The sequence below is a fragment of the Mobula birostris genome, chromosome 13 (genome assembly GCF_030028105.1).
Source record: "Mobula birostris isolate sMobBir1 chromosome 13, sMobBir1.hap1, whole genome shotgun sequence".
Taxonomy (NCBI): Eukaryota; Metazoa; Chordata; class Chondrichthyes; order Myliobatiformes; family Myliobatidae; genus Mobula; species Mobula birostris.
This window is the reverse complement of record NC_092382.1, coordinates 62,167,262-62,311,440: the sequence shown is the minus strand read 5'-3', so window position 1 is coordinate 62,311,440 and position 144,179 is coordinate 62,167,262. Positions and strand designations below refer to the sequence as shown.

Here is a 144,179-nt window from a genome sequence, read left to right as displayed (position 1 = left end):
GATACCCGTGTAAGAAGGTTGGGGGAGGAGAGGAGGGTAATCTACAAGGTGTTACATGGAGCCAGGTGGATGCAGTAGGGGGACCAAATAAATGTCTGGGGTGATGTGAAAACGCAAAGCGATGTAGAAGAAAGAGTCCAATAGGAGAGAGGCTCATGGGAGAAAGGTGAGGAGGATGGGCAGCAAATAGAGGTGATAGATAGGTAAGGAGAAGAGAATAAGGCCAGAGTGGGGGAATGAAGAAGAGGGAAAGCAGAGGGGAAAAATTCCGGAAGATAACCCATGTTCATGCCTTAATATTCGATGTTACCAAGACGGAAGGTATTTTACCTCTAGCGACATGTCAGGTCTGGACTGGGGATCGAAATTGAAATGACTGGCTCCTGGGAAGTTCCGTTTTTTTGTTGATAGAGCTGAGGTGATCGATGAAGCGTTAATTTTGAAGATGTCTCGGACAGAAACGTCGACAGTTTGTTCATATTCATATATGTTGCTTGATCTGTTGAGTTCTTACAGCATTTTGTTCGTGTTACAATTAATTTGATTAACATTTTGCATGCCTTCAATATCTTCGTCAGCCTGGACACTATCTTAGTTTAAGGCTCCCCTGTAGGTTACTGTAGCGTACAAACCACATTTATATATATACAATCGTATATACACATACTTCTATTGCAAGATCTACAACCGACACAATTTTGAAAGAAACAGAGCAGCCCAATGACAGTATGACAACGGTCTATGATGACAAAGTCCATGGAGCTGAGGAATGGACAAGAAATCAGTAACGATCATGAAACCGAGAGGTGAGCGTGAGTGTTTCGCAACAACATTCATTGAGTTCTCAAATTGTCATTTCTTTGCCTTTGAGTTTTTGCAATTTCGTGTCAAGCTGGGAATTTACAGTCATTACATCATGTTTATTTTTAAACCAGCTGCGGGAAGACACGTCAGCTGTGTGTACTAATGGATATTCAATGCGCTGGAGCGAGTATAAACGAATAACCGTGGAGACTCATCAGCTCAGAGTTTCTTCAGAGAGATCGCGGCAGCCGAAAGACCGGCTGAATCTCACACAGCATGCTTGAAACATTCTACATTGTGAGAAAGATATATTACATGATCATTGCCGTTATTGGTGTTCCTGGTAAGAACACAGGAGATCCAGCATTTACAATTCTGCGTCCGCGGTCTTTGGAATCATTCAGTTGGCGACAGCGAATGCGGAACAGAGGTTGTGACAGAAATCTGTGTTCGTTCAGACGAACGAACAAACCTGTGTTCCCTGTAGTTTAGTCCGTGATTTCGGCTGAAAGTACTCCGGAAGTTTAAACAGATGTTGAGTGTGAGATCGCGGAGATGGAATCATTTTGTGGATTCTTGGCAGGCAGTTTCAAAGTAAACGCTGATAATCCAGTGCTCTCGGCATCTTTACCGGTTGCTTGGCGTTATTCCGTATCAACAGTGGAAAATGTTTTAAATTCAAATATCAAGGTATTGTGCTGTTTTTAAGAAATTTATCCAAGTTTGAAGAGAATGCGGGAAGCGAAACCCCGGTGAGATTCAAACGGGAGTGGTGGACATCACTCGTGAGTTAGACTCCAAACCATCGGTAATTTTGAAACGTCAAATAGATGACTGTTTTTTTTTTTTTTTTAGCGTACTAGTGTTTGTTTCCACGTCCCTGTTTTCTGTGAAGTGAAGTGCGAGTTGAGAACCCAGCTACTGGTGTCCGCTGGAGGTCAGATGGGGCGAGGTTCATGCAATTCTCCTCTTTGGAACAATCAGCATCGAAGCATTTAGAATTATGCTGCAGTAATTTGGAGCAACCCCTAAAAGATTCAGATATTTCGAAGTACCTAAATTGTCTTTCCTTTGGAATTTGGATGCTTTTAGCTCCAACGTACACAATACCTGAAACATTCAGTGAGTCAGACAGAACCTTTAACACCGAAAATAAGATCTTTCTGATCGGAGACCTTGACATAGTGTAAAACAAATCGTCGAAAAGTATTTGGAAAATTTAAAAGAAGCCAGCCAGCGGGGCCCGTGTGGTCGGCTGACATAAGGGGAGTCGAGGAGGAGACGAGGACAAGTGAGCGGGGAAAATAAATTTGTTTTGAAATTGGAACTTTGTTAATGGATGGGGCGGAGGGAGCGGGTCCTCGCTGTATGCGGAGAGTGCCAGAACGTAGATGACGGGGGACGCGGCAATCACTATTGCTGAGGAGGTTGCCGAGATATCTAAGCTTTACACATCAGTGAAAATCCTGACAGTGGGAGATTTATATTCATTTCTCCCAAGCGCCATCGCTGACCAGTTGACACTGCTTCCTTCCCAAACACTGTTCCGTTTTCAGTCCTGTGTGTCGTACAATTTCACTCAACATGCACACATTTAGCGCTTTGCGACTCGCGCTTTACACATTTTAAATCTCCAGAAATGAGTTGTCCGCACAGTTTCATAGTGCTCCATTTATTCAGCCCTGAGACATAGAGAGGGGCGAGTCAGTACTTAACATTTTTTTTTGCTGTTCCCCCAGTGGATTTAGTGGCAATTGTGATCCTGTCCAGGGGAAAGTGCGGCCTCTCTGTCTGTACCACTCGCTACCTGGTGGTGATGGCAACGGCGGATCTACTAACCATCATATTTCAGGTCGTACTGTGGCGGATCCGTTATAACATCTTCCCCGGAACATTCTTGGACATTACATCCGTATGCAGTGCGATCAATGCCGTGGGATTAGCAGCTATGGAGTGTTCTGTCTGGTTCACTGTCACTTTTACCTTTGATCGGTTTGTCGCCATCTGTTGCCAAAAGCTAAAAGCAAAATATTGCACCGGGAAAACTGCGGCTGTGGTTCTGACAACAACCGGCGTGCTCCAATGCTTTAGAAGTTTGCCCTACTTCTTTATATTTCATCCAGTGAGAGTGATTGACGATGTACCCATGGACTGTATGATAAAGTCTGCTTACTATACAGACCCCGGATGGGTGGGATTTAGATGGTTTTCTGCCGTTCTAACTCCATTACTCCCGTACGTGTTAATACTACTGTTCAATGGTCTGACAGTCAGACACGTTTTAGTGACCAGTCGCGTCCGTAAAGGGCTGAGGGGTCAGAGCAAGGCGGAGAACAGCAGTGACCCGGAGATGGAGAGCAGGAGGAGGTCTGTGATCTTACTTCTCACCATCTCCGGCAGCTTCATCATCCTGTGGTCGGTGATGGTCGCCGAATTCCTTTATAGCGTCACTGTTGGATTTGATATAATTGATTACAACGATTCGGAATACATAGCTGATCAATCCGGATTCATGCTGATGATATTAAGTTGCTGCACAAACACGTTTATTTATGCGATAACTCAGTCCAGGTTCAGAGAGCAGTTCATCAGCGCAGCGAAATATCCGCTCATATCAATTATTAAACTGGTTAAAAAAAAACGAAATAGCTAAGTTCTTCTCAGAGCTGGTCGCAGTGTTATTATTTTTGACACTACAGAACTGGCGGTCCTCAGGTAACGTAGCAGCAGGGGAATTAAAAACACGTCACAGCACAGGAACAGACTGTTCGGTGCCCACTAAACGCGACACCCACCTCCTACCGATTATTAACCTGACTGTTGCTTGTTTTCACCATATTTCCGCTCTCGTCACCGCCACGGCCGTTTCGACTATGATAGAGCGGATCCGAATCTGAGGAGGTTCGAGACCAAATCGGCGGAGATGCCTATCATTCGTTACTTAATATTTGCATAAGAATGACATGAAATGAAAAAGAAATCAGCAGTCTGCCGTACTTTCAGTAAACCTTGCATTTGTCTTTCACATTAGATAAACCTGTTATGGAGAAATGCTTAACACTACAGAACGCATACATTCTGTTCATGAATGAACAAATTTCTATGACCCACCGTCCACCACCGGGATGTTTACTGTTCTCTATGGGAGGAATGTCATCTCACTTACTGATTGCTAATAATTTCCCATCTGAATAATCTGCCTATTGAAGCTCTTGCATTCACTCTAGGACAATCGCATGATTGTTATGCAAGCAACAGGAATTCTGCAGATGCTGGAAATTCAAGCAAGACACATCAAATTTGCTGGTGAACGCAGCAGGCCAGGCAGCATCTCTAGGAAGAGGTGCAGTCGACGTTTCAGGCCGAGACCCTTCGTCAGGACTTCTCTAGGAAGAGGTACAGTCGACGTTTCAGGCTGAGACCCTGACCCTCTCGGCCTGAAACGTCGACTGTACCTCTTCCTAGAGATGCTGCCTGGCCTGCTGCGTTCACCAGCAACTTTGATGTGTGTCACATGATTGTTATTATTTTTTTTTTATTTCTCAGTTAAAACTGGTCAAACTTGCCGTGTGGAGATAGACAAGCCGACACTTTTCTCATTGCAAGGCGTTTTCAGACAGTTCTAGTGCTGTTTCCTTTAGTGGCATTCTGGAGATTAAAATGAATACTGTCGTGCAGATCTAATTGTTTAATGTTATTGTGTCGTCACTTTGGAATGAAACACATTATAGATATTAAAAATGGGACAATTTATACGCTGTTCATGTACCACAGCCTTTTAATTTCCTTTCACACGTCAGCATATTTTCGATGTTTTTCAGGGAATGATTGCAGAATGTTGTGTGTGTTTGGAATGGCGAGATCTATTAAGTAATTTGTTCTTTCTTGTTCACCCTGTAATATTATATCGGAACAGGTGTTATTTATTGCACAAGCTGTAATATTAGATCAGTCAGTTAGGAATCCGACTCTACAAATGGATCAGGTCTGCATTTATGGTAATATACGTTCTGGATGAGCTCATGATTTAGAGCAAGATTTTAATGAATGATGCCTCTCACTTGAATCTGCCCGTGTAAGTCATCAGATTGAGTTAAACTGTTGCAGGATCCAGTAATAAGTTGCATTGTTACTTGCTTCTGATGGAATTTTCTGCATTTATCATCATTAATCGTTTATCTTTATTATGAATTTTTGACTTTTTTTGTTTGCGTTAACCACGTGGTCATGTATTACCAACAGAAAGCCCGCTAGTTTTGTGATGTGGTGTTCAACCTTCAGCCAGGCTTCAAAGCTTCATTGGGAACATCGCTTTTGCTCAGTTAGTGGGATGTCTTCCATGAAGTCTCTCTAGGAAGAGGTGCAGTCGACGTTTCGGGCCAGAGTCTCGGCCCGAAACGTCGACTGTACCTCTTCCCAGAGATGCTGCCTGGCCTGCTGCGTTCACCAGCAACTTTGATGTGTGTTGCTTGAATTTCCAGCATCTGCAGAATTCCTGTTGTTTATGTCTTCCATGAAGATTCATTTTCTTTCATCGGTTAATGTTTTCTCCTGCAGTTATAATTTCTTCATATTTCTGGATTGTATATTCCTTCAAGTTGGTGGTGTGGACTTCTTACAGGATTCGCATATTCTCGCATCGAGTGTTGTACCCTGTTTTCGCCGATCGAATTATATCTGCAGATGGTTTACTGTGAGTGGGGCAGAGGAATGGAATTACCCAACACCCTGTCTGTGTGTGAATCTCCCTCACTATCTTTATCCTCTTCTCTCCACCTTGCGCTCACCGTTCCCCGTCGGCCCCTTCATTCCCACCACTCATCACCTTCTCAGCCCTCTCCAACTCCTCAGCTCAACACTCTCTCTCAGCCTCGTTCCTCCGTGTTCCTTTACTCTCCCATCCCTATGCTTCTTCTTCATTCTCTACCCACCCTCTCACCCCACCCCCTTCCTGAAATCCGTCTCTCACACACCTCACCTTCACTTTATCTCACTCACCCCTCTCGTGACAGCGCGGGGAATAAAATTGGTTTGGAGCTCATGAGAGACTCAGCCCAAGAACAGACGCTTCGCACCCGCAGCCCGCGACCTCCAACTCCCACCAATTAGTGAACTCATCCCAACTTTTTAGTCAAGATATTCTCTTTACAGCCACACCCCTTTCGGTAATTAATCCCGCACCCCAGTGTAAATACTTATCGGCCAAGTGACCTTCAAAGTCGTTGCTTCGCTGTTACGGAGAGAAAAACGGAGCACCGAGCGAGGCTACTGCCGTTTCACGGTGAACGGGAATAATTCTCAGGGAGCGCAGCGGAAATCAGATCGGACCTGGTCAATGCTCGAGTAGGTGCAGCCGCAGAGAGATTTAGGTGTTTGCAGCCAACGTCCCTCATAACGTCTCTCGAGGGGGTGGACATAACTTCAGAGGGCAGAAATGTAGTTGGATTCCGAGCGACGTTTTATCACACAGAAGTTGGTCTGTGCATTGAAGTGGTTGATATAAGGTCATTGACAATATTTGAAATGCACTTTAACAGTTTCATTAATGTGAAAGGTTTAGAGAGATGTGATCCAAACGCGGACAAACGGGACCAGCTCAGACGGCCATGTCGGTCGGCATGAAGATATTGGGCAGAAGGACCCGTTTCTGTGCTCTATCATTCTCGGACTCTACTCATAGCTGCTGCATCCGTGAACGTGAAGAGTTTAATGTGAGCATGTGCTGCTGCGAAGCGCTTTATGTTGCGGTCAGGTATTCAATGAAACCGCATAAACCCATGTATAAGTTTTCTTTCACTGATAAAGTCCAGTAGAGATGAACGATGGAATTTAATTCAAGTGATCAAAAGATGGTTGTGTTTCTGCACAAAATGCGCTTTGATTTTTTTTTTTTAATTTTTGCTTTTGGTCTTTTTTGTCACACTGCAGTTAACCTTGTGACAATCCTCATTCTCTGCCGATGAAACTACGGTATTAATAAATGTTTCACGCGCTACCTGCTGGCGATGGCTGCGGCGGATCTAATGGTGGTGATTATCGAAGTCCTGTTCTACCAGATGGGTCAAGCAAACGGACTTCACAGCTTCCTGGACAACGCTCCGTTCTGCCTTGTCCACTACGTCATGTGTCACGTGGTCGTTGATTGCTCCGTGTGGTTTACTGTCGCTTTCACTTTCGACCGCTTTGTGGTCATTTGCTCCACTAAGTTTAAAACAAAGTACTGCATCCTCAAGATTGCGACTTTGGGAATTGGTATCGGTTTCTTTTAAAACAGAAATCCCATTTTATTTCCTGCATATGGAAAAAGCAACGTTTTTCGTGAGGGGTAATTGGGTCTGTTTCAGTAGACCCGTACTTCCTTCCTCGCCATCGTTTGAGGGGTTTTATTGGGTGGACCGTCTGTTGAATCCGCTACTTCCTTTCTTCCTCATTTTGACCCGCAATGCTCTGACCGTCGGACAGATACTGGCGGCGAGCAGAGTCCGCAGGGAGCTGAAGGGACAGTGAAATTGCGGGAAACAGCGAGATCCGGAGATGGAGACTCGGAGACAATCCATCATTCTGCTCTTCAGCCTGTCGGCGAGTTTCCTTCTCTGTTGGGCGCCAAGCACTCTGGTCTTCATTCTCATGCGATGCCTCTATACAGACCTGGAAATATCTATTCGGCTTTTTCAGATCCAATTTTGAGGTTCTGTGATTCAGAATTTCAGCAGCTACACGAATACATTTATCTACGGAATGACCCTGACTAGATTCAGATAACAGTTAAAAGTTGTTCTGCTCTCCCCGGCTACTTTAGTATTGAAATGTTTTATAACTCTGCACTGCTCAGATGAAAGGGTTAAATAATTCTCCAATTTCGAAAATAAATCCATACCTGCTGAACAAGCATATTAATGAATTGAACTTGCTGAAAACGTTGCTGTTTCCGGCACTGTTGCCTTTCCGTTATTTCAGAAAAAAATATCTATTATTGATGAGATTGCTTGATGTATTTTACCTTGCACATTATATCACCCTAATATCCGGTATTGAAATCACACAGATCCATTGTCGAGGTGCCCGTTATCTAAACCTTCGGAGTGACCCGGCCATGTCTGCCAATCCCGACATCCATTCTCTTTCTCTGCTGTTCGGAGTTTTCCCTTTAGTTAAAGTTCCGGTTTGACGACTATGCCAGCATGTTGCTGGGAGATTTATTGCCTTCTCCCTGTGTAATGGTCTTTGCCCCCACTGACTCCCGTGGCCTAGGGCGAATGGCCGTCGACCCGGCCAAGCAGTGCAAATGTTTTGGTGCGGATACGGTGTGAGGCGCCCAATGATCAGCCACGCCACAAATATGAAACAATATACCAAGGGCGAGTAAAGAATTATACATTTTAGCAAATTTTGGTGATGGGTTAGTGGCAACAACTGAAAGAAAGGCGCCACATAAGTTACTTATCAGTCTTGTGCACATAATATTTTAATACTTTGGAGCTCACGCCTCCGATTCCATCCACAACATCCTTCCGAGACTCCGGCCACCATCCGAACTCTCGAGGTCCGGTATCTGCCGCCCTGGAACAGCTGTCCATTCCCTGACACGTCTGTCCTCTCTGCACGCCTCCTGAAAACGCCCGCGCTCCTCAACTCAGCATACATATGCAAGATAACAGAACATGACTTCCATTGGCTAACAAAAGAATACAATTTCTTTTATCACATGGTATAACCCAAACATCGCTGTTACAGAGAACCCCTTGCTCAGCAGTTAACCGTAGGAGAAGCCATTTTAATATAACACCTCAGAGAAGCCATTTTGGTAAGAAGAGATTAACAGTTATCAGTCCGTCTATTATTTCTGAGAGCCCTACATTCGTCCCCTACCGAAATAAGTCATGCCCTCATGACGTTCAGATGATTCGCCATCCCTTCCTTCAGAACACACAGCCCAATCCACGTGCAGAAAGCAGTGTCATAACTCCCTAAAACAGTAGTGATTACACCTTGTTCCCCGGTGCTACATAGGCCAACCTCTCTCGGGGTTTCCGACTTCTCCGAGGCCTACGCACCACCTCGTCTAACCCTTCTATTTCTGACACTACAGGGGACCCTTTGAAAATACGAGACGAGCCCTCCCCTGAGCGGTCACCCAAGCCTCTCTGCACCTCGGAACGCTCTATCTCTGTTTCAGGCCCTACACTCTCTCCCTCAGCGCCCTGTGGTACCACGGACTTCCCCTTACTAGCCCCCTCTAACCCAGTGGGTGAAAGGACAGGTGTCTCTTCCTCCATTCCGTGAGCATCAGCGAACGGCAGAATGTACCAATCATCCCAGTCATCACCTTCCGAATCGGTATCCCTCACAGGGGCTAAGCCCGGTCCCGTCCCTCCCTGCGGGGACGCAGAGTCCTGGCACGGAGTGCAGCCACCGTTTCAGGCGCCTGCTCCACCTGCACATCTTGCCCCAGGGGCAACAGGTGATTCCGATGGAGAATCTTTATAGGCCCCTTTCCATCCTCGGGCCGCACCCGGAAAACAGGAAGGTTTGGCATCTGACGCTCTACCACATAGGGCGTGGCTGCACAGCGATCAGCCAGTTTGTATATTCCCGGTAATCCCAGATTCCTAATGAGGACTCGGTCTCCCGGTAGGAGTTGAAAGAACTTTATTTTCTGGTCATACTTCCTCTTATTTCCCCGATTCTGCCCGGCGGCCGCATCCCCGGCCCTCTCCTACGCTCTTTTGAGCTCTTTCCTCATATCAGACACATACTTCAGATCAGGCTTCAGCAAAACTTCACCCGTATCAGTCCCAAAACTAAGGTCAATGGGCAACTTTGCCTCGCGCCCAAACATCAGATAATAGGGCGAGTAACCAGTAGCTTCATTGCGTGTGCAGTTGTAACAGTGAAACAGATGTCCAATATGTCAACTCCAACGATTCTTTTTGCTGATCTCCAGAGTCTCGAGCATGTCCGGCAGCGTCCGATTGAACCTTCCCGGCTGGGGATCACCTTGTGGATAATAGGGCGTGGTCCTCGATTTCTCAACCCCCAGCATGCCCAGTAACTCATAGATGAGCTTACTCTCAAAGTACCGTGCCTGGCCACTATGTATCCGCCGAGGAAGACCATAATGCAGAAAATACTTCCACATAGCACTTTCACCACTGTAGTCGCCCTCTGATTCTTAGTAGGAAAAGGTTGCACATACCTGGCGTAGTGGTCCGTGATGACCAGGACATTTGCCGTGTTGCTGGCATCGGGTTCTATGGACAGGAAATCCATACACACCAGGTCCAAAGGCCCCGCACTCTGCAAGTGGGACAAAGGGGCAGCCTGTCCAGGCAGCGTCTTCCCTCGTATGCAACGAATGCAGGACTTGCAGTACTCTTCAACCTCCGTCCTCATTCGGGGGCAGTAAAACCGATTCTTGAGTTATCCATAAGTCTTTCCACCCCCAATTGTCCAGAGTCATCATGCAGGGACTGCAAAACAACCTTCCGATACTTCTCCGGCAGGACCAGCTGCCAACACCGAGCTCGGTCGGGGCTGACGTTACCCAGTATAACGTTTGATTCTTCAACCTCAACCGAAGCCATTTTCTCAGTAACAGGGACACGATGTAGCATGATCAGGAATATTAATGAGTAGCTGAGTGTGTTGCCACCCATGTGCCAGCGTACGAAATGTCTCGGACTGGGTGCAGAGTATTCTGAAAGGAGAGGGTAAACAGTCAGAAGTCTCGGTACACGTTGGTACCAGTGACATAGGTAGAAATAGGGAGGAGGTCCTGAAGAGAGAATTTAAGGAGTTGGTCAGGAAGTTGAAAAGCAGGACCTGCAGGGTAGTGATCTCGAGATTGTTGCCTGTGCCTCGTGCTAACGAGCCCATGAATAGCACGATCAGGAATATTAATGAGTAGCTGAGACTGGTGGGGGGAGGGGGCAGGGCCTCGGGTTCCTGGATCACTGGGACCTCTTCTGGAGGAGGTACAACCTGTACGAAAAGGACGGATTACACCTGAGCCCAAAGGCTCCAATATCCTAGCCGGCATATTTAATATAACTGGGTTGAAACTAATTTGGTAGGTGGATGGGAACCGGAGTGATAGGCCTTAGGAAGGGGAAAACAGAAATAAATCACAGATAGCGTGCAACAGAAATGATAGAAAGGAAAGACAGCAGATGAGGCATAATCACAGCCAGTTACAGGGCAATAGAGGCGTGGCGCAGTTGAAACAGAAAGCAGCAAATACTGGACTGAAAGTGTTACTGTTGAATACACGCAGCATAAGGAATAAAATGGACGATATTTAAATTCAGGTACAGATTGGCAAGTACGTCGTTGCGGCTATCTCTGAAACTCGGCTAAAGAATGGCTACCATTGGGTGATGAAAGTCCAAGGATATTCGGTGTATCGGAAAGATAGGTTAGTAGGCAGAATGGGTGGTGTGGCTCTGTGTATAAGAAAGGGATGACACAGAAGCAGAAAGTTTGGAATCTCTATGGGTTGAGTTAAGAAATGGCAACGCTAAAAAAATCGTAATGGCAGTTCCATACAAGCCTCCAAACAGCAGCCGGGGTATGGATTACAAATTACAGCAGGAGATAGGACAGGTGTGTCAAGAGGGCAATATCATGATCATCGTGGGGGATTCTAACATGAAAGTGGATTGGGAAAACCAGGCCATTACTGGACATCAGGAGACTGAAATTGAAGAATGTCTAAGAGATGGCTTTTTAGAACAGCTTGCTGTTCAACTCAATACGGGTTTGTCTGTGCTGGGTTGGGTGTTGTGCAATGATCGGGAGGCGATAAAAGAGCTTAAGGTTAAGGAACCATTAGGAAACAGTGATCACAATATGATCGAGTTCACTTTGAAATTTCAGAAGCAGAAACTAAATGTCAATGTGTCGGTATATCAGCAGAATAAATGACATTTCAATGGCATAAGAGGGGAACTGGCCGAGGTTGACTGGAAAGGGACACTAGCAGGAAGGACAGCAGAGCAGCGATGGCTGGGGTTTCTGCGAAAAATGCGGAAAGTGCAAGTCAGATATATTCGAAATAAGAAGAAATTTTCGAATGGAGGAAGGACACTACCATGGCTGACAAGTAAATTCAGAGATAAAGCTAAAGCAGAAGAGAGGGCATACAAGGAAGCCAAATCTAGTGGAAGATAGACGATTGGGAAGCTTTTAAAAACTTGCAGAAGGAAACTAAGAAGGTCGTTAGGAAGGAAAAAATGAATTATGAAAGTAACCTCGCGACTAATATCAAAGAAGATACTAAAACCTTTTTAATTATGTAAAGAGGAAAAGAGAATTCAGGGTAGATAGAGGACGAATAGAAAATGACGCTGGTGGCGCAATGACATGGGCGCCGGACCCGGGAGCGGAGGTTCCCGGGTTTAAAACCAGTGGGGTCCGCCCCCGAGTACGCTTTCCATCCGTGCTGGGTTCAGTGTCGAGATCGCAGCTCGACCTAGTAAAATCAAGGGAAAATACTGCGAAAATGTCTGTGTGAGGAGTGGCGCACCACACAGTCTCTCTCTCGCTCAGCGCCTTGTAAAAGCCATGAAAAAGAGATCATCACGGAAGCACGCACGGACACGCAGACGCACACGCACAGACGCGCACGCACAGACTCGCACACACGCAGGCACACGCCAGAAAAACACAAAACAAAAAAAAAATGACGCTGGAGATATTGTAATGCGAGACGCAGAGATGGCAGAGGAAGTGAATGCAAATTTTGCATCAGGCTTCACAGTGGAAGCCACCTGCAGTACATCGGGCATTCAAGAGTATCATGGAAATGAAGTGTGTGCAGTGGAAATTACGACTGAGAAGGTGCTCAGGGAGCATAATGGTCTGACGCTGGATAAATCTCCTGGGTCTGATGGAATGCACCCTTGGGTTCCGATGGGAATAGCTGGAGAGATTTCGGAGGCAGTAGCAATGATCTTTCAAAAATCGGATAACTGGAAAATTGCAAATGTTACTCCGCTATTGACGAATGGTGGGAGGGAGCAAAAATGAAACTATAGACCTGTTAGCCTGACATCAGTGGTTGGGAAATTGTTAAGGATGAGATTATGTAGTACCTGGGGGCACATGGCAAGACAGGCCAAAGCCCGCTTGGTTTCCAGAAAGAAAAATTCTGCCTGACAAACCAACTGCAATTCTTTGAGTAAATTGCAAAAGGTGATGCAGTAAACGTGGTGTACTTGGATTTTCACAAGACCTTTGACAAGGTGCCGCACATGAGGCTGCTTAGCAAGATAAGAGCTCATGGAATTACAGGGGAATTAGTAGCATGGGTGGAGCATTGGCTGGTTGACAGAAAACAGAGAGTGGGAATAAAGGGATCCTATTCTGGCTGGCAGCCAGTTACCAGTGGTGTTCCACAGGGGTTGGTGTTGGGACAGTTACTTTTTACTATATATGTCAATGATTTGGACCACGTTAGTAATGGATTTGTGGCTAAATTTGCCGATGATACAAAGATAGGTAGAGGTGCGTGCAGTGTTGAGGAAACAGAGAGACTGCAGAGAGACTTAAATAATTTAGGGGAATGGGCAAAGAAGTGGCAAATGAAATACAATGTTGGAAAATGTATGGTCAAGCACTTTGGTGGAAGAAATAAATGGGCAGACTATTATTTAGGTGGGGAAAGAATTCAAAATGCAGAGATGCAAAGAGACTTGGGAGTACTTGTGCAAGATACACTAAAGGTTCACCTCCAGGTTGAGTCGGTTGTGAAGCAGGCGAATACAATGTATGAAGAAAGTCTGGCAGCTCTTGGGCTGTATTCCCTGGAGTTCAGGAGAACGATAGAGGATCTCATCGACACATTCCAAATCTTAAAAGGTCTGAAGAGATTAGATGTGGCAAAGTTTTCCCATGGTAAGGGAGTCTAGGAGAAGAGGGAACAACTTCAGGATGGAAGGGCGTCCATTTTGAACTGAGACGCGGAAAAATTACTTTAGTCAGCGCGTGGTAAATCTACGGAATTTGTTGCCACGAGCGGCTGTGGAGTCCATGTCACTGTGTGTATTTAAGATGCAGGAGGAATTCACCAGGTCAGGTAGCATGCATCAAAATGAATAAAGAGTTGACTTTTCGGGCTGCAACCCAGTTTCGGGATGGAGTAAAACGGGAAAGATGCCAAAATAAGGAAGTTCCGAGGAGCTGGAGAGAGCACAAGCTGGAAGGCAGTAGGTGAAGCCAGATGCATTAGATAGGGGGACGAAATGTGGCTGGCGTGATAATGGGAAAAAGCGAAGAGCTAGAGAAGAGGGAATCTCATTGGAGAGAGTGGAGCATGGGAGAAAGGGAAGTAGGAGAGGACCGGAGAGAGGTGACTGGTAGGTGAGGAGAAGAGTACGAGGCCAGAGTGGTGAAATGAAGAAGAGGATAAACACCGGAAGTTTCAGATATCTGTGTTCATGTCATATGATTGGAGGCTCCATAAAGAGAATATGTTTGCAGGTTACTCCTCCAACCTGAGAGTGGGCTCATGTTGCAGAAAAGGGGACAATAGGCCGAACATTTCGGACTGGGAATGGGGATTAGAGTTGAGATAGTTGGCCACTGGGAAATTCTGTTTTTGTTGTTGCTGCTAAGGTGCTCGTCGAATTGTGAATTAATTTGAAGAAGACGTCTCGGCATGAAACGTCGACTCTTTATTCATCTCCAAAGACGCTGCCGTGTTGAGTTCTTCCAGTTTTTTGTATGTGTTGTGATTATTGTGATTAACGGATTGTGTGCGTTCCCTACCTCGTAAGCCTGGATACGATATCAGCTTATGGCTGCTCACTATATTACAGGAATGTACAAACAACATATGCTTTTTCTTATATTTCTATTGAAAGATCTATAACAGAGTCAGCTTTCAGAGTGAAACAGAGTAGCCCAGTGACAGTATCGAATTGGTCTATGATGACAAAACCTATGGAGTCTGGGAATGGACAAGATCAACAATAAGATTCATGAAACGGAGAGCTGACCTTGAGAGTGTTTCAAAACAACATTTACTGACTTCTTGAATCGTCATTTCTTCATCTGTGAGATTCTTCAATTTGAAGCTGTGAAGCTCTCCATACCTCATCACATTTGGGATTTTATTTGAATGAAGTCATGTTTATTTTTACCCCAGCTGTTGGAAGACACGTCAGCCTTGTGTAGTAATGGATATTCAGTGTGCTGGAGCGAGTATAAATGAATGACCGTGGAGATTCATCAGCTCAGAATTTCTTCAGCGAGATCGCGGGCAGCTGGAAGACAGGCTGAATCTCACACAGAATGCTGAAACTATTTACCGCGTGAGAAAGATATATTACTTGATCATTAGCTTCATGTGTGCCCCTGGTAAGAACAGACGCGAACTAACATTTCCTGTTCAATATGCGCGGGTTTTGGACTCGTTCAGTGACCGACAGCGTTGTCATGCCGGTGTATCAGTGAGGGCAGTGCGAATATTGTGACAAAAATCTTGTGTTCGGTCAGAAGTTTCCTTGCAGTTTAATCAGTAGATTCGGCTGAAAAGAAAAAAAAGAACGAATTGAAACAGATGCAGAGTGGAAGATGGGGGAGATGGATTATATTGTGGATCCATGGCAAGCAGTTTTGATTTATCAATACATAGACGATGTCAAAGTGAACTCCGATAATACAGCGCGTTCGCCACCTTTATGGGCTACTTAGTGGGTTTTTTCTGCATTAATAGATCAAGATGCTTTAATTTCAAATTTAAGGGAATTGTTTGAAAAAAATACTGCGAGTTTGAAGGGAAATCCCGATGAGATTAATTTGCGTGTTCGATCTCGGACCATTGTGAGTTTCAGATAAGTGTCGGTGTACGTTTTGGTTCACAAGGGTTTGTTTCCACGTCATATTATCCGTGGAGAAGGGGTTATCCAACCCACAGGTGTCCGTTAGATGCCTGACGGTGTAAAGTACAGGGGGTACTCCTCTCTGGAACAATAAACATCGATCCATTTGGAATAATACTTTTGTAAATTGGAGCAGGTCAGGAAGAATGTACAAGACAAAAATTGTAAATGGGAACTTCCAGATCCGATCCCATCACATAATGTGAAGGAACCACGGCCAAGGGTAGCTGCAGAATTTAAAAGCAGCGAGCCCAACTGAGCCCGTGTGAACGGGTGACGAACGGGAAGTCGAGGAGGAGATGAATGCTTGCGAACAGGGGAAGTAAATCTGCTTCGAACTTTGAACATAAAAATGGACAAAGTCAGAGGCAGCGGGGCTGGGCGACATGCGAAGAGAGACAGAAGATAGGTGATGGGATCGCGGGAATCACTATCGCAGTGAAACTTGCCGAGGTATTCAAACTTTGCACATCGGCCGAAAGGTGTCCTTTGCGATCAGTTCACAACGCCTCCTTCCCAAATCCCGCTCCCCTTTTAGTATCGAGTGCCGTAACCTTCCTCCCTGCTTGTGCACCTTTGAGGCGTCTGCGAACCCCGATTTACACGTTTTAAACCAGTAATGAGCGCCCGCAAAGTTTGATTGTTCGCTCTTTACAGCTGATCTTGGCACAGAGACCCACAGAGAGGTGAGAGAGTAATTCATTCATTCATTCTGCCGTCCCCCCCCCCCCAAGTGAACTTAGTGGCGATGGTGATCCTGTCCCGGAAAGTGCGGCCTCTCCATCCGCACCACTCGCTACCTGGTGGCCACGGCAGCGGCGGATCGACTGACCATCGTGTTTGCGGTGATATTGTGGCAGGTCAGTTATTATTACTTCCCCGGGACTTTCCTGGACATCACCCCCGTGTGCACTGTGATCGCTGCCCTGGGAGAGGCAGCCACAGACTGCTCTGTTTGATTCACTTTCAGCTTTATGTTTGATCGGTTTGTCTCCTTATGTTGTCAGAAATGGAGAGCAAATATTACACCGGGAAAACTGCGTCTGTGGTTCTGACAACAACCGGCGTTGTGTTCTGTTTCAATAATGTGTCTTACTGCTTCATATTGCACTTGTAAAAGTGGTTGACAATATACCCCGGGACTGTATTGAAATTCCGGGCTACTATACGGATCCCGGGTGGGTGGGATATGACTGTCTTACTACCGTCCTAACGCCATTATTCCCGTTCGTGTTAATACTACTATTCAACGCTCTGACAGTCAGGCACATTTTGGTGACTAGTCGCGTCCGTAAGGGGCTGAGGGGTCAAAGCAAGGCGGAGAACCGCAGTGACCCGGAGATGGAGAGCAGGAGGAGGTCTGTGATCTTACTTCTCACCATCTCCGGAAGCTTCATCGTCCTGCGGTCGGTGGATGTTGCCGAATTCCTTTATAACACCATTGTCGGACTGAATCAGAATTATTAGAACGATTCGGCTTACATTTTTCAACACACTGGATACACGCTGATGATATTAAGTTGCTGCACAATCACGATTATTAATGGTAACTCGGGCCAGGTTCAGAGAGCAGTTCGTCAGCGCAGTGAAATATCCGCTCACGACAATTATTCAACTAATTAACAAACAAAATATCTAACCTCTTCTCAGAGGCGGTTTTAGTGATTTCCATCCGGACACTGCAGAACGGACAGTAATCGGAGAACATGGTAGCGGGGAGAATAAAACTGGTTTAGAGCCCGGTGAGAGACACAACACAGGCAAACACGCATTGCCACCCTCAGCCCGCGACATCCACCTCCTATCAATTATTAAACCCGCCCTACATTTTCTGTTTATTTCCCACCATATTCCAGCCCCTGTCACCGCCACAACCCTTTCGGTAATGATAAAGGGGGAGAGGATCCGCGGACATTCAAGTCCTAATCAGCAAAATTGCATCTTATTTGTTACTTTAGTCTTTTTCATCAGAATGAAATGAAAAAGCGAGTCAACAGTCCACGCACTTATCGTCGGCATTAGATAAACCTGATATGGAGAAATGATTAGCAATAGAGAGCTCCTGGATTTGGTTCGGAATTGTGCAAATTTCCATGGAACACCAAAATTCCTACTCTGCTTCAAGGACAAATGTCATTTCGCTTCCTGATTTATCAAAAATTTCCTTCCGAGCAAACTGCACGATGAATCTCCCCTGTATTTACCGCAGTACAATCGCGTGTTTAATATTACTTTCTTTTTTCTCAGGTAAAACCGGTAAAACTTGAGGAACAGACATGGACAAAGAACTGATTTCTGAACTACGACGAATTTTCGGGCTATTGCAGTGATCTTCATTATTGCCCTGCAGGTTTAACTGTTTAATGTTATTGTGTAGTCACTTTGGGTTGATAGCAGCCGTATATATTACAATTGGGACAATGTATACCCTGTTCATGTATCGCAGACTTTTATTTTCCTCTTCCACGTCAGTATATTTCAGGTGTTTTTCACTTTTTGACTTCTGCGTGCTGTGTGTGTCGGAATGCCCATATCTAGTCAGTAAATCTAATTTGCATGTTTATCCTGTGATATTATATCCGGACGCGAATCTTGTATCGTCCTATCTCTAGTAACGGATCGGTCGTCATGTAATTGTTTGACTCCGACTCTAAAACTGGATCCGGCTTGTAATTATTGTAATCCGCAGTATCTTTCATGATTGTATCTTAAAGCAAGATTTTGGTGAATGGTTATTTCCACTTGATGGCGCCTGTGTAAGCATTCAAATTGCATATTCTGTTTTAGAGCCTGAGAGAGGCACAACACTTCGTATTGAATTTGTTACTCTTTTAATGTGCATTTTTGTTATTTTTGTGTCAACCACCTGGTCCTGTATTGACACAAGGAACCTCTCAGTATCTAGGAAGAGATCTCGAACCTTTAGTCTGGCGTCGGACGCTTTATGTTGACACCTCTCTATTCAGATCCTGGGGATCCCATCCATGGACAATTATGCTGATCCAGTGGTTAAGTCTTTCTTCTACAGCAGAGTTTCCCAACCTATTTTAGCCCTTTTAGAGCCGCGAGTCAGGCTGAAATGCCGAGCACCCTGGTTGCTCATTTATGCATCCCCAACAACGTCTGTTACGTTGGTATGGTCGGACGAGATTGCCGAGTGTCAGACGCGTTGTGGTGACGAATGCACAAAGCCTGCAGAGCGTTGGTTCTTCCTGTGTTTCAGTGCCACACCCTTTTCTGGAAGTGCTTACTCTACTAACGGTCGGTTAGGTCTGGTGCCTCAAGTTACCGCCCCACCAAGAATCTTGACCGCCCCCTGGTGAGTGTCATTTGCTCCTAAAACCATCTTAGGACTCGTAAGGCCAGTGATGCTGTAGGGATGGATCTGGACTCTCTCACGGTTGCGTCTGAAACGAGGATGCTGTCCAAGTTGCATGCCATCTTGGACAATGTCTCCCATCCACTACATAATGTACTGGGTGGGCACAGGAGTACATTCAGCCAGAGACTCATTCCACCGAGATGCAGCACTGAGCGTCATAGGAAGTCATTCCTGCCTGTGGCCATCAAACTTTATAACTCCTCCCTTGGAGGGTCAGACAGCCTGAGCCAATAGGCTTGTCCTGGATTTATTTCATAATTTACTGGCATAATTTACATATTACCACTTAACTATTTATGGTTCTATTACTATTTATTATTTATGGAGCAACTGTAACGAAAACCAATTTCCCCCTGGATTAATAAAGTATGACTAAGAACCTAAGACTAAGTAACCGCCCCAGAGGGAATAACTCTTCTATTGTGATAATTTCTTCACCTTTCTGGGTTGAACATTCTTTTCAGCTCGGAATAGTATACGGTCACAACGTGTTGAATCCTGTTTTCGTTGATGCAAATACATCCTTAGAAGAGTTACTGTGAGTGGGACAGAGGGAATGGACCTCCCTCAACACTGTGAGTGTGTGCAACTTCCTCAACATCTTGCTCCCTCCTCTCTCCACAGTGCACTCACTTTATCTGTCACTCCATTTCTCCCCACTCTTCACCCTCCTCACTCCTCAACTCTCATAATGGAGGCATTGGGAACGGACCCAAATGCAAGACACAGACACTGAAGTACTAAGAACAGGACAAGGTTTATCAAGAAAGCAAGGGGAGTCAGGAAGATACGACGCTGGACATGGACACAGGCCCTGGATGAGACAAGGACACCGAGCCTGGGCTAGGACTAAGACTAGGAAAGCGGGAACTGGACAAGGAACTTGGAACTACGAGCCTGGGCTAGGACTCCGAGCTAGAGGCTGGACAGTGACCCGGAACTCGGGTTTTGACTCGGGCTCGGAACCCGGATCTAGGCGAGGACCAGACGTGGCTACAGGACTGGACGTGGCTAGGCTACAGGACTGGACGTGGCTAGGCTACAGGACTGGACGTGGAACTCCTGCACAGGACGAGAACAAAAAGCCTTGATTTTGACAGGACTAGGTTCTTGGACTAGGATTGGCTCGGCTCTTGGACTCGGCTTGGTTAAGATCTTGGGTACGGAGCCGGGACTCCTCCTTGGAGCGCAGGGCTGGGACCCTTTCTAGGACGCAGGGCCGGGAAGACTGCTGAGCTAAACTGCCGAGGATTCGGATGGGGACGATCCAGCGCAGGATGAAGAATCTCCAGCACAGGGTTGGACGAGGGGATCCTGGGCTGGGCGAGGAACTCCTGGGCTGGGCGAGGCACATGGACAGGACTAGAACACGAAGCCTTGACTTGGACAGGACTGGAAGACAGCGCCTGGAACTTGGAACACAAAAACACAGAACACAGAACCGGGACCCCTCCTTGGGAAAAGGACTTAGGTCTGGGACATGACATAGAGGCAGGACCCCTCCTTGGGAACAGGACCTAGGACAGGGACTAATCTTTGACACGGACTCTAAACACTGGGACACAAAGAGATAGTTCCAAATTCAATAGTAGATAGTTCCTTATCTTGGCGTGGCGAGGTTCCTGTTTGACTCCGGCGGTTGAACTTGACGGGGTTCAGGTGAGGCTTCATGCGGAAGGGGAAGGGAAGAGTCCTGTAGGCAATCCTTGGTTTCAAGGGTTATTTATGTGCCAGCCCAAAACTAGAATCAGGTGCCTCAATTAAGGCACCCAATGGAACAAGAGAAAACAGGAAAACCTGGAATAAGGAGTCGACGGACCGGACTGTGAACCGGAATGTGGATTTCGTGGACCGGTCCATGACATCAATTTCCTCTCTATTTCTTCCTCCATTTTCTCTTTCTCTCCTTTTCCTCCTCTTCTCCTCTCTGCTCTTAACCTAATACACACCCTCCTACTGCCTCACCTCCCTCTCTTAATCCGCTCACTCCAACTTTCTCTCACTCTCACTTCTCTTCTCCCGTTTCTGTCTAGAAACCATACCCCCCACGCCGACACTGAATCTCCGTCCGTGTTCATTCCAGGAGAGCACCCCGTCCCTTTCAATGTGCGATGATGACATCCGCAAGATAAGTAGCCTTGGTGTTTTGTTTGGACATCTGATCTTACTGGCATTTGGAGTCGGATGAAGCAGAGGAGGGACAGAAGGAGACAGAGGTAGAGGAAGATGGATAAGGAGAGAAGGAGAAGTGGGAGAGGGAGGGAGGAAGGAGAGGGGAGGGAGGAGGGAGAGGGGAGGGAGAGAGAGAATGGGGGGAGGGAGAGAGAGACAGAAAGAACAGGCTGAGTGGTGGTAGTGAAAGAGAGGGAGAGAGAAACTGAGTTAGAGAAAGCAAGAAGAGGCTGTTGGAGTGTTAGCGAGACAGACTGAGGAGAGATGGGAGGTAAGCAACGGAGGCGTGAAACAGAGGGGAGAGAGACGGGGACAACAACCAGTGAGAGGAGAAAAGGGCCCTGACGAAGGGTCTCGGCCCGAAGCGTCGACTGTGCCTCTTCCTGTGGATGCTGCCTGACCTGTTGCGTTCACCAGCAAATTTGATGTGTGTTGCTTGAGAGGAGAAAATGGCGGGAAATGAGATGGACTTGGGTGAGAAATAAACGGGAGCGAGTGAGGGGGAAGAGAGAGGAGTGGGAGAGAATGACCGAGGAGAGAGATTGGAGGGAATAGGGGAGGGACAATATATGGGGAGTTAAACTGGGATAGAAACCAGGGATTTCGGCGGGAAGATAAACGAGGGTAAGGGACGGATAAACGAGAGAAACGGACACGGATCGTAAAAGGCAACTTATTTTAAATACTGTAGAGTCGTATGGAAATTTCTGGAATTCTAAATCTTACATGTAAATTAATTTAGGATCAGTGAAGTGTTTATCTGTCTGTCTAACTGAGTGTACATTTGTTTTTAGGTTCGCTGCCCCGAGGGCGTGAAGGCGGATGGATGGATACATTTGACGTGGAGATAGAGGGGGCTGGGCACTAAAGCATAGATCAGACACGGACGTGTTGAATAAACATAGTATCATAAGATTTCCTCCTCATCTCTCTTCTAAATTGATTTCCCTGTAGTCTGATAGTGTGCCTCCGGTCCTGGGCTCTACACTGTGGGAAACATCCTCTCTGTCTCGGGTTTTCAGTTTACGGAAATTCCCCTCCCCACCACATCCCCCCACTCCACATCATTCTACTCTCCAGTGGGAACAGGCACAGAGACATAAAATACCATGAGCTGTGGTCTTGAGCGCCTTGCTAAAGACCATCTGAAAATCCAAACGAACAACATCCACTGCCTCTCCTTTGTCTATTCTGCCTGTTATTTCATCAAAGAATTCCAACAGATTTGTCAGGCAAGGTTTCTCCTGAGGAAAACCATGCCGACTTTGGCCGTACTTTATCATGCGCTCCAAGTACCCCGAAAACACATCGTTAATGGACTCCAACATCTTCCCAACTACTGAGGTCAGACTAACTGTCCTATAATTTCCTTTCTTACGCTGCTCTCCTCTCTTAAAGAATGCAGTGGCATTTGCAAATTTCTAGTAAACATTCCCAAATCTAGTGATACTTGAAAGAGGATTGCTCAATTGGCAAATATCATACACCAAAATCTTGTTTTAAAATACTAACTCATGAATGACCACTGTAACTTCATAAAGAGAGCATAAATTTAAGCCTGATCCAGTTTTACAGTCAAGATCTTACAAATTATATGATAATCAATACATTAGAAAAATTAGAAAAATATGTTGGCGCGTCACCAAATGGTTAAGGCGTTCGTCTAGTGATTTGAAGGTCGCTAGTTCGATCCTTGGCTGAGGCAGCCTATGTGTCCTTGAGCAAGGCACTTAAACACATATTGCTCTGCGACGACACTGGTGCCAAGCTGTATGGGTCCTAATGCCCCTCCTTTGAACAACATCGGTGGCGTGGAGACAGGAGACTTGGACCATGGGCAACTGCTGGTCTACCATACAACCTTGTCCATGTCTGTGTCCTGGAAACTTTCCAAGGCGCACATCCATAGTCACATGAGACTAACGGATGCCCATATAAAAATACATTACTACTAATAGGACAATCCATAATAACCATCCGCATATAATATTACAGGATAAACAAGCAGAAACAACTCCCTCAACAGATATACCTATTCCCAACACAACAGGCATTGTTTGTTTGTCATCTGTCAGGCAACCGAATTCTTTTCTCTGTCAATCAGCAACCGAATGTTGCTACTCTGTCATCCGTTGTCACGCCCTGCCGCTGATTCCCTTCTCCTCATCATACATTCTTACGCTGACCACCGTCCAGAGCCTCAAACTCTGCCCTGTGAGGACCCGCCTGTGGTTTCTGACCCAGCTCCGTTGAACATCCAACTAATGGTTTCCCATTCTGCTTTCAGTCTTCAGAGGATAGTGATGTTTTCTTACAACCATTTAGAAGCAGGCAAAATGACCAATAATGTGGAAATGAACCCTGAATAAGGAGGTTAACTACCAATGTCATTCTTCCTCAGCCCAGAGATTTGAGGAGCGAAGAACATGTCAGACAGAACTGCAGTCAGCTCGTCTTCTTCTGTCTGCAATAAATTCAAGGGATACCTCTTCACCCACAGAGTGGTGACTGTTTGGAACCCACCAACACAGGGAGACCGAGAGATGAACAACAGGGGAGGGTTTAAAAGGACTGTCGTAGAACAGAGTCCAGCCGGCCTGAGTTGACTCTCGACTATACACTAAGTGTGTTATAAATTCACTAAGTATCTGAGACAGGGTTTAAAATAGAACTGATTTATTTGTCTCAGATCCATAATATTAAACTCCAGTCCCATTAAAGGTGAATGTGCAGCAGAAGAAACTCCTCCCATGCCCAGTGACCAGGGTGCAGAACTGGGTGTGGTGAGCAGCAGCAATAATTGCAGAATTCAGCACCGACAGTCATCGCTGAAATTGCATTCAGCAACGGTAATGGACGAATATCCAGCATGCAGCTTATTGATAATTTCTCCCCAGTGTGAACCCGATAGTGTCATGAGGTTAGTTGTCTGAGTGAATCCCTTCCCACATTCTCATCAGGTGAATGGCCTCTCTCCATTGTCAACTCGCTGATGCACATTCAGTTGATTTGGCTGAGAATCTCTTCCCACTGTTTGAGCAGATGATCGGCCTCCCCCAGTATGAACTGACTGGTGTGCCAGTAGGGTGGATGACCGAGTGAATCCCTTCCCACAGGCTGAGCAGGTGAACGGCTTCTTCCCAGTGTGAACTCGCTGGTGTGCCAGCAGTTCGGATGACCGAATGAAACCTTTTCCACAGTCTGAGCAAGTGAACGACTTCTCCCCAGTGTGAACTCTCTGGTGTCTCAGTAGGTTGGATGACTGAGTGAATCTCTTCCCACAGACTGAGCAGGTGAACGGCCTCTCACCAGTGTGAACTGACTGGTGTGTCAGTAGGTGAGATGACAAAGTGAATCCTTTCCCACATACTGAGCAGCTGAATGGCCTCTCCCCAGTGTGAATTCGCTGGTGTCTCCGAAGGTCGGATGATCGATGGAATTCCTTCCCACAGACTGAGCAGCTGAACGGCCTCTCCCCTGTGTGAATTCGCTGGTGCATCTGTAAGTGGTATAATCGATTGAATCCTTTGCCACAGTCCGAACAGGTGAACAGCCTCTCCCCACTGTGAACTAGCTTGTGTCTCTGCAGGTATGATGATTGAGTAAATCCCTTCCCACATTCTGAGCAGGTGAACGGCTTCTCCCCAATGTGAATTCTCTGATGTTCCTTCAGATGAGATGATCGAGTGAATCCCTTCCCACAGTCTGAGCAGGTAAACGGCCTCTCCCCTGTGTGAACTGACATGTGTGCTTTTAGGTTAGATAACCGAGTGAATCCCTTCCCACACAACAAACAGATGAATGGTCTCTTCCCAGTGTGAATTCTCTGATGTGCCTTCAGCTGAAAGGACCCAGTGAATCCCTTCCCACAGTCTGAGCAGGTGAACGACCTCTTTCCAGTGTGAACTGACTGGTGTCTCTGTCGGCTGGAAGAGTGAGTGAATCTCTTCCCACAGACTGAACAGGTGAACAGCTTCTCCCCAGTGTGAATTGACTGGTGTTTCAGTAGGTGGGATGACTGAGTGAATTCCTTCCCACAGTCTGAGCAGGTGAACGAATTCTTGGTGTGAACTCTCTGATGTACCTTCAGTTGAGATGATCGAGTGAATATCTTCCCACAGTCTGAGCAGGTGAAAGGCCTCTCCCCGGTGTGAACTGACTTGTGTGCTTTTAGGTTAGATAACTGAGTGAATCCCTTCCCACACAACAAACAGATGAATACCCTCTCCCCAGTGTGAAGTCTCTGATGTGCTTTCAGCTGAAAGAACGAAGTGAATCCCTTCCCACAGTGTGAGCAGGTGAACTGTCTCTCCCCAGTGTGAACTCTCTGATGTTCCTTCATTTGAGATGATCGAGTGAATCCCTTCCCACAGCCTGAGCAGGCGAATGGCCACATTCCATTGTGAAGTGACTGGTATCTCTGTAGGCTGGAAGAGTAAGTGAATCTCTTCCCACAGTCTGAGCAGGTGAGTGGCCTCTCCCCAGTGTGAACTCGCTGATGTGCCATTAGGTCAGATGAGCTGCCCCACAAATTGAGCAGAGTGACTGGACTCTCCTTACTGGTGTGTCCATAAGTGGGATGACCAAGTGAATCCCTTCCCACACACAGAACAGGTGAATGGCCTTGTCCCAGTGTGAACTCGCTGATGTACCTTCAGTTGAGATGACCAAGTGAATCTGTCCCCACAGTCGGAGCAGATGAACCCTGTGTAAAATGACGAGTATGCCAGTAGGTCAGATGACCGAGCGTGTCCCTTCCCAGTCTAAACAAGAAGGATCGACAAATAAATCCCTCCTCACAGTCTGAGCAGGAAGGACGAATGCATGAATACAACGTTCCACTTTTTAAATATCTGGGCAGACACAGCAAAACTGGTGTGTTGTGTTCGAGATTTCCGTAGACAAATTGCTTGTCGTTTTTAACCTGAAAAAAAAAATTACAAAGTCCGTCAATGGGTGAAGGATAACATTTCAGATGCGATCACTTTAATTGCCAAAGTGTGATCTGACAACACACTGTTACAGTGAGGGTCAACCGAAGTTGGAGAGAAAAATTATCTTCTAACTGGACATAGTGCTGGTATCTGGAATGGACATCAAATTCTCTGATGCTTTTCCTGTCTCTATAAGAATGGGTGCAGAGGAGGTATCAGGGGTAAGTTTTTTTTTTTTTTTTTTAACGCAGAGTGGTGAGTGCATGGAATGGGCTACCGGTGATATTGGTGGAGGTGTATACTATCGGATATTTTAAGAGACTCCTGGGCAGGTATATGGAGCTCAGAAAATTAGACGGCTATGGGTAACCCCAGGTAATTTCTCAGGTAAGAACATGGTCGGCACAGCCTTATGGGCCGAGGGGCCTGTTTGTGCTGTAGGATACTTTTCTATGTTTCTGCCGTCTCCAATCTGTGACCTGGCTCAGTTTGACTCTCTCCATTGGTATTATTCCCTGCCCCCACTAAGATGCATGGGTGTCTGGCCCCACGGTAACTGAAACACTCTCACACAAATAGCCTTTGTTAATCTACAGCTGGGATTTTCTTTTATATACTGTTCATTTAAAATGCCACATATTAAAGCCATGTAAAGATTTCCTGCTGAGATGAATGGTTGGTCCGCATAGCTGTTAAAAGGAAATAGAATAAATATTTCTATTATTTCAGGTTCTTGTCACAGAATTTGTCCCGTCTAGTTTGTGCTGAACTATTTAAACTGTCCACTCCCAGACCCCTACCGTCCAGGTACCTATACATACCCTTAACATTGAAATCGAGCTTGCATGCACCACATGATCTGGCTGCTCATTCCACACCCGCACGACCGTCTGTGTGATGAAGCTTCCCCTCACATTCCCCTCAAGTTCCCCTCAATGTTTTACCTTTCATTCTTAACCCATAGTCTCTGTTTGTAGTCCCATCCCATCTCTGTGGTAAAAGCCAGCTTGCACTTACCTCATCTATAACCCTCATAATTTTGGTACACCTCTATCAAATCTCCCCTCAATCTTTTACGTCTGAGGAATAAAGTCCAGTTCAATCTCTCCTTATAACTCAAGTCCTCCAGACCTGGCAAAATCCTTGCAAATCTTTTTCTGAACTCTTTCAACCTCTTTTACATCTTTCCTGTAGGTTCGTGACCAAAACTGCACACGATACTCCAAATTAGGCCTCAACAATGTCTTGTACAACGTCAACATAACATCCATCTCCTTTACTCAGTATTCTGGTTTATGAAGGCCAATGTGCCAAAATCTTTCTGTCCGTCCCTATCAAACTGTGACACTACTTTGAGTGAATTATAGACATGTATTACCAGATCTCTGTCTTCAACAACACTCCTCAGTGCCCTATCAGTCACTGAGTTAGACTTACACTGGTAGGTCCTAGCAATGTGCAAAACCTCGAACTTGTCTGCATTAAATTCCATCTTCCATTTCTCAGGCCATTTTCCCAGTTGGTCCAGATCACACTGCAAGCCATGATAGTCATCCTCACTGCCCACTACACCCCCAATCTTGGTGTCATCCACAAGTGTGCTGATCTAGTTAACCATGTTATCACCCAGATATCTGACATAGATGACAAACAGCAACAGATCCAGCACTGATCCCTATTGCACACCACTAGTCACAGGCCTCCAGTCAGACAGGCAAGCATCGACTTCTCCCAAAAACTGTGACTCATCCAATTTACTATCTCATTTTGAATGCTGAGTGACTGAACCTTCTTGACCTCCCGTATGAGACTTTGTCAAGTGCCTTGCTGAAGTCCTTGTAGACAACATCAGCTGACTTGCCTTCTTCCACTTTCCTGATAACATCCTCGTGAGACTCGATGTTTGATTAGACATGACTACCATGCACAAGCCCATGCTGCCAACTTAATCAGTCCACATCTATCTAAATACTTATGTAGGGTTATTAACTGTAATGTTAACAATTAAGGCTGACAAAATGGCGTCTCTGTAGCGTTGTGATGAAATAGCTTCTTTGTAATGTTACCTAGTGATGTAATGGGTCACTGCAACTGAAATGCTTGCGTTATAACTGCAGATAAGGGGGATACTAACCAATGGAGTGCTTGTTATATTATCTTGTATGTGTGAGCTGAGCTAGTTTGTGGTCTTTTCGGGAGGCGAGCAAAGAGGACGGATGTATGCACAGCGGCCGGCATCCCAGGACGGCGGCTATCGGGGTTCGGCGTTTCAGATGGTGGCCGGAGGCTCGGATGGTCATTGTGGATGGAACCGGTGGTGTGAGCTCCACTGCATTAAAATGTTTTGGGCACAAAACTGATAAATGTACACATTTGGTGCCTTTATTTTATCTGTTTCTACTAACCCACCACTAAGAAATAACTATAGAATCCAATCATTTACTCGCACATTGTGCATTGTTTGATATTTTGTGTTGTTGGCTTGTACTGGGGTGCATCACTCCGTATCCACACCAAAGCAAAATCCTTGTGAATTTTCTCTGAACTCTTTCAACTGCTTTTACATCTTCCTGTTGGTTGGTGACCAAAACTGCACCCAATACTACAAATTAGGCCTCACCAGTGTTTTGTACAATGTCAACATAAATCCATCTCCTGTACTTAGTACTTTGGTTTATGAAGGCCAATGTGCCAAAATCTTTCTTCCCATCTCTATCTACCTGTGATACCACTTTGAGTGAAATATAGACCTGTATTCCCAGACGTAAACATGAGGAATTCTGCAGATGCTGGAAATTCAAGCAACACACATCAAAGTTACTGGGTAACGCAGCAGGCCAGGGAGCATCTCTAGGAAGAGATAGAGTCGACGTTTCGGGCCGAGACCCTTCGTCAGGTCTGTATTCCCAGATCCCTTCCTTCAACAACACTCCTCAGTGCCCTACCAATCACTGTGTAAGACCTACACTAGTAGGTCCTACCAAAGTTCAACAACTCGCACTAGTGTGCATTAAATTCCATTTTCCATTTCTCAAGCCATTTTTCCAGCTGGTCCAGTTCGCACTGCAAGTTAAGATAGTCTTCTTGCAGTCCGCTAAACCCCCATTCTTGGTTTCATCCACAAATTTGCTGATCCAGTTAACCATGTTATCAACCAGATTACTGACATAGATGACAAACAACAACAGATACAGCACTGATCCCTATGTCACATCACTAGTCACAGGCCTCCAGTCAGAGAGGCAACCATCTGCAACCACACTCCAGCTTCTCACAAATTCAGTGTCTCACCCAATTTAATATCTCATCTTGAATGCTGAATGACTGAACCTTCTTGACCCACCTTCCATATGAGACTTTGCCAAGTGCCTTGCTAAAGTCCATGTAGAAAACATCAACTGCCTTGCCTTCGTCCACTTTCCTGATAATTTCCTTGAGAACCTCTATAAAGTTGGTTAGACATGACCTACCATGCACAAAGACATGTTGCCTATCCTTAATCAGTCCACATCTATCCAAATACTTACATATCCGGTTCCTGCTCATATGTTCCAATAACTTTCCAACTACTGATGTCAAGCTCACCGATGTACTATTTCGTAGTTTATTTTTAGAACGTTTCTTGAACAACGGAACAACATTGGCTATCCTCCAATCCTCCAGTCCCTCGCCTGTCACTAAGTTTGATTTAAATATCTGTGCTTGGTCTCCATAAATTTCTGCACTTGTCTTCTGCAGGGTCCCAGGGAACAACTTGTCAGGCTCTGGGGATTTATCCACGCTAATTTGCCTTAAGACAGCAAACACCTCCACCTCTGTAATCTGTACAGGGTCCATGAAGTTGATGCTGCTTTGCCTCACTTCTATAGACTCTGTAACCGTCTCCTGAGTAAATACAGGTGCAAAAGTAATATTTAAAATATCTCCCATCTCTCTTGCCTCCTCGTATAGATTACCATTTTGATCTTCCAGAGTGGGTATATTTCTGTAATGACCTTCTCCATATTTCTATTACAGAGAAGCTGCCCAAAACTTGATTGGAAGGGGAAACTTGTACGAATACAATGGAGCAGCAATGGCTGGAGTTTCTGGGAACAATGCGGGAAGTGAGTGATAGATACATCCCAAAGGGGTGAAAGATTTGGAAAGGCAGAAGGACACAGCTGTGGCTAAAATGAGAAGCCAAAGCCAACATAAAAGCTAAAGAGAGGGCAAATAAAAGAGCAAAAAACATTTGGAAGCTTTTCGGAACCAATGGAAGACAACTAAAAATGTCGGATGAGCTCAAGCTTAGAATTATGATATTGTAGTCATTAATGTGTCTTGGTTGCACCCAACAGACTGAGGCATTTTCTCATAGTCCAGTCCATAAAGTCCGTGTTCCGGTTCATGGTCTGGTCTATGGTTCCTTGTTCCGGGGTTTCCGGTTTTCCCCAGTTCCTGCTGTGGGCACATGATTCTCATTTTGGGAGTGAGACATAAATACCTCTGCAAAACAGGAATTCCCTGCTGGACTGTTCTGTTCCCCTCCTTGACTTTCCCTCCTCGCCTGACTCTCTGCCTGGATACCTCACCTGACTCTCTGCTTGGATAACTCGCCTGACTCTCTGCCTGCTCACCAAGCCTGGAGACCCCGCCTGTATCGCTGAAGTTTTACCGCCGGAACAAGACCAGAGCCTTGTTAAGTCAAGATAAGGCACTTTATTTCGTTGTGTGGAAATGTTTCTCTGTGTCCACGCCTTCGCTAGGTAGGTCCGGTCGTTTGCCGCTACTTAGTGTTGACAACTGTCTCTGTGTCCTCGCCTTCGCTAGGTGGGTCCGGCTATTTGCTGCCAATTTGTGTGGAAATCTGTTTCAGTGTTCAGTGTTATGTGTATGAGTCCCAGCCCTTCGTCCTGTTCCCAAGGAGGGATCCCGGCTCTGTGTTCCATGCTCTCGTCTCCCCTAGTCCAAGGCTCCATGCTCCCATCTCTTTTAGTCCAAGGCTCCATGCTCCTGAATGTCCTCGTCCAGTGCGTGCCTAGTCCAGTCCTATCCGAGTCCTGTCCATGTGCCTTTACCTGTCCTTGTGTCTCGCCCTACCCAGGAGTTCCTCACCCAAGCCATGTCCAGTCCTGTAGCCTCGTCTTGTCTTCGCCTAGTTCTGGAGTCCGAGCCTGAGTCAAATCCCAGGTTCTGGGTCCTTGCTCGGTCTCTGGCTCGGAGTTGATACCCAAGCCTCGAAGTACCCTAGCCTCAAGAGCAAGACCCCAGCCTCAAGCCTCAAGACCAAGACTCCAGCCTCAAGCCACAAGACCCTAAGCCTGTCTCCAGGTTCAAGCCTCAAGACATCAAGCCTGTCTCCAAGCCTCAAGCCTCAAGTCCCCAAGCCTGTATCCAAGCCTCAAGCCTCAAGTCCCCAAGCCTGTCTTCAAGCCTCAGGTTTCAAGACCCCAGCCTCCAGTCCTGCAGTCATGTCATGTCCATGCCTGGTTCTGGGGCCCGAGCCCGAGGCACGACCCAGGTTCTGGGTCCTTGTACAGTCTCTGGCTCGGGGTCCAAACCCAAGTCTGCATTCTTGTCCCTGCTCCTTGCCTGTATCCTGTCACGTCCCTACTCTAGTCAAGTGCTGTTCCTTGTACTTCAACGTCTGTGTCTTGCATTTGGGTCTGTTCCCAACTGTGACACATTTAGAGGAACAAAATATCCGGGGCCTCAATATCTCTTGAAAACCAATGTTCCCTGCACCAGTTACCTTTCAACTTTTATTTTGGCAGGCACATACAAACTTGACACCCTCAGAATTTCACTTCTGAAGACCTCCCACTTACCAAGTACTCCTTTGCCAGAAAACAGCCTGTCCCAATCCACACTTGTCAGATGCTTTCCGATACCATCAAATTGACCTTTTTCCAATTTATAATCTCACCCCGTGGTCCAGAGCTCTCCTTTTCCATATTTATGTGTAATCTCATTGCATTATGCACATTTGGATAGCGGTAACAGGATCGATCCGAGTCGGCAGGGATTTATGAAGGGGAAATTATGCTTCACTAATCTTCTGGAATTTTCTGACGATGTAACTGTGAAAATGGACACGGGAGAGCCAGTGGACGTAAAGTACCTGGACTTTCAGAAAGCCTTTGATAAGGTCCCACATAGGGGATTAGTGGGCAAAATTAGATCACATGGTTTTGGGTGTAGACTACTGACATGGATAGAAAATTGGTTGGCTAACAGGAAACAAAGAGTAGGGATTAACAGGTCCCTTTCAGAATGGCAGGCGGTGACTAGTGGGGTACTGCAAGTCTCGGTGCTGGGACCGCAGCTATTTACAATATATATTAATGATTTAGATGAAGGGATTAAAAGTAACATTAGCAAATTTGCAAATAACACAAATCTGGGTGGCAGTGTGGAATGTGAGGGGGAGGTTATGATAGGTTAAGTGAGTGGGCAGATGTAAGGCAGATGCAGTTTAATATGGATAAATGTGAGGTTATCCACTTTGGTGGCAAGAACAGGAAGGCAGATTACTATCTGAATGGTGTCAAGTTAGAAAAAGGGGAAGCATAACGAGATCTAAGTGTCCTTGTTCATCAGTCACTGAAAGTAAGCATGCAGATACAGCTTACTGTGAAAAAAGCTAATGGCATCTTGGCCTTCATAACAAGGGGAGTTGAGTGTAGGAGCGAAGAGATCCTCTTGTTGTTGTACAGCGCCCTGGTGAGACCACACCTGGAGTACTGTGTACAGTTTCGGTCTCCGAATTTGAGGAAGGACATTCTTGTTACTGAGGGACTGCAGCGTAGGTTATCAAGTGTAATTCCCTGGATGGCGGGACTTTCATATGTTGAAAGATTGGATCGACTGGGCTTGTATACACTGGAATGTAGAAGGATAAGAGGGGATCTGATTGAAACATGTAAGATTATTAAGGGATTTGGACACGCTGGAGGCAGGAAGCATGTTCCCGATGTTGCGGGAGTCCAGAACCAAATGGCACAGTTTGAGAATAAGGAGTAGACAATTTAGAACGGAGTTGAGGAAAACTTTTTTTTCACCCAGAGATCTGTGGATCTGTGGAATGCTCTGCCTCAGAAAGCAGTGGAGGCCAATTCTCTGGATGCTTTCAAGAAAGAGTTAGATGGAGCTGTTAATGATAGTGGAGTCAAGGGATTTGGCAAGAAGGCAGGGGCTGGGTACTGATTGTGGATGATCAGCCATGATCACAATGAATAGCGGTGCTGGCTCGAAGGGCCGAATGGCCTACTCCTGCACCTATTGTCTATTGATGCTTACCAAAAGCTCCAACACATCTTCCTTCTTAATATCTACATGCTCAAGTTTTTCAGTCTGCTGCAAGTCATCACTACAATCACAAAGATCCTTTTCCATAGTGAATACTGAAGGTATTCATAAAGTACCTTTGCTATTTCTTCCGGTTCCATACATACTTTCCCACTGTCACAGTTGATAGGTCCTATTCTTTCATGTCTTGTCCTCTTGCTCTTCACATACTTGTAGAATGCCTTTCGGTTTTCTTTAATCCTGCCCACCAAGGCCTTCTCATGGCCCCTTCTGGCTCTCTAATTTCCTTCTTAAGCTCCTTCCTGTTAGCCTTATAATCTTCTAGATCCCTAACAGTACATAGGTCTCTGAACCTTTTGTCAGCTTTTCTTTTCTTCTTGACTAGATTTATTACAGCCTTTGTACACCACGGTTCCTGTACCCTAACATAACTTCCCTGTCTCATTGGAGCGTACCTGTGCAGAATTCCACACAACTACTGTATCCCCTGAACATTTGCCACATTTCTTCCGCACTTTTCCCTGAGAACATCTGTTCCCAATTTAAGCTTCCAATTTCCTGCCTGATAGCCTCACAATTCTCCTTACTCCAATTAAACGCCTTTATAACTTGTCTGTTCCTATCTCTCTCCAATGCTATTGTAAAGGAGATAGAATTATGATCACTATCTCCAAAATGCTCTCCCACTGAGAGATCTGACACCTGACCAGGTTCATTTCCCAATACCAAATCAAGTACAGTCTCTCCTCTTGTAGGCTTTTCTACATATTGTGTCACGAAACCTTCCTGGATACACCTAACAAACTCTACCCCATCTAAACCCCTTGCTCTAGGGAGATGCCAATGGGTATTTGGAAAATTATACTCTCCCATCACGACAACTCTGTTATTATTACACGTTTCCAAGATCTGCTTCCCTATCTGCTCCTCGATATCCCTGTTACTATTGGGCGGTTTATTAAAAACACCCAGTCAAGTTATTGACCTCTTCCTGTTCCTAACCTCCACCAACAGAGACTCCGTAGACAATCCCTCTTTTACCAACTTCTCCACCTTTTCTGCAGCCGTGACACTATCTCTAATCAACAGTCCCACGTCCCCACCTCTTTTGCCTCCTTCCCTGTCCTTTCTGAAACATCTAAAACCCGGCACTTGAAGTAACCATTCCTGTCCCTGAGCCATCCAAGTCTCTGTAATGGTCACCACGTCATATTTCCAAGTACTGATCCACGCGCTAAGCTCATCCGTTTTGTTCACAATTCTCCTCGCGTTAAAATAGATACATCTCAAACCATCGGTCTGAGCACGTCCCTTCTCTATCACCTGCCTATCCTCCCTCACACACTGTCTCCAAGCTTTCTCCATTTGTGAGCCAACCGCCTCTTCCCCAGTCTCTTCAGTTCGGTCTCGCCCCCCCCCCCAACAATTCTAGTTTAAACTCTCCTCAGTATCCTTAGCAAACCTCCCCTCCAGGATATTGGACCACTGGAATTAAAGTGCAACCCATTCTTTTTGTACAGGTCACAGCTGCCCCAAAAGAGGTCCCAATGATCCAGAAATCTGAAACCCTGCCCCCTGCTCCAATCCCTCAGCCAGGATTTATCCTCCACCTCATGCTATACCCATACTCCCCGTACTCCACTTAAACGCTTTTCTAACTTGTCTGTTCCTATCTCTGCTAATGTTGAGAGATAGGAACATGTCATCTAATCCAGGCAATATCCTGGTAAACCTCTTCTGCACCCTCTCCAAAGCCTCAAAATGCTTCCCAGAATGGGTCGACCAGAACTGTATGATATACTCCAGATGTGGTCTAACTAGAATTTTATAAATTTGCAACACAACTTCCTGACTTCTGAACTCAATGCCTCGAATAATAAAATTAAGCATGCGTAGTAAATAATAAAGTCAATATGTGTAGTCACTTCCAGGGAACAATGAACTGGGGCTCCAAGATCCCCGTGCTCATCAACACTCCAAAGGGTCTTGCATTTTTTTCAAACTACCGAGGTCCCAAGATGATCATCACTACTCAGATCTCACTGAGATGTGTGGAATGGGCTGCCGGCGGCGGTGGTGGAGGCGGAAACGATAGGGTCCTTTAAGAGACTCCTGGATGGCTGCATGGAGCTGAGGAAAATAGAGGGCTATGTGTAAAGTCTAGGTACTTCTAAGATAGGAACATGATTGGCACAGCTTTGTGGGCCGAAGGGCCTGTATTGTGCTGTATGCTTTTCTATGTTTCTATGTATCCACGTTTTCTCAGGTCCTGTTGAATTTATTGCCAAGTGCACAAGTACGGGAAGGTACAGGTACAGAGAAACACTGACTTGCAGCAGCATCACAGACACGTGCATTCAGATAACACATGGAACATCAATTATAAAATTCTCTGTCAGCAACAATATTAAAATATCGGTTTTGTGTCATTAACGATACATAATTCTACATTATTTGTCGATAACAGACTTGGATATGTTGAATTTGCCCTCTCAGCTAAATTGATGACCGTTTGGGAACAATTGGCCTCAAACACCGATGGTTACAACACCCGCTGGGAAATCCTGCAGGCCGAAGAAGGGGCCCGTTAGTCCTCTTCTTTAAACACACAGATAACAGGAACAGGAGCAGGCCACTCGGCCCCTCCAGCCGGTCCTGTCATTGAATATTAGATAGCCCAGGAAATTACAAACCAGTGAGTCTTACTCCAGTAGTTGGTAAGTTGATGGAACCGATCCTGAGAAGTAGGACTTAGAACATTTGGAAAGGCATAATATGATTAGGAATAGTCAGCATGGTTTTGTGAAAGGCAGGTCGTGCCTTAGGGCCTGATTGATTTTTTTTTTTGAGGATGTGACTAAACACATTGATGAAGGTAAAGAAGTAGATATAGTGTAAATGGATTTCAGCAAGGCATCAGATAAGGTACCCCATGCAAGTCTTATTGAGAAAGTAAGGAGGCATGGAATCCAAGAGGATATTGTTTTGTGGATTCAGAACTAGCTTTCCCACAGAAGGCAAAGGGTGGTTGCAAACGTGTCATATTCTGCATGGAGGTCCGTGACCAGTGGTGTGCCTCATCAATCTGTTCTGGGTCCCAGCTCTTCGTGATATTTATAAATGACCTGGATGAGGACGTGGAGGCCCGGACGCACATCGGGATTTGACGTCACTAGTCCGGTATTTTACGTCATAAACGCGCTGCCCGGCCCGCGCTCAGACGGGTTTAACGGTTTGTACTACTGTACTCAATTTAGCTCAGTCCCTCCGCCGCTGTCAACAGAGTATTTACGAGCTACGTTATTCCCAGTGATGCAAATAGAAGTCAATCACTTCTTTACCCCTAATAGCGGAGGTGGGCCAGTCGAGAGGGCGTTACCACCACTGACGATGTCTCCCGCTTCGGCTCCAAAATCCCCCTTAAAGCGGAACAAAACACAGAGCAAATGTCACGGTATTTGATTTATTTCAATTTCCCCTGAGAGAAATTAGGGGCGTTTGTGATGAGTCTCTGTGGCCGGAGAATGATGTATAGCTGAGAGGTAGGAGGAGACCGCTCCGCCCGTTGGATTGATGCCAGTTTCCCGGGGAGGGAGGATTCCCAGCAGAGGGGGGTGGGGTGGATTTTATTGAAAGGATAACGGTGATGTGAGAGGGAGCGGACAGGATGTTTCTCACGGTGGGAACAGGAGGGGCTCATTTGTGGAAATGTCTGAGCCCACGGTGGTGGCGAGCAGAGGGATTCACCACATTGGGGGCAAACACCGACAGACTGTTGAGCTGGAGATGGGGTCAATGGTCCAGACAAATTGAGGATAGGTGTGGTGTTGGACGGGGGGGCAAGAATGGACCAGTCCGGGGTCTTATTAGATAAATCTCTCTGAACTTCCACACTGCCAAGAGTCTTACCATTAATACTATATTCTGCCATCATATTTCACCTACCAAAATGAAGTACCTCACACTTCTCTGGGTTGAACGCCATCTGCCACTTCTCAGCCCAGTTTTGCAACCTATCGATGACCCACTGTAACCTCTGATAGCCCTCCACACTATCCACAACATCCCCAACCTTTGTGTCAACAGCAAATTTACCGGCTCTAGGCTCTAGGCTCCGGCCTCTCCGGTTCAGAGGCCGGTTTTAGCTTTGCAACGGAGCCCGAGCTGTGGGATCGGTTACTTGCGGTTCCCAGAGCTGGGTGGTGGTTTGGGGTGAAGGGGATCTGCCTGTGTGTGGGTAGAAGTTATGGGTGGATTTCTGGGTGTTAGGTAAGTTGGGGGAAGGGCGTGGGACTGTAGACTTTGGTGGGGAGAATGTGAGTTGATTGGTAGTTCCATCACCTAGGGAAAATTAAGTTGTAAACTAGGGAGGATCTAGTCCATTGGATCAGACGGGATATGTGTCCTTTCAGGAACCAACAATTCACTTTTCACCTTAATTACTGTCGCATCTTGTTATTAACATTGTGTTTGTTACAGAGCCCCAGAATCTCAGGTCTCGAAACAGCTGTAACCGTCATGGGCTGCGACTGCAGATTAGGAAGTGGGGTGGGGTATAAGTGACCTCTGCATTAGAGTGGGACAGGGATTTGAACAGCGTCCTGTGAGATGTAAATGTCCTCACAGTGGGTTCGGATCTGGCGGAATATCTGGAGTTGGCAAAGTGAACGTGAGCAGGGTAGTGTCATGGTCCGGTCCAAGAAGTCTGCATTCCGGTTCACGGTCCGGTCTTTCGATTCCTTATTCTGGGTTTCCCTGTGTTCTCTTGTTCCTTTGGGTGCCTTAATTGAGGCACCTGATTCCCGTTTTGGGCTGGCACATAAATACCTCTCAAACCAAGTTTCCCTGCTGGACTGTTCCCTTCCTCTTCCTTCTGCAGCCTCGCCTGCATGCCTGTCAAGTTCAACTGCCGGAGTGAGACAGGAGCCTTGCCACGCCAAGGTAAGAAACTATCTACCGTTGAGTTTGGAACTATCTCTTTGTGTCCCCGTTTTCAGTGTCCATGTCAAAGAAGAGTCCTAGCCCTAGGTCCTGTTCCTAAGGAGGGATCCTGACACTGTGTAAGGCCCTGGCCCTAAGTCCTGTTTCCAAGGAGGGGTCCCGGCTCTGTGTTCTGTGTTCCTGTGTTCCACGTCCCAGGTGCCATGTTCCAGTCCTGTCCAAGTCAAGGCTTTGTGTTCTCGTCCAGTCCAGGAGTCTCTCGTCCAGTCCAGGAGTACCTCAGCAGTTCCCTGGGCAAGTGGCCTCGGCCGTCATCCTGGCCTCGCGTCCTAGAAAGCATCCCGGCCCTACGTCCTAGAAAGAGTCCCGGCCTTGCGCTCCAAGGAGGAGTCCCGGCTCTGCACCCAACAAGCCGAATCCAAGAACCGAGCCAAACCTAGTCCAAGATCCACGTCCTTCCCTGGAGTACCTCGGCCTGCCCAAAAATACCTCGTCCAGTACACATCCAAGGCTCTGAGTGTCCAGTCCACATCCAAGGCTCTGAGCGTTCAGTTTAAGACTAAGGCTCTGTGTTCCTGTGTTCCAAGATCAATTCCAGACGTCGTGTTCCAACCCTGTCCAAATCTGAGGTTCGTGTCCTCATCTAGTTCCGCTTCCTCGCCCCACCCAGGAGTTCCTCGCCCAGCCCGCTGCTGTGGTAACTCGTCCTGTGCTGGAGTACCACGTCCTGTCCTGTAGCCACGTCCTGTCATTTCCAAGATCCTAGTCCCGAGTCCTAGCCTGGACCCGGGTTCCGGTTCTGAGTCAAGACCCAGATTCCATGTCCTTGTCCATGCTCTGGTTTCGGAGTTCCGTGTTCCTATGCCAGGCTCCTCGTTCTTATTTTCCCATCCGGGTCCCATGTTTCTAGTCCACGTCCTAGCCCAGGGCCCGAATCCTAGTCTCGTCCAGCGCCTGTGTCAATGTCCAGCGTCGTTTCTTCCTGACTCACCTTGCTATCTCGATTAACCTAGTCCTGTTACTTCATTGTTTGTGTCTTGCATTTATCTCCGCTTCCGCCATCAACGTCCCCCTTTTAACAGGTAGGGAATAAGAAGAGAGTGTTTTAACTGGGAAAACATAGTCACCAGTACTGGAACTCTTTAGCAGATCATTTCAGTTGTTTATTTTATGATCTTGCAGATACTGACTGAAGAAAGAGGGCTGTTCAGGAAGAGCGTGAGCCCGGAGGGTACGCGGATGTGAGTAAGTCAGACAGGGACAGCGTCTGTGTTGTGGTTTCCTATGCAATGGTGATAAGCCATTTTCTCAAGTGAGGAGTTCGTTGCTTAAGTTAAAGGTCAGGAGCTCCAGGGTTGTGACTTCGGGATTTCTACCCGTGCCACGTGACAGTGAGGCCAGGAGTAGGAAGATTATACAGTTTAATACATGGCAAAGGAGTTCGTGTGGGAGGGAGGGCATAAGATGATTCGATCATTGGGCTCTCTTCCAGGAAAGGTGGGACCGGTACAGAATATATCCACGTACTTGGCCTCCACCGCAGTAGACTCGCTACTCTCTGGCTCAATAAAAATCATCCTTACCTCTGCTCTAAAAAGTCACTCCTCAATTTTGCGGGTGTGCCTGCTAGTTCTGGATACCCACCCATAAGAGACATCCACCCTGTCTAGTCCTTTCAACATTTGGTGGGTTTCAATAAGATTCTCCACGCGTTGCTATAAACTCCAGTGACTGCAAGTGCATAGCTGCCAAACGCTGCTTAAATGTTAACAGCGCCATTGCAGGAATCATCCTCGTCAACCCTCTCCAATGACAAAACATCCTTTCTAATATATTCGGCCCAAAACTGTTGACATTACTCCAAGTGCGGCCAGCCTAGTGTCTTATAAAGGCTCAGTTTTAACTCCTTGCTTTTATATTCTATTCCCCCTGAAATAAATGCCAACATTGCATTTCCCTTCTTTACTCGACCTGGAAATTAATGTTTTGGGAGTCCTGCACGAGGACTCCTAATTCCGTCTGCTACTCTACTGTTTGAACATATTCCTCCATGTATCGAAGCCTTGAACAGAATCAAAGACTTTGCTTCTACATGGCATTGATTAGATCAGCTCGATACAGCTACAATAAACAGTTTCAAAGAGAATACAACATAAATTCATTTGAAATGACAAGTTTTGGAAACGGAACTCGTGTTGGCTAAACAGCTTTTCACACGCTTGCTTTGAAATTGTAACCGCTGGTTGCAGAAGAGTTTTTAATCTTGATATAAACTGTGGAAAATCTGACACGTACAGACGGAAAACTGCAGGATCACTAACACCGCCACCACCAGAGGAGCGTTACAATGGATCTGATGACTTCTTATTCACTGATCCGAAACACAGATAACGTGCTGATCGGAAATAAAGATCAGAAGCTGAATTAGTCTCACCTCAATTCACCAAGAATGTTCTGTCTCCGTCTGGATATATTTTTCTTCCAATTTCTTACCAGAAAACCAAGCGAAGGATATTTAGTAGCTGTGGGGGAGGGGCCGGTGTTGCTGTTCTGTGAGACTGACAGCGCGATTTCTCTGTTTGCCAACTGCTCCCTATCCGCAGGGCGGATTCCGTCACGCAGACATTCCTCGGAGCAGGGAGCGGCTTCTCTGCTGAAACCAAACAAACTAGTTCTACATTCCACTTCAACTGTGCACAAAACTCGTTTAATATTGTATTTAAGCATTTCTGTTACGGAAAAAAAATGATCTCCCTATGATATAGAAAAGAAAGTTCCCCAATGTCTACAATCTGAATGACTACTTGTTACAACTGCTAGCAGACTTTGTGAGATTCCAGTACTTAATTTTACTTCAAACTCCCATATTTGCAGTTTAAATATCATTGTTAGGATTTAATTAAATAAATCGATCAGCGGCATTCTCCACTGCGACGTCTCGATCAGTAAAACAGTAAAATGTCACGGTCCCTCTGGTATTCTGAGTCCCCTTCAGCTCTTCTGTTGTAGTTGTCATCGGGTCCTACTGTGTGTGTGTGTGTGTGTGAGAGAGAGAGAGAGAGAGAGAGAGGGGGGGGGGGTGGGGGGAGAGGGAGAGGGAGAAATAGGAGAAGGGATCCTGCCCTGGCCCGTGGGACATTTTAGATATCACTATCCGTGCGCGAGTTTCTTTTAACGCAGTTGGTCAACAATTAATTGGCTGAAGGTGTCAGAGCTCCCTTCTCCCCTTGTATTCCCTCCCGCTCCCGACAAAAGCCGAACCCCGCTGTACACGCTCACGGATTTGCAGAATCGGAGACAACATTTGCAGTACCTCTGATGTTGAAACCGGAGGGAGTTCAGTGCGGTCCCGGATGAGAAATGCGCCGACCCTGCGCCGGAATTCAGTCTGCGCTGCTGCTCCCGACCCTATTCGGTTATAGAGTGTCCGTCGCTCATTACAGACAGACAGGTCCGGATGAGCCGTGGTTAATGAGGCAGTCCGCAGTTCTGGTCCCACACCTCCTCCCCAGCCTGGTACAGGTCGGTCAGCGGGAGAGAGGAGAGAGGACTAAGACAAATGCAGCAAACACAGACTGAATTACAGAGGCTGTATGAATGTTCCCTCGCGTTCCCAAATAGTTTCTGTCTGGATTTCCGTGTAGATCTCACTTTTCCTCCTTATTTTTCTGACGCAACCAGCGGGGCGAAGCTTCTCCGTTTTATTCAGCCAGTCCCAGGCTGTGAATTTGATCCAGCCGGGTTGAGGGCTCCACCCTGTGTATGAACGGGGCTGTCCGGCTCAGGGCGAGTTTCAGCTCAAACACTTTGATCAAATAAGCTACACCTACTTCGGGATCAAATTATTTAAGACGTGACAGATCGGGAGGGGTTAATATAGGAGGGGCAGCGTTACCAGTACGAGAAAATGTCATGGCAGTGCTCCGCCAGGACAGACTGTAGAACTTCACTAGTGAGGCGTTGTAAGACCATAAGACCATAAGACAAAGGAGCAGAAGTCGGTCATTCGGTCCATCGAGTCTGCTTCGCCATTTTGTCATGAGCTGATCCATTCTCCCATTTGGTCCCACTCCTCCGCCTTCTCACCATAACCGTTGATGCCCTGGCTACTCAGATACCTATCAATCTCTGCCTTAAATACACCCAATGACTTGGCCTCCACTGCCGCCCGTGGCAACAAATTCCATAGATTCACCACCCTCTGGCTAAAATAATTTCTTCGCATTTCTGTTCTGAATGGGCGCCCTTCAATCCTTAATTCATGCCCTCTCGTACTAGACTCCCCCATCATGGGAAACAACTTTGCCACATCCACTCTGTCCATGCCTTTCAACATTCGAAATGTTTCTCTGAGGTCTCCCCTCATTCCTCTAAACTCCAAGGAATACAGTCCAAGAGCGGACAAACGTTCCTCATATGTTAACCCTCTCATTCCCGGAATCATTCTAGTGAATCTTCTCTGTACCCTCTCCAACGTCAGCACATCCTTTCTTAAATAAGGAGACCAAAACTGCCCACAGTACTCCAAGTGAGGTCTCACCAGCGCCTTATAGAGCCTCAACATCACATCCCTGCTGCTATACTCTATTCCTCTAGAAATGAAGCCAACATTGCATTCGCCTTCTTCACCAGCGACTCAGCCTGGAGGTTATGTGTGGAACTCAGTAATAAGAAAGGTGGTCATGTTAACAGGGCTCTAATACAAACGTCCCAACAGTCTTAGGGATTTAGAGGAACACATTTGTAAGATTGCAGACCTTTGCAAGAAACTTAAATTTGTTATAGTAGGTGATTTTAACTTCCAAATAATTACTGGGAATCCCACACTGTAAATGGACTAGGTGGGATAGAGTTTGTCAAGCGCGTCGAAGAACGTTTCCTTCATCAGTACACAGAGGTTCCAATAAGCGAGCCTGCGATATTGAATCTGCTATTAAAGAATGAGGCAGCGCAGGGGACAGAAGATTGTGTATAGGAACACTCTGCAGCCAGTGACAATGATGCCCATAATTTCAAAGTAAGTATGTAAAATGTTAGATCCGACAGGTGGCTTGAGATTCTAAATTGAAAAAAAAAAACAATTTTGATGGTATCGGAAAGGATCTGGCAGGTATGGATTGCGACAGGTGGCTTTCTGGCAAAAATATAATTGGAAGCTGTGAGACCTTCGAAAACGACATGTTTACACTACAAACATGCAAGTGCAGATCAGAATAAAAGGTAAGGATAACATGTGCAGGAACCCTGATTTTCAAGAGATATTGAGGCGCAGGTTAAAAGAAGAAAGCAGATAATGGCAAGTAGGATCACATGCGGTCCTTATGTAGTGCAAGAGAAAGCACAAGAAAGAAATCCGGGAGGCTGCAAGAAGGCAGAAGTTCCTCTAGTAGATAAGATGAAGGAGAATCACTGAGGAATCGACAGGCATGTTCAGAGCAAACGGATCGCAAGGGATAAAATTGGACCTCTTGAAGACCAGAGTGATAATCCATCTGTGGAGCCAAAAGAGTTGTCGAACACCTAAAATGAATTATTTGCATCTGCATTTCATCGGGGCACGGAAGCAGAGCCTATGGAAGCGAGGCAAAGCGGTATCAATTTCATGAACCATGAACAGATTACAGAGGAGGAAGCGTTTGCCACCTTGAGGCAAATCAGAAAGGATAAATCTCCAGGATCAAACAAGATGTTTCCTCGGACCCTGCGGAAGACAAGTGCAGAAATTGATGGGGCCCTTGCGGAGATATTCAAAACATCCTTAACGACAGGTGAGGTACCAGGAGATTGGAGGATATTGTTCTACTGTTTACAAAGTGCTGTAAACACAAACCAGAAAATTACTGGTCGGTGAGTCTGACATCAGTGTGTGAAAATTATTGGAAGCTATTCTACGGGACTGGATATATATGTATTTGGACAAACTTGCACTGTCCAGTCCCGATGAAGTGTCTCGGCACGAAACGCCGATTGTCCTCTTTTGTACAGATGCTCTCCGATATTTTGAGTTTCTCCAGCATTTTGTATGTGTTGTTTGGATTTCCAATATCTGCTGATTGTATCTTCATAAGGATGGCTTCGTGCGTGGTAGGTTATGTCTAACTAATCTTACAGGGTTTTTCCAGGAAGCTACCAGGAAAGTGAATGAAAGAAATGTTGCCGACAAGACTTTGACAAAGTCCAGCATGGGCGGCTGGTCGAGAACGTTCAGTCGCTCGGTATTCAGGATTCCGCTTTGGAAGAGTGCTAGTGGAGGGTTGACTCTCTGCCCGGAGGCCTGTGACTAGTGGTGTGCCTCAGAAATCAGTGCTTGGCATTTGTTGTTTGTCATCTATATCAATGAGTTGGAATGATGTGCTTAACTGATCGGCAGATTTGCGGATAGCCCCAAATTTGAGGGTATAGTGGACAACGTGGCTTGTAGAAGAATCTGCATCAGCTGTAAAGATGGGCTGAAAAATGACCGATCGAATTTAATGCAGACAAGTGCAATGATTTGCACTTCTGTCCGACCAATCAGGAAAGCTCTTAGTGAACGGTAGGGCACTAAGGACTGTCATGGAACAAAGGGATCTGGGAGGTCAGGTCCATAATCTATTGAAAGTTGTGCCACAGGAAGAGAGGATCGTAAAGAAAGTTTTTGGTACGTTGGTATTTAATAAATCGACGTACTGAGTCCAGGAGATGGGATATTATGTTGAAGTTGAATAACACAGTGGCGAAGTAAAATTTGGAGAATTGTGTGTAGTTTTGGTCACCTACCCACAGAAAAGCTGTAAACAAGGTTGAAAGAAAACAGAAAAAAAAAAAAAAACAAGAATGTTGTCGGGTCTGAGGGACCTGAGTTATAGGGAAAGATTGAGCAGGGTAAAATTGTATTCTTTAGAACGTGGAAGATTGAGAGAGGATTAATAGTGGTATACAAAATTATGAGGGGTATAGCTGCGGGTAAATGCAAGCAGGCTCTTTCTATTGAGGTTGGATAGACTACAATCAGAAGGCATGGGTTGAAGCTGAAAAATGAAAAGTTTACGGGGAACCAGGGGTTGGGGTGCTTTTTCACTCAGAGGGTCGTGACAGCAAGTGGTGCATGCGAGCTCAATTTCAACGTTCAATCGAAGCTTAGGTAGGTACATGGATAGCAGGGATATGGAGGATTATGGTCACGGTGCAGGTCGGTGAGAGTAGGCAGTTTAACTGTTTTCGGGTTTGACTAGACGGGCCGAAGGGCCTGTTTTTTTTTTTTTTGCTGTAGTTTCATATGACTCTCTGTTCTGAGGCACGTAATTTCATCTTGAAAACAAACCAAACCCATTCGCCCATGTACGATTCAGAGAGGTTTATAACTATTCATTTATTGACATTAGCATCAACTGAATATTGTATTTCCATCCGGGCAATTCTTGCAACAAGAAACCCCTTCGCCATTGGTTAATCAGCGGGTTGTTGATTAACACGGCGCCTGAAATATTTGTGAAATGCATCTTTCTGAAAAGACGCCCATTCCAAATGGCGAGAAATTGTACCCATGTGGGGAGTGATAGGTTGTTTGGAAATGGGCGCTATCGAAGGACTGACGCGCGAACTTGAGATGCACTGTTGTTGGAATGGCCGTCGGGGAGGGGCAGACGCAGAAACTTATATATTACACCGCGGTTAACTTGGCTGACAGGGAGGGAGTGACGTATTGATTGAAAATTATAACCAGCCAGGGAGTTGTGTGGTAGTGAAAATGGGAGCCAGGAAGGGAATGATTCCCAATTTTAATATGTTCACAGGAGTACAGACCAGCACGCAGATCACATTCACAAACTGACAGGCTATAGTCTACCAGAGAGAGAGAGAGAGAGAGAGAGAGAGACAGAGAGACAGAGACACAGAGAGAGACAGAGAGAAAGGGAGAGAGAGAGAGAGAGAGAGAGAGAGAGAGAGAGAGAGAGAGAGAAAGAAAGAAACATTTCACGTTCAGTTCAGATGAAGAGTCTCGACCCGAAATGTCGACTGTTTACACTTTTCTATAGATGCTCTCTGGCCTCCTGAGTTCCTCCAGCGTTGTGTGTGTGTGTTGCTCCGTAGAAAAAGCCTGCGTGCATTTACCCTATATGTACTCCTCATTATTTATTATGCCTCTGTCAAATCCCCCTCCATCTTCTACGCTCCAAGTAATAAAGTGTGAACCGGTCCAATCTTTCATTTTAACTCAGGTTCTCCAGATCCGAGAAGATCCCTGTAAATTTCCTCCGGACTGCTTCAACCCTATTCATAGTTTTCTTCCTAGTAGATGACTAAACCTGTACACAATACTCCCAGTTAGGCCTCAACAGCGTCTTTTACAACTTCAACACTACATTCTACCTCCTGTGATCACTACTTTGATTTATGAAAACCAGCCTGCCAAATGCTTTCATTTCAACCCCTATATACCTGTGCGCCACTTTAAATGAATTATGCGTCTGTATTCACAGATCCTTTTGTTCTACAGCACACCCCAGTGTACCATTCACTGTGTAAATCTTACCCTGGTTGGTCCTTCTGAAGTGCAGCACCTCGCACTTGTCTGTATTAAAATCCTTCTACCATTTTTACAGCTGATTCAGATCCTGCAGGAATCCAGTAGACTTCCTCGATTTCCACTGTGCTCCCAATCATGGTGTCATCCGCAAATGTGCGGATCGAGTTCACCACATTATTACTTAGATCAATGGTGGAGATGGCAAACAACGGAGGATCCATTTGGCACTCCACCAGTCAGAGGTCTCCAGTCAGACAGGCAATTGCTACCACGCTTCTCTCGCAAAGCCAATACTTAATACAATTTACTACCGCTCATTGAATGCCAAGTGTCTGAACTTTCTTGACCAGCATCCGATGCGGGACCTTGTCAAATATCTTGCTAATGTCTGTACACACAACATCCATTTCCTTGCCTTCATCAACGTTCTCAGCAAATTCCCCTTGAACCCCTATCATATTCGTCGGACACGACCTGTAAAGATTATCCCCAATCAGTCCCTGCCCGTCCAAATACTCAGAGACCCTGTCCCTTACTGTCCAATATTCTTCCCACGACTGATGTCAGCAGAGAGCCTTTCCTAAACAGCGGAACAACAGTACACATTACCCATGCACTTGATGGGGCAAGTGACCTAATTCTGATCCTTTATTTTATGGTTGTGTGAACTCGCTCAGAGAGGGAAATTAGATGACCCAGAATGAAATGGCGGAGCCGACTCACTGGTCCAATTTCCCCAATTCTGCTCCTATATCTTAAGGTCTCATTCGCCATCCTCCAATTCACCGGTGCCTCGCCGGTTGCTAAGGATGATTTAAGTATCTCTGCTGGAATCCGAGCAATGTCTGCACTTGTCACCTACAAGTTCGGAAGGAACACCTCGGCAGGCCCTGGGAGTCTCTCCACCGAGTTTATCTCAATGCAGCAACATGTCCGCCTCTTTAATACCTATGTGGTCCATGATCTGCTTCGCCCCACTTCTATACATTCTGTGCAGGTTCTGCATCCGTCTCCCTAATATATACAGATGCAGAACAAAATCTGTATGATTTCCCCCACCTCAACTGGCTTCACGCATTGATTAACATTCTGGTCTTCCAGAGGACCAATTTTGTCCCTTGCAATTCCTTTTCCTCTTTGCATTTCTGTAGAATCTCCTTGGGATCCCAGATCACATTGTCTCCTTGGGAAACCTCATGTCTTCTTTAACGTTCCTGATCTTGTCTTAAGCATTCTCTTGCATCTCCCGTATCACAGAAGTACCTCAGTTCTCCCTACCTGCCGACACCTGCTAACCAACTCCATTTTTTTTCTTAATTAATGCCTTAATATCTCTGGGAATCCAAAATTCTCTAAACCTGTTATATTTACCTTTCATTCTGACAGGCACATACAAGCTTGCTACTCTCAAAATTACACCTTTGCCTGACAATAGCGTGTCCCAATGAACAATTCTCATATCCTTTCAGATATCATCGAAATTGGCCTTTCTCCAATTTAGAATTTCAGTCCGCGGGGCAGACCGTACCTGGTCTATACTTACTTTTAAACTAATGTCGTTGTGATCGCTGGATGTAAAGAATTCGCAGACACAATCATCTGTCACCAGCCGTGTCTCAGTATCTAACAGGGAATCAAGTATCGCGCTCTCTCTCATTGGGAGCTCCATGTACCGATGAAGGAAACTTTTCTGAACACACTTAACAAACACTATCGAATCTAGGCCTTTTGAGTATGGGAGACCCAGTCAATGTGTGACGCTGTGTCAACTGGTCTTAGACTCTCCCACCATAGGAAATATCCTCGTCACATCCACTCTATCAAGAATTTCACCCCTTATTGTTCTGAATTCCAGTGAATACTGGCCCAGAGCCACGAAACGCTCCTCTTAAGACAAGCCTTTCAAACCAAGAATAATTTTTGTGAACCTCCTTTGAACCCTCTCCAGTTTCAGCGCATCCTTTCTACGACAAGGGAGACGAATCTGCTCCCAATGCTCCAAGTGAGGTCTCGCCATCACCTGTTAAATCATTCCATCACGTGGCATAGGCAGCAATCCAGAGATTACTACCCTGGAAGTGTTGTTTCTCAACTCTTTAACTATCTCCCTAAAACCTCTTTTCAGGATCTTATCACCTTGTCTACCGATGTCATTGCTGCCAATGCTCACCAGACTTCGGGCTGCTCACCCTCGCCCTTGAGAATACCACGGACCCGATCCGAGATACCCATGATCCTGGCCCCAGGGAGGCAACATACCATGTGAATCTCTCTATCGCCCCCACAGAACATCGTCGCTTTCCCTCTGACTGAGGAATCTCCTATCAACACTGCAATTGTCTTCATCTCTCGGTTATTCTGAGCCACAACACCCGACTCAGTGCCGGACAGCCGGTCACTGCGGCTCCTCCCGGGTACGTCGTCGCCCTCAATAGCATCTAAACTTGTGTACTATTCATGAGGGAACGGTCACAGTGGCTGTGCATTTCCCCACCTTCTCCTGACAGCCACCCAGTTACCTGTCTCCTGCAACCTAAGAGTCCTACCCCACTTTAGCTCCTGTCTGTCACCTCCTCATTATCCCGTGTGAGTCGAAGGTCATCGAGCTGCAGCTCCAGTTCCTTAACACCTTCTCTCGGGAGGCGCTACTCGGTGTACCTGGCGCAGATGTGTTGATCTGGAGGTCTGCCAGACTTCCCACATCCCACACATAGTACAGAACCCTGCCCAGGAGCCATTCACACTAATCTGCTCTGCCATAACAAATGAGGAATGAACAAGTGAGGACAGAGAGAGAGTAACTTACAAGACAATGTATCACCCAAACCTGATCTCCCCTAAGCCCGATGAGCCAAAGCCAGTCTAAACAGTGACACAAGCAAAAAGAATGGCCGTCCCGCTTGTACTTGAATTATTCTTATTGGACCTTATTACTGCGTGAAGTAGCCGTTTTCGGGGGCTGAATGGCCTACGTATGCACATTGCTCTGTTCACAAGAGAATCGTTTGCAACTGATTTGGAGTAAACCAATCGAATGAGTGTTTGCGAAGGCATGTGTGAACTTTTAGTTTCCCGTACATAACATTAATATTGCTCTAAATATGAATTTATATTCCATTTTCAGTGAGAATTCCGGACCCCAGCAGGGGTTGCGGAATCAAACGGTTGCAAGGCAGCACGGTCCGGAAGAGAAGACGAGCTTCCCGTTCCCTTTCACTCATCCTGCAGACTCCCCATCGCTCTCTTGCGCCATTACACGGTCCCGGCCACTGCACCACGCGCCCTCTCACAGAGCTTCGTCAGCACCGCGGTCCGGGGCTCGAGCTGGCAACCCGTGCTCCTGTCATCTCCCAGACACCAAGAACCTGTCGTAATATGACGCGCGATATTTTGTTTCCATTGGTAGCAGATAATGTCAATCTAGAGCACCAACCAATAGAGATACGGGACTGTTCAAGAGGGCGTTCCACCCGCGGACATCATCACCCCCCCCCATCACGCTCACTCCCGCTTAAACTCGATTATATCACAGAGCAAACCTCCCGCTATTTAATTTATTTTAATTTATCTGCAACTGTTTTGTCGATCTTTTTTTTTGCTAGTCCCGTTCAATAAAGTATAAGCGATGTGAATATGCATTTGTGTCATGTGCACGTTCAAGTCCAAATACAGAGATCCTGGAGATGCTGGAAATCCGGCGTAACAATCAAAATGCTGGGTAAACTCATCAGGACAGTGACCCTCTCCGAGGAGGAGTAAAGCGTCGACGTTTCGGGCCGAGACTGTCACACATCTGTCACCTGTTACCTGTCAGAAAGGGTGGGGATAAAGGGAGCCTTGTCTGATTGGCTGTCGGTGATTCGTGTTGCTCCACAGGAGTCTGTGTTGGTAACGTTTCTATTCGCGTTCTAAGTGAATGCATCGGATGACAGCATTGATGGCCGTGTGGCCAAATTTACGAGTGCTATCGAATATTGAAAGGCCTGGATAGAGTGGCCGTGGTTGGCTACAGTATTTAGTTATCACGATGCCATGAATTGCACTGTAATTATACAAACGATAGGCCTGCTCCGCGGCCCGAGTTGCTAAGTTGGAGAGTGGCGCTTTATTCACAAAATCCTGATAGCCACAGTGACTTTGCCCTGATCCCAGTAATGGGACCCCGCCAGTGCAGCACCACAGTGCACTATGAACTGATTGCAAAGCTACGAAATTGCATGTGAATAGCCTCCCCTCCCCCAGCTCCACTCTCTCTGCGTCATCAATAGACTGGGACATTTCACGTCTCGCTGCTTCCGTCAGGCCATAAAACAGTGAACAACTGTGGTCCGGTCCAGACACACACTACCGCCGGTTTATCAATCTCCAATGAGAAAGCCTAATCACCTACTCCTGAGATTCAATAACATTGCTGACTCTGAATTCAATGCCAGGATGGACGGAGAGTTTCCAGAAGCAGCCGCGTAAATAAAATGTGATCTTAGTAGGTGTGGCGCATGCTCAGAACGTGAAGGAGAGAGAGAAACTGAGCCAAGTCACAGACTGATGAAGGCCAGAAATGATCCATTCTGATACAGAAAGGAAAGCAGAGAGTTTGATATTGTGCCTGAATGCCTGAACTGTGGCCAGTTAGAAAATGAGGTTTTGTTCCTTTAAACTAAATTGAGTCTCGCTGTAACAATCTCGACGTCACCATGGAGACTAAAATTAACTAATTTGAAATGCTGTCCATCAAGCGTGTTTTGCAAACTTTTAACAGAAAAGGGCAAGGATTTGTGTATAGGAATCACAAACACAACATCACGTTAGTTCCGCTGTATCTGTCAGTTCACCAGTGCTTGAATGCCGCCGATCCTTGAATGTGGAGGCGGAGATGCTGGAGAAGACAGCGCCCCACTCGCTACAAGGAGAGCCCGATCACGTGTCCATGTCCGTCATCTGATTGGATACATTGCCATGACGTTGATAGCAGTGTGATGTCATTCACTGGCTCTCATTTTGGAAGGGATTCAGTCGGCCATCGCAGATACACCAACAGCTTCGCACTGGGAAGCGGCCGTTCACTTGCTCCGTGTGTGCGAAGAGAGTCATTCAATTAACCCACCTTGTGATGCTCCAGTGAGTTCACAATAAATAGAGGTCACATTTCTGTCCGGAGTGAGCAAAGAGTTTTACACAATCATCCCAGCTGCTGCAACACCAGCAACTTCACATCAGGGAGGAAGTTCAAATAAGTTCTGTGTTAAATATTTAACCATCGCGGTGACTGAAGGCAGCTGCAGGTTCATGAGGGATTGTTACTGTCAGATTCTGCAGTTATTGCGGCTGCTCATCGCACCCAGGACTGAACCCTAGTCACTGAGCATTGGAGCAGTCTGTTCTGCTGATGTTAGCCTTAAACTAGACTGGTGTTTAATATTGTGGGTCTGTGAAAGGTAAATCAGTTCTGTATCAAATCCCGTGTCTCGGGTACTCCCTGTCTCTACCACACTCATAATGTAAACCAGAGAGGCCACTCGGCCCATCTGGTCCCTGCCCATGGTTGTGTTCCATATCAGTATTTTACGATCTATCGCTGCCGTTCACCTCTCTCTCTCTCTCTCTCCCTGTGATAACAGGTTGCAACTAATCATCACTTCGTGGGAGAAGAGATGTCCCTTCAATTTCACAGAATCACAGAAATCTACAGCACATTACAGGCCCTTCCTTCGGCCCACAGTGTTGTGCCGCCCATTTATCCTATAATTACCCTACTTCAGAACCCTCTAATTTTCTAAGCTCCATGTGCCTATCTAAGATTCTCTTAAAAAGGCCCTATTGTATCTGCCTCTACCACCGTTGCTGGCAGTGCATTCCACACAGCCACCACTCTCTATGTAAAAAAATACCTCTGACATCTCCCTTGATCTACTTCCAAGCACCTTAAACTCTGCCCCTTCGTGTTAGCCATCTCAGTCCTGCGAAAAAGCCTCTGACTATTCACACGATCAATACCTCTCATCATCTTATACACCTGCATGAATTTCCTGCATGATTTTCTCCAGAAAGAAGACGAATGAGCTCACTGAGTACTTGAGCTTCCCCAGAGCTGGACTAAGTTGGTTCAGCTCCTTCGTCCCTGCTATTTTCAACATTTTGGGTCATTTTCACTCATTTAAATGACTGTGCCTCAGACAGCTGGTTTGGTGCGATGCACCTCTAACGTCTGACAACAGACTGGCGAGTGAATATTCGATGGAGCAGAGTCAGAAACAAACGAGTTGCCAGCATGAATCAGGGCTTTGGGGCTCCAGAAAGAGATGGGGTCTGGAGGTTACGAGCAGGAGGAGGAAGAGGAGCCAGACCAGCAGGATGTGGCCATGAATGAAAAATGAGAAACATTAGGAACCTGGTTAATTGAAAAACAAAATGGTTAATTTCTACAAAATATTGCAGGTAATCAGCAGATCAGACAGCAAATGTGGAGAGGAATAAGTAGACAGCATTTAAGCCGACCCCCTTCAGCATGCCTAGACCGTGTACTCCTCTTCTTAGTTGCTGCCTGAACTGCAGAGCTCGTTCAGCATTGTGTGTGTGCGTCACTGTGTTTCCAGCAACAGCAGAATCTCTTGTGTTTCATATCTGCATTTGTAAGAGGACTGTACTTTGGCACTAGATACACGAAATGCCTGTTGATATTTAGTGTATTGTTTATGGGAGCCGCTTTCTGCGTTAAAACAGCTGCTGAGTTTTCTACACACAAAAAAAACTGAGGTATGGACATGGAACCAGTGTTTGCAGAAACCTTTAATGGCAGCTTGATTACCCATAAAGCCTTGCGTTTAAAATTTCGCTGTCGCTTGCAGCACCGATCAAATGCGCAGGCGTCATGGTTGCCGCAGTCTCCGATAATTGCGCATGCGCGCAGTACTCATTCGGCCTCAGCACCATCGGAACAGATAAGGGCCGTTTCGACTCTAATTGAGTTCAATTGCTGTGAGCTCCGGACACCGTGGCCGCAAACTCGGGACAGGGCAGGTCTTTTTCCTCTCTCTCTGTCCCACGATTCGTACACGGGCCCCGAGGAGCTTCCTGCACGTCAGGGAATGGGAGCAGATAGATCTCACAGACAGAGCTGAGCTCCAGCTATCTAAATGCAAGGATTAGGAACTCGGAGAAAGAGAACAAAATCTTTCTATCAGCTGTTGAGAAAATCACCTTCGTTCAACCTGTAACCGCAGCAAGAGAAATTCTGCAGATGCTGAAAATCCAAGCAACACACACGAATTGCTGGAGGAACTCAGCATTAGTACTCTTTTCTATAGATGCTGCCTGGCCTGCTGAGTTCCTCCAGCATTTTGTGTGCGTTGCTTGTTCTGCCTGCTCTTGTTCTGGAGTTTTTTTTTTCCGGTGAGAACATGTTTTGACCCATTCTCTCTGGGTACATAATAATATCAAACACCTCTGCCCTGGGCGACAAGTAGTTTTCTCATCATAAATGTGCCAGACTCCAATGAGACAGACTACTGCCCTTCCCTTCATATTCATTGGCATTGCCATCACTGAGTTCATCCTACCGTCAGTCACCTGGGGGAGTGTTCACGGGAAGAATTTATGTGAAATACAAAAACTGTGTGTATTGTGGTGATGCAAAAGTTGCTGGAGAATTTGCAAGTGGGAAGAAGGGGAGTGATATTTGGAAATCCGACTTTTTAAAGCGTCATTTAGCAAGAAAATCACATACAATGACATGCAAAAGTTTGGGCATCCCTGGTCAAATTTTCTGTTACTGTGAATAGCTAAGCGAGTAAAAGATGACTTGATTTCCAAACGGCATAAAGTTAAAGATTACACATTCTTTAATATTTTATGCAAGATTACATTTTTCCATCGTTTACAGTTTCAAAATAACAAAAAAAGGAAAAGGGTCTGAAGCAAAAGTTTGGGCACCCTGCATGGTCAGTACTTAGTAACAACCCATTTGGCAAGTATCACAGCTTGTAAACGCTTTCTGTAGCCAGCTAAGAGACTTTCAATTCTTGTTTGGGGATTTTTGCCCATTCTTCCTTGCAAAAGGCTTCTAGTTCTGTGAGATTCTTGGGCCGTCTTGATGCACTGCTGTTTTGAGGTCTATGCACAGATTTTCAATGATGTTTAGGTCGGGGGTCTGTGAGGGCCATGGCAAAACCTTCAGCTTGCGACTCCTGAGGTAGTCCATTGTGGATTTTGAGGTGTGTTTAGGATCATTATCCTGTTGTAGAAGCCATTCTGTTTTCATCTTCAGCTTTTTTTGCAGACGGTGTGATGTTTACTTCCAGAATTTGCTGGTAGTTAATTGAATTTTTTCCTCCCTCTACCAGTAAATGTTCCCCGTGCCACTGGCTGCAACACAAGCCCAAAGCATGATCGATCCACACCCGTGCTTAACAGTTGGAGAGGTGTTCTTTTCATGAAATTCTGTCCCCTTTTTTCTCCAAACATACCTTTGCTCATTGCGGCCAAAAAGTTTTATTTTAACTTCATCAGTCACAGGACTTGATTCCAAAATGCATGAGGCTTGTATAGATGTTCCTTTGCAAACTTCTGATGCTGTATTTGGTGGTGAGGATGCAGGAAAAGTTTTCTTCTGATGACTCTTCCATGAAGGTCATATTTGCGCAGGCCCCACTGCAAAGTAGAACAGTGCACCACCACTCCAGAGTCTGCTAAATCTTCCTGAAGGTCTTTTGCAGTCAAACGGGGATTTTGATTTGCCTTTCTAGCAATCCTATGAACAGTTCTCTCTGAAAGATTTCTTGGCCTTCTAGACCTCAACTTGACCTCAACCATTCCTGTTAACTGCCATTTCGTAGTTACTTTACGAACTGAGGAAACAGCTACCTGAAAACGCTTTGCTGTCTTCTTATAGCCTTCACCTGCTTTGTGGACATCATGTATTTTAATTTTCAGAGTGCTAGGCAGGGGCTTAGAGGCAGCAGTCCATGGCTGCTGATTGTTGGGACTAGGTTTGAGGAGTCAGGGTATTTATAAAGCTTTGAAATTTGTAACACCTGGCCTTTCCTAGCGAAGATTGTGAACAAGCCATAGCCCTAACAAGCTAATCAAGGTCTGAGATGTTGGTAAAAATTATCTGAGAGCTCAAAACTCTTGGGGTGCCCAAACTTTTGCATGGTGCTCCTTTCCTTTTTTTCACTTTGAAATTGTACAAAACAAAAATACTACACTAATCTTGCTTAAAATGTTGAAAAGAATGTTTCATCTTTAATTTTATGACTTTTGGAGATCAGTTCATCTTCCACTTGCTTTACTATTCAGAGTAACAGAAATTTTGACCGAGCTGCCCAAACTTTTGCCTGCCAATGTATATACAGTGTGCAAAAGCACTGGTGAGAAAATCCTTCAGTACCGCTACAGGCCTGTTACATAGGTTGTGTGAGAGTGCAGATGAACTTGATCAAACCCAGAGGAGATCAAAGTTCTTATTGACAGTCATTTGCTGGCAGTTGAAATGACTACCTCTCTACATAAAATTCAGTGTTCACATGTTGTTGTCACTGGGCAAAAAATTGCACAGCACAAGATTTTTGTGCACACTGGTCATTACAAATTACAGGGGATATTGGTGGGAAGGCAGGGAGACCTCCAGTGTCCGACAGCCTCACATACAAGATGTGCATCCAGCTCCAACATTACGGAGTTGGAACTTCAAATGGATGAATTCTGGATCGTTCAGCAGTTGGAGGGGGTGATAGATATGACATAAAGAGAGGTGTGTTACACCGAGGTGCAGGACGCAGGAAACTGGGTGAGAGTCAGGAAGGAGAATGAGGTTCAATAGCCATCGCAGAGTACTCTTGTGGCCATCCCACACAATAACAGGTAGACCACTTTAGAAACTGTTAGGGGGATTACCTGGCAGAGGAAAGTCAAAGGGGTGATACGGGATTCGATAGTTAGGGGAACAAAACTAGAAGGGGACTAATATCCTAGTGGTAAGGCTTGCTAGTGCTAGTGGGGGAGTTATACTGAAGTTGCAGGGAGGGTGGGAGCCAGAATGACAGAACAGATAAAGGAGAGGGTGAATTGAATTGAATTGACTTCACATACATGAGGAGTAGAAATATTTATATTACGTCTCTAAATGTGCAATGTGCAATTTATGGTAATTTATAATAAACAGTATGTGCAACAGACAGTCAACATAACATAGAAATACAATTGTATCAGCATGAATTAATCAGTTTGACGGCCTGGTGGAAGAAGCTGTCCCAGAGCCTGCTGGTCCTGGTGTTTATGCTGTGGTACCATTTCCCAGATAGTAGCAGCTGAAACAGTTGGTGGTTCGGTTGACTGGGATCCCCAGTGATCCTTCAGGACCTCTTTACAGCCCTGAATAGTGGGAAGTTCACGTGTACAGATGTGCTGGTCTGTCCGCACCACTCTCTGCAGATTCCTGCGATTGAAGGAAGTACAGTTCCCATACCAGGCTGTGACACAGCCAGTCAGGATACTCTCAATTGTGACCCTGTAGAAAGTTCTTTGGATTTAGGTCCCCATTTCAAACTTTTCAATGGTCTGAGGTGAAAGAAGCACTGTTGTGCTTTTTTGACCACACAGCCAGTATGTATGGACCACGTGAGATCTTCGGTGATGTGTATGCCACAAACTTAAAGCTGTTCATGCTCTTAACCCCAGATCCATTGATGTCCATAGGGGTTAGCCTGTCTCCATTCCTCCTGCCGTCCACAATCAGCTCCTTTGTTTTTTGTGACAATGATGGAGAAATTGTTATCTAGACACAACACAGATGTTGTTCAGACCTCAGGGAGAGGAATTATGATATTATAGCCATGACTGGGACTGTCGCACCCAACAGTCTGAAGCATTTAGAAGAACAATTTTTTCTCTAGTGATCGCAGATGATGCCAAGAAACAAAGGTTGATATATTAAGTGATTTTAATTTTCCATATATTGACCCAACTACCATACTGTAAAAGGACTAGATGGGGTGGAGTTTGTCAAATGTGCCCTTAATCAGCACATAGAAGTGTACAATAAGCTGTGAGGAAATGATCCAGGGCTGGTGACAGAAATTAGTGATCATAATGCTATGACATTCCAAGTAAACACAGAAAAAGAGAGGTCTGGACCACAGGTTGAGATTCTAAATTGGAGAAAGGTCAATTTTGATGCCATCAGAAAGGATCTGACAAGTGTGGATTGGGACAGGCTGTTTTCTGGCAAATGAGTACTTGGTGAGTGGGAGGCCTTCAGAAGTGAAATTTTGAGGATGTAGATTTTGAATGTGCCCACCAAAATAAAAGTTGAAAGGTAACTGGGGCAGGGAACCTTGGTTTTCAAGAGCTATCGAGGCCCCGGATATTTTGTTCCTCTAAATGCCTCAGACTGTTGGGTGCTACCAAGACTCATTAATGACTACAATATCATAATTCCATGCCCTTAGCTCATCCAACAATTTTTTTCAGTTGTCTTGTCTTCATTTCTAGAAGCTTCCCAATAGTTTTTGCTCTTTTGTTTGCCCTCTCTTTGGCTTTTATGTTGGCTTTGGCTTCTCATTTCAGCCATGGCTGTGTCCTGCCTTTACAATGCTTCCAGTTCTTTGGGATGTATCTACCATGCACGTCCGGAATTGCTCCCAGAAACTCCAGCCATTACTGCTCTGTCGTCATTCCTGCCAGTTTCCGATTCTAATCAAGTTTGGCCAACTTCTCTGTCACAGAAACATGGAGAAGGTCAGTACAGAAATATGCTCACTCTGGAAGATCAGAATGGTAATCTATATGAGGAGACAAAGTAGACGGGGGAGATTTTAAGTAGTATGTTTGTATCTGTATTCACACAGGAGATGGACACAGAATCTATAGAAGTGAGGCAAAGCAGCATCAAGTTAATGGACCCTGTACAGATTACAGAGGTGGAGGTGTTTACTGTCTTAGGGCAAATTACCATGGATAAATCCCCAGGGCCTGACAAGTTTCTCCCTAGGACTCTGCGGAAGACAAGTACAGAAATTGCCGGGGCCCAAGCACAGATATTTAAATCATCCTTAGTGACAGGTGAGGTACTGGAGGGTTGGAGGACAGCCAATGTTGTTACGCTGCTCAAGAAAGGCTTTAAAAATAAGCTAAGAAATTATACACTGGTGAGCTTGACATCAGTCGTGGGAAAGTTATTAGAATGTATGTGCAGGAGCCAGATATATAAGTATTTGGATAGATGTGGACTGATTAAGGATAGGCAGCATGGGTTTGTGCATGTTAGGTCATGTCTAACCAATCTTAAAGAGTTTTTTGTTGATGTTACCAGAAAAGTGGATGAAGGCAATGCAGTGGGTGTTGTCTACACGGACTTGAACAAGGCACATATGGGAGGTTGGTCAAGAAGGTTTAGTCACTCAGCATTCAAGATGAGATAGTAAATTTGATGAGTAGCCAGACTGTGGTAGCAGATGGTTGCCTCTCTGACTGGAGGCCTGTGACTAGTGGTGTGCCACAGGGATCAGTGCTGAATCTGTTGTTGTTTGTCATCTATATCAGTGTTACGTACCCCGTAACTGGGTTGCCAAACCAGCAGAAATGGACCACTTAGTTGGAGTCTGGATTACTGGAACTAAGAAAGTTCTATTAAAGAAATAAGTAACACAGTACTCTAATAGTAAGGATATAAATGCAACAGGTTAGCAATGACAAAACACACATGAACACAGAACTAGGATAATAGGATCAATCAAGTTCTATCGCAGTCTAGGGTTAAAATGATCAGTCTCAAGTGATGCAGAGTTCAGTTCAGTTTAGTTCAGTAGGCAGTAATCGCTGTTGTGCCATTGGGGAGGGAGAGAGAGAGAGAGAGAGAGAGAGAGAGAGAGAATGATGATATTCAAATGGGATTCAAACAGACCTTTGATATTCCTCGCAGTTAGCTTTCGGGCGAGCCCTTTGTAATGTCTTCTGAGGTCACCGACTGTGACCCCTCCGTTCTGGATACGATCATTCTTCTGCGGTGAACCTGGCACCCAGGCAAGGGCGGACACACACACCAGGTTCCCGCCAATTGTACCTTTCCATCCTGTGCGTCTATGGTCGGTCCCTCGACCAGACTTCCAAAACTTCCACCAACTTGTGTGGGGGGGGCACAATGCACTTCCAGGGTCTCGTTATCTCGTGGTGTCGTGGTGTGTGTCGTGCCTGAGCGAACCTGTTCCTTTTATCCCCCTGCTGGGGTATCACCTGTCCATCAAACTTCAAACAGTTCAGGTGTCACACCCCTACCCTTCAAAGGATTTTTACTGGGGTAAAAATTATAGGCATGAATACACTATTAGATACACACAAATATACATGTCCATCAGCTATTTGGCTAATACAGAGAACTTTAAGTTGTCAACCCTTGACAGACAGTCAGCAATCACATTTTTCGTTCCTCTTACATGTGTTATTTTAATAATCCTCTAAGACCAGGCTCCAACTTAGCATATTTCATAGTGGCCAAAAACGCTAATGAGTTGTGATCAGTGTAACTTCTCAGTGGTTTTCATCCCGGACACAGATAACAAGGGTCGTCCCACACCAACTTAGCATTCTTTGGCAAGGGCTTAGTAAGAGGGTGGGTAATATCCACGAAGTTTTTTTTTGCAAAACTTCCAATAGTACCTCACCATCTCCAAGAACCTTCTCAGGGCTCTCTTGTTTGTTGGGGTGGGGACTTCAGAGATAGCCCGCACCTTAGCTTGCATCGGAGCCAGCTGCCCCTGTCCTACCACAAATCCCAGATAAGTGACCTTCGCGTGGCCGAACTCACTTTTTGCAAGGTTTACTGTCAGGCTGGCTTCAAACAGCCGTTTAAACAGTGCCACACTGTGCTCCTCCCATGTGTCACTCCAGACCACTACATCGCCAATATACGCTTCTGTGTTCTTTAGCCCTTTTGTCACTGAATTAATCATCCTATAGGGGTGATGCTCACTACGCTGACCTGATGTGACGACAACACCATGTCCCGGCTCTTTGCGTCGCCTCGGGACATCTGGACATATGTGTGCATGCCGTTTAATTAGCTCTCTTAGCGGGTCGCTTTGTTCGGGAATTAATGGAGAGACCTTATTAGCATAGCTGGCCAAAACAATAGACTTCTCCCATCTGGTCGGCACCATACTTATCTTTTCAAAATGGGTTTTCCCCTTATCAGGTGGCACACTAGCCTCATTAATTTTCATGATAGCACTGACTAGGTTTGTTCGCCATCGTGGCAAGCTGTTAGCATATCAAAAGCTTGTAACTGTGTTAACTCACGTCTACAATAGTCAATAACATCCTTCCTCCTGTGTGGCCAGTAGAACTCTTTCATGATTCCGCCAACTGTTTTCCTCCCCCCAAAATGTCCACCGAGGGGTATCCGGTGGGCCAGGTTAAGAATCTCATCCCCATAAATTTTTGGCACCACCCCCCATTCCTCATCTGCGGGCACGGTACTTGGTCTCCATTTCTTCCTTCGTACTTCCTCCTCCACACAATAGCCCACTGGCTCCCTTTTTAATTCTGCTTCGGAGAGAGCTGTCTCCGCCAAAACCATCAGCTCCTCGTCTCGCTCCTGTGCCTGTACAAATTCCTTCCTTGCTAATGATAAATCTACCTTAATTTCCGTTTCACTACGCTGCTCCTCACTTTCTAACCCCTTCTGATACAAGGCTGGTAAAAATGTCTCAGCCAATTCTATATTTACTTCGGCAGCCTTTCTAGACATGCCCCAAGTCACTGCGCAAACGGGATAAACCTGTGAGTCCATGGGCCGGGCCTCAATGCTGGCAGGCTGGCTTGTCACTCTTACTGCTGGGTACACCTCTCCGCCGGCGAGGTCATTACCGAGTAAGACCTCCACGTCTTTCATCAGTAATTTGGGCCTCACCCCGATCGTGACTGGTCCAGAGACCAAGTCGCTTTTTAGGTGTATCTGGTGCAAAGGTACTGCTTCAGTCCCTTTCCCAATGCCTTTTATGACCCTGACCTCCCCAGTCTGGGTCTCTGAACTAAAGTCTAACACACTCTTTAATATCAATGACTGACAAGCTCCAGTGTCTCTCCAGATCTGTACTGGAACTGGGTTTAACCCTTCCTTCATTGACACAAATCCGGCCGAGATAAACCTCTGGCGCCCTTCCTGAACTTTATCAGACCTCTTCTCTCCTAGCGGTTTGCTTACCAGCTCAATACAGCCAGTCGGAACCGTTGTTTGCCCTTTTCTCATCTCCTTTGGGGCAAAGCACCTGGACGCAAAGTGTCCGACTTTCCCACAATTATAGCATACGACCCCTGGAGACTTCCTACCAAACTGCTCCCGGTCTACCTTATCCTTCTCACTAGTCCCTGGCTTACTTTCTGACTTTTCTGGCGGACTCTCCCCGCCGTCCCGAATACCCTTCTGGTAGCCTTTACTCGGGGCAAACTTCATTTTATGTGTCAACGCGTACTCATCCGCTAACTTAGCAGTTGCGGCTAAAGTGTCTGCCTCTTTCTCATCTAGGTAGGGTCTCATACCCTCAGGGACACACCTTTAAACTGCTCAATCAGGATCAGTTGTAGCAGTCTGTCATAATCCCCCTCTACCCCCTTCGAGGCGCACCAACGCTCACAATATGTCTGCATCTCACGGGCAAACTCACTGCTTCCTCGCATTCCGGAACCTCTGCCGGTATGCCTCCGGGACCAACTCATAAATCCTGAGTATGGTCTCTTTCACCACCTCATACCTCTGGGCATCTTCTGCAGACAAAGCCGAGTAAGCTTGTTGGGCTTTTCCTTTAAGTACGCTCTGAAGCAAAACAGCCCACTTATCCCTCTGCCAGTCTTGACTTGTAGCAACTTTTTCAAAATGGAGAAAGTACCGATCAACATCAGTCTCGTCAAATGGGGGAACCAGCCTAACCTCCTGGGTCGCCCTGAACCCTCCACCTTGGTTCGGCATGGGCCCCTGCACTGCCGTCATCTTTAACCTCTCCAGCTCAAATTCCCTTTCCCTCTGTTTCTCCAACTGCCTCTCTTCTCGCTCCAACTGCCTCTCTCTCTCTTGCCATTCTAACTGTTTCTCTCTCTCTTGCCATTCTAATTGTTTCTCTTTGTGTTCTAGCTGCCTTACCTGGAACTCGTGCTCGAGTCTCAATTTTTCAATCTGCACCTGTACTGCATCTCCACCAGGTTTTCCAATGGATATCATCTGCAGCTCCCCTTGGGGAAACACACCTTTAGACACATAATACTCTATGATAGCTCTGTGCATCTCCTCTCTCCTCATTGTCGACTTCCCCTTAAAAAGATTCAACCATTTGGCCACAGCTGCCAATTCTGCTTTCCTGGCATCCTCTAATGCCTCCAAGGTTGGCGCCTTTAGAAATTCCTCAATCTCTATTTCTGCTGTTTGCCTTTTCTTTCTTTCGGGAATTTTAACCCAATCAATTTACCCCGTCCCAAATTTAGCGTTCAAAATCCCGGACGAGAACCCCACTTATGTTATGTACCCCGTAACTGGGTTGCCAAACCAGCTGAAATGGACCACTTAGTTGGAGTCTGGATTACTGGAACTAAGAAAGTTTTATTAAAGAAATAAGTAGCATAGTACTCTAATAGTAAGGATATAAATGCAACAGGTTAGCAATGATAAAACACACATGTACACAGAACTAGGATAATAGGATCAATCAAGCTCTATCGCAGTCTAGGGGTAAAATGATCAGTCTCATGTGACGCAGAGTTCAGTTCAGTTTAGTTCAGTTGGCAGTAATCGCTGTTGTGCCATTGGGGAGAGAGAGAGAGAGTGAATGATGATATTCAAATCAGTTTCAAACAGACCTTTGATATTCCTCGCAGTTAGCTTTCGGGCGAGCCCTTTGTAATGTCTTCTGAGGTCACCGACTGTGACCCCTCCGTTCCAGATACGATCGTTCTTCTGTGGTGAACCCGGCACTCAGGCAAGGACGGAGACACACACCAGGTTCCCGCCGACCGTACCTTTCCACCCTGTGTGTCTATGGTCGGTCCCGCAACCAGACCTCCAAAACTCCCACCAACATGTGAGTGGGCACACTGCACTTCCAGGGTCTCGTTATCACGTGGTTTCGTGGTGTGTGTCGTGCCTTAGGGAACCTGTTCCTTTTATCCCCCTGCTGGGGTATCACCTGTCCATCAAACTTCAAACAGTTCAGGTTCAAAGCAACCGGTCTGACAATACTCGGAACTGTGTCTCTTTTTGTTAATCTCTGTCCTCTCTCTTATTAACATTTGGAATGTTTCTCTCTTTGTCTCTCTTATCAGCATCAATCTTCTGATAACTTGGTCTTTTGTCACACAGTAATCTGGATGATAATGTGGTTGGCTGAATCAGCAAATTTGTGGATGAAACCAAGACTCGGGGTTTAGCAGACTGCGAGAAGACTGTCATGGCTTGCAGTGCGAACTGGACCAGCTGGAAAAATAGTTTGAGAAGTGGAAAATGGAATTTAATGTAGACAAGTGAAAGGTGTTGCATTTTGGTCTTACACAGTGACTGGTAGGGCACGGAGGAGTGCTGTTGAAGAAAGGGATCGGGGAACACAAGCCTATATTTCGCTGAAAGTGGTATCACAGTTAGATGGGGACAGAAAGAAAGATTTTGGCATATTGGCCTTCATGAACCAAGGAACTGAGTGCAGGAGATGGATGTTATGTTGACTTGCAGAAGACATTGGTGGTTGAAAGAGTTCAGAGAAAATTCACAAGTATGTTGTCAGGTCTGTAAGCCTTGGGTTATAAGCAGAAATTGAAGAGGTCAGGGCTTTATTCCTTGGAACGTAGAAGATTGATGGGAGATTTGATGGAGGTAAAACACAATTATGAGGGGTACAGACAAAGTAAATGCAAGCTGGCATTTACCACTGAGATGGGGTGGTAAAGGGTGAAAGGTGAGACGTTAAGGGAACATGAAGGGAAACTTCTTCACACAGACGGTCATCTGGGTGTGGAATGAGCAGGCAGCACAAGTGGTGAATGCGAGCTCAATTTCAACATGTTACAGGTTTGTATAGGTACCTGGAATATAGGGGTATGGGAGTAGAAAGTTTAATTAGCTCAGCACCAACTAGATGGGCCAAAGGGTCTGTTTCTGTGTTGTACTTTTCTATGACTGTGACAAGAACCTTAAATAATACTAATATTCACTCTAATTCCTTTTAACAGCTGTGCAGACCAACCAGACATCTGAGTTGGAGATATTTACATGGCGTTAAAACTGTGGCACTTTAAATTAACAGTATATAAAAGAAAATCCCAGTTGCATGTTAACAAAGGGTATTTGTGTGACACTGTTTCTGCAGCTCAGTGGGAACAGGGAATAATACTAATGGAGAGAGTCAAACTGAGCCAGGTCACAGATTGGAGATGGCAGAAATGCCCCATTCTCATAGAGACAGGAAGAGCATCAGAGAGTTTGATGGTCATTCCAGATACCAGCACTGTGCCCAGTTAGAAGATGACCTCTCTCTCCAACTTGGGTTGACCCTCACTGTAGCAGTGTGATGGCAGATCACACCGTGGCAACTAAAGTGATCTCATCTGAAATGTTGTCCTTCCCCAATTGATGGATTTTGTAAATCTTTTTACAGGTTAAAAATGACAAGAAATTTGTCTACGGGAATCTTGACCATAACACACCAGTTTTGCTGTCTCTGTCTAGATACTTAAGAAGTGGAACAAGGGATTCAATCAACCATCCTTCCTGCACAGACTGTGGGGAGGGATTCACTCGATCATCTGGCTGGCATACCCATCTGGCACACCCATCATTTTACACAGGGGAGAGGCCAGTCACTTGCTCAGACAGTGGGAATGAATTCACTCAGTCATCTCAACAGAAGGTACATCAGCAAGTTCACACTGAGCAAGGCAATTCTTCTGTTCTGTGTGTGAGAAGAGATTCAGTCTGTCTTCCCACCTGTGGACACACCAGTCAGTTCACACTGGGCAGAGGCTGGTCACCTGCTGAATTTGTGGGGAAGGATTCACTCAGTCATCTGACCAAATGGCTCACCAGCGAGTTCACACCGGGGGGCAGCCGTTCACCTGCTCAGATTGTGGGAAGGGATTCACTCAGGCATCTCACCTACTAAAACACCAGTCTGTTCACACTGCAGAGAGGGATTTCACCAGCTCAGATTGTGGGAAGAAATTCCCTCACTCTTCCACCCTACAGAGACACCAGCGAGTTCACACTGGGGAGAAGCTGTTCACCTGCTCAGAATGTGGAAAGGAATTCACTCGATCATCCACCCTATTGGCACACCAGTCAGTTCACAGTAGGGAGAGGCCATTCACCTGTGAATGTGGGAAAGGATTCACCCAATCATCTCATCTACAGATACACCAGCGAGTTCACACTGGGGAGAGGCCATTTAAATGCTCAGACTGTGGGAAGGGCTTCGCTCAGTCATCTCATCTACAGACACACCAGCAGGTTCACACTGGGGAGAGGCCATTCAGCTGCTCAGACTGTGGGAAGGGATTCACTCGGTCATCTGATCTACTGAGACACCAGCAAGTTCACACTGGGGAGAGGCCGTTCACCTGCTCAGACTGTGGGAAAGGATTCACTCTGTCGTCCTCCCTATTGGCACACAAATCAGTTCACACTGGGGCGAGGATGTTCTCCTGCTCAGACTGTGGGAAGGGATTCACTCTGTCATCCTCCCTTATGCTACACCAGTCAGTTCACACTGGGGAGAGGCCGTTCACCTGCTCAGACTGTGGGAAGGGATTCACTCAGTCATCCAACCTACAGAGACACCAGCGGGTTCACACTGGGGAGAAGCCGTTCACCTGCTCAAACTGTGGGAAGGGATTCACTCAGTCATCCAACCTACAGAGACACCAGCGAGTTCACACTGGGGAGAAGCCGTTCACCTGCTCAGACTGTGGGAAGGGATTTACTCGATCATCTCATCTACTGAAACACCAGCGAGTTCACACTGGGTAGAGACTGATCACTTGCTCAGACATTTGGAAGAGATTCTCTCAGCCACCTGCACCAAATGTGCTTCATTGAGTTCACACTGGGGAGAGGTCGTTCACCTGTTTTGAATGTGGGAAGCCGACAGCGATAATGACCAGCACAGTCTGGCCCTTAACACCCAGAAGACCAAGGAGATTATTGTGGACTTCTGGCATGCTATGAGCCACACTCACATCCCCATCTACATCAACGGAGCTGTAGTGGAGCGTGTATCAAACTTCAAATTCCTTCGTGTCCACATTTCTGAGGATCCCACCTGGTCCCTGAACTCCTCCATCCTAATCAAAAAGGCACAAGCGCGCTTTTATTTCCTGTGGAGCATCAAAAAAGCTCACCTCTTCCTGCTATACCATTGAGAGCATACTCACCAACTGCATCTCAGTGTGGTATGGCAATTGTCCTGTATCGGATCGCAAAGCACTCCAGCATGTTGTGAAAACTACCCAGCGGATTATTGGCACCTGATCGCCCACCATTGGGAACATCTACCATAAAGGCTAACTGGGCAGAGCGAAAAGCATTATCAAGGATGCATCTCACCCTAACCATGGACTTTTTACTCTCCTCCCATCCAGTAGGCACTACAGGAGCCTCCGCTCCCGCACCAGCAGGCACAAGAAGAGCTTCTTCCCTGAGGCTGTGACACTGCTGAACCTCACATCACAGCGCTAAGCAGTATTGCATCCATATTGTACTGTCTCAGTACTTTTATATTTGTGTGCTGTAGCACTTACTTTTCATTCGCAGTTATTTTATAAATAACACTGTTCTTCGCATTTCTGGACAGATGCTAACTGCATTTCATTGGCTTTGTATCTGTATTCGGCACAATGACAATAAAGTTGAATCTAATCTACTCAGTAACCTAACCTTGTGACACACTACCGTTTTCACACTAGGAAGAAATTTCAATAAGCTGCTTGCTGGATATTTGTCCATCACCGTGCTGAATGCAATTCCGAGAGTGACTGTCGGTGCTGAACTCTGCAATTATTGCTGCTGCTCACCACACCCAGTTCTGCACCCTGGTCACTGGGCATGGGAGGAGTTTCTTCTGCTGCATATTCGCCTTTAATGGGACTGGAGTTTAATATTCTGGATCTGTGACAAATAAATCAGTTCCATTTTACACTCTGTCTCCAGTATTTAGTGAATTTATAACACACCTAGTGTGCAGTCAAGAGTCAAATCAGGCTGGCTGAACCCAGCCAGTGATTCAGTTGCACGACAGTCCTTTTAAATCCTCCCCTGTTGTTCCCCTCTCGGTCTCCCTGTGGTGATGGGTTCCAAACAGTCACATCTCTGTGGGTGAAGTGGTTTCCCTTGAATTTTCTGCAGACTGAAGAAGTTGAGCTGACTGCAGTTCTGACTGACATGTTCTTTGCCCCTCCAATCTCTGGGCTGAGGAAGAATGACATTGGTAGTTAACCTCCTTAATCATGATTCATTTCCACATTATGGGTCATTTTCCCTGCTTCTAAAGGGTTGTTAGAAAACACCACTGTCCTGTAAAGACTGAAAGCAGAATGAGAAACCATCAGTTGGATGTTCAGTGAAGCAGGGTCAGAAACCAGAGGCAGGTCTGCACAGGGCAGAGTTTGGGGCTCTGGACGATGGTCAGGGTAAGAACATATGATGAGGAGAAGGGAATCAACAGCGGGGCATGGCAACGAATGACAGAGTAGCAACATTTGGAAGCTGATTGACAGAAAAAATCTTTCGGTTGTCTGACTGATGACACAAATAATACCTGTGGTGAGGTGCTCCACTGGTCGAGGAACATGTGTGTGTTGGGTTGGTTTTATCTATTGAGGGAGTTGTTCCTGCTTGTTTATCCTGTAATATTATTAATGGCTTCCTAGGTTCCTCCAGCATTTTGTGTATGTGTTGTTTGGATTTCCAGCATCCACAGATTTTCTCCTGTTTTTGATGAAAGCAAAAGTGGGGTCATATAATATAGCAAGAAACTGGTGGGATGTTCGAGGATTGGAAAGCTTTACATAACCAACAGGTGACAACTAAAGAAAAAAACACTCAGGAGAGACAAGATGAAAAATTAAAGTAATTGAGCCAATAATATCAACTATCAAAAGTTGGTCAGATATACAAAGAGTAAAAGAGAGACAAAAGTTGATATTGTACAGCTGGAAGATGATGCTGGTGAGTTAGTAAAGAAATAGCGGCCAAATGTAATAAATATTTTGTGTCAATTTTCACTGCGTAAGACACTAGCAGTATAAGACTATAAGACATAGGAGCAGAATTAGGCCATTCAGCCCCACTGAGTCTGCTCCGCCGTTCTATCACGGCTGATCCCGGTTCTCACTCAACCTCATGCACCTGCCTCCTCAGCATATCCTGTAATGCCGTGACTGATCAGCAAACTACTAGCTTCTGCTTTAAATGTACCCACAGATTTGGACCCCACTGCCATCTGTGTCAGAGAATTCCACAGATTCACTGCTCTCTGACTAAATAAAATCCTCCTTAACTACTATAAAAGGTCGCTCCTCAGTTTTGAGGCCATGCCCTCTGTCATGGCTACCCCCACCATACGAAAAGTTCTCTCCTCCTCCACACTATCTCGACCTTCCCACATTCGGTGGGTCTCAGTGAGATTTACCACCCATCATCTGCATTTATTAAACATAAGTCAGTGAAGGAACACAGGCCCAAGGCTGGCAAATGCTCCTCATATCTTAACCCCTTCATTCCCGATATCATCTTCTTGAACATCCTCTGGTCTCTCTCCAACGACAGCACACCTTTTCTGAGATATGGGTCCCAAGTACTCTAACTGTGGCCTAAGTAGTGTTTTATAAAGTATCAGCATTATCTCCTTGCTTCTCAATTCCACTTCACTTTTAATAAATGCCAGCATTGCATTTGTCTTCTTTACCACAGGCTCAACCTGTAAACTAACCTACTGCGAGTCTTGCCCAAAGACCCATATTTCCTGCTATACTTCTGTTGTTTGAAACTTCTCCCTAATCAGATAATAGTTCACTGTTGTTACTTTTGCCCAAATGCATTATCGTACATTTCAAAATATTGTATTTCATCTGCCACTTTTTTGTCCATTCTTCAAAATTGTCTGTGTCCTGCTGCAATCGCATTGCTTCCTCAGTACTACCAATGTCTCCACCTATCTCTGTATCATCTGCAAACCTTGCCACAAAGCCATCAGTTCCATTATCCAAATTACTGACAAACAATGTGAAAAGTAGCGGACCGAATACTGACGCCTGAAGACCACTAGTCACTGCTGGCCAACCAGAAAAGGTTTCTTTTATTCCTACTCGCTGCCTCTTGGCTGTCAGCCATTCCTCTGTCCATGCCAGTATTTCTTCTGATTTTTATCCTGTCAAGCAGTCTCATGTGTGACACCTTCTGAAAGTCCAATTAAATGATATCCACTGCCTCTCGTTAGTCCATCCTGCTTATGACTTCCTCGAAGAACTCTAACAGATTTGTCAGGCAAGATTTCCCTGTAGAGAAGCTTTGACTTATTTTATCTTTCGTCTCCTAGTACCCCAAAACCTCATCTGTTATATTAGACTCAAACGCTTTCCCAGCCGCTGAGGTTGGGCTAACTGGACTATAATTTGCTTTTTTTATAATTTTCCTCCCTTCTCAAATGCTGGAGTGACATTTGCAATCTTCCTGTCCTACAGGACCATGCCAGAATCAAGTGATTCTGAACGGGCCACGACTATTGCATCTATTACCTCTTCAGCAACCTCCCTCAGGACTCTGGGATGTAGTCCATCTGGTTCAGGTGACTTTTCAACTTTAAGAAACTGAGTGTGCCTAGCACGTTTTCCTTTGTAATAGCAATGGCACTCACTCCTGCTCCCTGACACTCACGGATCTCTGGCACACTGCTAGTGTCTTCCACAGAGAAGACGATGCAAAGTCCCTATCAAGTTCATCTACCATCTCTTCCCCATTTCTACCTCATGAGCATCATTTTCCAGCGGGCCAATATCAACTCCTGCCTCCCTTTCGCATTTTTTATGATTGTTTATATTGTTGTCTAGTTGGCTCTCATATTTCACTTTTCCCTTTCATATAGTTTTTTTTAGTTGCCTGTTGTTCGATTTTAAAAGCTGCCCAATTATCTAATTTCCTGCTTACTTTTGCTACCTTATAAGCACTTTCCTTGACTTTTATACAGTCCTTAACTTCCTTTGCCAGCCACGGTAGCCTAGCCCCGCTGTTTGGGAACTACTTCTGTGGGACATATCTGTCCTGTACATTATGAACTATTCTCAGAAACGTCAGCCACCTGGGGAACCACCTATCTCCTGCCTCTGTAATTCCCTTTATTCCATTTCCATTGCAATACTGTGCATGTGACCTGTGCTTCCCCCTCACAAATTGAAGTAGAAATTCAATTCAATCATATTATGATCACTGCCTTCTAATGCTTTTTTTTTTTTTTTTTTTTTTTTTTTACGTTACCTTCCCTAATAAGACCTGGGTTATTACAGAACACCAAATCTAAGATAGCAGTTCCCTGGGCAGCCTCAACCATCAGCTGCTCTAAGAAGCCATTTCGTATGCATTCAATACATTCCCTCTCTTGCAATCTCACAAAAAGCTGACTTTCCCAATTCTCCTGCAGATTGAAGTCACCCAGTACAATTGTGTCATTGAATTTATTACATAAATGCCAAACATTCAGGAGTATCTAGGTCAGAAGTGAGGTTACATGCTTTTACCAAGGAGGGAAGATGTTTTGGAAGTTGAAAATTTTGAAGGTAGATAAGGCTCCTGGACCAGAAGGTGAACACCCCACGATTCAGAAAGAGATAGCTGAAGAGATTGTGAAGGCATTAGAGTTATAGAACACCACAACACAGGAAAATGCCATTCGGCCAATCTAGTCCGTGCCAAAGCATTAATCTGCCGAGTTCCAACAACTTCCACCTGGACCATAGCCCTCCATATCCTTCTCATCCATGGACCTAAGCAAACTCCACTTAAAGATTGAAATCGTCCCTGCCACTTGCTCTGGCAGCTTGTTGCCCACTCTCCCTGCCTGTGAGTGAAGAAAACCCCCCTTAGTTTTCTCTGAAAGTAATGAGTAATGACCTATCACGAATCACTGGATTTTGGAACAGTTCTGGCGGACTAGAAAGTTGCAAATGTCACTCCACTCTTTAACAAGAGAGGGAGGCAGAAGAAAGGAAATTATAGGACAGTTTGTCTGACCTCAGTGGTCAGGAAGATGTTAGAGTGTATTAAGAGTGAGTTTTTTTGGGTACTGTAATTGGCGACGCATGATGAAGTAGGCCATACTCAGCAGGACTCCTTTGGAGGAAATTATGTCTGACAAATCTCTTGGAATACGTTGAGGAAATAACAGGCGGGACAGATAAGCAGAGGCACTGGGTGTTGTCAGCTTGGATTTTAAGATGATCTTTAACAAGGTACCCCATGCAAGGCTTATTGAGAAAGTAAGGAGGCATGGGATTCAAGGGGACATTGCTTTGTGGATCCAGAACTGGCTTGCCCACAGAAGGCAAGGAGTGGTTGTAGATGGGTCATATTCTGCATGGAAGTCTGTGAGCAGTGGGGTGCCTCAGGGATCTGTTCTGGGTCCCCTACGCTTCGTGATTTTATAAATGACCTGGATACGAAGTGGAAGGATAGGTTAGTAAATTTGCCGAAGGGCCTGTATTTTGTTGCAGGTTTTCTATGTTTCTCTGTTTCTGAGGCTGCTTAACAAGATCATAGCTCATGGAATTACAGGAAAGATACTTGCATGGATCGAAGATTGGCTGACTGACAAGGGAGAAAGAGTCAGAATAATGTAGAGAATTCTGTTTTGCTGACGGTAACTAATGGTACTCCATAGGGGTCAGTATTGTGTGACAATATCCTGAATTATCCCTTATGGACTGTACCTTTAAAAAGAGAGAGAGGGTACAGCTGATTTAGAGAGAGAGAGCAACGAGCAGCTCGTGAGTCGTCATGGTGACCGAGGGCGGTGTTATGTGATGGACAGCTGGTGTTCAGCATGCTGAGATAAACACAAGGTCAGCTGGTTGTTAGACACACACATGGTTCTGGACACTGGATGAGCTTTGTTGTCCCCACAGAAAGGTGGGTCTTTGGAGCATCGATCAGTGTGGAAAAGGGGTGACCGGTGGGAAGTTAGCAATGTGTCCAACCCTGGCCTCGGTTGATAACTTAAGCACAGAAGACGGTCTCCTTTTCGTGGTCACATTCAGGGATTTCGGAAGGCAATGGAGGATCGACGGCATCAGTTTACTCGAACAACCACCACACCTCTGTCTCTCCATCACTACTCAAATCAGTAACACAAACTGAACTGATTTCATTTACCCATCATCGTTAGACTGTATCCATTTACTTCCTAAGCTTGAAGAAGCTTGGCTTTTATATATTTCCACACTTACATATGCATAAACTTTGCTAACCTGTTTTATTTATCTGATTTTATGTTACTGTTTTGCGTAGTTACTCATAAAAATAGAAATAGTTAACAGAAAAACCAGACTCCAGGTATGTTCCATTACTGCTGGTTCTTTAAACCCTTTATGGGGTTCGTAACAAAATTGGAGGCACCGCTGGGATCTCCAGTTTAGCAACTGGTCCTTTAAATTTCGATGTGATTGGGGAAGATTTGTTTGTGTGGGAAAACAGGAAAACAAAACAGCAGAAATGGAGGCTAGTATTGAAAGATTTATGGCAGAACAAACCCCTGAAGACTTGGATGATGCTAAGAGGGCTCTGCTGTTGGGAATTGCTGACATGTTAAACCTTATTGTGACCACTAGAATGAGGAAGGTGTTAATACAGGCGTTAATAGCACAGCATTATATATCCAAGGGAACCTTTGAAGAGGATATGTGGGAAATGTTTGTTGAAAGTAAACCTACTGAGGCTGAGGATCAGCTTCGGTTAGAAATATTAAAGAGGGAGGATGAGAAAGAGGCTGAGACCCTTTCAGAGTCTGCTAAGTCAGCGGCGAGGTTGTTTTAACCCAAGAGGTTGAGTTTACTCCGGATGAGAGTTTCCCAGAGAGTAGCTGGGAGGATCAGGGTAACCTGCAGTGTGAAACTGGGACCAGTGATGAAGGCCTAGAAGAGGCAGCCGTCCCGATTGCCTGCATTCAGGTTGTTGAAGTACCTGTGGATTCACAGGTACTGAACCTTGTGTTGAAACTCAGTTAAGGTCTGAGGTGTCTGACTTGGTTGAAAAGGAATGCAGTCCTTTAGTGTAAGATGGACTTGGTTCCGTGAATAAGGGGTTAACCTTGGTACCAGTGGAAATTGAGGATTCTCGGTCACTTGTATTAGACAGTGTTCTAAAAGTTGGAGATGAGATGAAAATTGGTGAGATAAATGTTATTGAAGATAAAGAAAGAAGTGTTGTTTCTGAACCTTTGAATAAGGTAAATTTAAAGTCTGGATTGGTTTCAGGACCGTTGACCTTGCTGAAGGGATGGTGGTTTGGTAACAAGGTGCCTGCTAGTCTGTTACCGTTTGTTTTGGACTTTAGAAATAAACAAACTGAAGTTTGTGGTGTGGAGAGACAAAACTTGAAGTGTTGTTTTGACCAGGAGGGACCATCTGTGTGTGTTACTATGGAAACCTGTGGAACTAAATATGTTGGAGATAAAAGTAATTACTTGTTTGGAATTAACAACTTGTTTGGAAGTTCACCAAATGGGCTTAGTTTGGGAAACACTGGTGATAAGGTGTTACCTGTGCAGCATGAAGTTCAGGCAGTTATGCGAGCTGATCACGTGATGGTTAATTGTTCTGGTGAAGTGGAAAAGGGACAATGGATGATGAAACGCCAGTTTGAATATACCAGGATCTGGTTCTGCAGGAATTTGACTTTTTTTGTAACAAAGCATGTGAAAGAGAAAGACGATATCATGGTAGATTGACTATCTGAATGTTAATTTTAAAAGTGAAATAGAAACTAGTATTTGTATACGATTCTGTCATGTGCTATATGATAATCACATCTGCATTGCTTTATATTTTGTAATGCACAGTTAAAAATTTTGCTCTTTGATCACAATTTTTCCAAAAGGTAAGTAGGTGTAACGATATCCTGAATGATCCCTTATGGACTGTACCTTTAAATAGAGAGAGAGGGTACAGCTGATTTAGAGAGAGAGAGCAACGAGCAGCTCGTGAGTCGTCATGGTGACTGAGGGCGGTGTTATGTGATGGACAGCTGGTGTTCAGCATGCTGAGATAAACACAAGGTCAGCTGGTTGTTAGACATACACACATGGTTTAGCACACTGGATGAGCTTTGTAGTCCCCACAGAAAGGTGGGTTTTTGGAGGATTGATCAGTGGTTCTCGCAGTGTGGAAAGGGGCTGACCGGTGGGAAGATATCAGTGTATCCAATCCTTGCCTGGGTTAATAACTACAGAAGTTGGTCTCCTTTATGTGGTCACATTCGGTGACTTAAAGGTCATTTCGGAGGACAACGGAGGGTCGACGGCATCGGCTTACTCATATAACCACCACACCTCTCTCTCTCCATCACTGCTCAATTCAATCACACGAACTGAACTGATTTCATTTACCCATCATCGTAAGACTGTATCCATTGATACATACCTCGTGGGTATTTTCTGACTGCCTTATGACGATGATGTAATTGAGTATCTTGTGAGCATGATGTAATGGTCTTGTGATGGTGGGATGATGTAAATTTCCCGCTAGTGTGACGTCACGTGATGACATGTTCCCTACAGGTATATAAAAGTGGAAACCCCTGTTGTGTTGCAGTTGATTCGTTGTTTAATTCGTCAGTTAGTCCGACCTGCTGCGTATTCGTCTCATGCCGAGGTTTCATTTTAAAGTGGAGTTATACATTCTGTTGTAAGGTGATATCGTTGTGCCGGCAGTTTCACCAATCGCTGCCAGTTTTTTGTGTTGCACCCCTGATTTACCTTTACAGTCTAGTATAGGAGAGTGAAGACCTTACTGAAGTACGGGAACACGAAGGATTGAGTAAAGTTGGTGTCGTTCAGCGGTTTTATAAAGGATCGACCTTATTGAATCTTCGTTCAGGAATAGTGGCCTGCATCTGAGAGAGCCCCTGAAGGATCAGGAAGGTTTATGCAGCATTCAAAAGATCAGTTCCTTTAAGCCATTTTATTTCCTTCGTTGTGAATCCTTTGGACGGGATCAGCAGTAACGTCACGCCTGGATGAATTCCGTTTCCAGAGAAGTCTCTCCGTACCGACTGTATAAATCACTTGAACTTTTGAATTTACCACTTTAAGAACTGTTCCAGAGTTGCCGTACAACGGTTAACTTCCGGTTAAGTTAGTCGTTTGAATACTTTTTGCTATTGTTCAGCAGAGTTTAATAAATGTTTATGTTTGTGTTTCTTTGTAAAACCTGACTAAATTCTATATTCAGTGTTGCTGGACAGGTGACAGAATTGGGGCTCGTCTGTGATATGTTCCGATTTTGAGGCTAAGTGTTTCTTTAATTATCAACCTAATGTGAAAAGGGAAATACCCGATTCTTTTGTTTGATTGGTCTGTGGGTGGTATTCGGCAGCAATGAATATTGATGAGTTTATGGCATCCCCAAACCCGGAGCTATTAGCGAAGGCCAAAAGGGATGATGTATCCGAGATTTCTAGAAGTCTGGACCTTAAAGGTATTTCGAAGGTTACAACAAAGCCAGTAATTCAAAGGGAAATAACGGAATATTGTATAAATTCGGGTGATTTTGATAAAGAAGTGTTAGATATGTCTCCAATGAGTAACCTAGAGATGCAATTACATATTGAACAGATAAAATTGGAATTATTTAAAGCGGAGGTGCCCGAAAGAGAAGCTTATAGGAAAAGCGAATTTGGAGACAGAGAAACAGATAAACGGGGGGAATTTGAGCTAGCCATGGAGAAATTAAAGATGGAGAATCAATCCTCTGGTCCTAGGAAACCCGTTTGTTGCTAGTCGGGAAGTTATATTAGTTCCTCCATTTAATGAAACAGAAGTGGATAAATATTTCCAACACTTTGAAACTGAAGCTCTGATTTCAGGGTGGCCGAAAGATAAATGGCCTGTGATGTTACAAAGTGTAATTAAAGTTAAAGCTCAAAAAGTTTATACAGCTTTAACTGCTGAGCAAACACTTGATTATGATATTGTGAAGCATCATATACTGAAAGTGCATGAACTGGTTCCAGGAGCTTACAGAGAAAGATGCAGAAATTTGAAGAAACCTGTAGAACAAAAAAAAACTTACGTGGAATTTGCCTACGATAAATCTGTGCGTTTCGAGTAATGGGTTTCCTCTAAAAATGTGAATGAAGAGTATAATGACTTAAAAGAGTTTATTTTAATGGAGGAATTTAAAAGGAGCATCCCCGTTGAAGTAAGGACATACTTAAATGAGAGGGACACTGCTACATTGCAGGAGTCTGCTAAATTAGCAGATGAGTATGTTCTAATCCACAAGTGTAAATTTCGTCTGGGTAGAACTTTCAAAAGGAAAAAAAGCACAGAGAGTCAAGGTAAACCAGAAATTAAATCAGAGGTTGGTGAGAAAGGTAAGGATGAATGGAAACATGTGAAGGAAAGACATCTTGGTCCTATTTGTAATTATTGTAAGAAACCCGGTCACGTAATAGCTAACTGTTTCCGATTGAAGAAGGAGGAGAAGGAGGCGGTCCCAGATGTTTGTGTGCAACATATTGAAACACCTGTAAATCCACAGGGTTCGAAAAATTCGAATGAAGCTTTGTCAGAGTCTGACCAAGTTAAGAGTGGATATGATCATTTTATAACCGAAGGACTTGTATCCTTGAAAGAGGAAACCACTCTAATGCTAATAAAAATCCTTAGGGATACTGAAGCTTCTCAGTCACTTATGTTAGACGGTGTTCTACGTTTAGTGATGAGTCTGACATTGGTGAGGTGAACTATATACGAGGTGTTGGGAGTGCCCAGTGCCCTTATGCCTGTACATTTGCATAAAGTAAATTTAAGGTCAGGCTTAGTTAAAGGACCTGTTAAAGTAGGACCACAACCCAGTTTACCCGTGAATGGTGTTACTAATTTGCTGCATTATGTTTTAAAATTTAAAGAAAGATGACATAAAGCTTTTAGCTTAACAAGGGAAAATTTAAAATCGGCTCAGGGAAAAATGAAACCTTGGTATGATAAGGAAGCTAGAATGAGGTCATTTAAGCCTGGAGATAAGGTGTTGGTTCTTTTCCCGGTGCAAACAACCCCTTTACAAGCTAAATTTCATGGTCCTTATCAGGTATATCTAAAGTTAATGATGTGGATTATGTGATTTAAAAACACCAGATCGAAGAAGGCCAACACAGCTTTGTCATATAAATGTGATAAAACCATATTATGAGAAACAGTCCACTAGTATGACTGTTGTGGTCAATGATAATGAGTCTGATCCCATGAGGAACTTAATGGTTGATTCATCTGTAACTCATTTTAAACCCAACATTATTTATGCCAGATAACCAAACTCAACAATTCTGGAAAATATTGATGAGAAATTCGTTCATTTACAGCCGGAGCAGAGGCAGCAGATGAAGCAGTTAATTCTTAAATATAGGGATTTATTTCCAGACGTTCCTAAAAGAACCACAGTAGCTTCACATGATGTAGGTGTTGGAGATACCAAACCCGTAAAGCAACATCCATATCAGATAAACATGTAAAAATGTGAACTTGCTGAACATGAAATTAAGTATATGTTGGAGAATAATATTATTAGACCTTCTAATTCGAATTGGAGTTCATCTTGTGTTATGGTGCCTAAACCAGACAGTAGTATTCGGTTTTGTACGAATTCCAGGAAGGTGAATGCTGTGACAAAAACTGATGCGTATTATCCCTAGAGTGGGTAATTGTGTGGGCAAAGTTGGAAAAGTGAAATTCCTTACAACGATTGATTTGGTAAAAGGTTATTGGTGTGTTTCATTGACGGATACAGGTAGAGAAATTTTTGCATTTGTAACCCCATCTGGGTTATATGAATATAATGTTCTTCCCTTTGGGATGAAGTATGCACCACGTACTTTCCAGCGGATGATTAATTCTGTGATTCATGGGTTAAAAGATACAGATGCCTATACTGATGATTTAGTTACAGGAAATGATACTTTGGAAGCCCATATTACTGAGGTGGAGAAACTATTTGAAAGGTTTTCAAAAACTAACTTAACTATTAACTTAGCTAAAAGTGAATTTGGTCATGTCACTGTGACCTACCTTGGTTATGTTGTGGGTCAGGGTAAGTTAGCTCCTGTTCAGGCAAAAGTTCGGGCAGTTTTAGAGGCACCAATTCCAACTGCTAAAAAGACTCTCAGAAAATTCTTGGGAATGGTAGGATATTACCGTAAATTACCGTTAACTAATCTCTTGAAGAAAAGTGAAAAGTTTGTTTGGGCAGAGCCTTGTTAAGAGGCCTTTGATAAATTGAAAACTATGCTATGTCACAAACCTGTGCTCAGGTCACTTTACTTTGAAAACACATTTTCATTAGCTGTAGATGCTAGTGATGAGGCTGCAGGAGCAGTGTTACTTCAAAGGGATGATGGTAATCAGGCTGATTGTCCAATAGCTTACTTTTCTAAGGAATTTAATGAGCATCAAAGAAGTTATTCAACCATAGAAAAGGAATTATTATCTCTCGTTTTGACTTAACAACATTTTGATGTGTATGTTGGTACAACTCAGAAACCACTCATAGTTTACACCGATCATAATCTGTTAGTGATATTGAGTAAGATGAAAAACAAAATTAGAAGGTTACTGAATTGGAGTTTGATGTTGCAGGAGTATAATATTTTGATAACTCATATTAAAGGCAAAGATAACGTGATTGCTGACTGTCTATCTAGATGTTGAATGTACAATGTATTTTTTATGGCGTGGTAATGTATTTCCTGTAAAGGTATTTTAACATTTCTAATAGTCCTACTGTATATTAGTTTGTAAGGTGCTGTATGATAACACTGTGTACATTGTGTATGTTGTAGATTTTATAGATTTGTAATTTTTTTTCTGTAAATAGTTGTTAAATTTTTCTCATCAAAGACCACAATTTTCCATTTTGCAGGAAGGTGCTACATACCTCGTGGGTATCTTGTGACTGTCTTATGATGATGATGTAATTGAGTGTTTTGTGAGCATGATGTAATGGTCTTGTGATGGTGGGGTGATGTAGTTTTCCCGCTAGTATGACGTCACGTGATGACATGTTCCCTACAGGTATATAAAAGGGGAAACCCCTGTTGTGTCGCAGTTGATTCATTGTTTAATTCGTCAGTTACTTCGACCTGCTGCGTATTCGTCTCATGCTGAGGTTTCATTTTAAAGTGGAGTTATACATTCTATTGTAAGGTGATATCGTTGTGCCGGCAGTTTCACCAATCGCTGCCAGTTTTGTGTGTTGCACCTCTGATTTACCTTTACAGTCTAGTATAGGAGAGTGAAGACCTTACTGAAATACGAGAACACGAAGGATTGAGTAAAGTTGGTGTCATTCGGCGGTTTTATAAAGGATCGACCTTATTGAACCTTCGTTCAGGAATAGTGGCCTGCATCTGAGATAGCCGCTGCAAGATCAGGAAGGAGCTCGATAGGTTTGGAGAACAGGCAACGAAGTATGAGATGAAATACAGTGTATGTAAGTGTACGGTCACGTACAATTGGTAGAAGGAATAAGGGCGAAGAAAAAAATAAATAAATGGGAGAAAATTCAAAAATCAGAGGTGCATAGGTACTTGGGGGTCCTTGAGCAGAGGTCCCAAAAGCTTTGCTTGCAGATTGAGTTGATAAAGGATAACAACTGTAATGTTAGCATTTCAGAGCAAGGATGTGATACTGTAGCTTAATAACACATTTGTCAGATCGCTCTTGGTGTAACACACATAAAAGTTGCTGGTGAACGCAGCAGGCCAGGCAGCATCCCTAGGAAAAAGTACAGTGGACGCTTCAGGCCGAGACCCTTCATCAGGAGACCTGACGAAGGGTCTGGCCAAAAACGTCGACTGTACCTCTTCCTAGAGATGCTGCCTGGCCTGCTGCGTTCACCAGCAACTTTTACGTGTGTTGCTTCAAATTCCAGCATCTGCAGATTTCCTTCTGTTCTCTCTTCTTGTATTGTGAGCACTTTCCGACCTCCTATCTGAGAAAAGATGTGATCGTATTGGAACGGGTCCGGAGAAGGTTCATGAGAATGATTCCAGGAATGAAAGGGTTAACGTGTGAGGAGTATTAGACGGCTGTGACCTGTACTCGCTGGTCCATAAGAAAGAGAGGGGATCTCATTGAAACTTATTAAATATTGAAAGACCTCAATAGACTGCCTATAAGGAAGATGCACCTTATACTGTGTGAGTTTGGGACCAGAGGCCACGGCCTCAATAATATAGGGCATCGATTGAAAGCAGAGATGAGGAGGAATTTCTTTAGCAGAGATTGGTATATCTTTGGAATTCATTGCCATGGACAGAGTAGACACCAAGTCAGTGAGTGTATTTTAAATGGATGTTCAAAGATTATGGGGAGAAGGCAGGAGAATGGGGTTGAGAGAGATAACCAATTGGACACGAAGGAATGGTGGAGCAGACTTGATTGGCTGAGCAGCCCCTGTCTCATACCTCATGGCTCATGGCCTGAAGAACAGGCTAGTGAGGTTGCATTAGGGTTAGGGTATTGTTTGGGTATCCGTGCCTGGATTACTGTATTCAGTTTTGGTCGTTCTGCTATAGGAGAGATGACGTGAAGCTACAATGAGTGCAGAGAAGATTTACGAGAATGGTGCCGGTACTCGAGGGACTGAGTTCTGGAGAGAGGTTGGGCAGGTTGGGACTTCACACCTTGAAGTGCAGGAGATTGAGGCTGACCTTGTGCAGGATTTCCAAACCATGAGTGTACAGAGCAGTCCCTTTCCCCGCTTTTGTGGAATCAACAAACAGAGGGCACCAGTTTGAGGTGAGAGAGGATTGATGTAATAGGGATCCCAGGGGAAAATTACTAATCCACTCCTTTCTGGTTCATTGTTTAACTAACACGATGAGTGCACTCTCAGGCTGGAGGAGCAACACCTCATATTACATTCCGGCAGTTTACTACTCATGATATGAACATCGAAGTATTCAACTTGAACCTCCACCTTTTCTTTTCATCAACCCACATGTCCGTCTCCTCCATTCCGTCTTCCCACTTCTCTCTTCTCCACTGCAGATTGTCTCCCTCTGGTTCCTCTTTTACTTCCTTCTTTTTCCCATTTTCCGCTCTCCTATCCTATCAGATTCCCTCTTTTCAGCCCTTTGCATTTTCCACCTCCCACCTCACACCGTCTCACTTCATCTCCCACCTCCCCCACCCACTCACCGTCACTCTTATCTGACTTCACCTTGGACCAGACCAGCTTGGACTCTTTCCACTCCCCGCACCATCTTGTTCTGGCTTCTCCACACTTCCAGTCCCGATGAAGGGTCTCGGCAGGAAATCTCTGTTTTGCTTTATCCCCCTCTATAGAAGCTACCTGGTCTGCTGACTTCCTCCAGCATTTTGTGTATGTTACTCTGCATCTGCAACATCTGCAGAATCTCATCGGGACAGCGTGCAGAATGCAGACACTTCATCGGGTCTCACTAATGTCAAGGAGGCCATACTGGGAAAACTGGAAATAGTAGATGACCCCAACAGTCACGATGTTGAAGAGTTGCCTCATACGGAAGGACTGTTTGGGACCTTGACTAGTGGTGAGGAGAGCGGTTTGGAGCAGGTCTGGCAATTCTTCCACTTGCAGTTGGCTTCCAGCCCCCTGCACCTCTCGTTATCGCTGCAAGCCTCTCCCTTTTGTGGACAACACTGCCACTTGGTGGTGAATTGCCATAACAGGACCCCCTGATTTGTGGACACTATTGTCACCAGGTGGCGCTCTGCCACAATAATGTTGAGAGACAGAAACGTGACGCTGCAACCTGCTGAAATGTTTATTCAAGATTCAAGGTTGTTTAGTTCCATTTCCAGCAGACAAGTGTAAATGAGGTCGAAGTAATTCTTACTCTGGCTCCAATGCAGCACAACAACACAATAGTGAAAACATACATCCACAGCTTATATATTGTGTACGGATTGATTGTATGTCCTTAAAGTGACGCTTGGCATAGGATGTCTGCACATAAGATGACAGACAAGTAGAGGGGTCTGATGGTGTGGAAGGGTGGGTTAGTGGGTAGAGTTATTTAACAGCCTTCCTGTTTGGGAAAAGTAGCCGTCCCAGAGGCTGGTAGTCCTGGTGAGGATGCTGCGTAGTCTGCCCCCCAATGGGAGTGGGGCAAACAGTCCGTGAGCCAGATGGGTGGAGGGAGATTATGAGAATCAGGTTTGTGCTTGATCTCAAGAGAGAGAATTTGGAAAATACCAATGAGATACCTTTTAGAACAGCTTGTAATTTTGCCCACTAGGGAAAAGTTAATTCTGGATTGGGTGTTGTGTAATGAACCAAATTTGATTAGGGAGCTTATGGTAAAGGAAGCGTGTGGATGCAGTGATCATAACATGTTAGAATTCACCCTGCACTTTGAGTGGGGAAAGGTACAACAAGATGCATCATTATCAGTGGAGTGAGGGGAGCTACAGAGGCACGGGAGAAGAGCTCACCAAAGTTGATTGGAAGGGAACACTAGCAGGGATGATGGCAGAATAGTAATGGCTGGAGTTTCTCAACTTGACAGCATCAGGGTTGAAGAGAAACACATCATACTCCACCTGTGTAGCTCAAACCTGAATGCATCAGTATCGATTTCTCCTTCCAGTAGGAAAAAAAAAATCACTGCCCATCATCTTTCCTTTTACTCTTCACTCTGGGCATTCACCAGTAAAGTTATGTAAATATGAAGCTACCATTCATTACGAGAGGACTATTCATAAGGATACTATGTTGAAACATTATCAGGCAACGGTTAAACCACGCGGACTATTATGAATAGTGTAGGGACTCATCTCGGGAAAAATTGGACAGAGTCCAGAGGAGGTTCATGAAAATGATTCCGAGGCTGACAGGTTTAACGCATGAGGAGCATTTGATGTCTCTGGGCCTGTATCCTATAGCATTTAGAAAAAAAATGAGGGAGGCTGTCGAATACCAAAAAGCAGAGAAAGAGTGCATGTGGAGAGGATTTTTCCTGCAGTCGGGGACCAGGGGAACACACCCTCAGAATAATGGGACCTCCATTTAGAACAGAGAAGATGAAAAATTCTCCCACTGCGTTTTATGATCTCATGATTATTCAACGCAACTGTTTATGATCTAAGCTCCTGTGCCAGTTCCCCTCGCTCCCCTTAATTAATTATATATGTCCACCTCAAAAATACCCAGCCAACCGGCCTTCATACCCTCAGGGCAGTGAATCCCAAAGAGTGTACACTCAAATAGATTGATAGCTCATTGATCACAAAGCAAAATTAAATAGAAAATATAAATTTCCAGGAATTTTCACACATCTCCATTTGAAATGAGCATCTCTCATCGACCCCTCTCTGTGGCTCTCTGACTGATGAGGAGAGATACTTCAAGATGCTTCACAAATAACCTATTGTTTGTAAATATGTTCTAAATTCAGGGCCAAATCATCTCACATCTGCTGGTAAATCATCCCATTTATTACACTGGTAAAACTGCTCTGGCGGACTCTATAGCTACTTTTAAGATTTCTTTCTGCTTGGGGGTTAAAGCCGTGCATAGAATTCCAGATGTGGCTTCACTGACACCCTGTACAATGGTAGCTACACTGGCCCATTACATTATCTCCACTCCCTGTGCGGTGAAGGCCAAAATACAATCTGCCTTTTGAACTACTTGATGCAGAAACAGAATGTCATCATTAGATTTCCTTCCTTTGCTTCTGTGTTCTCAGCATAGTTAGATAACCAATTTAACCAATTTCCCCCGGGATCAATAAAGTACGACTATGACTATTTCCCATCTCGTTTCCTCCTCCAGGTGATTAAGCAGTGAACATGTTTACTGAGCATATAAACGTGTACCAGAGCATGTCTGCAGGGTTAGGACTTTGCTCTGGGAGTAATATGTGGGAACCCCGGGAATCTTCCAGTCTCCCATATGGCCGTATCTGTGCCAGGTGCACCAAGATGCAGCTTCTGAGAGACCGCGTTCGGGATCTGGAGCTGCGGCTTGATGACCTGCAGCTTGCAATGGAACGTGGGCAGGAGTTAGATAGGAGCTACAAGGAGTTAGTCACTGAGGCTGCAGGAGTTAGATAAGTGGGTGACTGTCAGGGAAGTGATGGGAAGAGCTCAGATAGTAGAGAGCACCCCTGTGGCCATCCCCCTCAGTAATCGTTATCTCATTTTGGATGCTGTTGAGAGGGATGACCTGACAGAGGACGACCACGGTGATCCGGTCTCTGGCACTGAGTCTGGTTCCATGGAGCAGGAGGGAAAGAGGAAGATGATCTCTGTTTTAAGTCTTCATAACCTGAATCCCGAATTTGGCTGTCATGGGTATCAGAATCATGCCGCACAGAACCGTCTGCATTGGCAGACATTTAGCCATACTTGGAGTTACTGCGCAGGAAGGATAAATGTTAAAATCCATCTGTGGATCGTCAGTGGTTGGCTTAGTTGTCAACTGCACTGCAGGAACAACTTCACCATCTGCCCGGTCATTCCCTAACAGCAAAGTAACATCTTCCACTGGTAAACTCGAGCATAATCTGAACTTAACAGGTCCCGAAACCAACCCTGACTGTAAAGTTACCCTGTGCAATGGCACAGAAACCATGCCACCCCCAATGCCTTTAATAAGATTTACCTCACCAATGTCAGACTCATCACCAAACTTTAGAATGCTGTCTAATATAAGTGACTGAGAAGCCCCAGTATCTCGAAGAATTTTCACTGGTATCAGGGTTGACCCTTCCTTTACTAATACAAACCCATCTGACATAAAATGATCAAATCCCTTCTTCACTCGGTCAGACCTCTCAGTCCTTAACTGAGCCTCAACAAAATGTGGGTTTGTAGGTGCTTCAACAGACTGATCACAGGCATCTGGGACTGCCTCCTTTTCCTTTTTCTTCTTCAGGATGGAACAATTAGCCATCATATGACCAGCCTTCTTACAATAGTAGCAAGTAAGACCAGAATATTTCTCCTTCAACTTCTTCCCTTCATCCTTACTCTTGTTAATAGTCCCAGCATTAATTTCTGGTTTACCCTAGTTATTCCTGCTACTCTTTTGGTAGCTGTTATTCAGGGTAAATTTAACCTTATGAGTTAAAGCAAACTGATCTGCTAATCTAGCAGACTCCTGCAAAGTGGCAGCATCCTTTTCATCTAAATATGTCTTTAAGTCATTAGGGACGCATCTTTTGAATTCTTCAACTAAAACTAACTCTTTCAAGCTGTTAAAGTCATCATTTACATTTTATATGTGTGCCAGCGGTCAAAACACACAAACTTCTCATAAGCAAATTCCATACAAGTCTGGTTCAGAGATCTCCTCAAATTTCTAAACTTTTGCCTGTATGCTTCTGGGACCAACTCATAAGCTTTGAGCACAGCCTGTTTCACAATGTCATAATCAGCTGTTTCATCAACTGTCGAAGCAGAATAGGCTTGCTGAGCCATCCCCTTAATTACACTTTGTAAGAGAATAGGCCAACCCTCTTTTGGCCACTTTAAACTCTGAGCAAAATGCTGAAAGTATTTATCAACCTCTGCCTCATCAAATGGAGGTACCAATTTAACTTCCCGACTGGCCTCAAACTTATCACCAGAGTCTAATGCTAGACCACTTTGCTGCAATCTCTCTATCTTTCCAGCTCAAACAGCCTCTGTCTTTCTGCTTCCTCCTTCTGTTTTTCTGCCTCTCTAGCTTCAAACTGCCTCTGCCTTTCTGCAGCCTCCATCTTTATTTTTTTTAACTTGTACGGGAGCTCAAGCTCACTCAGTTTACTTTCAGGAAACACCTCCAACTCCTCCACTTTAAACATACCCTTGGATACACAATGTTCAGTTATTATCCTCTGCCTCTGTGACCTCCTCATTGTCAATTTCACCTTTCCAAGTTTTAACCTTTTAGCAGTACTCAACAGCTCAGTCCTTCTGGCATCCTCTAATGCCTCAGAGGTTGGCGCTTGCAGAAATCTATCAACATCCATTGCTGCTGATTTTTCACCCACAAATAAATCAAAAGGGATTTCCCCAATGAAATTGATAATTAATCAATCAATACGCCCCCGAATTTGTTCATATCCTGGACGCAGGCCCCAATTTTGTTACAAACCATAACGCTTTAGAAATGAACTAGCAGCAGTAGACTACACCTGAAGTCTGGCTTTGATGCTAAAACAACTATCTTTATTAGTATCAACTCATAATATAGTAACTTAAGCAAGATAAACAAAAGTTGACAGAGTTATGTGTGTATATATGTGTGGGTAAATATAACTCCCAAACTATTGAGCTCGGGGGAAACAAGGCTTAGAGTCTTGAGATGGTAAAATATGAAAGTTCAGTTCATCCATGGAATAGGTGATGAGAGAGATATTCGTAATGCAGGGTGAATTTCCAGAGAAGGCAATTATGTCGAATTCCACAGGTCCCATGGTGGTAAAACGAGAGAACAGTCACTGTAGATTTTATCTGTCATCATTCCAAATCCACATACGAATTATCACCGAAAGTGACTTGTCACAAGGGGTATCGTCTTCAAGTGAATTACCACACCACACCCAGGCAAGGGTTAACACATAAGTGGTCTTCACAGGATACCTCAAATCAGATCCACTCCTATGGATCAAACGAGGTGACAACCACACATTCGATGTACGCTGAATCGATAATTAACCCACCCTTGTGGGATAGGGAAGTTCTAAACAGTGACCCTTGGCCACTAGTTCCCTGGTTTCGATCCTTCCATTTTTCCTCCTTCGTCTCCGTCTGACTCTGAGTGTCCGTGTCCTCGGTTTAAACTAAACAAGCTGCGAGCGATGTAAAGAAGCGGCAAGTCAGACTGATTCGCCTTCTTAATCTCTCTCTCTCTCTCTCTCTCTTTAAATGACAGTCCACAGCAAACGAAACCTAGAGATTCATAACAACGGCCACTCCCCATTGTGAACTGACTGGTGTGCCAGTAGTTGGGATGACTGAGTGAATCCTTTCCCACATTCTGAGCAGGTAAACGGCTTCTCCCAAGTGTGAACTCGCTGATGACTCTGTAGGTTGGATGACCGAGTGAATCCTTTCCCACATTCTGAGCAGGTGAATGGTTTCTCCCCAGTGTGAACTTGCTGGTGTCTCTGTAGGCTGGATAAGTGAGTGAATCTATTCTCACAGACTGAACAGGTGAACGGCCTCTCGCCAGTGTGAACTCGCTGGTGACTCTGTAGGTTGGATGACTGAGTGAATCTCTTCCCACATTCTGAGCAGGTGAACAGCTTTTCCCCAGTGTGAACTCGCTGGTGTCTCTGTAGGGTGTAAGAGTAAGTGAATCTCTTCCCACATTCTGAGCAGATGAACGGCCTCTCCCCAGTGTGAACTCGCTGATGACTCTGCAGGTGGGATGACTGAGTGAATCTCTTCTCACAGACTGAGCAGGTGAATGGCTTCTCCCCGGTGTGAACTGACTGGTGTGCCAGTAGTTGTGATGACCGAGTGAATCCCTTCCCACATTCTGAGCAGGTGAATGGCCACTCCCCAGTGTGAACTGACTGGTGTGCCAATAGCTGGGTTGACTGAGTAAATCCTTTCCCACATTCTGAGCAGGTGAATGGCCACTCCCCACTGTGAACTGACTGGTGTGCCAATAATTCAGATGACTGAGTGTATCCCTTCCCACATTCTGAGCAGGTGAACAGCTTCTCTCCAGTGTGAACTCGCTGGTGTCTCTGTAGGTGGGATGACTGAGTGAATCCCTTCCCACATTCTGAGCAGGTGAACGGCCTCTCTCCAGTGTGAACTCGCTGATGACTCTGTAGGGTGGATGAGTGAGTGAATCTCTTCCAACAGACTGAGCAGGTGAATGGCTTCTCCCCAGTGTGAACTCGCTGGTGTCTCTGTAGGTTGGATGACTGAGTGAATCCCTTCCCACATTCTAAGCAAGTGAATGGCTTCTCCCCAGTGTGAACTCGCTGATGATTCTGTAGGGTGGATGACAGTGTGAATCTCTTCCCACATTCTGAGCAGGTGAACGGCCTCTCTCCAGTGTGAACTCGCTGATGACTCTGTAGGTGGGATGAATGACTGAATCCCTTTCTACAGACTGAACAGGTGAACGGCTTCTCCCCAGTGTGAACTCGCTGGTGACCCTGTAGGGTGGATGAATCAGTGAATCTTTTCCCACAGACTGAGCAGGTGAATAGCTTCTCCCCGGTGTGAAGTCGATGGTGTCTCTGTAGGGTGGAAGAGTGAGTGAATCTCTTCTCACAGACTGAGCAGGTGAATGGCCTCTCTCCAGTGTGAACTTGCTGATGTACCTTCAGTTTAGATGAGCAAGTGAATCCCTTCCCACAGTCTGAGCAGCTGAACGGCAGCTCCCCGGTGTGAACTCGCTTGTGAGCCATTAGGTCAGATGACTGAGTGAATCCTTCCCCACAAATTTAGCAGATGACCAGCCTTTGCCCAGTGTGAACTGACTGGTGTGTCCACAGGCGGGAAGACTGACTGAATCCTTTCTCACACCCAGAACAGATGAATGGCCTTGTCCCAGTGTGAACTTGCTGATATACCTTCAATTGAGATGACTGAGTGAATCCATTCCCACTGTCTGAGCAGATGAATGGCCTCTCCCCTATGTAAGATGACGGGTGTGCCATTCGATCAGATAACCAAGTGAATCCCTCCCCACAGTCTGAGCAGGAAGGATGGTTGATTGAATCCCTTGCTCCACTTCTTAAATATCTAGACAGAGACAGCAAAACTGGCGTGCCATGCTTGAGATTCCTGGAGACAAATTCCTTCTCATTTTTAACCTGTAAAAAGATTTACAAAATCCATCAGTGTGTGCAGGACAACATTTCAGATGAGATCATTTGATTTGCCAAGGTGTGATCTGACATCTCACTGTTAAAGTGAGGTTCAACCCAAGCTGGAGAGAGAAATCATATTTTATCTGGGCACAGTGCTGGTATCCGGAATGACCATCTAATTCTCTGATGCTCTTCCTGTCTCAATAAGAATGGGCATTTCTACCATCTCCAATCTGTGACCTGGCTCAGTCTGACTCTCTCCATTGGTATTATTCCCTGTTCCCACTGAGCTGCATGGATTCCTGCTCCCACAGTAACTGAAACACACTCACGCAAATAGGCTTTCTTGATTGCAGCTGGGATTTTCTTTTATGTATTATTAACTTAAAGTATCACAGTTTTAATGCCATGTAAAAAATTACTGCTGAGATGAATGTTTGGTTCACCCACATAATTAAAACAAATAATATGGATTGGCCTGACTATGATTGAAATTGAATGCAACGAGCTTTGACATATTACTGGAACCCTGGGACCAGTGAACAACTGACAGCTTCCCCAGTTACTGACCCCCCCAATGGTGGTTACTTAAACAGGACTCCACTCCATTCGAAACCCCAATGCCAGCGGTCCACCCGCTGTGACTCTGTGCTATGACCCTATGGCGTACTCAACTGAGGAAAGCCAATATTATGCACCCCTCGAGGGACAGAAATTCCCAGTCATGGTGATTGGAGAGGTTAAAGGAAGAGAGGGCAGTGCATTATTGGCTGAAGTTCCGGATTTCCTTTGGCAACAGACAGAACTGGTGGTTCCCCAGACCACCGTTAGGGTTTGCCCTGGATTCAAGCCAAAGAACCTGGGTTCCTTGCCTACACCTCAATGAATCAAGCCTCCAGCACCCAGGAAGACTGGCAAGACTTGGCCATGGGCCAATTCAGATACTAGAAGGAGTCTGAGGTGAAGACGGGACATCTGGTAAGACATTCTTTTAATATTGACCGAACTCAAGATGTTGTACCCCATCTCTGGGCAACTTCAGGCCAAGAATTCGACCACACCAACTTCCCCCCTGTCTGGATCACCATGAAAGAAGGACAGACTCTCCCATCCATTCCGCAATACCCCCTGAAGCCCGAGGCAACGTCTTATGAGGATGGAAGCTCTTTTGTCAATCCAGCAGGAAAATGATATTCTGGCTATGCGATAGTGACGGACACTGAAATAGTTGAGCAGGCCTCTTTTGAAGCAGCTGTCTCCGCCCAGAAGGCTGAGCTGTTTGCTCTGACTCGTGCCTGTATCCTAGCAACAGATAAAAGTGCGAACGTTTACAGAGACTCCTGTTACGCATTTGGAGTTGTACGTGACTACGGGGCTCTCTGGGAACATGGGGATTCCAGAATTCCTCTGGCCACCCCATTAGTAATGCCACCTTTGTAAACAATTTTACTCACAGTTCTACAGCTACCTTGAGTTTTGGCTATTGTTAAATGTGCGGCCCACACACGCATGTCCGACCAGGTCACTAAAGGCAATGCTTTAGTGGATGAGACAGTGAAAAGTGCGGCACAATCCTCGGTAGTTGTGGTGCCCTCGGGTTCCCGTCAAGCAACGTTCTGTGACTTAAGCAGAACGAGTTTGCCAGACATGCGGGAGGTACGTACTTTTCAGGGGGACGCCTCTGAGGAGGAGCGCAAACTGTGTTCCCAGATGGGTGCCAGAAAGACCCTGACCTAGGTTTTTGGATCACCCCAGTGGGGCAGATTTATTTTCCTGCAGAGTTTTTATCAATATTGGTCAATTAAATACATAATTGTACACACGTGGGAAAGGAGGGAATGGTTGGTAACCTGTACCCTGCACACCGGGTACTACTCCCTTGACAGGTGAACATTATTCATGTCTACAAGTTGATTTTATTGAATTGCCTGCACTACATTGCTATAGATATTGCTTAGTTATTATAGATGTGTTTAGTAGGTGGATTGAAGCTATTCCAACTACCAATAATACTACTGTGACTGTTGTGAAGGTATTATTACAGGGAATAACTCTCAGGTATGCTGAGCTCTGCCAATGGCCCACACTTTGTGGCGAAAGTAAATGAAGGGCTATGTAATGAACTAGCTATGAAGCAACAATTCCACTGTGTACACCACCCACGGGCTGCTGGCATAGTGGAAACAGCCAATGGCACTCTGGAGAGTAAATTGGCTGAACTAACAGCAGAGACTGGACTCACTTGGTTGAAGGTCCCACCGTCACCCCTATTCCACATGAGGGTTACCCCACAGGGGAAAACAGTGTTGTCACCAGCTGAAATCATTTATGGATGGCCCATGAGGACACACTGGGGACCAAGACCTTGTGTACCATTGCTCCCAGAAAGTCTACCAGCAAAATTGGATATGCATACCCTGGGGGAAGAGATGGGGAAATATATATGCCAACTAACCAAAATTTTCCAAGCATTACATTCACAGATACAACAGGCTTACAAGGAAGAGAACCACTCTGCAGAGAGGAGTGACTATCCCACCATAGAACCTGCTAATTTTGTCCTGATCAAGAACTGGGATCGAGGGAAACTCAGACCTCGCTGGAGAGGACCATATCTGGAGTTACTGACCACTCCCACGGCTGTGAAACTGAAGGGGCAATGTCAGTGGATACATCAAACAGACAACAAACGTGTTACTGAAGGAACTGAGTAGAAGGACTCTCTCGGACTAAAGGAAAATGTATTGGTTGATAGTGGTGTTTGTGTTTATGACTTTGAGAGGGCTCACCCCAGCATCCGGGGCATCCCATGTTAACACCTTTTTGTCTCTCTGTCACACCTGCGCCAAACAGATAGAACTGGGGTCCTACAACAGGAATTCTGCAGATGCTGGAAATTCAAGCAACACACATCAAAGTTGCTGGTGAACGCAGCAGGCCAGGCAGCATCTCTAGGAAGAGGTGCAGTCGACGTTTCAGGCCGAGACCCTTCATCAGGACTATCTGAAGGAAGAGTGAGTAAGGGATTAAACTGGGGGCCTGCTGGTTTTGTACCGAAATTCCCCAGCATGGTAAAACTATGGTTCCAATGTCAGTAATCCTGCTCAACCAGACTGAGGAACTCCCAGCCTGGGCTTTCTTAAATATCACCCGGGGAAGTGAGGTGAGGAACTGTGTCCAGTCGGAGATGACTGTGGCTGTCAGTGTTTTGAGGGATTTTATCTCAGGCCCCAACCAAACAGAACTTCCTATACTGGGAAACATGCATCCTGGCCATACTTGCAGGTGCCCAGCAGCGGAGAAGCTGAGACTGAGCGATTTTGGATGATCACTTTTCTCTCCTATGGAGTAGCCAGGAATTCACGAGAGAGAATCAATTTGGCTACAGCACTTGAGGAGCTGGCCACAATACTGCAGGGGCCCTGACACAAACACAGGCCCAAGTAACAGAAATATCCACTGAAATGATTGCAATCCGGCAAACAGTCCCACAGAATCGTAAGGCTTTAGATTTTATTCTGGCTGAGAAAAGGGGGAACCTGTGCTATTATTGACACAGAATGCTGCACCTATATCCCTGATGACTCTACTAACATTACATCCCTCTCCGAGCACACTGTCAAGGAGATTGACAGCATCAAGAAAGTAGGGCAGGATTTACACGGGTTCACCGAAGGGTCGAAATGGTGGTCTTCGAAGGCCTGTTCGGTAATACGTGGGGCATGATATTGCATTATGGCCTAATAGTTGTACATATCATTGTTATAATTACTGATGTCTGCTGTTTTTACCCACTGATAAGTCAATGCTGTACTCGGTTGCTTTCTCTGTAAAAGATTACTACTTTGTTGATCATGTAATGATGAAAAGGAGGGAATGATAAAGTATGTAAAAGGGTTAACACTTCGTTAAACAATAGCAGCCTGTTTTTCTGAAAGAAACTGCTGATGACCAACAGATGTGCTGAGCCATGCTGAGCCATATTTCTTCTTGAGGGTCGCTAGCTGGGGTTTCAGGATGCTTATCTCCTTGTGTACTCATGCATAGAGATAGGACAGCTTCAGTCTGTTCTGTGTGTGAAAGCCATTATGACGACTTTGTAATTTGTCTTTAGGGGCTGTCATGTAGTAAATAACTTTGGCTCCAGCCTGTCTTGTGTGGGGGGTATCTGGACGGATATACCTGTGGTGTAAGTGGAATTGTTAGTCAGTTAGTGGATTGGGTGGGAACAGTCATATACTGTTCCTGTTTGAGCAAATAACGGAGTAAGCCCCAGGTGCTTGGAAAAACGAATCTGTACTTATACGGTCTCTGAGTGACTTTATCCGGATTCGACTTCCACAGAATGGGAGTGGTTTTAAAGGGCTGGGCTGCTGGTAGCACATTACCAGACCTGGAGTGATTGCAACTGGGTCTGACAGAGGCATAACTGGTTCTTCTGGGCACATTCAGTCTCACTCCAACTATTTCCTACCTTCCTTTGTACAGGTATGCAAAGTCTAAAGGACCAGTGTTTGAGTAAATGAGACTCACCAAACTTTCTCCTGACTGAAACACTGGATTCTCAAAGTCAGATGGGTTCTCTTCAGTTAATGCTCTCAATCCTCGGGCTGGTTCACTTGTTGCTGTTCCCTCGTGTGAGTTGTGGTTTGCTTCCAGTTGGGGTTCTTCTTCCAATAAATCTCTCACCGCAGGTCTAACTTTAACATGAAAGATAATGAAGCACATTAACAATAAAATGGAGAACCAAACATTTCTGCTTAATATTACTAAGAACAAAACTCACTGAAATTTAAACGCTGAAGTCAAATATAATGATCTCAGTGAACAATCTTTTATTGTCCCTCACACGGCACAAAACAATATGGGATAAGAAGGAGTCATCGTTCAGTCATGGTAAGACATGAGATGTAGGAACAGAATTAGGTGATTCGATCCATTAAGTCTGCTCCACCACTCAACCATGACTGATTTTTATTCCAACACCATATTCCTGCCTTCCTCCTGTAACCCTAAAGCTACTTAGCAATCATGAATATATTAATCTTTGTCATAAATATACCCAAATGGCAGCCTCAACTGACCTCTGCGGCAACAACTTCCACAGATCAGACGACTTTAGGTCAAAATATTTTCCTCATCTCAGTTTTAAAGGGAAGCATATCTATTCTGAGACTGTGCTGTCAGATCAGACTCTCTGTCTAATGGGGACATCCTCTCCATATCCATTGTATCCAGGCTTTTCAGCATTCAGTAGGTTTACTTAACCATACATCTCTCCACCACCCCCACTGTCCCTCTGAACTCCATTGAGCACAGGTTCTGAACCATAAAATGCTCCTCATACATAAAACTGATCATTCCTTAGATTATTCTTGTAAACCTCATTAGCAACAACTGCACAAAACACATTTCCAGGAATAACAGACAGACTGGTACCTGTATAATTTACAGGGAAAAGTTGTGCTTTCTTTACTGTTCTACTGTCACAGAACAAGCCATTTCCATTCCCAGATTAAAACAGGTCCATTTCAGGAAATATAAACCAGTCCAGGGTGAATGTAACAAAAAGAAACTGGAATTACCAGAAACGCTCAGCAGGTAAGGAACAGTTGCGGGGAGAGGAACAAACATTACAATTCAGGTTAATAATATTTTATCAGAATGACGTCAAACATTTTCTGTTTTTAGTGCAGATCTCCAGCAACTCGAGATTCTCTCAGATTTCCACCAAGTGACAGACAGGTGACAGTGAGGGGGGATATTTCCAAACACAGTTTGAACACCAGACTCACGGGTATATTTCCACTGTTGTAAACACGGACCAGCCCATTTACTCATAGCCTCTCCCTGTGAGGATGGAATGGGAACTCATCCTCTCCTCAGATTAGCAATCATTGCTTCCAAAGGAACTCCAGAAACAAACATCTGATCCCAGACCAGAAATACTCACTCAAAACCTCATAAACCCAAGCAGCTTGATCTCCGGGTCCATTTTACCTGGATCAAAAAGTGTGATATCCCAGGACCCAAACTCAGAGTCACACAGCTGAATCTGCCACTCACCAACACTGAGAGTCTCTCACATCATCCCCACGTTTCACACTGGGTGGTGCAATCCGGGATTTCCCCACAACCAATGTCCAGCTGCTCGAAATTTCTGCTTCACTGCAGAAGGATGACCATCCAGCCCCATCAGTAGAAGCACTAACCAATGTCAAATCCAGAACACTAACAGTTCCATATGCCTGGAGTGTAGATCACAGAATTATAGCCCAAGCACCAACTCTCCCAGTACTCTTTGCTGCCAGTAAAATACTGCAGTGTGTCAGCCAGTCACAATTCAATAACTAGCACCTCCACACCAATGCACAACAGAACTGGTACCTGATGACCCTCTGGCATTCTAGCTAATAAAAACTGATTCTGGAAATAACACAGCGAGGCCAAAGTTGTAAATGAACACTTCACAATAAAAACAAGAGTTAGAAGAAAGATTGCTGATATATAATATTGAGGTGGTGAGATACAGGGTGGACCAAGGTTGATCTAGATGGTTTATGTACATCACTGAAGCTGGGGGGGGGGGGGTGGGGGGGGGGTTGGGGATTAGGAGACTGGACAGAGGTTGAACAAGATGGGCAGGGGATGAGCAGATGGAACCAGGTGGGAGAAGGGTTCAAGGACAATCACTGATGGTCCTCCAGCAATACACAGATACTGAATTAATAGTAGCATAGTCACAGTCATACTTTATTGATCCCGGGAGAAATTGGTTTTCACTACAGTTGCACCATCAATAATAAATAGTAATAGAACCATAAAAAGTTAAATAGTAATATGTAAATTATGCCAGTAAATTATGAAATAAGTCCAGGACCAGCCTATTGGCTCGGGGTGTCTGACCCTCCAAGGGAGGAGTTGTAAAGTTTGATGGCCACAGGCAGGAATGACTTCCTATGACGCTCTGTGTTGCATCTTGGTGGAATTACAATAGTACATACTACCGTATAAAATGACAAAGTTAGAACAAAGAACAAGAACTTTGCCATATATCCTTTGATCCTCACCATTTTTTTATCAATACACCATAGGAAATTTCCAATCCGGACACTTCACGTCTTTGCATGGTAACTACTCTGCCTATGACTGTGAGGGACTGCGGGGACCTTGGGATACTGATCAGCACATCACAGAAACCATTCTCCCCCCTAGACTTCCCAATCCTTCTGTAAAGCAGACAGTGAAATCAAAGATCCCCATAACCTGGGTCATTCTCCTTCCTCACCCTCCCCAGTCCGGGAGAAGACACAACAGCCATAAAGCTCAAAGGACAAATGTGAGGAGCCTCAGGAAGAGAGGCGACTTGGGGGAAGTCAACGGGACTCAGGGGCCAACATCAGATCTCCCCAACACAACAAGGAGGAAACATCACCATCCATCCGGGGATTAGGACGCCAAGTGATCTTGCGTCACAAAGCGGAGGGCGGGGCAGATCTGCGGTAAAAAGCCTCACGTGAGCAGTTGGCGGGAGTTCCATTTCAATTCTGCGGAAATAGACAGCCTGGTCTCCTGGTTTGGATCGTTCAACGCAGATTAAGTGAAGTCGACACATTTCTGATGAGCCCAGATAATTGGAAAATAAATGAGTTCGGGCCTCACGGCCAACATCAGATCTCCCCGCTCGGGATCGGTCTCAATACTCACCGATGGGAAAGTGATATCTTCCGCCCGCAGACAGTGATCTCGATCCAGGCGGTGAGAATCCTTTGCCGATCCCGCAGACGACTCACTTCAGCACTGAGCGGAAAGGCGAACACCGTCCATCTGGAGACTGTGAGCAGGCGCGGAGTGATTGTTGCGTCATCCGGAGGGCGGGGCCTCGGGAACAGACGCGCAGCTGCTGCCTGTCTGCGGTTAAACGGGAGGGGCGAACGGGATCACGTGACCCGTGGGGGCGGAGACTCCAGCTACCCGCCACTCTGTGGAAAGAAACAAACTTGTGTTATGTACCATCAGTAATAGACCACAAACTCAGTTTTAATGTCAACTACTGTCTTTATTAGTATATAGAAAATTAAACTAACTTCTCACTGAAACAGAAGTTAACAGTGTTATGCGTTTGTGCCTCCCACACTGTCAAGTTTAGGAACAAGTACTTAAAGTTTCAAGGTGGCAAGTTTCAGTTATCCACGGAATGGGGAAATTCGTAAATCCACATTAAAATACAACGAGGAAGTAATCACGAAGAATTTCACTGGTTCCATGCTGGGAGAACGAAGTAACAGTCGCAGGAGATTTTCAGTCACCGAGTCATATTCCAAAATCCACGAAGAGATTGTACAAGATGACAGTCACAGGAATATTCTTTAGAACAAGTGGTTGCTACACAACACCCGAATCCATCCAAGTGTTAACGAAAGTGGTCGCCACAGGAAAACTCCAACAGTCCACTTCTGGATCAAAACGGTGACAGTCACACATTCAATATGCACTACGTGCCGCTCCTTCACCCAGTCCATTTTGGCACAGGAAAAGTATCAAACTTTTACCCATTACTTTAGCAAACTGCAGCTTGCAGTCCGCTGGTCCTCCAACTGACTGTCTGTCTCTGTCTCTCTCTCTCTCTCTCTCTCTCTCTCTGAGATTGAGAGCTCCAGCAGTCAGTGTAGTGACGTCATAATCCCGCCTCCTGCAGGCTCTCTTAAAGTAACACCCACAGCAAAATGAAACCTGTGATCTCGTAACACTTGCCGCTCACATCTCCTCTCATTGTGTATTAGACATTTCAACCCCCAGGAAAAAATACATCGTCTGCCCGCTCTATCTATTCCTCTCGTAATCTTATAAACGTCCATCCAGTCTCACCCCAGCCTGCGCCGCTCTGGAGAGAACAACACAAGTTTGTGTAACCTCTCGTTATAGCTGTCTTAACCACCCGATCAATCTGTGCAGTCTCTTTCAGGGAGCTGTGAACTTGGATCCAATATCCCTCTGCTCATCGACACTGTTCAGGGTCTTGCATTTAACAGTATACTGTCTCTTTACATTTCACAGTGCACTGTCTCTCTACATTCGACCTACCGAGCTGCCAAGATGATCATCACTAATCAAATCTCACTGAGATTTCTCAGGTCCTGTTGAATTTATTGCCAAGTGCACAAGTACGGGAAGGTGCAGGTACAAAGAAACACTGACTTGTGGCAGCATCACAGGCAAGTACATTCAGATAACACACGGAACACAAATTACACGATTCTCTGCCAGGAACAATCTATAAATATGTTGTGTCCTGATCAATATTAAAGTGTGCATTTTGTGTCAATAACAGACTTGGAAATGTTGAATTTGGTCCCTGTCTTCATCCCTCCTGTAGTCCACAACCAGCTCCTTTGTTTTTGTCACCATGAGGGAGAGGTTGTTTTCTTGACACCACTGTTTCGGGGTGATGACTTCTTCTCTGCAGGCTGCCTCGTTATTATTTGAGATGAGAGCAATCAGTGTAGTGTCGTCAGGGAATTTAATTAGCAAATTGGCGCTGTGGGTGGGGACACAAGTCATGTGAATACAGAGAGTGAAGGAGGGGGCCAAGGAGACAACCCTGTGGGGTATGAGTGCTGAGGGTCAGAGAGACAGAGGTGAGGGAGCCCACTCTTACCACCTGCCGGCGATCTGACAGGAAGTCCAGGATCCAGCTACACAAGGCAGGGTGAGGGCCGAGGTCTCTGAGCTTCTTGTCGATACTTCACGCCTTCGTATGGCTACTGCTCTGCCCATGACTGCAAGGAACTGCAGAGAACTTTGGGGAGCAGAGAACATCAGAGAAACAAGCCTCCCCTCCATGGACTCTTCCTATATTTCCCCTGCGTCGGAAAAGCAGGCCGTGTACTCAAAGATCCTCACAACCCGGACATTCTTGCTGCAAACCCGCTCCCCCATCGGGGAAGAGATACAAAAGCCTTAAAGCGCGAACCAACAGGCTTAAGGACGGCTTCCTGTCTGCGGTTGTAAGCCAAATGAATGATAAAATGGGCTCGACCTCACAATGTAACTCGACGTGACCCTGCACCATATGTCTATCCGCACTGCACTTTCTCTGCAGCCATAATGCTTTGTTACAGTTATTGTTTTGTCGTATATCAGCTCAATGTACTGTTGTAACGTGTAGATCTGTGTGGATGGTACGTCAGGCAAGAATTTCACTGTAGCTCACTAAGTGATGATAACAAACAGATCTCCCATTTTAATTGTGTGAAAATATTAGACAAATTGAGCTTCTGCTTTGGAACCTCAGAAGGAAACTTCACTGAACTGTTGTCATTTCTGAGGAATGCAAATAAATAGAAAAGGCTTCAATCTCGCATTACGATCTGCGGTAACTGGGATCAGGTGACCGGTGGTGGGTCTCCCATACCAATTATCAGAATCAGGTTTAATAGCACCAGCAAATGCCATGAAATTTGTTGTCTCTGCGGCAGCAGTAGAACCTAATTCATAACAATAGATTTTAACAATTGTGAATTACAATAATATACACATTAAATAGTTCAATTATATAAGTAGTGCAAAAAAATCTAATAAACTATTTTAATTGTGTGGAAATTCTGGAGCAAAGCTTAACTAAACCGTACACATTTATGAGAAGTTCAGAAAAATAGAGAAGGCTAAATTCTCATATGAATGGGTCATATACCCAGAAATATTGGCTGCACTTTGGCGGGCCGAAACAGTGGAATAGACCATTAGACAATAAAATATTGGAGCAGAAGTAGGCCATTTGGGTCATCGAGTCTGCACCGCCATTCAATCATGGGTTGATCCAATTCTTCCAGTCATCCCAATTACCCTGCCTTCACCCCTTACCCTTTGATGCTTTGGCTAATCAAGAACCTATCTACCTCTGCCTTAAATACACCCAGTGACTTGGCCTCCACAGCAGATCATGGCAACAAATTCCTCCTATTTACCACCGACACTCTTAAGAAATTTCTCCGCATCTCTGTCCTAAATGGACGTCCTTCAATATGGAAGTCTCTTGTCCTAGAATCCCCTACCATGGGAAATCAACTTTGCCATATCTAATCTGTTCAGGTCATTTAACAATCAAAATGTTTCTATGAGATCCCCCCTCATTCTCCTGAACTCCAGGGAATACAGCCCAAGAGCTGCCAGACCTTCCTGATACGGTAGACCTTTCATTCCTGGAAACATTCTCGTGAATCTTCTCTGAACCCTCTCCAATGTCAGTATATCATTTCTAAAATAAGGATCCGAAAACTGCACACACTAGTCTGTGTGATCTCAGGAGTGCCTTATAGAGACTCACCATCGCATCCCTGCTCTTATATTCTATACCTCTAGAAATGAATGCCAACGTTGCATTTGCCTTCTTCACCACCGACTCAACCTGGAAGTTAACCTTTAGGGTATCCTGCACAAGGACTCCCAAGTCCATTTGCATCTCTGCATTTTGAATTCTCTCTCCATCTAAATAATAGTCTGCCTATTTATTTCGTCCACCAGAGTGCATGACCATACACTTTCCAACAGTGTATTTCATTTGCCACTCCCTTGCCCATTCCCCTAAGCTATCTAAGTGTCTCTGCAGGCTCCGCAATCTCTCCAGTTACTTCCTTCCGAACCTGAGGGTGCATTCCATCAGGTCCGGGAGATTTATCCACACTCAGACTATTAAGCTTCCTGAATGAAGTCGAATATTGAAATGCCTGGATAGAGAAGTCGTGGAGGACTACAGTATCTGGTTATCACAATGCCATAAATACAACTTAAATATACAAACGATAGGCTTGCTCCCCGGCTTGAGATTCTAAATTGGAGAATGACGCTTTATTCACAAAATCCTCATAGCCCACAGTGACCGTGCACTGATCCCAGCAATGCAACCCGCCACTGCAGCCCCACAGTGCACTATGTACAGATTGCAAAGCTACGAAGTTGTATGTGAATAGACTCCCCTCCCCCCAACTCCACTCTTTCTGCGTCACCAGCAGGCTGGGACATCTCACATCTCGCTGCCTCCGCCCGGCCATTAAACTGTGAACACCTGTGGTCAGGGACTGATCTCTGGGGTACTCCAAACGCTACTCCCTTCCAGTCTGAAAACGACCCACTCATCCAGCCGCGCACTACCGGCCGTTTATCGATCTGCAACGGGAAAGCCTAATAAACTACTCCTGAGGTTCAATACCATTGCTGACTCTGAGTTTACCACCGTCAAATGCCAGAAGGGACATAATAATCAGAAAGTCTCTAGTCGCAGCCGTGTAAATAAAATGTGCTCTCAGTGGGTGTGTGGCGCATGCTCAGAATGCGAAGGAGACAGACAAACTGAGCCAAGTCACAGACTGATGAAGGGGATGAATGATCGATTTTGATACAGAGATAGAAGCAGAGACTTTGATATTGTGCCTGATGCCGGAACTGTAGCCAGTTAGAAGATGAACTCTTTTTCCTCCAAATTGTTTTGAGCTGTGACAGTGTTTTTATCAGAAGGCACCATGGAGACTAAAATTTTCTGAATTGAAATACTGTCCTTCACCCACTGATATGCTTTGCAAACTTTTAACAGTGTAGAAAAGTCAAAGCACTTGTGCATGGGAATCACAAACACGTTAGTTCCGCTGTATCTGTCACTTCACCAGCGCTTGAATGCCGCCGATCCTTGAATGTGGAGGCGGAGATGCTGGAGAAGACAGCGCCCCACTCGCTACAAGGAGACCCCGATCACGTGTCCATGTCCGTGATCTGATTGGATACATTGCCATGACGTTGATAGCAGTGTTATGTCATTCACTGGCTCTTATTTTGGAAAGGATTCAGTCGGCCATCGCAGATACAACAACAGCTTCGCACTGGGAAGCGGCCGTTCACCTGCTCCGTGTGTGCAAAGAGACTCATTCAGTTAACCCACCTTGTGATGCTCCGGTGAGTTCACAATAAATAGAGGCCACATTTCAGTCCAGAGTGAGTAAAGAGTTTTACTTAATCATCCCAGCTGCTGCAACATCAGCAACTTCACATCAGGGAGGAAATTCAAATCAGTTCTATGCTAAATGTTTAACCATCACGATGACTGAAGGCAGCTGCAGGTTCATGAGGGACTGCTACCGTCAAAATTTGCAGTTCTTGCGGCTGCTCATCGTACCCAGTACTGAACCCTAGTCACTGAGGATTGGAGCAGTCTGATCTGCTGATGTTAGCCTTAAACTGGACTGATGTTTAATATTGTGGATCTGTGAAAGATAAAGCAGTTCTGTATCAAATCCCGTGTCTCAGGTACTTACTATCTCTACCACACTCACAATGTATACTGTAGAGTCCACTCGGCCCATCTGGTCCCTGCCCATGTTTCTGTTCCATATCAGTATATCAAAATCTATCCCTGCCGTTTCCCTCTCACCCTCCCTGTGATGACAGGTTGCAACTAGTCACCACTCCGTGGGATAGATTTCCCTTGAATTTCACGGAATCATAGAAATCTACATTACGTTACAGGCCCTTCGGCCCACAGTGTTGTGCCGACCACGTAACTTACTCTAGAATCTGCCTAGAATTTCCCTTCTGCATAGCCCTTTATTTTCCTAGTCTCCATGTACCTATCTAAGAGTCTCTTAAAAGACCCTATTGTGTCCGCCTCTACCACCGTTGCTGGCGATGCATTCCACACACACACCACTCTTTGTTTGGAAAACGTAGCTCTGAAATCTCCTCTGTACCTACTTCCAAGCACCTTAAACCTATGACCCCTCGTGTTAGCTGTTTCAGCCCTGGGAAGAAGCCTCCGGCTATCCACATGACCAATGCCTCTGATCCTACACACCTGCATCAATGTCCTGCATGCTTCTCTCCAGGCTGAATAAGAGACTGAGCGCACTGGGGTTATGACGTTCTTCAGGGCTCTTGTTAAAGTTGGTTAAACTCCTTCTTCCCTGCTCTTTTCAACGTTTTGTGTCATTTTCACTCTTTCCAAAGGACCGCGCTTCAGACAGCTTGGTGGTCCCCCGTGTTTTATATCTGCATTTGTAAGAAGGTTCTACTTTGGCATCAGAAACGCGGAAAGTTTGCTGATATTAAGTGTATTGTTTATGGGAGCTGCTTTGTGCGTTAAAAGAGCTGCTCAGTTATCCACATTTAAAAAAAAAAACTGAGGTACGGACGTGAAACCTTTGCTTGCAGAAACCTTTAATGGCACCGTAATTACCCAGAAACCTCTGCGTTGCAATTTTCGCTGTCGCTGAAGCATCGATCGAATGCGCAGGCGTCAGGGTTGCGGATGGTCCCGAATATCACGCATGCGTGCAGTATGCAAATGGTCTCGGGTATCCATGGGCTTCAGGAAATCGGCTCAGGTAAGATGTGAGCTGCCGGTAAGAATGAATCTCTGGGCGCGGGTTTTTCAACACCGACTTCGGGGACATTTGCTGTGAACTCCGGACATCGTGACCTGGAATCCCGGGACAGTCCTGCTCCCTTCCCTCTCTTTCAGCCCCAGGCTCCGAACACGGGCCCCGGGGAGCTTCCGGCTGATGAGGGAATGGGAACCGATGGATCTCTCAGACAGAACTGAGCTCCAGCTGTCTAAATGCAAGGATTGGGAACTCGGAGAAAGGGAACAAAATCTTTTACATCACCAGGTGAGAAAATCACCTTTGTTCTATCTCCAATCACAAACAAGAGAAAGTCTGCAGATGCCCAGAGTGAATGGGTCAAAACATGTCCTCACGGCGAGAAAGGTCCAGAACAAGAGGAGGTAGAACGAGTAACACACACAAAATGCTGAAGGAACTCAGCATTAGTACTCTTTTCCATAGATGCTGCCTGGCCTGCTGAGTTCCTCCAGCATTTTGTGTGTGTTGCTTGTTCTACCTCCTCTTGTTCTGGACCTTTCTACCCGTGAGGACATGTTTTGACCCATTCACTCTGGGTACATAATGATACCAAGCACCTTTGCCCTGAACAACAAGTAGCTTTCACATCACAAATGTTCCAGACTCCAGTGAGACAGACTACTGCCCTTCTCTTTATACTTTATTGTCGCCAAACAATTGATACCAGAACATACAATCATCACAGCGATATTTGATTCTGCGCTTTCCGCTCCCTGGAGTACAAATATTAAATATTAAAGATATTAAAAATTAGTAAATATTAAAAATTTAAATTATAAATCATAAATAGAAAATAGAAAAATGGAAAGTAAGGTAGTGCAAAAAAAATGAGAAATAGGTCCGGATATTTGGAGGGCATGGCCCAGATCCGGGTCAGGATCCATTCAGCAGTCTTATCACATTTGGAAAGAAGCTGTTCCCAAATCTGGCCGTATGAGTCTTGAAGCTCCTGAGCCTTCTCCCGGAGGGAAGAGGGACAAAAAGCATGTTGGCTGGGTAGGCCGTGTCCTTGATTATCCTGGCAGCGCTGCTCCGACAGCGTGCAGTGTAAAGTGAGTCCAAGGATGGAAGATTGGTTTGTGTGATGTTCTGTGCCATGTTCACAATCTTCTGCAGCTTCTTTCGATCTTGGACAGGACAACTTCCATACCAGGTTGTGATGCACCCAAGAAGAGCGCTTTCTACAGTGCATCTATAAAAATTAGTGAGGGTTTTAGGGGACAGGCAAAATTTCTTTAGTTTTCTCAGGAAGTAAAGGTGCTGGTGGGCCTTCTTGGCAGTGAACTCTACTTGGTTGGACCAAGTCAGGTCATTTGTGATATTGACCCCGAGGAACTTAAAGCTTTTGACCTGTTCCACTGATGTAAATTGGGTTGTGCGGTCCACTACTCCTTCTGAAGTCAACAACCAATTCCTTCGTCTTGCTGACATTGAGAGATAGGTTATTGTCTTTGCAACATGCCACCAGGTTCTTAATTTCCTCTCTGTACTCAAACTCATCATTACCCGAGATACGGCCTACAATTGTTGTGTCATCAGCAAACTTATATATTGAGTTCGATGGAAACTTGGCTACACAGTCATGGGTGTACAGTGAGTACAGCAGGGGGCTGAGTACACAGCCCTGTGGGGCACTGGAGCTCAGAGTGATTGTAGAGGACAGCTTGTCCCCTATTTTTACAGCCTGGGTCCTGTCTGTGAGGAAGTTGAAGATCCGGCTGCAGATCTGAGCGCTAAGGCCCAGGTTCCGGAGCGTAGGAATCAGTTTATTTGGAATGATGGTATTAAAGGCAGAGCTGTAGTCAATGAAAAGGAGCCTTACGTATGCGTCTTTATTCTTCAGGTGTCCTAAGGAGGAATGTAGGGCCAGAGAGATGGCATCTGACGTAGACCTGTTGCTCCGGTAGGCGAATTGCAAAGTGTCGAGGTTGACCGGTAGGCTGTGGTTGATGTGTGCCATAACCAATCTCTCAAAACACTTCATCGCAATTGATGTCAGAGCCACAGGTCGATAGTCATTCAGGCATGCCACCTTGCTCTTCTTCGGCACTGGGATTATCGATGCCTTCTTAAAACACGAGGGGATCTTAGACTGAAGCAAGGAGCAGTTGAAGATGTCAGCAAACACTCCAGCTAGCTCGCTTGCACAGGCCCAGTGAACCTGTCCTGGGACGCCACCTGGGCCCGAGGCCTTCCTTGGATTTATCTCAGGAAGGCCATTCTAACGCCCTCCTCAATGCCACCAGGTCCAGTTCATCCGGAGGAAGCGGGATGCTCCTTTTCTGTTCGAATCTGGCGTAGAATACATTTAGTTCATCAGGAAGAGAAGCGTCACAGTTATTGATATTCCCAGCCTTTTCTTTGCTCTCAGTGATCTCATTTAGACCCTGCCGCATCCCTCTGGTTAGCCTGGACTTCCAACTTGGCTTGATATTGCCTCTTGGCACCCTTAATGGCTTTCCGGAGTTCACACCTGGATTCCGTGTAGCAACTGGTATCCCCGGACCTAAAAGCCACAGCAGTAGCCTTTAAAAGGGACGACCTCATACTGCAACCAAGGTTTCCGGTTAGGTAATACCTGGATTGTCTTGCGAGATAATACTCATTGGTATTGCCATCACTAAGTTCACCACCATCAGTCACCTGGGGGAGGGTTCAGGAGAAATGTTTATGTCCAGTATAGAAACTGGTGTTCCCTGTGTGTATTGTGGCAATGCAAAAGTTGCTGGAGAATTTGCAAGTGGGAAGAAGTGGAGTGATATTTGGAAATCTGACTTTTTAAAGCATAATTTAGCAAGAAAATCACATATAGGCCGTGTGCAAAAGCACTGGTGAGAAAATCCTTCATTGCCTGCTATAGGCCTGCTACATAGGTTGTGTGAGAGTGCAGATGAACTCAATTGAACCCAGAGGAGATCAAAGTTCTTATCGCCAGTGATTTGGTTGCTGTTGAAATGAATACCTCTGTATATAAAGTTCAGTTTTCACATGTTGTCACTGGGCAAGAATTGTGCAGCACAAGATTTTTGCACACACTGGTCATTACAAATTAGAGGGGACATTGGTGGGAATGTGGGGAGACTTCCAGTGTCCCTGATACCCTCACATACCTGACTCCCTATGACCCTGCACGTTAGGGAGTTGGAGCTGGAAATGGATGAATTCCGGATCATTCAGAAATCAGAGGGGATGATAGATATGACACGAAGAGAGGTGAGTTACACCCAAGGTGCAGGACACAGGAAACTGGATGAGAGTCAGGAAGGAGAATGAGGTTAAATAGCCATCACTGAGTACTCTTGTGGCCATCCCCCAGGACAACAGGTAGACCACGTTAGAAACTGTTGGCAGGGAATTAGCTAGCACAGGAAAGTCAAAGGGCTGATAGGGGATTTGTTAGTTAGGGGAACAGAACTAGAAGGGGACTAATATCCTAGTGGTCATGCTTGCTAGTGCTAGTGGATGTTAAACTGAAGTTGCAGGGTGGATGGGAGCCTGAATACCAGAACAGATAGTGGAGTCATTGAAGTGAATTGACTTTATTACTTACATCCTTCATATACATGTGGAGTAGAAATCTTTATGTTCCGTCTCCATCTAAATGTGCAATTTGTAGTAATTTGTAATAAACAGTATGTACATCAGAATGGTCAATATAATATAGAAATACAATTGTATCAGCATAAATATATCAGTCTGATGACCTGGTGGAAGGAGCTGTCCCAGAGCCTGTTGGTTCTGGCTTCCATGCTGTGGTACCATTTCCCGGATGGTAGCAGCTGGAATAGTTTGTGGTTGGGGGTGAATCAGGTCTCCAGTGATCCATCAGGCCCTTTTTTACACATCTGTCAGTGTAAGTGTCATGAATAGTGGAAAGTTCACATCTACAAATGCACTGGGCTGTCCGCACCACTCTCTGCAGAGTCCAGTGATTGAGGGAGGTACAGATCCCATACCAGGCAGTAATGCAGCCAGCCAGGATGCTCTCTATTCTGCCCCTGTAGAAAGTTCTTTACATTTGGGGGCACATTCCAAACTTCTTCAGCCTTCTGAGGTGAAACTGGCATGCTTGTGCCTTTTTCACCACACAGCCGGGATGTACAGACCACGTGAGATCCTCGACGATGTTTATGCCGAGGAACTTAAATCTGTTTACCCTCTCAACTCCAGATCCATTGATGTCAATACGGGTTAGCCTGTCTCCATTCCTTCTGTAATCCACAACCAGCACCTTTGTTTCTGTGACATCGAGGAAGTGGTTGTTTTCTTGACACCAGTCAGATGTTGTTCAAACTTCAGACAAAGTCAACAATCAAAAGATTGAGCATGGTGCTTCGAATGTACTGAGCTGTGTAAATCAAATGCAAGAAACATCATGGGAAAGCCAGATGAGCTCAGTGTATTGAATTATGATATTGTTACCATTACTGGGACTTGGTTGAAACCAAAAGTCTGAGGGATTGAGAGGAACAAATTTACAGAGAGATCACAGACTATGCCAGAAACAAAGACTGATACAGTAAGTGATTTTAACTTTCCATATATTGACTGGGGGTCCCATACTGTAAAAGGACTAGATGGGACAGAGTTTGTCAAATGTGCTCTCAACCAGTAGAATTCTCAAAGTAGAAGTGTGCAATAAGCTATTAGGAAATGATCCAGGGCTAGTGACAGAAATTAGTGTATGGGAAGACTTTGTACCTGGTGATCATAAAACCATGAGATTCCAAGTAAATATGGAAAGAGAGAGGTCTAGACCACAGGTTGAGATTCTAACTTGGGAAAGGTCAATTTTGGTGGTATCAGAAAGGATCTGACAAGTGCGAATTGGGACAGGATGTTTCTGGCAAAGGAGCACTTGGTAAGTGGGAGTTCTTCAGAAGTGAAGTTTCGAGGGTTGTATGTGCCTGTCAAAATAAAAGTTTGGTAACTGGTGCAGGGAACCTTGGTTTCCAGAGATATTGAGGCCCCGGATATTTTGTTTCTCTAAATGCCTCAGGCTGTTGGGTGCTACCAAGACTCATTAGTGACTACAATATTATAATTCCACGCCCTGAGCTCAGCTGACTTTTTTTGAAGTCATCTTCTGTTGGTTTCTAAAAGCTTCCCAATAGTTTTTGCTCTTTTGTTTGCCCTCTCTTTGGTTTTTACATTGGCTTTGGCTTCTCATTTCAGCCATGGTTCTGCCCTCCAGACCTTACAATGCTTCCAGTTCTTTGGGATGTATCTATCACTCACCTCCCGAATTGCTCCCAGAAACTCCAGCCATTGCTGCTCTGTTGTCAGTTTCTACCAGTTTCCCCTTCCAATCAAGTTTGGCCAGCTTCTTTGTCATAGAAACATGGAGAAGGTCAGTGCAGAAACGTGCCCACTCTGGACGATCAGTGAATGGTAATCTATACTGTGAATGGTATCTATAATGTGAAAAAGACTAAGGAGCTGGTGGTAGACCTGAGGAGAGCTAAGGTACTGGTGACCCCTGTGTCCATCCAGGGGGTCAGTGTGGACATGTGGTGGCCAGTGCTATCATGTTTGCTGTTGTGTGCTGGGGCAGCAGGCTGAGGGTAGCAGACACCAACAGAATCAACAACTCATTCGTAAGGCCAGTGATGTTGTGGGGATGGAACTGGACTCTCTCACGGTGGTGTCTGAAAACAGGATGCTGCCTAAGTTGCATGCCATCTTGGTCAATGTCTCCCATCCTCTACATAATGTACTGGGTGGGCACAGGAGTACATTCAGCCAGAGACTCATTCCACCGAGATGCAGCACTGAGCGTCATAGGAAGTCATTCCTGCCTGTGGCCATCAAACTTTACAACTCCTCCCTTGGAGGGTCAGACACTCTGAGCCAATAGGCTGGTCCTGGACTTATTTCATAATTTACTGGCATAATTTACATATTACTATTTAACTATTTATAGTTCTATTACTAGTAATTATTTATGGTGCAACTGTAACAAAAAACAATTTCCCCCAGGATCAATAAAGCATGACTATGACTATACGAGGAGGCAAAATAGATAGGGTAGATTTTACATAGCATTCTTGCATCGGTATTTACTCAGGACACAGATACCCATTCAAACTTCTCATCAAATGCTGGAATTGAGCTCACATGCATCACTTGTGCTGGCATCTCATTCCACACTCTCAACCATTTCACTGAGAGGTTTTCCACACGTTCCCCTTAAATTTTCACCTTCCCCACTTACCCATGACCTCTGGTTGTCGTTCCACCCAAACTCAGTGGTAAAAGCCTGATTGCATTAACCCTCATAATTTTGTATACTTCTAACAAATCCTCAAATCATGTATAATTTCCTTGTTTATGTTTAAAGCCTTTTTTAGGGGTCTAAGATGATGAGGGGCATTGATCATGTGGATAGTCAGAGGCTTTTCCCAGGGCTGAAATGGCTAACATGAGGAGCCTGAATAACAGAACATATAGTGCAGAGTTGTGGAGACAGATGTTGTTCAGACTTCAGATAAAGTCAGGAATGAAAAGTTTCAGCAACTTTAGTTTAATCCTCCCCACACACACAAACCCACCTTCCACCATGCAGCTCTATCACCCCTTTGGCTTTCATCTCCCAGATCAATAAAAAGGAGGTGCATACCAGTTACAGGTAAATAGGAACAAATGGGGTACTTATGAAGTACAGGATATTCAAGTGAACACTTACGAAAGAAATAAAAGCAGGCATGATGTTGCCCAGCAGACAAGGTGAAGGAGAATCTTCAGGGATTCTGCAGATATGTTCAGAGTGAAAAGATTGCAAGGGAGAAAATTAATCCTCTGAAAGATCAGAATGGTAATCCATATGAGGAGACAAAATAGATGGGGGAGATTTTTTTGCCATCTGTATTTACTCAGGAGATGGTCACAGGGTCTATAGAAGTGAGGCAAAGCAGCATCAACTTCATGGACCCTGTACAGATTACAGAGGTGGAGGTGTTTGCTGTCTTAAGGCAGATTACCATGGAAAAATCACCAGGGTCTGACAAGTTGTTCCCTATGACCCTGTGGAAGACAAGTGCAGAAATTGGTGGGGCCCAAGCACAGGTATTTAAATCATTCACAGTGACAGGTGAGGTACTGGAGGTTTGGAGCCAATGTTATTCCGCTGTTCAAGACAGGCTCCAAATATAAACTAGGAAATTATACGTTGGTGAGCTTGACATCAGTAGTGGAAAAGTTATTGGAACGTATGTGCAGGAACTGGATATATAATTATTTGGATAGATGTGGACTGATTAAGGATAGACAGCATTGCTTTGTGCATGCTAGGTCATGTCTAACCAATCTTATCGAGCCTCACGAGGAAGTTATCAGGAAAGTGGATGAAGGCAAGGCAGTGGATGTTGTCTACATGGACTTTAGCAAGGCACTTGACAGAGTCTCATATGGGAGGTTGGTCAAGAAGGTTCAGTCACTCAGCATTCAAGATGAGATAGTAAATTGGATGAGACACTGTCTTTGGGAGAAGCCAGACTGTGGTAGCACATTGTTGCCTCTCTGACTGGAGGCCTGTGACTAGTGGTGTGCCACAGGGATCAGTGCTGGATCTGTTGCTGTTTGTCATCTATGTCAGATATCTGGATGATAACATGGTTAGATGTATCAGCAAATTTGTGGCTGACACCAAGGCTGGGGGTGTAGTGGACAGTGAGGAAGACTATCATGGCTTGCAGAGCAATCTGGACACACTGGAAAAAATGCGTTGGGAAACAGAAAAAGGAATTTAATGCAGACAGGTGTGAAGTGTTGCACGTTGGTAGGAACAAGGTCTTACACAGTGACTGGTCGGGCTCTGAGGAGTGATGTAGAAGGAAGGGATCTGGGAACACAGGTCCATAGTTCACTAAAAGTGGTGCCCCAGTTAGGTAGGGACGGAAAGAAAGATTTTGGCACATTGGCCTTCATAAACCAAAGTACTGAGTACAGGAGATGGATGTTATGTTGACGTTGTATAAGAAATTGGTGAGGCCTAATTTGCACTGTTGTGTGCAGTTTTGGTCGCCTACCTACAGGAAAGATGAAAAAGAGGTTGAAAGAGTTCAGGGAAAATTCATAAGGATGTTGCTAGGTCTGGAGGACTTAGGTTATAAGGAAAGCTTGAACAGGTTAGGTGTTTATTCCTTGTAATGTAAAAGATTGAGGGGAGATTTGATGGAGGTGTACCACAATTATGAGGAGTAAAGATAGGGTAAATGCAAGCTGGCCTTCTCCACTGAGATGGGGTGGGACAACAACACGAGGTCATGAGTTTAGTGTGAAAGATGGAATGTTAAGGGGAACATGACTGGAAACTTCTTCACACAGACGGTCATCCGGGAGTGAAATGAGCAGACAGCACAAGTGGTGAATGTGACCTCAATTTCAACATTTAAGAGGTTTGTGTCAGTACCTGGATAGTAGGGATATAGGAGTAGAAAGTTCAAATAGTTAGCACAACCTAGATGGGCTGAAGGGTCTTGTTCTGTGTTGTACTTTTCTATGACTGTGACAAGAACCTTAAATAGAATCCTTAATTCACTCTAATTCCTTTTATCAGACCGACCGTTCATCTCAGCAGCAAATTTTTATATGGCGTTAAAACTGTGGCAATTTAATCTAACAGTGTATAAAAGAAAGTCCCAGCTGCAGGTCAACAAAGGCTATTTGTGTGAGAGTGTTTCAGTTACTGTGGAGCCAGAGACCTATGTAGCTCAGTGGGAACAGGGAATAATACCAGTGGAGAGAGTCAAACTGATCCAAGTCACAGATTTGAGACAGCAGAAATGCACCATTCGTATATAGACAGGAAGAGCATCAGAGAGTTTAATTCCAGGTACCAGATACCATTTAATTCCATATACCAGCACTCTGCACAGTTAGAAGATGATTTCTCCTTCCAACTTGGGTTGACTGTCACTGTAACAGTGTGATGTCAGATCACACCTTGGTGACTAAAGTAATCTCATCTGAAATGTTGTCCTTCACCCATTGATGGATTTTGTAAATCTTTTTACAGGTTAAAAACTACAAGGATTTTTTCTATGGGAATCTTGAACACAACACACCAGTTTTGCTGTCTCTGTCCAGATGTTTAAGAAGTGGAGCAAGAGAACCACTCGATCATCCTTCCTCCTCAGACTGTGGGGAGGGATTTACTCGATCATCTGACTGACTGGCACGCCCATCATTTTACACATGGGGAGAGGCCGTTCACTTGCTCAGACTGTTGGAATGGATTCCCTCAGTCATCTCAGCTGAAGGTACATCAGTAAGTTCACACTGGTCAAGGCCATTCACCTGTTCTGTGGGTGAGAAGGGATTCAGTCGGTCTTCCCACCTGTGGACACACCAGACAGTTCACACTGGGCAGAGGCTAGTCATCTGGTGAATTTCTGGGAAGGATTCACTTGGTCATCTGACCTCATGGCTCACCAGCGAGTCCACACTGGGGAGAAGCCATTCACCTGCTCAGAATGTGGGAAGGGATTCACTCGTTCATCCACCCTACAGAGTCACCAGCGAGTTCACACAGGGGACAGGCCATTCACCTGCTCAGACTGTGGGAAGGGATTCACTTTGTCATCTCAGCTACTGAGCCACCAGTCAGTTCACACCGGGGAGTGGCCATTCAACTGTTCAGACTGTGGGAAGGGTTTCACTTGGTCACCCGACCTACTGGTGCACCAGCGAGTTCACACCGGAGAGAGGCCGTTTACCTGTTCAGTCTGTGGGAAGAGATTCACTCGGTCATCCGACCTACAGAGTCATCAGCGAGTTCACACTGGGGAGAAGCCGTTCACCTGCTCAGAATGTGGAAAGGGATTCACTCAGTCATCCAACCTACAGAGTCATAAGCGAGTTCACACTGGGGAGAAGCCCTTTACCTGCTCAGACTGTGGGAAGAGATTCTCTCATTCATTTCACGTACTGACCCACCAGCGAGTTCACACTGGGGAGAAGCCGTTCACCTGCTCAGAATGTGGGAAGGGATTCAATCAGTCATCCACCCTACTGAGTCACCAGCGACTTCACACTGGGGAGAGGCCGTTCACCTGCTCAGAATGTGGGAAGAGATTCACTCGATCATCCGACCTACTGAGTCACCAGCGAGTTCACACTGGAGAGAAGCCTTTCACCTGTTCAGAATGTGCAAAGAGATTCAGTCGATCATCTGACTTACAGAGTCATCAGCGAGTTCACACTGGAGAGAAGCCGTTTACCTGCTCAGAATGTGGGAAGAGATTCACTCGATCATCCACCCTACAGCGTCACCTGCGAGTTCACACTGGGGAGAAGCCGTTCATCTGCTCAGTCTGTGGGAAGAGATTCACTCGATCATCCACCCTACGGAGTCATCAGCGAGTTCACACTGGGGAGGGGCCGTTCACCTGCTCAGACTGTGGGAAAGGATTCACTCAGTCATCCCAACTACTGGCACACCAGTCAGTTCACATTGGGGAGCGGGCATTGATATGAATCTCGAGGTTTCATTTCCTGTGGACTGTCATTTTAGGGGAGAGAGAGAGAGATTGAGAAGGTGAATCAGTCTGACTTGCAGCTTGTTTACATCACTCACAGCTTGTTTAGTTTTAACCGAGGACACAGACACTCAGAGTCAGACAGAGACAAAGGAGAAAAAATGGAAGGATCGAAAGAAGGGAACTAGTGGCCAAGGGTCACTGTTTAGAACGTTCCTATGCCCACAAGGGTGGGTTAATTATTGATTCAGTGAACATCGAATGTGTGGTTATCACCTCATTTGATCCATTGGAGTGGATCGGATTTGTGAAGACCACTTATGTCTTATGTGCCTGGGTATGGTCTGGTAATTCACTTGAAGATGATACCCCTTGTGACAAGTCCCTTTCGGTGATAATTCGTACGTGGATTTGGAACGACAAGGATAAAATCTACAGCGACTGTTCTCTTGTTTTACCACCGTGGAGCCTGTGGAATTTGACATAATTGCCTTGTCTCGACATTTATCCTGGATTACAAATATCTCTCTCTCATCAACTATTCCATGGATGAACTGAACTTTCATACTTTACCATCTCAAGACCCTAAGCTCAATAGTTTGGGAGTTATATTTAAATATATATATATATATATATATATATATATATATATATATATATATATATACACACACACACACACGTAACACTGTTCAATTTTGTTTATCTTGTTTTAGTTACTATCTTATAAGTAGATACTAATAAAGATAGTGATTTTAACATCAAAACCAGACTCCAGGTGTAGTCTATTGCTACTGGTTCGTTTCTAAAGTGTTACGGTTCGTAACAAAATTGGGGCCTGCGTCCGGGATATGAACAAATTTGGGGGCATATTGATTATCAGTTTCATTGGGGAAATCCCTTTTGATTTATTTGTGTGTGAAAAATCAGCAGCAATGGATGTTGATAGATTTCTGCAAGCGCCAACCTCTGAAGCATTGGAGGATGCCAGAAGGATTGAGTTGTTGAGTATTGCTAAAAAGTTAAAACTTGGAAAGGTGAAATTGACAATGAGGAGGTCACAGATGCAGAGGATAATAACTGAGCATTGTTTATCCAAGGGTGTGTTTAAAGTGGAGGAGTTGGAGGTGTCTTCTGAAAGTAAACCCACTGAGTTTGCGCTCCTGTACAAGTTAGAAAAATGAAAGATGGAGGCTGCGGAATAGCAGAGGCAGCTTGAGGCTAGGGAGGCAGAAAAACAGAGGGAGGAAGCAAAACGACAGAGGCTGTATGAGCTGGAAAAGGTAGATTGCAGCAAAGGGGTCTAATGTTACACTCTGGTGATAAGTTTGAGTCCAGCCAGGAAGTTAAATTGGTACCTCCATTTGATGAGGCAGAGGTTGATAAATACTTTCAGCATTTTGAGAATTTTGCTCAGAGTTTAAAGTGACCAAAAGCTGGTTGGCCAATTCTCTGACAAAGTGTAATTAAGGGGAAGGTTCAGCGAGCCTATTCTGCCTTGACAGTTGATGAAGCAGCTGATTATGACATTGTGAAACAGGCTGTGCTGAAAGCTTACGAGTTGGTCCCAGAAGCATACAGGCAAAGGTTTAGAAATTTAAGAAAATTGTTGTATGAAATTTGCTTATGAGAAGTTTGTGTGTTTTGAATGCCGGCGCACATATGAAAATGTAAATGATGATTTTAACAGCTTGAAAGAGTTGGTTTTAATTGAAGAATTCAAAAAGGTCCATCCATGATGACATAAAGACATGCTTAGATGAAAAGGATGCTGCCACTTTGCAATAGTCTGCTAGATTAGCAGATGAGTTTGCTTTAACTCATAAGGTTCAGTTTACCCGGAATAAGAGCTTCCAAAAGAGTAGCAGGAATAACCAGGGTAAACCAGAAGTTAAAGCTGGGATTAGTAACAAGAGTAAGGATGAAGGGAAGCAGTTGAAGGAGAAATATTCTGATCTTTCTTGTTACTATTGTAAGAAAGCTGGTCATATGATGGCTAATTATTCCATCCCGAAGAAGAAAAAGGAAAAGGAGGCCGTCCGAAATGCCTGTGATCTGTATGTTGAAGCACCTATAAACCCACAGGGTTCTGAACATTCTGTTGAGGCTCAGTTAAGGACTGAGAGGTCTGACCGAGTTAAGAAGGGATCCGATCATTTTATGTCAGATGAGTTTGTATTAGTAAAGGAAGGGTCAACCCCAGTACCAGTGAAAATTCTTCGAGATACTGGGGCTTCTCAGTCAGTTACGTTAGACAGTGTTCTAAAGTTTGGTGATGAGACTAACATTGGTGAGATAAATCTTATTAAAGGCATTGGGGGTGGCATGGTTTCTTTGCCATTGCACAGGGTAACTTTACAGTCAGGTTTGGTTTCAGGACCTGTTAAAATCAGATTATGTTCCAGTTTACCGGTTGAAGATGTTACTTTGCTGTTAGGGAATGACCGGGCAGATGGTAAAGTTGTTCCTGCAGTGCAGTTGACAACTAACCCAACCACTGATGACCCACAGATGGATTTTAATATTTATCCTTCCTGCACAGTAACTCAAAGTATGGCTAAAAAGTCTGCCAATGGAGACGGTTCTGTGCAGCATGATTCTGGTACCTATGACAGCCAAAATCGGGTCATCAGGTTATGATGACTTGTAAGGGTCTTTTCTGCCTTCATTGTTTCAACAGGATTCAGGTACTAAGTCTGATGAGAAAGATTTATCCCTGTCTAGGAAGGAGTTTATAGCAGAACAGAATTGAGACCCTGAGATTGAAGCTTTAAAAGAAAGGGCTCTCTCAGATGATGAGATTAAGAAAGTGCCAGTAGGGTATTATCTCAAGGATGGAGTGTTAATGAGGAAGTGGAGGCCATCTGCTATACCTGCGAGTGAGGAATGGGCAATTGTTCACCAAGTTGTAGTCCCTAAAGTTTATAGGACTGAAATATTAACTTTCCCCCACAGTATGCCCTTAGGTGGCCATTGAGAACCTAGAACAGTTCAGGCCCTATGGCCCACAATGTTGTGCCGACCCTTAAACCCTGCCTCCCATATAACCCCCCACCTTAAATTCCTCCATGTACCTGTCTAGTAGTCCCTTAAACATCACTAGTGTATCTGCCTCCACCACTGACTCAGGCAGTGCATTCCTCGCACCAACCACTCTCTGAGTAAAAAACCTTCCTCTAATATCCCCCTTGAACTTCCCACCCCTTACCTTAAAGCCATGTCCTCTTGTATTGAGCAGTGGTGCCCTGCGGAAGAGGCGCTGGCTGTCCACTCTATCTACTCCTCTTAATATCTTGTATATTTTGGAGTGAATAAAACTGTAAGCAGGATTATGAAAGAATTTTACTGGCCTAATTTGAGGAAAGATGTTGTGACCTATTGCAGAACCTGTCGCACTTGTCAAGCTGTGGGTAAACCCAATCAGTTCATCCCAGTGGCCCCACTCCGGCCTATACCTACTTTCAGTGAACCCTTTTCCAAAGCTGTAGTAGATTGTGTTGGCCCATTGCCAAAGACTAAAGCTGGCCATCAGTATTTGCTAACTGTTATGAGCACTGCATCCAGGTTCCCAGAAGCAATACCTCTCAGAAATATTAAAGCTAAAACTGTGGGGAGGGCTCTTATCAGTTTTTGTTTTACTTTATTTGGTTTGCCTAGAGAAATCCAGTCTCATCAACGAAGTAATTTTACATCTGGATTGTTCCAGCAGGTAGTTTATGAACTGGGAACTAAAAAAATTACATCGTCTGCATACCATCCAGAATTACAAAGGGCTTTAGAAAGATTTCATTCTACCCTCAAAACAAAGATTAAGACATACTGTGTAGAAAATGGAAAAGACTTGGATGAAGGCAAACTGTCTTTTTTGCTTTTGTTCACAGTAAGTGTCTCAGTACAGGAAAGACTGGGCTTTAGTCCATTTGAACTTCTATTTGGTCATAGAGTGAGGGGAACTTTGACCTTGTTAAAGGAACAATGGACTGATGGGGATGTACATGTTAACCTGTTAGACTATGTTTTGAAGTTCAAAAATAAACTACACCAAGCCTGTAGTCCAGCGAGACAAAACTTAAAGATTTCTCAAAATAAAATGAAGTGTTGGTTTGATAAGCTGGCTTGCAAAAGAAAATGTCAGGTGGGGGATAACGTGCTTGCCTTATTTCCAATGTTGACGAATCCACTTCAGGCGAAATTCAATGGACCGTATGAAATAGTCTCTCCAAGTAATGATGTGAATTATGTTATTAAAACACCTGACCGATGTAAACTAACACAGGTCGTACACATAAATATGATAAAGCCTTATTTTGACAAGCAAACCATGGTCACAGTACATGACACAGATATTGGTCAAGCCAAACCAATTAAACAACAGAGGTATGGCATGAACGTAGAAAAGTGTAAATTGGCTGAGCAAGAAATTGAATATATGCTGAAAAATTATATTATTAGGCCTTCAACATCAGATTGGAGCTCACCCTGTGTTATTGTGCCCAAACCTGATGGTAGTGTTACATTTTCCACTGATTATAGGAAGGTAAATGCAATAACGAAAACAGATGCCTATCCTATACCTAGGGTGGATGAGTGCATCGATAAGGTTGCAAAAGCTAAATTTCTTACAAAGATTGGTCTGCTTAAAGGGTATTGGTATATTCCATGGACGGACAGAGGTAGAGAAATTTCTGTGTTTGTGACACCTTCTAGGTGGTATGAATACAATGGTTTGCCACTTGGAATGAAAAATGCTCCAGGAACACTCCAGAGAATGATTGATTGTGTAATTCGAGGGTTAGAACACACAGTTGCCTATATTGATGACTTAGTCACAGGGAGTGACACTTGGGAAGAGCATATCTCTGCAGTAGAAAAGCTGTTTGACAGGCTTTCCCAGGCCAATCTTACAGTTAACTTTAGCTAAGAGTGAATTTGGCCATGGCACTGTGACCTATCTTGGCTATGTAGTAGGTCAAGGCAAGTTGGCTCCTGTTCAGGCAATTTCTGAAGTTCCTATTCCAACTGGTAAGAAGCCTCTTAGAAGGTTTCTGGGAATGGTTGGATATTATCATAAGTTCTGTAAGAATTTTGCTGATATCGCTCTTCCTCTGACTAATCTCCTGAAGAAGGGTGAAAAGTTTGTTTGGACCGAGCCCTGTCAGGAGGCATTTGATTGATTGAAAGTTATTATTTGAGATTAGGCCAATTAATGTAGTGTTGTCAGCAAATTTAATTAGCAGATTGGAGCTGTGGGTGGTGACACAAGTCACGGGAATACAGAGAGTAAAGGAGGAGGCCAAGGAGACAACCCTGTGGGGTATGTATGCTGAGGGTCAGAGAGACAGAGGTGAGGGAGCCCACTCTTACCACCTGCCGGCGATCTGACAGGAAGTCCAGGATCCAGCTACACAAGGCAGGGTGAAGACCGAGGTCTCTGAGCTTCTTGTCGATACTTCACGCCTTCGTATGGCTACTGCTCTGCCCATGACTGCAAGGAACTGCAGAGAACTTTGGAGAGCAGAGAACATCAGAGAAGCAAGCCTCCCCTCCATGGACTCTTCCTGCACTTCCCCTGCCTTGGAAAAGCAGGCCGGGTACTCAAAGATCCTCACAACCCGGACATTCTTGCTGCAAACCCGCTCCCCCATTGGGGAAGAAATACAAAAGCCTTAAAGCGCGTAACACCAGGCTCAAGGACAACTTCCTGTCTGCGGTTATAAGCTAAATGAATGGTCTCCAGTCCGATAAAATGGACTCGACCTCACAATGTAACTCACCGTGACCCTGCACCATATGTCTATCTGCACTGCACTTTCTCTGAAGCCATAATGCTTGGTTACAGTTATTGTTTTGTCGTATATCAGCTCAATGTACTGTCGTAATGTATAGATCTGTGTGGATGGTATGTCAGGCAAGATTTACACTGTAGCTCAGTACGTGATGATAACAAACAAATTCTCCATTTTAATTGTGTGGCACTATTAGACAGACTGAGCTACTTTGGAATCACAGAAGGAAACTTAACTGTTGTCATTTCTGAAGAATGCAAATAAATGGAAAGGGCTTCAATCTCGCTTTATGATCTGCGGTAACTGGGATCAGGTGACCGGTGGTGGGTCTCCCATACCAATTATCAGAATCAGGTTTAATAGCACCGGCATATGTCATGAAATTGGTTGTCTCTGCGGCAGCAATAGAACCTAATTTATAGCAATAAATTTTAATAATTGTGATTTGAAATAAGAATATATATATATTAAATAGTTAAATTATGTAAGTAGTACAACATCTCAGACGCTGCCTGACACATCCACCGCATTTCCCACATTATTCCATATTTACACCAGATACATATTTACCTTTTCCCTCCATATCTTCCCTCTCCCTTTTCCTCCACCTCCAGGTCAGAGAGTCACGGGCTGGATTCCCATCCCGGTCTGACCCACAATTCAGATGCAAACTGGAAATGTGCAGGTTTCATTTAAATCAGTCTTTTGTTTATAAACACTAATTTCTATTCACATTCCTCTGGCCTCACTGGACAGGAACACTGAAACACCAAGTGAGAAACAGCAGGAGGTGGCCATTCAGCCCCTCTAACCATCAACAAGATGGCGGCTGCTCTCCCATCTCAGCCACATGTTTCTGTCCGATCCTCATTTCCTCGATCCCTTCAGTCTCCTCACATCTGCCGGCCTCTGTTTTATGTGAGGACGATCACCGAATCTTCACCGCCCTCTGTGGTGGGGATTTACAGACGTTCACCACCCTCGGAGTGGAGACAATTCCCCTCATCTCAGTCCCGGACAGTCCACCCCCTTTTTCAGAGACTGGGATCCCTGGTTCAACCGGTAATGATGTAGTGCATTTCAATGTGTTTACCTCTCAGTCCTCGATTCTCTAAATGAAAGGGTAATCACATTTGATCTTTCTTCATATGATGACCCCACCACTCCAGGGATCAGTCTGGTAAATCTTCATTGCACTCTCTGTAACAAATACTCTCTAACCTCTTTGTTAATCCTCTGTGGAATTAATTTCCATCTTCTGCAGCCCCGTGTTGCCCCAACCACTCACCTCCCACCCCTGTTACTATTTCCACCTTCCACCTCCCCCTCTCCTGGATACACTTCTCACTCCCCAGCTCTTGCCCCGTCCCCACCCCTCACCTCTTTTCTCTGACTATTTCCCGTCCACTCTCAGTCCAGAGGGAGGGTCTTGGCCCGAAATGTTGACGGTCCATTTCCCTCCACAGATGCTGCCCGACCCACTGAGTTCCTCCGGCAGTTTGTTCTTTGGTCTGTATAACCCGTGTTAGTGTGGGGAGCCGGATTTTACACAATATTCCTGGTACAATCTCAACAAAATCCAAATAATTGTCACTTTGCTCGGACCATTGTCCCCACTTGCAGGTTAACATTCTGCCGGTGTTTGCCCCCCAATGTGGTGAATCCCTCTGCTCGCCACCACCGTGGGCTCTGACATTTCCACAGATGAGCCCCTCCTGTCCCCACCGGGACAAACATCCTGTTCGCCCCCTTATACAATCTTCATCCTTTCAATAAAATCCCGCCACCCCACCCCGGGGAACAATTCCCATCAGAGATGCTTTTTTTTGACATTTGCTGTTCCTTAATTCTACCCACAGATTCTACACCTTTCAACCCTATGCCACCTCTTTCTAATGATTTTATTTAATATCTTACTAATAGATCCACACAACCCCACTACCAGCTTGTTCTTTCAAGAAGCATGTAAGTATCTGGGAAACATGAGGACCTGCAGATGGTAGAAATCTAGGGAACTACACACAAAGTGCTGGAGGGGCTCAGCATGTCAGGCAGCATCTATGGAGGGGTATCATCATTTCGGGCCAAGACCCCTTATCGGGACTGTTGATACCCACATACCTGGAAGATCCACAAGCAAAGAAAATAGAAAGTGGTGCGAAATAGGGAAAACCTTTGACAAAATTTAGTTCAAGGCTTAAAAAAACCCTGCCAAACAGCTCAATAGTTAACAAATACAACAAAGACAATAAACAATTTCATCAATACCAACATTGACTTTTTTTTATATAAAAAATATCTTGGTCCCATTTCAATCAGTAAAATTTAAAGATAAATAAGAACTGAAATGATATTTACGCTCAAACCCACTTAGATTAACACTACCTTGGACAGGAGGAAGAGAAGTAACACACATGAAAAAAATATCACACAAGTCAGATAAAACTTCTAAGTATATATTTTCAACAAAAATGAACAGAATTCAGCACTCCAGGTGTGTCTATGCCATCGTGATAAGAAATACAGACCGGAAAACTTAAATGAGGGGCCAACTCAGAAAAATGAATCATCACTATGGAAGAAAACATTAACCAGTGGAACGAGTATGACCCTCCATGGGAGACATCCCAGTGATCTGAGCAGACGAGATGGTGACAAGGAAGCTTCGAGCACCTGACTGAGAGTTGGAGACCTCTTCCCAGAAACAGAGGGGTTCCTTGCAGAAATATAGGACAAGCCGGTTAACAAAAGGAAAAAAAAATGTGAATACATGCAATACGCACGAACACGGCGGGAGGAGAAGATGGCGGCACGCCGGCGTGTGCACAGCCCTCCGGTGAAAAATGATGTTGTATCTGTTAAATAGGGGCCGTGGACAACTCTGATTTGATGGAGAATGGACGTGAAAGCACAGAGGAACATCTGGAGAAATTTATGAAATGCCCATTTGCTGCTGTCATTACCGTGTGGTCGTGAAACTTTCAGAGGGTAGGCCTCAAAATCCCCGGCCTTGCCTACTTTTGGTGACCGAGAGGAGGTCGAATCGTTCAGACAGAGATGGTGCTCAGTACTCGGTGTCAGAGAGCTGATCACAGCTCGAAGTTTTCGGATGACTCAGAGTCAGATTGTGATCGGCATGGCAGGGAGAGTTTTTCTTCCTTCTCCTGTCTGTGTGAGATGTGGGACATTTGAGAAACTTTGAACTTTACTGTGCTCACTGATTTCTTCATCAAGTTATGGTATTGTTACACTCTTTGTAACTATATGTTATAATTATGTGGTTTTGTCAGTTTTTTCAGTCTTGGTTTGTCCTGTGTTTTGTGATATCACACCGGAGGAAATAATGTATCATTTCTTAAGGCATGCATTACTAAATGACAATAAAAGAGGACTACGTGTCTTCATAATCATATAAAAACAAGGCAGTAAGTGCAGAAAATGCCAAGAGAAACCAGACACAATCCAACACATTCCAGGATCCTGCAGCAGTTTAACTCAATCTGATTACTTGCAAAGGTACAATCAAATGGCAAATAATATTCACAAAAATCTTGCTTTAAAATACAAACTCATGAAGGCCCTCCATCACTTCATAAAGGCATCAGATTTCAAGCCTGATCCAGTTCAGAGTCAAAATATTACAAATTATATGATAATCAATACATTATTTCAGATAGGACAATCCATAATAACCATCCAGATATAATATTACAGGATAAACAAGCAGGAACAACTCCCTCAATAGATAAAACCATTCCCCACACACACGTTCCTCAACCAGTGGAGCACCTCACCACAGGCATTGTTTGTGTGATCAGTCAGACAACTGAAAGATTTTCTCTCTCAGTCAGCTTCCAAATGTTGTTACTCTGTCATCCGTTGCCACGCCCCACTGCTGATTCCCTTCTCCTCATCATACGTTCTTACCCTGAACATCATCCAGATCCCCAAAATCTGCCCTGTGCAGACCTGCCTCTGGTTTCTGACCCTGCTTCATTGAACATCCAACAGATGGTTTCCCATTCTGCTTTCAGTCTTTAGAGGACAGTGGTGTTTTCTAACAACCCTTTAGAAGCAGGAAAAATGACCCACAATGTGGAAATGAGTCGTCATTATGGAGGTTAACGACCAATGCCATTCTTCCTCAGCCCAGAGATTTCAGGGCGAAGAACATCTCAGACAGAACTGCAGTCAGCTCGGCTTCTTCAGTCTGCAGAAAATTCAAGGGAAACCTCTTCACCCACAGAGTGGTGACTGTTCGGAACCCATAAACACAGGGAGAGCGAGAGATGAACAACAGGGCAGGATTTAAATTGACCGTCATGGAACTGAATCACTGGCAGGGTCCAGCTGGCCTGAGTCGACTCTCTACTGTACACTAGGTGTGTTATAAATTCATCAAGTACCAGAGACAGAGTTTAAAATAAACTGATTTATTTGTCTCAGATCCAGAATATTAAACTCCAGTTCCACTAAAGGTGAATATGCAGCAGAAGAAACTCCTCCCATGCCCAGTGACCAGGGTGCAGAACTGTGTGTGGTGAGCATCAGCAATAATTGCAGAGTTCAGCACCAACAGTCACTCTCAAAATTGCATTCAGCAACTGTGATGGACAAATATCCAGCATGCAGCTTATTGAAACTTTCTCCCCAGTGTGAACCCGGCAGTGTGTCACAAGTGTAACATACTGTAAGGTTCCACTGCTAATGTAACGGCCTCTGTGCAGTGTTTCACTGCTGAGGTAATGGTTTCTCTGTAGCAGCAATGTTTAGGTTATGACTGGAGATAACAGGGTCTTGGAGTGCGGGGTCATCCAATGAGAGAAATGTTCTTTCTTGTGAGTCTGGAAGAGGGATTTTCATGGTCTTTTGTTGTGGAGAGATGAGAAGATGCGAATGGAGAGAGTGGGCCCTTTTTTTTTGTTTACTTCACTAACCATATAGAACCATAGAACACTACCACACAGAATCAGGCCTTTTGGCCCTTCTTGGCTCTGCCGAACCATTTTTCTGCCTAGTCCTACTGACCTGCACCTGGACCAATTTAGCACATTATCATCCAGATCATTGATATAGATGAGAAATAACAATGGACCCAGCACTGATCCCTGTGGCACACCACAAGTCACAGGCCTCCACTCAGAGAAGCAATCCTCTCCTACCACTCTCTGGCTTCTTCCATTGAGCTAATGTCTAATCCAATTTACCACCTCTCCATGTATACCTAGCGACTGAATTTTCCTAACTAACCTCCCATGTGGGATCTTGTCAAAGGCCTTACTGGAGTCCATGTACACAATACCCACTGCCTTCCCTTCATCCACTTTCCTGGTAACCTCCTCGAAAAACTCTAACAGATTGGTTAAACATGACCTACCACGCACAAAGCCATGTTGACTCTCCCTAATAAGTCCCTGTCTATCCAAATACTTGTAGATCCTATCTTTTAGTACTCCTTCCAATAACTTACCTACTACTGTCGTCAAACTTACCGGCCTATAATTTTCCAGATTACTTTTAGATCCTTTTTTAAACAACAGAACAACATGAGCCATCCTCCAATCCTCCGGCACCTCACCCGTAGATACCGACATTTTAAATATATCTGCCAGGGCCCCTGCAATTTCAACACTAGTCTCCTTCAAGATCAGAGGGAACACCCTGTCAGGTTCTGGGGATTTATCCACTCTAATTTGCCTCAAGATAGCAAGCACCTCCTCCTTTTCAATCTGTACAGTTTCCATGATCTCACTACTTGTTTCCCTTAATTCGATAGACTTCATGCCAGTTTTCTTAGTAAATACAGACGCAAAAAACCCATTTAAGATCTCCCCCATTTCTTTTGGCTTCACACATAGCCGACTACTCTGATCTTCAAGAGGACCAATTTTATCCCTTACAATCCTTTCACTCTTAATATACCTGTAAAAGCTCTTTGGATTATCCTTCAGCTTGACTGCCAAGGCAACCTCATGTCTTCTTTTAGCCCTCCTGATTTCTTTCTTAGTTTTTTTTTGCACTTTTTATACTCCTCTAGCACCTTATTTGCTCCCTGTTTCCTATACGTGTCATACAACTCTCTCTTCTTCTTTATCAGAGCTCCAATATCCCTTGACAACCAAGGTTCCTTATTCCTATTCACTTTGCCTTTAATCCTGACAGGAACATATAAAGTCTGCACTCTCAAAAATTTCTCCTTTGAAGGCTTCCCACTTACCAATCACATCCTTGCCAGAGAACAAACTGTCCCAATCCATGCTTTTTGGATCCTTTCTCATTTCTTCAAATTTCGCCTTTTTCCAGTTTAGAACCTCAAACCGAGTACCAGATCTATCTTTATCAATGATCAAGTTGAAACTAATGGTGTTATGATCACTGGAACCAAAGTGCTCCCCTACACACACTCCCGTCGCCAGTCCTAACTCATTTCCGAATGGGAGATCTAATATTGCATCCTCTCTAGTTGGTACCTCCATATATTGATTTAGAAAACTTTCCAGAACACATATTACAAGCTCTAACCTGTGTAGACCTTTAACAGTATGGGAGACCCAATCAGTATGTGGAAAATTAAAATCCCCTACTATCACTAATTTTTGCTTCCTGCAGTTGTCTATCTCTCTGCAGATATGCTCCTCCAATTCTCGTTGACTACTGGGTGGTCTATAATACAACCCCATTTATGTGGCCATACCTTTCTTGTTTCCCAGCTCCACCCATATGGCCTCAATAGACAAGCCCTCTAATCTGTCCTGCCTGAGCACTGCTGTAACATTTTCCTGACTAGCAATGCTACCACCTGCACCCCCCACCACCCTTCATTCCTCTGCCTCTATCACGTCTGAAACATCAGAACCCTGGAACATTAAGCTGCCAGTCCTATCCCTCCTGCAGCCAAGTTTCACTAATGGCTATAATGTCGTCATTCCATGTGTCAATCCATGCCCTCAGCTCGTCTGCCTTCCACACAATACTCCTTGCATTGAAATAGACACACCTCAGGAGATTATTTCCACCATTCACAACCCTTCTAATTGTGGCTTTGCATGAGCTTTTAACATCATTTATTTTCACCCCCGCTCCACTATCTGCTCTGGCACTCTGGTTCCCATCCCCCTGCAAATCGAGCTTAAACCCTCCCCAATAGCACTAACAAACCTCCCCATAAGGATACCGGTCCCCTTGTAGTTCAGGTGTAACCCGTCTCTCTTGTACAGGTCCCACCTGCCCCAGAAGAGATCCCAATGATCCTGAAATCTGAAACCCTGTCCCCTACACCAGTTCCTCAGCCTCAGTCAAAGTAAGAATTATAAAGTTCAATCATTTAATCAGATATTGTTTACCATTTGTTATTTCATGGTACCGATTTGTAACAGAGGAGACATCACGCAGCATCCACCCAAACGAGATTTCTTAAGTTTGGCTGGGCTGGGGGGCTATCACCCCCTATATTAAGCTGCTAGCTGAAGGGAGAGTTACATAAAGTGAGATGACTGAGTGAATCCTTTCCCACATTCACAGCAGGGGAACGGCCTCTCCCCAGTGTGAACGCAGTCATGCACATTTGGTTGATTTGGCTGAGAGAATCTCTTCCCAAAGTCTGAGCAGGTGAACAGCCTCTCCCCAGTGTGAAGTCGCTGGTGTCTCAGTAGGTGGAATGACCGAGTGAATCCTTTCCCACAGTCTGAGCAGGTAAACGGCCTCTCCCCAGTGTGAACTGACTGGTGTCCCTTCAGTTGAGATGACTGAGTGAATCCCTTCCCACACACTGAGCAGGTGAACGGCCTCTCCCCAGTGTGAACTGACTTGTGTACAAGTAGGTGGGATGACCGACTGAATCCCTTCCCACAGTCTGAGCAGGTGAACGGCCTCTCCCCAGTGTGAACTCGCTGATGTTCCTTCAGATGAGATGAGTAAGTGAATCCCTTCCCACAGTCTGAGCAGGTGAACGGCCACTCCCCGGTGTGAACTCTCTGATGTGCCTTCAGTTGACATGACCGAGCAAATCCCTTCCCACACACTGAGCAGGTGAATGGCCTCTCCCCAGTGTGAACTCTCTGATGTACCTTCAGTTTAGATGACTGAGTGAATCCCTTCCCACAGTCTGAGCATTTGAACGGCCTCTCCCCAGTATGAACTGACGTGTGTACCAGTAGGTCAGATGATCGAGTGAATCCCTTCCCACAGTCTGAGCAGGTGAACGGCTTCTCACCGGTGTGAAATCGCTGATGTCCCTTCAGTTCAGATGACGAAGTGAATCCCTTCCCACAGTCCGAGCAGGTGAACGGTCGCTCCCCAGTGTGAAATCGCTGATGTATCTTCAGTTGAGATGACAAACTGAATCCCTTCCCACAGTCTGAGCAGGTGAATGGCCTCTCTCCAGTGTGAACTCTCTGATGTACCTTCAGTTTAGATGAGCAAGTGAATCCCTTCCCACAGTCTGAGCAGGTGAATGGCCGCTCCCCGGTGTGAACTGACTGGTGTCTCAGTAGGGTGGATGACCGAGTGAATCCCTTCCCACAGTCTGAGCAGGTGAACAGCTGCTCTCCAGTGTGAACTCGCTGGTGAGCCATTAGGTCAGATGACCGAGTGAATCTTTCCCCACAAATTCAGCAGATGACCAGCCTCTGCCCAGTATGAACTGACTGGTGTGTCCACAGGTGGGAAGACCGACTGAATCCCTTCTCACACACAGAACAGGTGAATGTCCTTGTCCCAGTGTGAACTTGCTGATGTACCTTCAGTTGAAATGACCAACTGAATCCATTCCCACTGTCTGAGCAGATGAACGGGTTCCCCCCTGTGAAATGACGGGCGTGCCAGTCGGTCAGATGATCGAGTGAATCCCTCCCCACAGTCTGAGCAGGAAGGATGATTGAGTGAATCCCTTGCTCCACTTGTTAAATATCTGGACCAAGACAGCAAATCAGGCGTGTTATGTTCGAGATTCCCATAGACAAATTCCTTGTCACTTTTAACCTGTAAAAAGATTTACAAAATCTATCAGTGGGTGTAGGACAACAGTTCAGATGAGATCACTTGGGTTGTCAAGGTGTGATCTGACATCACACTGTTACAGTGAGGTTCAACCCAAGTTGGAGAGAGAAATCATCTTCTAACTGGGCACAGTGCTGGTATCTGGAATGATCATCAAATTCTCTGATGTTCTTTCTGTCTCTATGAGAATGGGTTCAGAGGAGATGTGAGGGGTATGTTTTTTTACGCAGAGAGTGCTGAGTGTGTGGAATGGGCTGCCGGCAACGGTGGCAGAGGTGGATACAATAGGGCCTTTTAAGAGACCCCTGGACAGGTATATGGAGCTCAGAAAATTAGAGGTAATTTCTCAGGTATGGCCATATTCGGCACAGCTTTGTGGGCCAGGGAGCCCGTGTTATGGGGTAGTTTTTTTTCTATGTTTTTACCCTCCCCAATCTGTGACCTGGCTCAGTTTGACTCTCTCCATTGGTATTATTCCCTGTTCCCACTGAGCTACATGGGTGCCTGGCCCCACAGTAACCGAAACACTCTCACACGAATAGCCTTTGTTAACGTGCAGCTGGAATTTTCTTTCATGTATTACTAACTTAAAGTGCCACAGTTTTAACACCATATAAACAATTCCTGCTGAGATGAATGGTTGGTCCGCACAGCTGGTAAAAGGACTTAAAGTGAGTTTTTGTATTATTTCAGGTTCTTGTCACAGTCATAGAATAATACAATACAGAAACAGGCCCTTTGGCCCATCTGGTTGGTGCCGAGCTACTTAAACTTTCTACTGCCATACCCCTACCATCCAGGTACCTGTACAAACCTCTGAAATGTTCAACTTGAGCTTGCAGGCACCGGGTGTGCTGGCTGCTCATTCCACACCTGGATGACGGTCTGTGTGAAGAAGTTTCCCCTCATGTTCCCCTTACCATCTCAACTTTCACACTTGACCCATGGCTTCTGGTTGTAGCCCACCCAATCCCAGTGGAGAAAGCCAGCTTGCATTTACCCTATCTGTGCACCTCTGTCACAATCAAATCTCCCCTCAATCTTCCACATTCCAAGCAATAAAGTCCTGATCTGTTCAATCCTTCCCAATAACCCAAGTCCTCCAGACCTGGCAGCATCCTTGTGAATTTTCTCAGAACTCTTTCAACCTCTTTTACATCTTTCCTGTAGGTAGGTGACCTCAAGTGCAAACAAGACTCCACATTAGGCCTCACCAATATCTTCTACAAGTCAACATCCATAAGACTGAAAGAAGCTGCAGAAGATCGTGAACACGGCGCAGCGCATCACACAAACCAATCTTCCGTCCTTGGACTCACTTTACACCGCACACTGTCGGAGCAGTGCTGCCAGGATAATCAAGGACACGACCCACCCAGCCAACACACTTTTCGTCCCTCTTCCCTCCGGGAGAAGGTTCAGGAGCTTGAAGACTCGTATGGCCAGATTTGGGAACAGCTCTTTTCCAACTGTGATACGACTGCTGAACGGATCCTGACCCGAATCTGGGCCGGACCCTCCAAATATCCGGACCTGTCTCTCGTTTTTTTTGTACTACCTTACTTCCCATTTTTCTATTTTCTATTTATGATTTATAATTTAAATTTTTAATATTTACTAATTTTAACTATTTTTAATATTTAATATGTGTAATCCAGGGAGTGTGAAGCGCAGAATCAAATATCGCTGTGATGATTGTTCGTTCTAGTTCCAATTGTTTGGCAACAATGAAGGATAAAGTATAAAGTATAAAGATCTATCATTGTCACTACTTTGGTTCATGAAGGCCAATGGGCTGAAATCTTTCTTTCTGTCCGTATCTAACTGTGACACCACTTTCAGTGAATTAAGGACGTGTATTCCCAGATCCCTTTCTTCTACAACACTCCTCCATGCCTGAACAGTCACTGTGAAAGTCCTCCCTTGGTAGGTCCTACCAAAGTGCAACACCTCACACTTGTCTCCATTAAATTCCATTTTCCATTTCTCAAACCATTTTCCCAGCTGGTCCAGATCGCACTGCAAGCCATGATAGTCTTCCTCACTGTCCACTGCTGGTCCAGATCGCACTGCAAGCCATGATAGTCTTCCTCACTGTCCACTGCACCACCAATCTCGGAGTCAGCCACAACTTTGCTGATCCAGCTAACCATGTTATCATCCAGATTACTGATATAGATGACAAACAACAGATCCAGCACTGATCCCTGTGGCACACCACTAGTCACAGGCCTCCAGTCAGAGAGGCAATCATCTGCTACCACAGTCTGGCTTCTCCCAAAGACAGTGTCTCATTCAATTTACTATCTCATCTTGAATGCTGAGTGACTGAACCTTCTTGACCAACCTCCCATATGAGACTCTGTCAAGTGCCTTGCTAAAGTCCATGTAGACAACATCCACTGCCTTGCCTTCGTCCACTTTCCAGATAACTTCCTCGAGAGACTCTATAAGATTGGTTAGACATGACCTACCATGCACAACGCCATGCTGTCTATCCTTAATCAGTCCACATCTCTCCAAATACTTATATATCTGGTTCCTGCACATACATTTCAATAACCTTCCCCTACTGATGTCAAGCTCACCAAAGTACAATTTCTTGGTTTATTTTTAGAGCCTTTCTTGGACAGCAGAACAACATTGGCTGTCCTCCAATCCTCCAGTACCTCACCTGTCACTAAGGTTGATTTATATATCTGTGCTTGGGCCCCGACAATTTCTGCACTTGTCTTCCGCAGAGTCCTAGGGAACAACCTGTCAGGCCCTGGTGATTTATCCACGGTAATGTGCCTTAAGACAGCAAACACCTCCACCTCTGTAATCTGTACAGGGTCCATGAAGTTGATGCTGCTTTGCCTCACTTCTGTAGACTGTGTCCATCTCCTGTGCAAATACGGATGCAAAAAAACTATCTCCCCCATCTACTTGGTCTCCTCATATGGATTATCATTCTGATCTTCCAGCGGATTAACTTTCCCCTTGCAATCTTTTTGCTCTTAACATGTCTGTAGAATCCCTGAGGAGTCTCCTAAATCTTGTCTGCTGGGGCAACCTCATGCCTTCTTTTATTTTAACTTGAATTTCCTGTATTTCATAAGTACCCCATTTGTTCCTATCTGCCTGTACCTGGTATGCACCTCCTTTTTATTGACCTGGGAGAAGAAGCACAAAGGGGTGATGGAGTTGCATGGTGGGAGCTGGGGGAAGGGGTTATTTAAATTAAAGTTGCAAGGGGAATGGGAGCCTGAATAACAGAACAGATAGTAGAGGGGTTGTGGAGACAGATGTTGTTCAGTCCTCAGACAAAGTCAGGAATGAAAAACGTTGAGCATGGCGCAGTGAATATGCTGAGCCCTGTATATTTCAATACAGGGAGCAGCGTAGGAAAGGCAGATGTGTTCACGGCATGGAACAACACTGGAATTATGACACTAGGATCTGGCAACTGTGGATTGTGACAGGCTGCTTTATGGCAAAGGTGTGCTTGGTAAATGGGAGGCCTTCAAAGCAAAATTTTGAGAGTACAAGGCGGGTATGTGCTTGTCAGAATAAAAGGTAAAGTTGGAAACTGTATCTCTTGGTTTTCAAGAGATATTGAGAACCTGGTGAAGCACAAAATGGAGTTGCATAACAGGGATAGGCAGGTAGATTCTTATGGAGTATAAGAAATGCAAGAGAACAAGGAGGAAATAAATCAGGATGGCTAAAAGAAAGCATGAGATTGCCCTCACAGAAAAGACGAAGGATAAGCCTCACGGATTCTAGAGATAGATTGAGAGCAAAAGGATTGCAAGGCACAAAGTTGGTCCTCTGGAAGACTGGAATGGCAATCCACGTGTGGAACCAAAGCAGATGGGGGAGATCTTAAATATTTTTTTCATCTTATTTACTCAGGAGATGGACACAGTGTCAGTGAGGGTGTGGAAAAGCGGCATTAAAATCATGGACCCTGTACAGATTAATGAAGAGGAGATGTTTGCTATCCTGAGGCAGATTAGGGTGGATAAATCTCCAGGGCATGACAAGGTGCTCCCTCGGACCCTACAGGAGGCAAGTGCAGAAATCGTCAGGGCCCTAGCAGAGATAATTAAATCATCCTTTGTGCCGGGAGAGTTATCAGAGGATTGTAGGATAGCCAGTTATTTCACTGTTCAACATAGAACATAGAAATCTACAGCATATTCCAGGCCATTCAGCCCAATGTTTTGCCAACCATGAAACTTACCTAGAAACTGCCTAGAATTTCCCTAGCACACAGACCTCTATTTTTCTAAGCTCCATGTACCTATCTAACAGGCTGTTAAACGACCCTATTGTATCTGCCTCGACCACCACTGCTGGCAGTGCATTCCACACACCCATCACTCTCTGTGTAAAAAACTTACCCCTGCCATCCCTTCGGTATCTATTTCCAAGCAGCTCAAAACTATGTCCCTCATGTGAGCCATTTCAGCCCTGGAAAAAGCCTCTGGCTATCCACACGATCAATGCCCCTCATCATCTTATACACCTGAAAAAGGCTCTAAGCATAAACAAGGAAGTTATACATTGCTTTGAGGATTTGTTGGAAGTATACAGAAGCTTTTGCATCACCGCAATACACACAGTTTCTGTATTGTACATAAATATTTCCCCTGAAGCCTCCGCCAAATGACTGACTGTGGTGAACTCATTGATGGTGCAGTAATGCCAGTGAATATAAAGGGAAGCGCAGTAGTCACATTTGTGATGTGAAAGCTATTTGTTGCCCAGGGCAATGGTGTTTGATATCATTATCTTCACAGAGTGAATGGGTCAAAACATGTCCTCACGGGTAGAAAGGTCCGGAACAAGAGGAGGTAGAACAAGCAACACACACAAAATGCTGGAGGAACTCAGCAGGCCAGGCAGCATCTGTGGAAAAGTGTACTAATGCAGAATTCCGGCATTTTGTGTGTGTTGCTTGGGTTTCCAGCATCTGCAGAATGTCTCTTGTTTGTGATTGGAGGTAAAATAAAGGTGATTATCAGAACTGGCGATGTAAAAGATTTTGTTCCCTTTCTCCGAGTTCCTAACCCTTTGATAGCTGGAGCTAAGCTCTGTCTGAGAGATCCATCGGTTCCCATTCCCTCATCAGCCTAAGCTCCCCGGGGTCCGTGCAGGGGATCGTGGGGATGAGAGAGAGAGAAGAGAACAGGACTGTCCCGGGATCGCGGGGCACAGTTTCCGGGAGTCACAGCAATTGCCCCTCAGTCGGTAGTGAAAACGGGCGCACGGAGAAACACTCACCGGCAGCGATATCCGAGGCCTTTTGTGTACTGCGCATGCGTGATATTCGGGACATCCGCAACCCTGACGCCTGCGCATTCGATCGGTGCTTCAGCGACCCCGAAAAGTGTTACGCCTCAGTGTTCAAGCTAATCACAGTGCCATTGAAAGTTTCTGCAAGCAACGGTTCAAGTACATACCTCAGTTTTTGTGTGTAGAAAACTCAGCAGCTCGTTTAACACAGAATGCAGCTCCCATAAAACATTACACTTAACATCAGCAAACGTTCCGCATGTTTAATGCCAAAGTAGAACGTTCTTACAACTGCAGATATAAAACACAAGAGATTCTGCTGTTACAGGAGATGTGGACACATTCACACAAAATGCTGGAGGAACTCTGCAGTTCAGGCAGCAACTAAGCAGAGGTGTACACAGCCAATGCATGCTGAAGGGGTTCGGCCTAACCGTTGCTTATTTGTTCCTCTCCACATTGACTGCCTGATCTGTTGATTTCCACCAGTATTTTGCAGAAATTAACCACTTTTTTTTTGATCAACCAGCTTCCAAATGTTTTTGATCTTTCATTTGTAGCCACATCCAGCTGATCTGATTCCTCTTCTCCCCCCTCCTTGTAAACTCTCGGTCCCATCTCTTTCTGGAACCCCAAACCCCTGACTCAGGCTGGCAACCCTTGGGGTCTGACTCTGGTCCATCGAAGATTCACTCTCTAGTCTGCTGTCAGACTTCAGCAGTGCATTGCAACAACCCAGCTGTCGATGGCACAGTCGTTTGAAATTAGTGAAAACGGCCCAAAAAGTTAAAAAGAGCAGGAAAGAAGGAGTTTAACCACCTTAGTCCAGAGCCCTGGGGAACGGCAAAACCACAGTGAGCTCATTGTCTTATTCAGTCTGGAGAAAATCATGCAGGAAATTCATGCAGGTGTATAAGATGATGAGAAGCATTGGTCGGGTAGATAGCCAGAGGCTTGTCCCAGGGCTGAAATGACTAACACGAGGGACATGGTTTTAAGCTGCTTGGAAGTAGGTACAGATGAGATGTCAGAGCTAAGTTTTTTAAACAAAGAGTAGTGTGTGTGGAATGCACTGCCAGCAACGGTGGTCGAGGTGGATACAACAGGGTCTTTTAAGAGACTCTTAGATAGGTACATGGAGATTAGGAAAATAGAGGCCTATGCGATAGGATAATTCTCGCTGTTTCTAGAGTAAGTTACATGGTCGGAATAACGGACCCAAAGGGTCTGTAATGTGCTGTAAATTTCCATGATTCCATAATATTCAAGGGAAATTTCCTATCCCACGGGGTGGTGACTAGTTGTAAACTGTCATCACAGGGAGAGTGAGAGGGGAACGACAGGGATAGATATTGATATACTGATATGGAACGTGAAACATTGGCAGGGACCAGATGGGCCGAGTGGCCTCTCTAGTGTACATTGTGAATGTGGTAGAGACAGCAAGTACCTGAGACACGGGAGTGAATATAGAACTGTTTTATCTTTCACAGATCCAGAATATTAAACACCAGTCTAGTTTAAGGCTAACATCAGCAGAACGGACTCCTCCAATGCTCAGTGACCGGGGTTCAGTCCTGGGTGCGATGAGCAGCCGCAAGAACTGCAGAATCTGACAGTAACAGTTCCTCATGAACCTGCAGCTGCCTTCAGTCACCGTGATGGTTAAACATTTGACATAGAGCTGATTTGAACTTCCTCCCTGATGTGAAGTTGCTGCTGTTGCAGCAGCTGGGATGATTGAGTAAAACTCTTTGTTCACTCCGGACAGAAATGTGGCCTCTATTTATTGTGAATTCACCGGAGCATCACAAGGTGGGTTAACTGAATGAGCCTCTTCACACACATGGAGCAGGTGAACGGCCACTTCCCGCTGTTAGTGTATCTGTGATGGCATGGTTTCCCCTTCACTTTGAGCAGATTAGGTTCCTCTGATTTGCAGAGTAGGAGGTTATCTGTGTACTAGTTGAAGTGTTTCCTTCAATTTTGGACGGACAATTATCTCCCAATTTGTGTAAAGGAAATTACAGTTCTACTGGATTTGCAAATGCAATATGCAGTTATGGGTGGGCTATTGATGGGAATCCAACTCTTTTGAATTTTGGATTTCCTGTGGTGTAGAAAGATGGGTGAGAATGCACACAAAAAAAAACTGGAAACACCCTTCAGAACAGGCAGCACTGGGAAGGACAACCAGACTTAATGCTTCATCTCAAAGAACCTTTGTTGGAAGTATAAAGGAAACAGAAAGGTATGGGGAAGACAAGTGTGGCTCTATTTGAGAGACAAGAATACATTGCAATGAGAAAGGCAGTCTGATGTAGGAAAATTAATTTACCTATCTGGAGGGGCTTATGGGATATCCTATATTAAGGGAGTAGGAAATGCTCCCTTGTTTTTTTTTCTGGGGATGGGGTTTATGGAATTTGCTATATTGAGGGAGTAGGAAATACTCCCTTGTTTTTTTTTCTGAATAATTGGTTTGAGATGGAGATCTGTTTTCTCCCGAGTCAAGGGAAATTGGAATACATATTCCGTAAGAAGGAGTTAAATTACATCTAGTTTTTAAAATTATTATAAACAGGTTTGCTCCATCTAACACACGGACACCCCAAACATGACTTGCTCTGCTCACTCACCAGGAACTCCAGTGACGGCAATGACCGTGTACAATATTTTCTGCACAGTGCCGTACCTAACCCACATTTCAGACATTTTGTCCATCCAGCGATTTGACCCCAGACACCACAGACGATCTCTATGAACAAAATATTAAGTCTGTGATTTGAAGTACCACTTAGCCACTCCAAAGTGACAGATTTCAACAGATTTAAAAATAAAGATTTTGAACAAGCCATTACGTCACACGAGTGTAATCCCTGCACTGACAGACTGTGATTAATTTAGTGAATTATTTTAGGTACTATTTGTGTGAGTTGGTTTGTTCCAACAAAGATTTGTGTCTGATTACAGAGGAAAGGATAGTCTTGTATGCAGAGTGAGGGATCTTCACAGGTTTGGAAAACAGGATTCCTTGGTGTGATGTGGAAGTTGATTCCCCTGGTGTACACACAGGGAGATTTCCATGAACCGTGAGGGAGGGGTGTTCTCTAGTGTTTTGGAAGGTGATTTGCTCTGGTGAGGGAAAAGTTGGTTGGTGATTAATGAGGAACATGAATAATCTGATTTGGAAGCAATTAAGTCTCGCAGTGTTTTGGGGATGTGGGTCTTGGTGTGAAGGAAGGGGATTCTCTTGGTGTTAAGTGATGGATTTCTGTGGATGATGGTGAGTGGAGGAAAGCTCTCTGCTGTCTGGCTGGAGGTCATGAGCCTACGAGTGCAAATTAACCATGTTTCTTCACCCATTTCTCATCATCAATTGCCCTGATCCACAGACAGCTACGTGAGATGCTGATAGAGCTGACACCCTGTAAGTACGTCCTGTCTAAGTGCAGAAGATAAACGGAACAGAGAAAGCAGGAAGATGGAAAAGAGTTGATACAGAAGATACTGGATTATGGTCATGCATGTATTATTCCATTCAATGTATTGATGGGGTGGGGATGGTGGTGGGGAATCTGGGACAGTGGGGTAATCTAAGTAAAAAATGCATAATTATCCATGCAGTCTTTCTTCTACATTTCCTACATCTTTTTGATAAACAAGTTATTTTTTTTCCAATTTTAAAGTAAATTCTATTATTAAACCACATATATGTTACCATAAACAATCCTGAGATTTACTTTCTTGCATATCAATAGAATAACAATCATAACCAAATCAATGAAAGACCGCCCAACTAAGGTGTTCACCAGAATGCAGAAGACAACAAACTGTGTAAATACAAAATGAAGAGATGATCATAATAAATAAAAACGTGCTGAATATTGAAAACATGAGATGAAGAGCTCTTGAAAATGTATCAATTGGTTCAGGAAACATTTCACTGATGGACGAGGTGAAGTTGAGTAAAGTTATCCCCTTTGGTGCAAGAGCCTGATGGTTGAAGGGTGGTAACTGTTTCTGAACCTGTCCTTGATGTTAGGTGTTCCTGTTGACAGCGGCAGCTTTCCTGCCATAGCACTTCATGTAGATGTGCAGAATAGCTGGGAGGCCTTTATCGCTGACTGATTAGGCTGTATCCTTTACTTTTTGTAGGATTTTTTGTTCAAGTACATAGGTGCTTCCATTCTGCAAAGGCCAGTAAGTTGTCAATGATGGAATGCAAGGACAGATGCATTCATGACATTCTTATCTGTTTCAGTAATTGTTTCTGCATCTGTTGATACAAGGCATATGTTCCCACTTTACTTCAGTGTGACATTAGGCTCATTTATCTACGTTGTGAAAGTCAATGTAGTAAAGACACAGAATAATGCACAAATGTTTCCAGATAACTTTATGACAATGGGAACCAATCTAAACAGATTGCAGATAACATAATATATGGTGGCCATGTCCATCGGTAGGATAGTCTTGGGTTACAGGATGATATTGATTACTGGGGAAAATCGACAGAAAAACTTGCCCCACTCTTCTTGAACTCTCCCTCCCATCCCCTGCATGATCACAAACTCCTTGGTTAATGGTTTTGGCTGTTAAGAAAAAAAAAGTTGGCAACCCCGGTCTACATGATAATTTCTCCATAATTTTATCAAGTTCTATCAAGATTCCTCTCAGCCCCGAGCATTCCAATAAAAGCCCATGATTGTTGAAACTCTAAACTCTGTTTATAAACCTTGGGACAGGCAACATCCTGGTAAATCTTACCTGTACATTTTGAAAGTCACCTTAGGAAGATCGGAATTGCATAACTGTATTCCAAGTGGAAACCGGAATGTTTCATGGAGCTGCTGTTGACCTTCTCCAACCAATAATGACAGGCGTGTCAATAAAAACAGGCCTTCACCATTTTGTTGACTTGCATACCTTTGTTCACTTTTAACCTATTCTAAAATCAAGCTGAACTCTTCCTGCATGGTCATTAAATGTTTAATGGGGTAGTAAGTCTGGAATTTGATTGTAAATAAGGTGGGGCACCAGAAAACTGATTGAATGAGGATGAACCAATCAGGATGGATGGACGATGGAGACCATGCTGTCTCCCTTTTTTGGGGAATGCTCCCATGGTGGAGGGGGTGGGGTAGGTTCAGCATCTGCTACTCATTGTCCAAGGGTGACCTGCAGACTAGAGAAGGGAAGGAGCACATCAGGAAGAAGCGTGTGGGGTTCAAGTTTAGGGGTTCAGGTTCAGGTGTTGTAGGAAGGATCCTTGTTTCGTCAGCCACTCCTGTCACCACTCACAGTCCTGGCAGTGAGGCAGTGGGATACATGTGCTTAAACACCTGGGAGGGTAGCGGATAACAGTCTATTAATCCCGAGCTTCTAAATAATCTGGAATAAACCAGCAATGGCAGACAAGAAGATCAATGCGCCTTGATGTACCTTGCAAGATTGGTTTATTGTTGACACCTGTACCGAGGGACAGTGACAGTCTTGTCTTGAGTACCGTACACAACAATCAGAACACTACACTGTGCACTGCGGTAGAACAAGGTAAATCAATAACAGAACGCAGAATCGAGTATAACTGCCTCAGATAAAGAGATAAAGTGCAGTGCAGTTAAACAATAACGATATTGTGGCGCATCGGACGGCAACTTGTTAAACGGCAATACGGAGTCGAACAGCGGTTCCCGCCACGACTCAAAGTTTCTTCTCATCGAGGTCGTCCGAGTGTGCGCTCCTGTCACAGAATCTTCTCGGAGCCAGCAAAGCGCTGGATCACTCAAACCATCTCCAGGCTGTAAATCGCAGCCTTTACCTGTCCCAGAAACACATTAAAGATAAAAAAAACAGACATAAAAGAAGTAAAAAATATATATATATTCGTGTCCTATGAGAGAGATGTCGACCGAGAGAGCGTTTCTCCAGCATTTGTGTCTGTTTTGGAAGAAGATGGTTGGATTCTAATCCAGGATCATTCCTCCCCCGAAGTCCAGTGCGGATGCCACTACATCACTGGCCAGATGGACAATAAGGTGCAAGATGCTAATCCAGTACATTGAGGTCGAGTCCATCTAGTTATAGTAGGGATATTCTTATCGCATAAGAATATTATAAAACGTAATCATTGTCCTTATAACAGACTGTCCGTGAGCCTGGCAGTGTGAGCTTTCAGGCTTTGTTCTCTTTTGTCCGGTTAGAGGGGAGACAGGATGTCTGGGGTGAGTGATTATACTGGCTGCTCTACAAGGCAGTGGGAAGTGAAGACAGAGTCCACGGAGGGGAGGTTGGTTTCCGTGACATGCTGAGATGTGGTCGTAACCCTCTGCAGTTTCTCACAGTCACAGGAGGAGTATTTTGCTGTACCAAGCCATGATATCAGGATGCTTTCCGCCAAGGTCAAGGTGGACGTGGCTACAGGGGTGTGGGCTGCCACATTTACCTGTCTGGATAGGGGGAGGAAATCGCAATGTGGTCCCACAGATTTCTCCACGGCCTGTGGTGGGGAGGTGGGTGATCTTACGTCTGGCTCTGTGTATGAACCTCTCAGTCCACGACGGGAGTCCAGCTCCTTGTGTTCGAGGGAGGAAGTGCTGTGGCCATTCACTTCGGCTGATCACTGTATCCATCTGTCCGGGTGCAGAACAAGCATCCTCCAGCAGTTCTCCCACCTATTGCTTGTCGGGACATCGCAGACTCAGCCCACCCGTAGGTTCCTCTTGACCGGAAAACTCTGGTTTTCTATGGAACTCTGGTCAGATTGCATGTGGGGTATTGCATTTAGTTTCGGTCGCTCCATATCAGATGAATGCCGAGGATTTGGAAAAGGCATAGGAGAGGTTGTAATGAGGACCTTTAGGAGGAGATCTAGAAGGTGGAGTTGCACAAAGTTGGATTGTTCTTTCCGGAGTGGTGGGAGCCAAGGGGAGAACTGAGAGGATCATTATTGTCATAAAAGGAAGTGATGTTACAGCTTTATCAATCTCTGGTTAGGTTGCATCTGGAGTTTGCAGTCACCCCATTACAAGAAGGAGGCCAGGGCTTTGGAGAGGGGAAAGAAGAGGTTTATAGGGAGGAGATCTATAAGGAGGATTTGCAAGAACTTGTGTTATTCTTTCCAGAATGGCAGCTACCAAGGGGAGATAGAGAGGCCTATAAGAGTCATAAATGCGGTAGGCAACTGTGATCTTTCTCACAATATCAAAATTCCGTATAACAGAGGACACGCAGTTAAGGTGAGAGAGGAAAATGTTCAAAGGAGGTCTGCGGAGAAATGTTTAATATAAAACAAAGCCGAGAGTTGCGGTTTCTGGAATGTATTTCTAGCTTGGTAGTGAAGGCAGTGGTGTGTTTCAGATTCTGTGATAGACAAACAAACACACAGAGAAAGGATGGATATAGACAACACGCAGGCAGGGTGATTAGTATAATTAGGCATCATCGGTTAATCATATCAACCCAACATCACAGACTGAATTGTCTCTTCCTGTCCTACAATGTCTAACTGGAGAAATAATCACTGATGAGGGAAATTTATTTTCCACTTCATGTTGAATATCAGTTCCTTCATTCTGAGTCTGTGACCGATGGTAATAGAATTCTCATTCAGGGGAAACGTCCTCCCAGCCATCGGTCCGAATTATCTGGAAGAATCCATCAATTCTCCTCACAATTCCAGAAAATACAGGCCTAGCTCATTCACTCTCCCCTCACACAGACAGCTTGCTATCTCTTGAAGCAGTCAAGTCAGTGTGAGGAACTGTGATTTGACCTGGAAATAATATTCAATGTGCATTCAGGCAGAGGGATTAGTTTAATGAGGCTTAATTACGTCAGCCCAACATCACAGACCAAATAGCCTTCTCCTTTCCTGCAGTGTTGTATGTTTTAACTGGAGAAACAATCACTGATTAAGGACATTTGCTTTCCACTCCTTCCTGAATATCCATTCCTTCATTCTGGGGCTGTGACACATGGTATTAAAATTATCATTCAGGGGAAACATTCTCCCTGCAATTGGTCTGAATGATCTGAAATAAGCCAGCAATTCTGCTCACAATTCCGGAGAATACAGACTCAGTCTCCCCGCACGCAGCAAGTGTGTCCTCCCAGGAACGAGACCTGTCAGTGTGAGGAATAGTCTCCGCACCCTCTCTTCAATAGGGATAACTTTCCCAAGGAAATGCGGCAAAACCTGGAACTAATATTCAACGTACATTCTCACCACACCCTGTAGGACCCTCCCAGTCAGACATCTCTATACCTCTTCTCCAATCCTCCTGTATCACGGCACAGAATATCATTTGGCTCCCTAATTATTTGCTATACCTGAATGTTAACTATTAGTGATTTGTTGACAAGGACTGTCAGGTCCCTATGAACCGGTCACTCTGTCCCCATGTAAATGTGGATTTTCTAGTTTGTTCCTCTGGGAATGAATGGCCTCGCATTCCCCCATATTCTGTCTGTCTGCCACATCTTCAGTCCGTCACTTCTGTCTGCATCCCCAAACTCTCGCTGCGTCCTTCTCAAACCTTGCCTTTCAGCTCTGTACAACAGCCAATAGGGATATAATAAAGTTGGTCCTCACATCCAAATCGCCAATGTAGACTATGAACAGCTGGGGTCTCAGCCACAAACTCTGAGTCACCTAAATGTTGAACGTGTTCCATTTACTTCCTCTATCTGACCTTCACCTGCTGACTAATTCTCACACAGGCATAGTGTCCCGAACCCCATGTGCTTATCCGATCCTTTCTTAGGTTCTTCCAATACCACATTCATCAGTTCTCAATTAAACGTCTGTTTGTCCAATCCTGAATCCACACTGACTCTGCCAGCCCCAGTGAGTATTTGGGGACTTGGTCTGTGTCTCTACCTGTAAGATACTGGTACAGAATACAATGGGAATATTACCCATCTGTGGTTCAGTGTAACCGTTGTATTGGTGACCTGTGTCGGGGTCTTGGGTTCAGTGTGGGACTGGATCTGAATATCTCTGCTGTGTGAAACTGTGGAACTGATGAGCTGTCGGTGTCTCTGTGCTCTGTAACATACCTTCTGTGTCAGACAGGAGCGGCTGATCTGGTGCCTCGACAGGAGGGAATATCATAGTTGATTGCAGTTTGTTTTTTCCTGTGGGTACGAGAAAGAAACTCGGTCAGTGAGGGAGAGGTAAATGTCATGTGGTTCTGTGAAGTGGCCGTTGCAGCCTGTGTATTGTCAGTCTGTCGGTCTGACTCTCTCTCTCTCTTTCACACATATATAACATTGC

The 144,179-nt window shown here is 45.0% G+C and overlaps 4 protein-coding genes across 7 annotated transcripts; 1 reads left to right on the top strand and 3 right to left on the bottom strand.

The window, feature by feature from the left end:
- Positions 1-24,080: 24,080 nt before the first annotated feature.
- Positions 24,081-42,060, bottom strand: LOC140206895 (uncharacterized). 2 transcript variants are annotated; one of them, XM_072275165.1, is made up of 3 exons: positions 41,719-42,060; positions 40,840-41,058; positions 24,081-26,164 (listed from the first exon to the last, which is right to left on the bottom strand). In XM_072275165.1, exon 3 carries the CDS (start codon positions 25,745-25,747, stop codon positions 24,197-24,199), a length of 1,551 nt encoding a protein of 516 aa, XP_072131266.1. In that variant the 5' UTR covers positions 25,748-26,164; positions 40,840-41,058; positions 41,719-42,060; the 3' UTR covers positions 24,081-24,196. The 2 variants fall into 2 exon arrangements, with proteins under 2 accessions (XP_072131266.1, XP_072131267.1); XM_072275166.1 differs by having other exon boundaries at positions 40,840-41,055.
- Positions 42,061-65,956: 23,896 nt separating this feature from the next.
- On the top strand, positions 65,957-115,413 carry LOC140206893 (uncharacterized). Of its 2 annotated transcripts, XM_072275164.1 has the most exons (3): positions 65,957-66,489; positions 66,658-66,892; positions 113,791-115,413. In XM_072275164.1, the coding sequence occupies exons 1-3, from the start codon at positions 65,957-65,959 to the stop codon at positions 114,829-114,831; spliced, it is 1,809 nt and encodes a 602-aa protein (XP_072131265.1). In that variant the 3' UTR covers positions 114,832-115,413. The 2 variants fall into 2 exon arrangements, with proteins under 2 accessions (XP_072131265.1, XP_072131264.1); XM_072275163.1 differs by having other exon boundaries at positions 65,957-66,892.
- On the bottom strand, positions 87,200-98,112 carry LOC140206896 (uncharacterized). Of its 2 annotated transcripts, none has more exons than XM_072275168.1 (4): positions 98,035-98,112; positions 97,655-97,929; positions 94,481-94,643; positions 87,200-89,950 (listed from the first exon to the last, which is right to left on the bottom strand). In XM_072275168.1, the coding sequence occupies exon 4, from the start codon at positions 89,540-89,542 to the stop codon at positions 88,070-88,072; it is 1,473 nt and encodes a 490-aa protein (XP_072131269.1). In that variant the 5' UTR covers positions 89,543-89,950; positions 94,481-94,643; positions 97,655-97,929; positions 98,035-98,112; the 3' UTR covers positions 87,200-88,069. The 2 variants fall into 2 exon arrangements, with proteins under 2 accessions (XP_072131269.1, XP_072131268.1); XM_072275167.1 differs by having other exon boundaries at positions 94,481-94,647; positions 98,035-98,110.
- A 9,780-nt stretch (positions 115,414-125,193) lies between the features above and the next one.
- On the bottom strand, positions 125,194-134,909 carry LOC140206892 (uncharacterized). The gene is made up of 2 exons (XM_072275162.1): positions 134,888-134,909; positions 125,194-129,598 (listed from the first exon to the last, which is right to left on the bottom strand). The coding sequence occupies exon 2, from the start codon at positions 129,190-129,192 to the stop codon at positions 128,095-128,097; it is 1,098 nt and encodes a 365-aa protein (XP_072131263.1). The 5' UTR covers positions 129,193-129,598; positions 134,888-134,909; the 3' UTR covers positions 125,194-128,094.
- Positions 134,910-144,179: the final 9,270 nt, after the last annotated feature.

What these genes read in the sequence shown, in the direction of transcription:
- LOC140206895 (XM_072275165.1), bottom strand. Translation starts at nt 25,747, where the DNA reads ATGGCACATCAGCGAGTTCACACTGGGGAGAGGCCACTCACCTGCTCA.
- LOC140206893 (XM_072275163.1), top strand. Translation starts at nt 65,957, where the DNA reads ATGGCTCACCAGCGAGTTCACACCGGGGGGCAGCCGTTCACCTGCTCA. An exon ending in ATCTACTGAAACACCAGCGA is followed by an intron (nt 66,893 to 113,790) that starts GTTCACACTGGG and finishes ATGGCTCACCAG; the next exon opens with CGAGTCCACACTGGGGAGAA.
- LOC140206896 (XM_072275168.1), bottom strand. Translation starts at nt 89,542, where the DNA reads ATGGCTCACAAGCGAGTTCACACCGGGGAGCTGCCGTTCAGCTGCTCA.
- LOC140206892 (XM_072275162.1), bottom strand. Translation starts at nt 129,192, where the DNA reads ATGGCTCACCAGCGAGTTCACACTGGAGAGCAGCTGTTCACCTGCTCA.